At 38.3% G+C, this 144179-nt stretch overlaps 1 protein-coding gene across 3 annotated transcripts; it reads left to right on the plus strand.

Moving 5' to 3' along the window:
* The first annotated feature begins 16465 nt into the window (after window positions 1–16465).
* Window positions 16466–80151, plus strand: STIM2 (stromal interaction molecule 2). Of its 3 annotated transcripts, XM_063401743.1 has the most exons (13): window positions 16466–16790; window positions 51926–52056; window positions 62492–62606; window positions 69467–69578; window positions 70233–70348; window positions 71533–71710; window positions 72616–72793; window positions 73337–73504; window positions 73701–73801; window positions 74038–74276; window positions 77847–78048; window positions 78322–78470; window positions 78856–79038. In XM_063401743.1, the coding sequence occupies exons 1-13, from the start codon at window positions 16619–16621 to the stop codon at window positions 78891–78893; spliced, it is 1899 nt and encodes a 632-aa protein (XP_063257813.1). In that variant the 5' UTR covers window positions 16466–16618; the 3' UTR covers window positions 78894–79038. The 3 variants fall into 3 exon arrangements, with proteins under 3 accessions (XP_063257813.1, XP_063257814.1, XP_063257812.1); XM_063401742.1 differs by lacking the exon at window positions 78322–78470 and having other exon boundaries at window positions 16468–16790; window positions 78856–80151; XM_063401744.1 differs by lacking the exons at window positions 77847–78048; window positions 78322–78470.
* The last annotated feature ends 64028 nt before the right edge of the window (window positions 80152–144179 follow it).

Below are 144179 nucleotides of genomic sequence, written 5' to 3' on the forward strand. Positions count from 1 at the left end.
AGGCTTCAGTCCAAGAGCCCTGCTCATATCAATGTGTGACGGTTTTTCACTACAGTCAGGCTAACATCATCTGTTAGCTGTCATACCTTTCTGTGAGGTCTTCACAAAATTTATTTGATTTGTTTAATACCAAAGTTGGAATCAACAATCTGATTTGATTGAGCGTATTTTAACACCTGAAAAAGACTCTAAGTCAAAAAATGATATTAGATTGTTGTCTTGGGTTGAAAAATGCAACCAAAAATGTGTATTCTATTTTCATCTGTTGAAATCGGTCGGGAGATATTGTTCTTTATCTCTTGTAACTCAAGGGGGGGAAGAGAGGGGATGCCTTTTGTTAATGGGACAGCTGATAACACCAGATAAGGCAGGGCCTTCTTATCTCTTCCTCCACCCACCCTGCTCCGAGGGACATCACCTGTGAATGGGCCAGTTAAGGCCTCCCACATGACTGATAACATCACCTCATTCCAGTGTGAGATGCTCCACCCAGTGGGGAGGAGCCAACCATTCCCTACCCAGATAAAATGGGGACACAGGGACCTCAGAGTACTCCTTTTCCATGGGATTCTCAGAGGAAGACTGGACTCCTCTCACTGCCACTGCAGGATCATCTCTGCTCCAACAGAACCACATCTGTCACTCCAGGAGGACTTATTTGGATTGCTTCCAACACCCTGGCTGACAGGGTGCCAGGTCGTATTCCTGACTCTATCAGGTTTCTCTAGGACTTTTTGTTTGTTTGCTTGTTTGTTTTTTTTATTACTGCATTGGCATTTTTATTATTCCTAGTAAAGAACTGTTACTCCTATTCCCATATCTTTGCCTAAAAACTCCTAATTGCAAAATTGTAATAATTTAGAGGGAGGGGGTTTTACATTCTCCACTCCAAGGGAGACTCCAGTTTTCCCTGATACCTGTCTTTCCAAATCTAGACAGTTACATAGGCACTGCATTTGCATTAGGATTTTTGTCTTTGCCTGGTTTATGAACATGTACATGCTTATGGACGTGTAGTTGTCATTTGCTGTACTGAATGTAAATCTGTGAAACAGGAATCCTTCATACTTTACTCAAGATTTGACAAGTGATCTAAGCTGTGGTCTCAGGTAGGGCTATGAGCTGTATGTCTGTGAGTCTTGTTGTCTCTGTCAGGATAATGTAGCAGAAACTTACTGAACTAGTAAATTTATAAGGCTAATTTTAAAAAAAGGTAAAATTGTGGACTCAGTGATATCACTTCCTGTATAAATAACCAAACTGCGTAGCAGATGTAACGTGTGAGAATATTTGGGAAAATTTTGCTCTGCATAACAGGGACAATTAATGTTTTCCTTAATATCTGCAAGAAGTTGTTGTAAAAAGACATGGGACAGCTTTTATCCTTTACAGCAAGTATTTTCCTGTTTTATATATGGGAAACGATGAAGCCATAGAAAGATTAAGTGGTTTGCTAAGGATCACAGAGTAAATTCCTAAAGGAGGTGAGCAGTCTCCCCTCTCTTGAATTTCTGTTTGCATTTCTGGATACTCAGTTTGTGCATAAATCCCGAGATCTTACTTCATCTTCAGAACAACACATAATATACATCTATTTCTAAAATTGCAGCATTTTGGAGGTTTTAAAATCCATAAATTGGGTAGCAGTTTAGAACTTGTAATGTTACAAAGCAGTCACAAGGATTGTGGTTCAATAAGGTCATTACAAGGTTACCATGGCGTCTTAAAGAATTAAAAGTATTTACTAAATAGCAAGGGATATTCCCTACAGGCCTGCTGATCCTCTAATTCCCTTTGCTTTGTGCTAGCACATGGTGCAGAATCTGAACAGTACCTCAACCTTTTCCAGATTAGGATTTTTGCGCAGTATCTTCTCTTCTTTTTAATTTTCAGTCGATTTGGAAATGCTGTAAGTAGGCAGAGCTAGAGACTGTTGGATTCTTGTTTGAACAAGCAGTTCCATGACTAACAGAATATGGTCTGTTTTTATCTCCCATCTCCCTTGCATCCCCTCCATCTTCCCCACTGGGGCACTTACTCTGTTCCTGACCTGCACCAGTGTCTCTCCTGATGACTGGACAGGGGAACCTTGTGCTCTGGAGCTCCTGAGGGTCCCCACACACCTTCTTGTATACAGGAATACTGAGCATAAGTGCTTTAAAAATTAAAATTAAATTAAAGATTAAAAAATGAACCAGGTCCTCACCCTAAGTTTCAACTATACTAGATTTACTAGATTTTTATATATTTTTAAAAGTCTATTTTAAAATGTTGCTTTTACTGAAGTGGTGTTGTTTTCCTGTTCCCCTCAGTTACTCATTTAGTTCCAGCAAAATACTCTGTTTCAGATTCTGGCTGATACTTGTATTTTTAGTCTTCTTTGCTTACTAAATAAATACTAATTTATTTTTTTTAATATTAGAATTACTGGTTTCTATCTTGCAGCTAGATACTTCTCTTGTAGACATAGGTAGTATCAATTATTTAAGTTTTAATTCTTTAACTGTAGAGATCAGTTCAAACTTCTTGACATCGGTAGTCTGTCATTTGACTTCCAAATCCCTAAAACTCCTTCTTCATTTTCAATGTTTTAAGTAATGGTCAGATGTGATTGTAGAATTGTATCTATCTTGATAATTACATTGGTTTAAACTGGCTCAGCTTAATGTCCACTGGCTCAATTTAGTCAAATTGTTTTGGTCTATTCCTCTCTATCTGAAATCAATATAAACAGACATTTAAATACAAGAACCAGTTGTTTTCATATTTATAGATAATGATCAATTTTTTTGCTGCTTACCTTAGGATTCTGGCTATAGTCTGTCAAAGGTTTCTTGTAATGTCAAGTCGACTGTTGTAAAAATGCAAAAGTAAATAGGCTTGTCTAAAAATGTACCCAAGTTATCTTCCTTCAGTACTTCCAGAAATACATTGAAGCTCAAATCTTGATGGCTGGGTCATGGAACAAGTGAATAACTAGAACAGTTTATAACTTTTAGTGGAATTTTTTTTTTTTGTCATAGTAACAAATTTTATTATGAGAAATGATGAGAGTATAAAGACTGTAAAACAGTTAGATATCCCAGTAAAGGGAAAAGGCTGCAAGGAGTCTCCAGTATAAGACACGTTTCTACTTGTTGCCAGAAAACAAAAACAAAACAAAACAGCTGAAGCTTGCACCTATTTTACTATATTCTAATGAATTTTATAAATGCTTCCAACAAGACTGAAGGGATTCCTTGAAACAGAATTGCTGTATAAATATCAGTTTGGGGAAAGCAGTACAGTGAGCTGTTAACTCACAATAAAATAAGCATTTTATGAAAGATACCGAAATAAATTGCACAACTGAAGGGCTGTATCTTCAGTGAGGAAGGGGAAGAGCCTTTCAACATACTGTAACAAATCAGTGAAATATTCTATCCAGTATTTTATGTGAGGAAACCGGGCAGGGAGGGGACGGATGCAGCTGGGGCGGTGGGAGCTGCTGGGCGCTTCCTTTCCCCTCTTTCCCCTCCGGGCCGTTCGTGTCCGTGCCCGGCAGCTGCGTGTGTGCACCCGCGGCTCCCATGCCCGCAGCCCGCACAGGACGGGCAATCGGCTGGAGCAGTTTCTGTGTTCCCCGGGCAGCTCCAGCAGGGTTCTGCAGCCCCAGGAACCTCAGCTGCTGGGCAGGGAGTGCAGCAGGGCCCCTGGGAATGGCAGGCGGAGGGGCATTAGCCAGCCTTCCCCTTGGACTGGGCAGCACCGGCAGGGAGAATCAACCCCTGTTTAATAATTTAATTATTATTTCATTTTTAATTTAATAATTCCCCCTCCAGTAGCCATAGAAGTGATCCTGGGTATTATTCTTGTGGGTACTCTTCAGAAGAAGTGCTGGAGGACAACTCCAGCACTCGGAATTCAGCGTTTATTTACAGCTTTAGGAATCAGTACAGAAGGCAAAAAGAACCCTTCTGCAGGCTTCAGGCTTTTAGCACAAGGTCACACATATAGTGAGGGGCTGCATGTTTGTGATCTGAACCACTTACTGCAGCTAATAACCACGGAATAATCTGAAATCTCTAGAACCCAGAGATTGTGTGCTGCTATTTGAAATCACTGGAAGATGTTTTTGCTTCCTGTACACTTTACACTTGTCTTTTTCAGTCCCTTAACAAAATTGTTAATGCAGGGAAGATAATTTTGATCCAGCAGTGTGACAGTTGTGCTCTGCTTTAAAACAGTGTCAAAATGGCTCAGCTCAGTATTTTTTAAATTAGTCAATTAATAATATACCTACCAAATTATGGCATTACTGGCCAATTATGCTTTGGAGAAGCATCTTGGGATGCTTGTCTTTTCTGCAGAGCACCCAGGGCAGCACAAGTCAGAAGTTATTAATGGGGACAAAATGAGTCTGTGGTTAGGACAAGATGCTTGCCTTGGGCTCATCACCATACTTTGTAAGACTGCAACACATAAACAGTGGTACTGCCATCTGACTGTGCTAATACTAACCAGGGATCAGCTTAAAATTAGTAGGGAGAAATACTGCTTTTTTAGCTTTTTTTTTTTTTTTTTTCTTTCTTTGAGTCTTTGTTTAAGCCCAGAGAGGTTCACCTGATTTTGTGTCTTGTGAGACATTGCTGGTTACTGGCAGTGAACTTGAGGTTCTCTCAAGAAAGTTGCAGAGGGGCCTGTGTGTGCCCACATTTCAAAATCAGCATGTTGTAGATGTTGGACTTCTGATACATGCAAACAGTTATCTCTAGAGGATTGGCTTTATGGAGGACCACAGTGCTTTGCCAAATGACATTGTGTTTGGCTGAACAGTTTGAACAAATTGTTTCTTTTGGAATTACGACCAAAATAAATGGAATATTTAACAAAAGAGTTAAAGACACAATTTGTGCAAGACAAAGCATGTGACCAATCTCTATGCTTTGCTTTAAACAAAAAAGTCGGTATCATGTTGCTAAGAGACAAGTTGGAATCTGATAGTCAATGGCAAAATATTATGTTTTATTCACATAACATGTTTTAGTAGGTATCTGATTGTTCATTTTATTCAAGAATCGTGTTCTCTAAGTGTTACACTCTATGGGTTTTTTTTCTGAAAAGCTCCATTTAGGATAGTTATCCCCTAATAAGTCTAATTATACATAGTAAATCAGCAGAAAATATGTTATAAAAAGCAATAATATTTAATTTTCTATGTGTTCAGTACTATTTCTTATCTAAATTTTTTTGATAATAAGTCAAGTGTCACAACATTTTTCCTTTTCTCCATTTGTTCCATGTGCATCTGGGTTACAAAAACAAGCATTTATTTGAAGCCCAATCATGGTTTGTTAATGTTAACATCAAGTTCTAACTGGAAAACTGGCATAGGTACAGCTTGTGAAGGAAGTTCCAGTTGCTAGCAGCACTCACATTACTGATGTTCTCTCCATCATTTCTGACTTTAAGACATAATTAGATGTTTCATTTTAATTTATAATACATTCCAACCGTGCCCAATTTCTGAAGGCATTACAGCTTACTGATAGACGTGGGAAAGGGGTGTTAGGAGTATTAATGCCCCTCATTTCCATTAACACAGAGGCAGGAGAGCCCATCTCCCCACTCTGAGCAGTGCACTTCCACGGTGGGGAAAGCAATGCTTGAAAGAAAGGGAAAAGGTATTCAAATGCTGTAGACTGTGACCTCTGCAAAACAAAAAGTGATCATTTGCTGCTTGCATTTTTAACAAAGTACACTTTCTTCTACTGACTTTATATCACATCTTTATTCAAAGGGTTTTTTTTAATTTTAAAAGCTTGAGTAAATTTTGTTAATCATACAAAAGATAAAATGTTGTTTTCATGTGTTTGTATAAATTTTGAAATTCAGACTTGCACCACTAGATTCTTCTGTTCCAGAGCTTTATCTTCTTCTCTCTTCTCTTTTGCAATCTTCAGCAAATATCCTTACACAGTTTTGTCTAATCTGGGCTACGGGAATTACAGTTAACAGTTAATTACAGTTAATTACAGTTAATCCCAGAAAAAATAGGAACCTGATTAGGGTTGTTCTCTTCCCCTGAGAAATATGTTTCTATTCTGTTACAAAGAAGTCCTGGAAAACCTTTAAATTCAGTATCAGTCCATTCCTACATTGGGTGGTAATAGGGGTAAAGGGTAAGTAGTATAGTGGAGAGTTGGTTCATGGCAAGTATTATTTATTTAGGCAGCTAATCAATATCCAGTCTTGAAAACGCACAATTAAAAGGTGGAAGTGGTAGATGTTTGGCTTCGCAACAATATAGGTTAATAAAGACCTAAAGAGAGGTTTGCAATCTTAGCTAAAGATATCAAAGACCTTCCTGTCAGTGCAGTTCCTCCAGAAACAGCAGGAAGTGATGCCCAGGGTGTTTTCTTGAACATCCTAGGTGACCATTCTAAATGCAGGCACTGGAGAGCTCTGTGGACAAAGGGAGTGCTGCATTGCCTGCCAGGATTCCGGTTAGAAGGGAGTAGTGAGAGAGAAGCAGGGAAGCTGCAGACACTGTGGTAAGTGCAGATTTCCTCAGGCTGGATGATAACCTGTGTGTTCACTCAAAGTTGGAAAAAACCTGTCTAAGACCTTGGCCACCTTGGCTTTGAAAGAAATCACACACACAGGAGTGTTAGGCACTAACTTGCAAGCAAGTAATGGAGAACATTGCCAGAAAACTCATCCCTGCTGCTAACTTTGGATGAGGGAAGGGCCAAGATGGTGGACTATACAAATAAACTTCTTTGTTTTGTATACACTAGGTCTTTACACAAGATTCTAGAACATGAGACTAGGACAAAGTGAAAACACTCATTCCAGAGAAAAGACACAGAATGTTAGGGTTAGGTTTAAGTTAACCTAACGATCTGGGCAAAGAAAAAGCCAAGTATCATCTTATGTGATATCTACAATAGTAATACATAATGTTAGCAGCTTGACACCTTTTTCTAGTTTGTCAGTTTTTTCCTGGTCTCTGCAACATGATGAAATTCTGCTCTCTCTGACATGTAAGGTCCATCTTGGCCCATTCAGATGAGATTTTTTTGTTTCCATTACATAATGAATTTTGTATTTGTATATCATTATATGTACTTGTATTTTCCTAGTTAAGCTTGAACTGTACTTCTCACAGTTATTCTGTGCTTTCAACTCAAGGTTACTATTCTTCTTGCTAGGCAGTTCTGAATATTATTATAAAATCTTGATTCAGTCTGTTTTGTTTTATAAAGGAAAATATCACCTTTTTTTTTCAGCAGCACAAGCTCGTGCAATGTAAAATGTCATAGAAGAAATAGCCCTTCATAGACAGAGATTTTTTGTTCACAAGTTAAAAACAGTTTATTAAAAATATTCAGAGTTGAACTGTTTTTTTTAGTCCTCTTTTTGTAGAATTTGTTGTAGATCTTTCATAAAACTGGGTACAACCCAATGACATGAGTGTGCTCTTGATGCAAATGTAAGCCGTCTTTTCAGTTTTCTCTAAATGGAAATTTCATTCCTTCTTAGAAAACACCGTGGTGAGATTTTCAAATGACAAGTGCAGGATAAATTACTCTCTCCTGACTTAAGTTCAGCCATTTAAACAGAGATGGTTACTGATACTGCTCAGGAAATTGTTCCAATGCAAACAGGTCAGTGCTGTTACACTCTGCTTTTGGTGGGACCGGGCCATTCAAAGGCAGGGCTATTATGGAACAGAAATATTCTTTCAAGACTCAGTGCTTTATTGAGATTTTTGTGAGGATTAATGCTAGGCATTTAAGCTTTTTATTTCCTCCATAATGTAGTATGTTTTAATTTTTCACTAGCTCGCTTATTTCACTGTGAGTTTTCAGGTTGTGAGACCAGTTAGATCTAAAAAGGGAAGTTGATAGCATTTAAGAAGTACATCACTCATTCTTTTCTGCTTAAAACTCTCAGGACAAGGCAACCACCCTGCATTAAGAAACAACACCCACTGCCAGAGTTTGATGTTTACTGCAATCTCTCTCCAGTAACTCTCTATAGGTGTCACATCTGCCTCAAGCCTTTACAGTTCAGAAGCCATTAGCAACATACAAGGTGACCTGTAAGGTCCCTGCCAACCCAACCCATTCTGTGGTTTTTGGGTATGTAGGTAACTGCTTCTTGAGCTTTTTACAGGTTACAGGGATACCAAGATCGTAGAAGAGACTTGCTCAGGAGTGATATCAAAACTTTCAGTATTGAATGATCACAGACACTAATTCCAGGGGAAGGGAAACACTGCTGGTGTTAGCACAGATAATCCCACTGGAAGCACATCTTAGGAACCAAATACTCTTCCCACTCTCTCTTTAGTCATTTTAGTTCTGAAGATATTCTCTGAAATTACTGCAGCATAAACATGAAAGCAGATGTGAAAATATTAAGAAAAGTTTACCCACTGCTATGGGATGTGCATTCCAACTCCTTCATACAGTGAGCAGTTTCCTTTATGGTTGTCTTTAGTCATATCAGTAAGGCCTAAAAGGTATTTTGATTCCTGTATCCCAAGAACATGAAATAAAGAAAGTCATCAGGGGCACTGTTAGTTGGTCATTTCCTAATGGATAAGAGACAGAAGATACTCATGTTCTTTTTCCTGAAAGTTGATTTGCCTCTCCTCTCCAAGTTTGAAAAGCTTCAGATCTTAGATGCTTATTTTAATAAGAAATTAACAACCTGAAGTTCCCATTACTCTCTATTGATTCTGTAGGAGTTAAGAGTTAACTGTCTTTGATTTAGACATTTAGTTGAGCCTTTCCCTGCATTTCCTATTAACTACTGTAAACACTTTAGAAAGAACTGCTCAAAGTCACTAAGTAGAAGAGAAAAAATATGACTTGTCCTATACAAGTCATATCAGAAAGCTGAAAAACTCCACTGAATAGAGAGCCTTTTTGTCCCACTGTAACCAAAATGGTCACAATTTCATAATGAGCAGATAAAGGAATAAAAAAAAAGTCCAGATCCAAGGAAGATCGTGAAAGCTTGTTCAACTCCAATGCTCAAGGAAGCTTAGCACATTGCACACAATCTTGCAGGTACCCCAACCTGCAAAGCAAGCAGGAACAAAAATGAACTATGTGTACTCTTTCTGAAAATGTAAGCAATGGATGAAATTTTACTCTTTATTTTATTTTTTTGTGAGAAATACAGCTGTTTGTACCAAGTCATAACACCAACGCCAAGTGTGTTCTGAGAGTAGGAAAATGGTCTGTATCCAATGACCTTGTAACTGAGGATGCACTCTCTGATGCTTTCTCTCTATTACCCAACTCAAAACATAAAAATTGAGGCAAAGAAAAAATATCTGATTTGATTTTCTCAGCAGTGGTTTCCAAATGTCCTTCAACTTTCTGGGTAATCTGAGACCAACTTGCTCTGCCTCTGCAGAATGATCTTATTTATTAGAGTCTGTGACACTCACAGTACCTGGCAGTGCAATGCCACAGATCTGGAGAGCTCCTGTTTACAGGATGTGCAACTTGCCTGCAGGAATTCCAGGAAACAGTCTGCTTGCTGTGACCTCAGAGCAGCCATTTCAATTTACCACAAACCATCTGACAATAGAATTGTATTTACATGATACACATGTTCACTAGGCTTTTTATTACTCTCTGTTAGTCGCAGATCATGAGAATATAATCTCCTACTCACCAGAGCTCTGACCTGGAATTGAGTGATTGCTCATTCCAGTTTTCAGTCAACAGCTTCTAAAACTATCAAAACCACACTTGAAGTAAAAGCTTTGCCACTTTCTCCTTGCTTCTCTAGAGGTCATAAATAGTTTTTGTTCTTATCTCAAATATTGTCTTAAAGAGAGAAATTATTTCTATTGTAAATAATTAATCTGACAGCATTTTTTCTGACCATGCTCATTCAGGTAAAGAACAATTCTATATATTATGAACTAATAATAATAAATAATCTTTATTTATACAGAAAGAATACATTCTGAAAGTTACTACTCACATTTTAAAAAAATCTGAAAGTTACTACTCATATTATTTTTAATGCAACAGTTACTTTATAGACACTATATAGACACACACATTACAGAGAAAAGTAAAGCTGATCCCCAGAATGCCTCCACCAGCCTGAATAAGCAAACTCCATCCTGCCAGTTCCTGTTACATGTGAGTAGGAACTATTTCCTCTGATCAAAAACATACCCAAACATATCCCAGGAGGCACTCTTCAATACTTGCTGCACTTACAAGAATGTGCTAAATGACTCTGTCAAAATGATATTTTTTAAGAAATTGTGGGGTTTATTCTGGTTTTTTTTCTTTTTCACACAGTTGATCAATATGCTTATTATAAGAAAAAGTAGTAATGAGCAGTAGTGACTCTCATCACCTCCTGATTGTGCTTTTCCTTGTTTCCTGTCTAGCAGGAAGGGAGGGAATAAGACACAAAGCACTGACTGTCTCTGCTTAGGTAAGGCAGATTTAGAGATTTGCTGAGATTCAGGGAAAGTGAAAGAAATATTATGTACATACTGGGATCTTACTCTTTTTTTTCATTTGGGGGTAAACTGCTCTGTTCACCATTCCCTCTAAGATAGCCTTTTTTGGTGAGTCATGTCTATAGCTCTCACCTCTGTGTTCAAATTGGTTAAATTCTCCCACTGCTTGAAAAGTGAAAAAGCCAGCAATTTATTTTTAATGTATGGATTTGTTAATGTTGCTGTTCATTAAACATCAGGAATGGTTACACTGATAATTTAAAGACAGTTTGAACTACAAATGAACCCATTATGATTTTACTGTGAATGCAAAATTACCACAATCAAAGTCTTCTTAAAATTTAATAAGATGCCTGGACTTTTACAGCCTGGCAATCAATTTTGGTAAAACCAGTTCTAGTGATGTATGTTCTGAGTAGATCAGATGATGAACTTTGTCACATCAAGATCTCCAGGACTGTCCCTTGGTAGTTTTTAACATATTTCTGATCACCTAAATATGTAATATAATTCATTTCCACAACTGTTTTTGTGTTGCTCCAAATGGTCTTTAGCTGTCTAAATATATAACACCCCATCCCTTTGTTATAATCTGACAAGCCAAAATATTCAAGATAGCAAGATCCCTCCCTGGTCCTGCACCACCAGTAAGATTGTGTCTTGGCAAGCTGTTTGGCTCCTACTACAGATTCCAGAAATCAAAGTACTGCCTGAAATATTTTATTCACTCGTTCTGCCATTGTTTTCCTTCAGATTCAGTATCTCCGGATGTGCCTCCAGATCTTGTGTAAACAGATCGAGTCTTTGTTTATTTTTGAAATAAACAGAACCCAACCACAGTCTGCCTAGCCAACATCTTCTAACTGGAATGGCATCTTTGTTCCCATAAAGAACTCAACAATTTGAAAAAAGGATAAGCAAAGCTTCTATGCAAATATGAGAGACAGCTGCAATGAACACTTGCTGAACATGGTGTGTTCCAAGACTTCTTTTATATTTGTCTTTACTCCATAAGTGTTGAAGAAAAAAATCTTCTGCAGTGCCTGTGGCAGTGCTGATTGAAAAAATAAATCTCAAATTAAGAAACTTAATTAAAAAGTCATTTGCAGACCTTCAGCTCTTGTTTTGTGCTTCATGACTGCTCCTTCTCTCTTACTGAAAGAGATTTTGTCATTTTTGCAGCATTTTAGCCTACTACCAGGTAATTTGCTTGTTTGAGGGATATCTAGACTCATGGTCACTGATTAGAAGATCCTAAGGGCTAATACTCCCATTAGATAAGAAAGATGTTTCACTGACTTCCATTCTCCACATTCCAATTTTCTTATTGGACTGAGATAACATCTTTGACCTATAGTTTCTTAGTCCATTAACAGCTGGAAATACAGGACCACTTAAAATACTTTGTATAGTTTCCTCTTGAACTGACAACTTTCCCTCCCCAAAACATTAACTTCAATAATCCAGAAACAACTGAGAAGGGGTCCCTAAACTGATCCTCTCATCCTGACAAATATAAATCTTATAAAATTCCACCTTCATTTTATATTTTATCAGCACATGAAATCTGAGAGCTAGAAAGTTTTATAATTTGGGTGAAGATACGAATAACTTCATTAATCAAGATAAGATATTTGAATTTTAATCTCAAGCCTGTTAAAAAAATGAATGTTTCTTTTCATAGCACCAATAGAATCAAATATTTCTTAGGCAACTTAACAATAATCTGGTGGTCATTGCTTATCTGAATTTGAACTTGTTGCCAGTTTGTACTTGCATTGTTTTTTAATTTAAAAAAAAGTTATTGTATTAATTTCTGAGTCTTCTTTCCTGTAAGGTGACCTTGTAGCATTTGTTCTAAGCTCATGCTTTGTTTCTGTTTTCCCCACCAGGTTTCATTCTCATCTGTTATTATTAGTCTGGCTCATTTTCCTCATCAGTCTTCTCATCTACCCAGAGCATTCACAGCTTGTAGTTCAGAGAGATTGCAAATGACACCAAAGAGCAGAAAAAAAATATTGTTTTGTCTTTATTCTATTGTTCAAACCTGCTTGAGGGTTATTGTAGGGCTGGCTGAATGTATGTATTGGAAAGAACTGTTGGCATTAAACAACTCAGAAGATTATTTCCTCTCCTTTTTTCTGTTCAGATAAATCAATGTGGTGATTAAGGCTAGGAGAATGATAAAATTGCTAACAGGAAAGGCAACTTAAAGCAGTTAACACACACTAATAAAAGGGAAAGAAAGCTGTCTGCTCTGAGGATCAACAGAAGGATGCAGGACAGGACTCAAAAGCCTCTCAGGTTATCCTACAGCAAAGAACACTCAGAAAGTTCGACCAAGACTGTAGGAGTCCATTAACACTCATCAGGATTCGTGACAGAAAGTAACATCAATGGCTGAACTCTTAAGGCTTCGAGGCCACTTCGCTCCCTGCAGAAAGATAAACGTAGGCACTTGTGGGAAATGCTGTTGCAACATTCCATCAACAGTGTAGCATGTGCCAGTGCCAGACCTTCGGGGAAGGTGATTGTACTTAGAGCAGACCCCGAAACGAAGCAGCTTTAACTTTTGTTCACTCTCTCAGAGTGTCTCCCTGCTCCAGAGCACCGGGAACTCTTGTGTGCTCCCCTGAAGCCCATACAGCTATGGGGCACCAAGGCAGTGGCCACCAGGCTGTGCCTCTGCCACAGTGATGCCTCTGTCCAGACACTGCTGGGTCCAGCATCCATGGCAATCACACAGGAGAGAAGTGACACCAACTCTGAGGCTCTCCTCATTCTCCTCGGTTCTCTTGGCTGGCAACAATGCAGAGATTTTGGATATGCCTCTTTGTAACCTTTAGCAGCTGATAGTGATCCGTGTCTCCATCTTGTCTCATCTCTGTGAGTCATCAGGATTTCTTCCTGTTTCCTTTTCTCCAGAACTGGGTGTCTTGTAAAATGCACACAGCCGTGCTGGGTTGGGTAATTTGCCTGCCAATAGCATAGTCCAAGCTGAGAACTCTTTTGCTGCTGTGTGCTTCATCCAGCGACCCCATGCCCAGACATTACCATTCATTCTCCATTCACAACAAATCCCAGCCCTTCTGTTAAATCAGTCTACATCCAGAGGTGGGGAAAACTTTCTAAACAGCAAGCATACCCAAAAACCATACAGCTCTGGTGATGAATGGGGCAGGTCACTAGTGATGAAGAACTGTGAAAAGGCTGAGATGCTCAAAGCCCTTTTTTCCCTTGTTCTTTACTAGCAAGGTCAGCCCTTAGGGTTCACAGAGCTCTATGCCTCCTTTGGAAAGGTTTGGAGGAGGAGACTTTAGCAAATTTAGCAAATTACATGTTTGCGAGCCCTTAGGGCTGAGCAGGAGCTACTTGTAAAGGTGCTGAGGAAGGTAACTACGTTGTGCTGCTTCCCGTCACCTTCTAAAGGCTGTGGCAATCAGATGGGATTTCCAGTTACTGGAAAAACGCAAATGTCACATCCATCATCAAAGCAAGGTGCAGGAAACTACAGAGCAGTTATCCTTACCAAGTGTCTCTCTCAGAGGTCATGAAGGAAATGGCTCTGGGAGCCATTTCTAGGGTGACAAAGGATGAGTCAATTCAGAAAAACCAGCACAGTTCCACCCAAACGATTGCCTTTGGTCATGAGAGAGTTGGCTCTATGACTGAAGTGATAAGAGCAGCACATACTGATTTTAGCAAGGGTCTTTTGCTGTGACATCCACAGCATCTTTGCAGTCCTGTAGGGACTGGGTAAGTAGACAAGGTGGATGGCAGTCTGAACCACTCTACTGAAAAAGTAGTGGTGACCAATCTGAAATGAAACTTGCATCTGGTTATGAGTGATGTTCCTCAGGGTTGAGTAGGGGAGTTAGACTAGAGGAACTCTAGAGGTCATACATTTTTCTCTGATTCTCTGATGAAGCCTTGCAGGGCATTCCTTCGAATTTGGGTCCTCATATTGAAACCACAAATTATTTAGGTTTCTGTGTATTAATGGGTCAGGCTGCAGCCTTTCCTTGATTCTGAGCTCATGCAGCTGATTCTTCATGATATGAAGTGGCACTGCATCATGAGGTATTTCCAGCTAAGAAACTTCTCACTGCAAGATCTGCTCTGGTATCCTGACCAGCAGTGACTCCCCCCAGCTCCAAAACACAGGCATTGCTTGAAAATAATCCATTCCATGCTTCATGATTTGGGGACTTGTAGTTAAAAGCAGGAGGTGAAAATGAACCAGTATTGAAAGAGAACTTTTAGTAAGGATCATATACTATCTTAGGCCCACATCGTTTTCTTGGAGTGTTCCCTTCTCATGGCTATTCTGATGCATAATAGGCTTTTCTTTACAGTACTTGTGCAGTCTGGATCTTTTGACTTCGCTAACTCTCAGTTAAAACAGTTCACATTTGTCTAGGAAACTTGCTTCTTTCATGTACCCTTTATGCATTCCTCCCTCTTTGTAATATAACACTAACTAATTAATTAAATTAACAGCCGGTTTCTTTGTTTTCATCTGGGAAATTTACACTGCTACAGCTCCCCTCCCTAAAGTTAAACAACACTGAACAAGCTTTCTTAAGATACAGGCTTTTCATTGTTCTCTTTGCACTAGATCTGCTCAGATACTGTTGGTCTTTAAAAGCTGCTGTGTTCACCAGCAGAAATGATAATGCTATGCACAGACTTCACAATTCAATCAGAGTTCATTAGGTTTAGACACATTTTCCAAACCCTTACATGCTACATGATTACTTTAAAGTTTTGGGGTTTTTCCCCCCTAAAAATATATTTCAACTTGGATGGAGTTTGCATGCCAACTATATCACTAGAGAAATTGTTTCCTGCTGCATTTAATAGAACTGTAATGATTTCACAGTTAGCTTTCTGGATTTTGCTGACCCGCAGAAGCAGCTTGTATAACTCCATTTCATGCTCCTGTCTCCTGTAGCGTCTACATAGCAAGCAGAGGCTTTTCTCAAGGTCCTTTCAACCCATCTTCTGTTATTTCTTAGGTAATTGCAATAGTTAATAGGAAATGTAATGTTTATATAGCTTCTAGCATCTGTGCTCCATTATTTTCTCACGTATTGTGTATCTAAGATACTAGATTGAATTTAAAGGCTGGTCTTTAAAGGCTGTGTTATTCTTGTTAAATGTTTCTAAATGGAATGCTGTAAAGTACAAGTTTGGACAGGACAAAGCACAAACAGACTTTTGTGCCATTCCATCAGCTTGATGGAAACATCATTAGCGAAAGTGAATTATTTTGGTGAAGATTTCAAGCACAATGAAATCACAGTTGAATCGTTGTGAAGACTGAGTTTTCCTGGTTTCAGTTGTGCGGGATCAGATTTGAAACTCCCCTTTTTCTCGTTTTGTTGATGTTTTGAGAGTGCTGTAGTAGGCACCGAACCTAAATTTCAGAAAGCTCTCCTCAGGTGTCTGCATTGGTGGTGCGATAAGGGCAAGTTCAACAAAGTCCAAGCTCTCGTTTTGCCCTGTAGCTAAAATATCTTATTTTCGCTTTGTGCCTTTCCTGAATCCGGCCCAGCCGGTCTGGACCTGAGGGGGTCCGGGACACGCCTGGCGGCCCGAGGGAGCCGGAGCTCCGCGGGTCCCGGCGCGGGCTGGCCCGGCTCCCTGAGGGACGGCTGCTCCCCGCACCGGGACAGAAGTGCCCGGGCGCCCGGCGATGCAGGCAGCCCGGGAGCGGCCCCGGCACCTGCGGCTGCCGCCAGTCCTGTCCTATGCTATCCTGTGCTACCCTGTGCTGTCCTGTCCTGTCCTGTCCTGCGCTGTCCCGTCCTGCGCTGTCCTGTCCTATGCTATCCTGTGCTGCGCTATCCTGTGCCGTGCTGTCCTGTCTTGTCCTGTCCTGGCCGGGCCGCGCTGCCCGGGGAGCCGGACCGGGGCCGCGCGCCGCTCGCGGCCCCCTCCCGGTGACGTCACGGCGCGGTGACGTGTCGCCCGCGGCGCGGGGGCCGCCGGAAGCGGCGGGAGGCGGCCGGAGCGGAGCGGGTCGGAGCCGCCGGAGCGGCAGCGGCGCAGCGCGGAGCTCCAGCCCTGCGTTCCTTCCTCCCGTCCTTGCGTTCCTGCCTTCGCTCCGCGGCAGCGGCGGTACCGATGAGCGGGCTCCGGGCGACCGGCGTGCGGCCGCTGCCGACCTGCCTGCTCCTGCTGGGGCTGCTCCTGCCCGCCGCGGGCGCGGGGTGCGAGCTGGAGGCGGCGGACGGCGGCGGCGGCCGGCGGGGAGGACGGGGAGGCGCGGCCGCCTCTGCGGCGGAGCCGGTGACAGGTAACGGCCCCCGCGCGTCCCGCCGGCGGGCGGGCTGTCGGTGGAGGGGTGGGACGCTCTTCTCCCGGCGTCCGCGGCGCTCCCGGGCGCCTCCGAGCCGCCTCCCGCCGCCGCGGGGCCGGGCGCGGTGCGGCTCTGCAGAGGGCGCCGGGCCGGGCTGCAGGGGGTCCGGCTGCGGCGGCGGCGGCACTGCGGTACTGCCCGGCGCGGCCCTTCCCGGGAAGGAGCCCGCCGCAGGATGTGTGCAGGATCCTGTTGAATGGCGATATTGTCGAGATCCGGAGCCGCCGCTTCCGCGTCGGCTCCCGCGGTGCCGCCCGTGCCGGTGTCCGGGGCGCCGCCGGCCGCTGGATCGCGGCTGAGCGCGCCCGGGCCGGCGCCGCAGCCGCCGAGTCCCGCTGGATCGCAGCTGAGCGCCTGCGGAGGCAGAGGTGGCCATCCCTGCCCCCAGGGGGGTTTAGCTCTCCAGGAAAGTGGAAGGCATTCCAGCCTTCACTTAATTCTTTAAAGAAAAGTCACATTACTCTACTTAGGGCAATTGGGAATGCCTGCAATTAAAACCAACGGTTGTACTGAAACATTTTAAATAATCTGAATTTCAGCAGGCTTTGATGGCTCTGAATTGCTTATACACATTCTGAATCTATCTTGTAATGAACAGGAGTAGGTTTTGCTGTCTTTAGACACTTCACTTAAGAAAACGGGATTTGTATGTTAGGAGATTCTCAGAAACATTTAGAAGTTTGTCCTGTCTCATAATGTGCTTCTCAAGAAGCTCCGTAATTTGAAGGAAGAACACGAAAGGTGGACAAAACCAGAAAAATCCATATCCCTTCAGAATTAAAGTACTGTGCAGTTCTCAGAGAAAGACTTCTGATGTTGGAATAGTATTTACACCCTGAGCTGAAAGTGCTGAACTTCAGCTGATGACACATACCTGGGCTTTTGCTCAGCCTAACACCTTAAAGACATGAATTTTAATTATAATTAATGAAACTTCAGCAGGAGTCATGAAATAACTCCAAGGCAGAGATGCAAGGCTACGTGATCTAGCGGTCCTGTTTGTGGACGCGGCATTTCTGAAATCGGAATTGTCCAATCTGTTGGCGTGCTGTGTAAACGAAGGAAGTTGGCACATCCGCAGTCCGTGGAGCAGCAGTCGTACCTCCCAAGGGTGGTGTGGAAGCGCTGTATCAGAACAGCTCTCTCTCTTTCTGCTTTTCGTTTGTGATTGATCTGGTTGTGGGTCGTATTAAGCTGTTATTATTGTGAATACTGCTGATGCTGGCTGCATTTTGTGCTTAATCAATTTTGATGTGTCAGTCTGTATGGAAAAAACCAAATTTTTAAGTGTTTTGTGGACTGCAAAGATACTGAGATGCCTATCAGCTGTTTTCTCTCCCACTTAGTAGTGACTCTGGTGAAGAGGAAATACAATTATTTGAGAAGTCCAACAAGCTATAAGTAGATTTATTGTGTTACGTGACAGTATAGTCTGGAAAATACACATGCTCAAAAGGCATCTTATAAACAGTTTTAAATTTTAGGAGATTTCAAGATAGTTCTGTGTTCATCTACTTAATAAAATGCATGTTTCAATTTGTCATGGAGGTTGTTTGCCTGCCTACCTACCTACCTACCTACCTAACTCCCAAGTAGTTTTAAGTTACTTTTTGCAAAGCTGGAAGAACTCTTGAAGATGTGGAAAAAAAGAGATGACTTCTTCAGGGTGTGATTTTAATTATTACCTATTTAATGATTACCTATCATTTTCTTGAAAGGTAAAAGCGCTGTGGAGTTAGGAAAGAATGCCAACACTCATCTGGAGAACAAGAGGATAAACTTTTAATTCAGTTATTTTGACTGGTTTGAAAAGTACAATCCAGAAGACAAAAAAGCTGCTAGATATAAAATGCTGCACTAGGAAGAGGCTATGGGATGCTCAGATAGTGATGTGTGGGAAACAGAGCTGTAGGAAATAATTCAGACTTCTAGTCACAAATGGGTCCGAATGAGTAATGTGCAGCTGGCAGAAGTAGATGCCATCCTTGGATATGTTGGTCGAGTTTAAATTACAGAAGGCTTTTTTTTTACCTTTTTGATTGCACTTTTGTGTCTAGTTTTGAGTATTAAATCCAAAAAGTACAGAGGAATGTAGCAATGTGATTTGAGAGGTTCACAACCTATGAATCAATTTTTTGTTTTCCTGAAAGTTGCATTATTTTGAAGTGATGGAAGGGCCTGTGAGATGAGTATGTAAGAAATGGTTCACAGAAGCACTGGGAGTTTTTTACACCTGGGTTTTTTTTTTTTTTAGCTGTGGTTGAGATGTAGGTTAAGAGAAGGAAATTTTAGTGGGTGTGATTTAGATTAAATATAGGCTGGAAAGTTTTTACCTGTAACAGTCAAGTTATGTAGATTGTTAAACAGGTTCCCAGTATTAGAGGTTTTTATTGGCTTAGAGAAGAAGCTGGCAAAGATAATCTAGACACTTGACAGAAAAGGGTGTGTGATGAGTTTTAGGACTAAGGAAGAACCTATGATTCTGTTTTTTCTGTATTTCATCAGATATTCAGGTATTTACTTAATTGAGTATATAGATTATCATTACTGTTGTCTTGCTTGTGTATGTGTGCCTTTTTAACAGTATTTTCAAATGACAGCTGAATATGTAACATGTGACACTGTGCTTGAAGGTATTTAGTCACGATTATGAAAATGGGACCAACAGAACTGTGTCCCCCTTGGAGGGAACATCATGAGGTTGTTTGCTATTCACTCCGGCTCTGCTTGTTCACTACTTAATTTGGTAGAAGATTTTAAGGAACCTTCTGTTCTAAGCTTGAAGATAACACTGGGTTTTCACATTTTCATATTCAATTTTAAGTTGCTTTGTAATTCTGGATAATTGTGGATTCTTTTCATGTTTAAATTTAATCCGTGATCATGGATTAATTTATCTGCCTTTGGTGCGACAGAGCCTGCACCTGTATTTGGCTAATAAATTTCTCTCAAATTATGTCTTATAGTATTTGAGACCATTTTTAACTACATCACTGCACTGTATTTACTGAAAAAACAATAGGCAACATAATGTAACCTTTTTTTTTTAGTAATTCAAAGATTTTTCTTTTAATTACATTTCTATTTTGGAACTTGGCCATCATCTTAACACTCCGAGCTCTTCAAATTAATCAGACTTTGGCATTTGAGAAAATGTGTTTCTGGAAAATGTGTTTTTAGCTGCAACCCTACAATTGGCTTAAGCTGTTCTAACGTGGGTGGCTGTTTAAGTGGGGCTTTTTTCTCTGGAGTTGACCCCAGCTGGCCGTGCATGCAATATTGTTAGCACAAGAGAGCTACTAGGAGTAGGTATGCTCATTCCACAATTGGAAACCCACAAGGAAAGGATTTTCATGCTCCCTTTCTGCTTTGTACCACCCAACTTGCCCTGTCTGTTGCTTTGGCTTGCAGGAATGTGACAAGAACCACAGGCAACAGGTAAAACTATGAATTTCTTCTCAGACTCTTTCCTGACTTGCTTTAAGCCTAGCATCAGTGCAAAGAAGAGGGAGGACCATGCTGTCAGGAGAGGGGAATAAGGATGGTCGGCTTCCTGTGATGGCACCTAGTGATAGTCTGAACGGAGCTGTTCATAGAACTCCCTCACTAAGGTGACTGTGAAACTGCATCAGTGACCTTTTTGGAGCTTGAATAATGCATTTGGAATTTGGTGGTTGTGTGTGAGGCTTCATGTATAGTGAGCTAATACAAAGATGATGGTGAATTTGGGCACATAGCAAAATGCTTTTGCATGACTAGTTTGGCATGCGCTGGTCTTAAAAGTTTGTGAGCTATGAGACTTCTGTTGCTTTTTTAGTAAACTGCGAGTAGATTTCTCTAGTGATGGAGAAAAGCTCCTTGTAATTTGGTTTTACTATTTCTGGTGGGAGGACAGAAATTTGAAGTCCTGTCTGCTCTAAGGGGTGTTGATTTGAAGCTATCCTTTACTTTCTGATAGCATCTTAATGCAGTAGTCTGTCTTTGAAATATAATCAGTTTCTTAGTTAAATTAAATTTTTAATGTCTTAGCATGTTTTTCATTTTTAGTGATGAAGAATAGAAGAAATTCAGGAGAGATCTGTGTTTTGATAGCTCAGTCAGCAGTTGCATTGTCATAACTATGAGATACAGTTAAAAAAGCTGTGAATGGCTGGATTTGTAGACAGTTTTGAAACAAATATTAAAAAAATAATTAACCAGGAAAGATCCTCACCTTTGTGTAGCTGAGTGGCATTGGACTCCCACTCAGAGATAAGACATCAAGCTCTTGTAAATTCCTTTGCCCTTAGCTGAGTTTTTTTACCTTACAGCCTTCCAGTGTTCTGATTGTAACTCGTTAGTGCTTCTGCACCTTCTGGTGTCCTGTGAGGTTTTTTCTTCACCTCTTCTGAGGATTCAGTCTTAGTGTTGTGATTTAGACAGATTATTTAGCTGGTATTTTTTTCTTGTGTTAGAGTAGTAGTAGTATGTAGGAGACCCTTTCTCAATACCCCCAGTGTCGCTGAGTTTTTGTGTTGCCCTTTCAGCTGCAAGCTTTCTGAAGACAGCTCTGCTTTCCTGGGGACATCCTGCCCGATTGTCACAGGCTGGGCCTACGCAACTTGGGCATGACTCATTTTCTTCTGCCTAACTCTGGGGATACTGATCTATCGTAACTAGGCTGAGCTGCCATATATTTGTCAAAAGAGGACTGTACCCAGTGACAGGAGCTGTTGATCTTGATAAGATTTCTCATGATGATACTACTGCTATGAAAATCACCTAAAAATACTGGGGGTTTTTAGCATTTGTATGAAGTAAGCAGTTTCATAGCCTTCTAATTGATTTTTAGGTTGTGTTCTCTAATTTGTACATCTTTACATCTTTTTTGTGTTTAGTATTCATTCTCAACCAGCATTTAGGGAGAGGAACGCACAGCAAAGAGCTGTGATGTGGTAAAGCTAATGTTTCTTAAAAAAAATAGTGCATGGTCAAAGACTCTTCAGAAGTCAAAAGTGTATTATTTTACGTTAAGTGTTGACTAATTTACTGCAGAAATCCTGATGTATGGGAAGACTTCATTGGGATTTTGGGATTAGTCTGTTACATTTTGTCTGTAAAACCGGCTTTTAAAAATACAGGAACTTGAGATGTTTATCTTGACCATGTAGGGAGTGTGTAAAAAATAATAACCACAATGTTGTCCTAAAATAAACATAGACATATTTTTAGAAACCAAGGTGAGTTTCAAATTATTACATAAGTTATTATTATTCTGCCTTTGGTTACTACTAAGTATCTCCAGTTACTATGGAAACTGCATATCTGAAAGAAGAGGGGTGAATAAAATGATAATGTGTTGTTAAAATTTAGAATCAGCACAAACACAATGTGATGATTGTCAGAAAATTTGCCGTTGTTTACTTGATGTCTCTGAGCAATTCAAACTTAACTGAAGAATGTTTATTTATACCTTTCCTCCCACTGCCCCTTTCTTCTGATCTTGCTCATTTTCCTTGAAATCCAAAAAATCTGTGGCATTTTTCAAAGACCTGGTAGAGGCGGGTGTCTCTAAATCTGTATAATGAGATGTACTGTAGAATTTTAACTAAAATTCATCTTGGAAACTGAAGATAATGTGCTTGTCAGTACAATTAAGAATTTGAGCTCACAGCACTCAGAACTGTTGACTCATTTGATTCAACAGAATTCAAATGAAGAGGTAAGAACCACTGACCTTTTTGATCTTATTCCTGTGGTCTCTAGCCAAGATTTTTAAGTATATCAGGAGATTTTCTCTCTATGCAGGCAGTGTTATACTACTGCAGGTCAATCTTTCTTCTCCAGAGATTCCTAGATATTGAGGTGGGAAGGGAACCCATCACTGAGTTACTGCAGCTTGTATTGCACACCACAAGTAGCACTACAGAAGCTTGTGTAAATTGGAATTGCTGTTGAGGCTACTTGGATTGTGTGAAGCTTAACTTCTGCAGTAGCTCAGAATTTATAGGAATGCAAAGATAGCTTTGATCCTTTTTCTCTAGGCAACACTTTCTGTTTCCTACCTTTTCTTGTGCATCATGAATCATTTAAAAACTGTCAGTAGCCCAGCCCTCTGGTACTGTCTCCAGCTAAAATTTTAATACCGGATTGATTTTTTTTGTGTGCACTGTGTTTCTGTAGTTAGTGTTCATTTGTAAGAAATTGTCATTTGCTCTACTTCTAGAACAGAGTGGTTTACTAAAAACAGTAGTTTACCTTAACCTATTTAAAGCTGTATTTAAAAGCAAACAAACCTTGGGATAGAGTGTTAATCTAAGCAAGGTTTTATTGAATAAAAAATTGCTGAAGAAGTTTTGGGTTTCTAGGCTCTGTGTATTTTCTCCTTAAAAGGAGAAACTTTCCACACATGAAAGTGTGGTCTGAATGCTCATCTCACTTTGTGGTTTAGAATAAAGGAAGGGGTTAATTGTTAAACATGTGTGATAATGTTACAGAGATAAAGGAACAGTTTTTCTCAGTTCCATCTAGTGGTTCTGTGAACTGAATTACTTAAATGCACAGTTTTCTGCAAGTTAAATACATTATTTAGACAGGAATTTTTCACACAAGTGTTATATTATTTTTAACAGTAAATAACTCCTTGTGACTCCCCTGGATATTTGTGAAGAATAACTCCTGAATGGGGGGGGGGGTGTTTTCTTTTTTATTTTCTTTTTTTTTTCTTTTTTTTTTCTTTTTTTTTTTTTAAATACATATATCATCTGATGAATGAGTGAATGGATCAGTAAGTGATTATCTTTTTGATATTCTTAGTTTTCATGTAGAAGTATGCTCAGTGAGCTGTTCTAGGAAATAATAAGCTTTGACTAATAACTTTTGTCAATCTGCTGATTTTTTGTCTCAGCCTTAGGCTTTTACTTGAAATGCATTCCTCCCTTCTGCCCTCACTAGATGCATTAAATAGGTGGGTCTTCTGTTTTTGTGCCTAGATCTAAAGCATGTAAAAAGAATCTTATGTTATTTCTCTCTAGTTGTCTGGAAATGACAAGTTTGATCAGTTTTTCTTCATTTTGAAATGCTGCACAGTATTTTCATTTGAAGAACAACAAACAAGAAATACTATAGTGTTAACAAATAAAAAACATATACAAATCAGGTGTTCTGTGATGATTTTGAAACAAATATGAAAGGTAGTTATTCTGAGTAGGAGTCTTCCTTTTACCATAGTTTTAGTTCTAGATTGCTGTATATAGAAGGTTGCAAGGTAACTTCTTACTGTAGCATTGTATGTCTATGTGAAGACACTGCTGGCTTCAGTTATTTTCATCGCCTGAAGTATTAAAAATTATTTTGAAGTGAAAATTAAATTCCTTTTTTTTAGTGCCAAGTACTTTTTAGTGCTTTGCTCTAAATATAAGAATTAGATTATATAATATCATATAGTTCTAAAATTTATATTGTTAAGTGTCAGGAAGGAAAAATGTATTTATATCCTTTCCTCCTGGTAGATTTTAATTACAAATGAAATGTGTAGAGACAGTTCTGTCTTTCCCAGAGTATACTTTTCATTTTTATTTGAAAAACTTAACTTTGCCAGTATTGTTTTGGAACCTGGCTGCCTCAGTCATGGTTCATGTTCCCTGAATATATTTACTGAAACTGTCAGTGCTGTAGAGGATGTTCTAGTTACTTTAGAAACAGCACAGTAATTTGTTGGTCTAAAATACAGACAAGAGCCACTGAAAAAGATTCCATTGACTTCAGTGTATGGACCTGTATTATTTATTCACTGGGATTTCATTCCAAGACTGCATTTAAAGTGATGTTTTGGTTTTGTTCTTGGGAGGCGCCACTGCCGATAACTGGTTTTACAGTGATGGTGTTGCAGGCAGGGGTTGGGGACCTGGAGCTCTGCACTTTAGAGGATCTTAACCTTGTGACTGGTTTAACTTGACCTTGAAATGGGCTGTTTCTGCAGAAAGGGGTGCTCCTCCTTTGTGCTTGTTGATTTCTCTCCCTCCTTGCCTATTTTCTGTGTTCTGGGTGCTCACTTGTGTCTGGAGGTGGACTGCTTGGGGGAATTGATTGAGCTGAAAGCTGGGGTTTTTTTCATCGGGGTCAGGTCTTTGCTTCAGTTCAGTGCACAGCTGCACAGCAGTGTCTTGTGAGGAGATCAGAGTGTTGGGGAAAACTGTTATTAACCATTTTAGTGGGAGCCCACACATGCCAAGTAAAGAGCAATTGAGAAAGGTGGGTAAGGGAGACTTAGGTACTCTCAAAAGGCAACATTTTACCCAGATGTTACCAACTGTGAATCTGAAAAATGACATTCGAAATTGATAAGGAAGTACTTCAGCTATCCATAACACTTGTGGAGAGAGGCTTTTAGATTAGCAGTAGAGCCATGATTTTAGTAGGGCTTCTTGAAGAGATTAGTTATTGTGGATGATAGTAACTTAGCTTGCAGAAAAGTGGATGGTTTGGAATGAAACTTTTGTTTTGGGGGTTAATTTTTTTTGCCTGTTGATCTATTGTAAGAGAGTTTATATCTCAAAATTAAAATTGTTTGCCAGGCATATATAAAGTGAAACTGATGAAATGTGATTTTATTAATACATGATATTAAGAACATGTCCCATTCTGATTCGGCTGTAGATTTTTGAAAGCTAAAAAAACGCCCTTATCTGAACTCTAAATGTATCTAATTGACTACTTTTAAACACTGTTATAAAAGAATCCAAGTAAAACTAGTTTGTTTTGTTTATTAAGTAAACATCCTAAGAAATGATGCATCTGTGATGTGTTATTCTGTTGTCTCTGAAGCACTCGGAAGCTTGTTTTATGTTGCCTCATATCTGTTTATACTATCTCATGAACAGTAGTGAAGGCTCTAATTTCTCTTGATGTTGGTGAGTAGTAAGAATTCCTTATTCCAACAGAGCGGAAGCTCTGTCTGCAGCCTGCTCTGTGATCGCAGAAATCAGTGTTTTCTTACAAAATCCTAGGTACCGTGTTGTCTTACTGGAAAGAAAAATGATGCATCTTCACCGTACTAGATGGTTACAGGTGGAGCATCAGAAATTACTGGAAGTTTGGTGTGTAGTGGGGTGATGAACTGGGACTCAATCTAAGCTGCTGTTGCTTGCAGAGGTCTGTCTCTGGAAGTATTTCATGATACTGTGTGACAGGGTGATGAGATGGTAGTGTTGACATGCAGAAGAGTGGTGCAGGGAGAGAAAAGAGGAAGGAGCTTACTTTAATGAGTGCTTTCATACCATTAAGTGTATTCTTAGAGTTGATTTCACTGATTGAATGGACCTCTGATTAGCTGTTACACTTGAGATTTTTGGGAGTAATTGTGAATTGTTCTTTGAAAAAAGCCTGGGTGTTGATCAGGAAGAAATACTATGAATTATGAATACAGGGAAATAGAATACTAATCATTGTCACTTGAAAGGGTGTAGAAGATATGGAAACACACAGAATATTCTGAGTTAGAAGGGATCTGGAGGGATTATCAAGTCCTGCCCCCTAAGTAAACGGTCCATACTGCGACTGAACCCACAACACTGGTATTACTAGAGCCGTGCTCTAACCAACTGAGCTAAGATACTGGAATCGAGCTTGCCAGTGCTTTTATATATGTATTTTTGTGTAAGATAAGCTAAAAGGACTTCTTGGTGTTAAAAGACCTGCCCTATGGCTGTAGTTCTTAGAAGCTAAAGGCAGCTGCAATTTAAGCCTTCAGCCTGTCTTCCTCATGCAGAGCTATTTCAATTTAATTGCTGGGTTCATTTTTTGCTGGAATAATATGCTGAAATTAGCTAAGCAAAGGTTGAATGAACACTGGGTTGGAAGTAAGGAAGGCCAAGAAGTTGGAGGGAGGGATAGAAAAACACTGTGACAGCCAGATGGGTTTTGAGCCTTAGGAGGGAGATAGCAAGGGTGGGGTAGGCCTCTTTGAAATAATGAGTATTATAAAGCAGGCAACTGTAAGAGAACTGGTACTTATTTTCATGCTATGAGACCTGGAGGCATTAATTGTAAAATCAGCGAATGTTTGAAAGTAGATAGGTCTTTGCCCAGCTTCCCAGTTTCCAGGATGAAGTGGGAGAACATGACTGCATGAACTGGTACAATTGAGGTAGAAATTTCATCACAGTGGACTTTGTAAAAGAAAAATGTGTTGTTTTGGTCAAAAATTGTTGTTACAATCACCCTCTGTACTGCACCATTTGCTGCTAGATAGTCCTTGGCGATATTGAATTGGGTGGACACCTTTGGTTAAGGGTGACTATCTCATGTGTTTTTCTAATCTTCTAATCTTTCTAATCTTCTGTGAAACTGCAAGGTATGATTGTGTTGTTTGAGACAAAACAACTTGACAGAATAGCTGCCATTTCCATTAGCATTTCATTTTTCTTTTTGTGCAAATGTTTAAAATGATTGCTAAAGTAGAAGGAGTAAGGGTAAAATACTTAAAGAAGAATATCATAATGTTGCAGTAAGCTGCATCCATAATTTATGTGGTGAGTTTTCGGGAGGTGTAACTAATTTGGTGTTTTCAGTTTGAGGACTGGCAAAATTTTTGCTGGCATTGACTCACTTTTAAAATCTCCTAACACTGAAATTTCTTTCCTGACAGAAGCTAGCAAAATTACAATGACTTTTTTGGTTTTCATTTTCTTTTATCATACTTAGTTTTCTGTGCCCAAAAGACTGTCCACAGCACATTAACATCCTAACAAAAGCTGAAGAACAAGACAGCCATTGCCTTGCTGCCCAAATTACTGTTTTTATTCTTTAAATATGAATGTAATAGTTGATTATTCATTTGAATAGATTTTTTTTATACTTTAATAGAAATGGTTTAAGAAGTTCTTTAATTCTGGTCATTTGTTGTTTGGTACTGTATTTTTGGGGTCTGTGAAGTGTTTGAGAGGACTTCAGGCAGAGAACTAAGCATACTGAGTTTTCTGAATACAGTAATAGTGTAACTGCTTAAAGGCTAGATACTGTGGCTTGCTATCTGTCTTTGGTCTTCTACCTTCAGATCTGACTGTGGGTGGAGATTTTAGGCAGCTCTAGGGTTTTAGGTGATAACAATGATTTTGCAGGTTGATCAACTAAGTTTTGAAGATCATTCATCCAAATTGCTTTGGAAAATGGGCATTTGCTCTGCAGTTGCTACCAGGCCACCCTTATTTGTAGAACACTGAAGGAACATAGCTAACTTCTCAGACTTTGTGGCCTCCTGATTTTTTTTATTCAGTCTACCACCTGCCCTGTTCCCAAAGGTTCATAAGGGTCATTGGAATGAAAAGAATTGTTTCACTGCTTCTCATATGATTGTGAATACTTGAAGTGAAACGATCTAGTCTTGTCTTGAGTTCTGCTCTGGAAACTGACTCTAGAAATGTTTCATGAATGTGTCTGAATGTTCAGTTTGCCTTCTTCAAAAATTTGTTGGTGTACACAATTAAAATGAAAGTGGAAGTGAAACACTCTGCTGGTAGTAAGGACATGTTGCACATAAAAATTAAGGGAAATCTGATGTTTAAAGAAATGAAAATTGTGTTTGCTTTTCCAGGTCTGTGCTGTAGTTTGAATGATCATAAAGGGCAAGCTTAATTCTCCTATATTAATTTGGAATGTGAGAGTCTGTTTAGAACCTGGAAAGGAGCATGTATTTTACTATCAAGACAGACCTATAATTGTTTTTCTTGGCAAGTTTTGCATTCGAAATTTTGAAGAAGACTGACTTAAATAGGAAATTCTTTGTTGCTTTCTGCACACAGATGAGAATTGGAAAAATCAGTGGTAAACCATTGTGTAAAGCAACATCGTATGTCCTGGGCTCAACTCAGAGGTTTTCATTTATACTACTGCTTGAGTATTTCAAAGCTCCTTTTGTTTGGCTAGGTAGTGAATTTAACCTCAGCACCTGACTACAGAATAGTCTGTATTATGTGGAGCTAAAGCATATAAGGAATTTCCCTAAAGTATTCTGCTTAACCCCACGGTTGTTTGACACCTAGTGCAGAGGATAATTCTCGAGTCTTAGTGTATGTGAACTAGGTGTAAGTTAGAGACATTAAAAGGTGAATTATGACCTTCATGCTGGTGTCAAATACAGGCGCCAACACCAATAAATGAAGTTCTCAATGTGTTGCTGTGCTAGGGCAAGGTAAATGCGGTTTTTGTCCTGTGGATCTTGCCCAAGAGTTTTAACTAGCCTGTAATGTTTGCATGAATAATGAGCCATTGTCTCTGACAGGTTCACCTATTTTATGAAGTAGCCTTAACTGATTGTCTTGGATTTCTCACTTAGAAATATTTTGAAACTTGCTACTTCTTTGGCCTATCTCAAACTACTGTTAAACAGAGAATACTTCAAAGTACAAGTTACAGCTAGTTTGTTTGTTAAATAGGCAAAATCCCTTGATTTTACAGATTGTACTTTTCTGTCGGTGATGGAAATGTATATGAGGTTTAATTGTGACAAAAGCAACTTCAGTGTTTCATTCCTACCCTGGAATTCATTCCTAACCTAGAAGATTTTAAAGACAATGAATATACCTAAATATAGATTAAATACTTCTATCAGAAATGATATTTTATATTTGTTAAGGTGTCACCATCCAAAGGATGACTTTCAGGCATCCTCCAGTTCCCTCTTGCTTGTTGTTCCTTTTAGAGGAAATAGGGAAATAAGGATTTGCATTTGGCAGGGCAGGCAGAAAGCGTTTTTTTTGCAGCGCTGGGTGAAGCATTTGCAATGGTTACTGGTGGGGTTCAGGGCCCAGAGCAGAGGAAGGCAGCCAGAGCAGCAGCAGCTGTTACTTCTCCCTGGAAAGAGCCAGCAGTGAGCCTGCTTCCTTCTTGGCCTTTCTGAATGGCTTGCTCCTGCCAAGGCTATTGTTATACTGAGAGAATGCAGCATCATTTGGGAGCTGGTGTTTCACACAATGCAAACTTCAAGATGTGCTTGGAAAAGCATATTTACTATGCAGTTTCCTGCTTCACCTAGTCATATTGTTTTAATTTGTTGTTTAACATTGTTGAGTTTGTAGGGCCCAGAGGTGTGGAAGTGCACACCCATGGTGTTACTGACCAGAATCTTTAGGGATAGGATTCATTTCACGTCTCTTGAGATGTCAGCATCTGGGCTCCTTCTGTAACAGATTAAAATTGTTTTGTTGTGAGATGGGAAAGGCTGTTTGGACCTTGCCACCAAGTCTGCTCACTGTGTAAGATTTCTGTTGAGTGTGAAGATGACAGTTCAGATACAGGGGGGAAAAATACTGTTCTCCTGGCTTTATATGAGAATTATTCTAAAAACAGCGCTTTATTCTGTTTAAGGATGTATGTTTATATGTAAACTTAAATGTTTTTTGAGTCAGGTATTTTTACCATATTTCTGTAACATCTTTAAGTTTTTTGAATGCTACAGAATTAATAATTAATTTGATATTTATGCTTGCAGTGCTTACTAAGTGCACTTTAGTTTTGCTTCTCTGTTATTTAGTTTTAAAATGTTGCAAGATAAGGTTTAAGCCAATCAGTAATACTACCTAGGAAGCTGTAGTTAATATGTTGCTCAGAGAAAGGGAAGTGGTGTTAACTCCTTCTCCTCATCTTTTATAGCCTTGTTAGCAATAATTTATTGCTTTCAGGGGGTTTGAGACTTCCTGGGAGATGGTTTATTTACCAGAGAACAGCAATCCTTGAATTCACTTCAGCTTTTGAACTGTTTTACAAACTTCATTTGAGTTGCAGTATAACAGAATTTTTTAAGATGTAATGTTTCATAATACATTTGGTAAATTCTTTTTAAAATGTCTTATCTGTTGCATTTGTCTTGCCTTGCCTTCTTCACCCCAACAGATCCTGTACATATTTTATATATGTTCTGATTGTGTATCTCTAGCTAACAGGCCTTCTCATTTCATTTACCACTTATTTTTTGCTCCAAGCTAAGAATGGAACAAGAATACTGAAAAGGTAAAGACAGCATTTCTCTAATGCTAAACTTTTGATGCAGGAATTGTGTAAGTCTTGTAAAATGCTGGCTGCAAGAGTATATAACTGAAAATGCCACATAGATTCCAGAAAAAAATTCACTGCTTTACTAGATCTTTTTTTGGGAGACATATAAGATGCACAGCTGGTTTTAGACCCTTCTGCCTATGTTCATAAAGAGTGTCAGAAGTAAATAGCAGACTGCCATCAGCCAACAGGTTCTGAAAGCTCTTAGTAGATAAGACTGAAGCAGAGCAATGAAAAAAAAGAAAGAACAATTCCACCTCTGCATTAATTGCATCAGGGAGCTTAAAGTTACACTTTGTACTTCATAGCAGAATGTTATGTTAAATTAGAAATTGTGATATGCTCGCCCACAATTGTTCAGTATCGTGCAGCTGTGATTGGCTTAGTCACAGGCAGAATGCTGGGCTGCCTACTCTGCCTTTGGAGCTACCATAGCCCTGGAGTTGCTCTGAGTGGTTTATTACTGTTCATTTTTTTTTTTTTTGCAGTCAGCAGGATGAGGGTTATGGGCAGTGCCTTTTTTTTTTTTCCGATGACATAGACTTGTCATTGAAAGATATCAGAGAGACAGAGAAAACCCAGAATCTTCAAGAATTTTTGGTAATATAATTTGCAGCTTGTTAGGAGGCTACAGTTGTCCTGGGTTTGAGGATCTTCTAGCAGTTGTTGGGAATATCTGACAGGATTCTCCTGAGTGGCTGTTCTCTTTTTTGGAGTAACACTGGAATCTGCAGGAACTCTTGCCTGTTATCTCTAATGCAAGTTGTAATAGATGAACACTTATGCCTAAATTCTGCACTGTAATTCTGAGTACAGCAAATGTGTTTCATGTAATTAGGGCTTCTGGAAATCTTCTGGGCAGGTCTTTATACACAAATATTTTAGTAACTAAATATTTTCAGAAGTAATGATTTTTCTAGTATAGAATTACTTTGTCATGTAATTTTTAAAATATATGTCTTTTTGGTTTTCTTTGGGGAAAACTCTGGCTTTGGATGCCTATCTAACATTACCTTCACTTTTGGTCTTTTCCTCAGTTGAATCTCCAATGGAACTTGCTAAACAATGGGTTTAAAAAAATTTCCAGAAATGGATTTCTGTGCAGATTTTCCCTTTATGTTGTTTATAAAATGGTTTGGTTCAGATGGAGGGTAAATGATGTGAGGGTGAGTACATGAGAAGTCTGTTCTTAATAAATACAATGCACAGTCATTTAGATTAGTTAAGGCTGCATTACTGTCTGAATTTATTTTGACTTTTTGTGATTTCTGTCCAATTATTGAATGCCTGTGTCATTGAAAATACGCCTGTGTCGTATGAATTTATGCTAAAAAGACTGTTTTATGCAGTGTGACAGTGTTAATATCTCTGAACTGGGACCTTGCTTATATGTAGTGATGCTAGTAAATAACTGAATGTCCCATGGATATGAAATATTCCATAGTTAAAAGTAGCATAGTCAACTTTCATTAAAAGCTGTGTCAAAGTTAACTCTTCCATTCTCTCCATGCACCTGCTTGGTGCAGTATGTGATGTCCCAACCAGCTGTCACTGTCACAGCCTTATCAATGTTCAACAGAAGATGGATACTGACTGAACACAGAGCTACTCAGTAAAAGTTGCCAGAAGAATAAGGCTTGGGTTGGGAAAAGCTCTGTCAAGGGAGGGTAGCAAAGATTGTCCGTGCTGCTCAATGCATTGTAAAAATTTTTGAGTAATTTTTGCATTTGTTAGGAAAAAAACCCCTGGCCATTAATGGCATACTATCCTAAAGACATACAGGTGACAGATGTGTTTTGTGTAGGGTTAAAGAGTTGCATACACAGTTCCCGGCAGTAAATGAGTCAGGAAACTGTGCAGTGTTGCTTTGGATTATTCCTTGTCTCCCATTCTTTTTGTGTATTTGCTCATGTAAGTAAATAATACCTTTAGCTGTATAAATTTTATAACTGTATAAGAAAGAATTACAAAGCAAAACAAATGCTAAATTAAGAAACATCTTTAATTATGTTGTTTCTTTTTATAGGAGAAATAAAGTGATTTTGAAATTTTCCACTCTGAGGGCGCCTGGTTACTTTGTGTATTTTTTATTCCACTCATTGCATATCCTTGCATACTTTTGTTACATGCCTAGAAGTTCTTAGCTAATTCACTGACAAAGCACCTTTGTGTTTAGAGTAGGTTTACTTTTAAAAAAACTTGGTTTAGCAGAATTTGTTTTAGTGTACATATGAGAACAGATTGTCCAAAAATCAGAAGTACTGAAAACATGCAGTGGGAAATCCTAAAGGTTTTTCATGTTGCTATACATAGTTTGGCCTTACTTACAATTACTTGTTTTCATCCAAACACTTGTATAACAGGCAAGGAAGATGCATGTATCATATTGTTCTGTTAACCCATTTGAAAGAAATGAATTAATGGAATCAAATTTTGGACATAAATCTTCACTTTGGACTGTAAATCTTCACAGACTGTCAAAGTATTGTATTCAGAACAAAGTGGTCTTGGGCACTATTTTTACTGCTTTCATAAAAGGATTAACTTACTTGCATTTCTACCAAGCATCTATTGCAGTCATTTGTTGTGCAGAAACATATTGCTAAAATTTCACTTCCTGATAGGACAGAGGATTCAATTCCTGTGGTATAAGCTCTAACTGAAACATTGGTGTCTGCTTTTGTAAGCAAAAAGCCGTGTTTATGATCCATGCTGATGTACTGTAGGAATCCACGGAAGCTCTTTATGGAGCTGTGTTTTTTCCCAGAGAGTGCTCTTTCAGACAAAAACTGATGCTATTCGCAATTAGGACTTTAGGAATGTTATTGTGTGCTTCTCCCCCAGCACTGGTCCATAAGTAAGTGGTTAAAACCTTGTTTAACAGCCTAATCATTACCTTACAAATTCAGAGAAATAAATAGCTTATCTAATATCTTGAAATAACCATCTGCTTGGGGCTTGAGAAAGGGTCTTCAAGCAAGAAGTCTGGTGCACAGCAATTTAATATAACTCTTCCTAACAAAAAACAATTATTAATCACCTTGTGTCCTGAACTGTGAATATGTGTTCCACACTGCGTGATTTTTATCTTACCCAATATAAACATGGCTTTATGTTCATATAGATATCATTTGGGAAAAAATTGGTTTCTTGGACATCATGATCAATGGAACTCATTATTGTAGCTCTGCCTTAAGGCATTTATGTAAAGGCAGTTTGTATCTAGTTTGTATATTTTTTAAAATTTTTTTAGCTAGTAGCTTTTCAAGATACTATGAATTGGAGAATAACTTTATTTTCTATTGTATACTTTGGTTTGTTTTTCTTCACTTTGTTTCCTGTGCTATGCGTTTTGCCTGTGAGGACTTTACCTTTCTTCCTTTGAAATTATATTCATTCTGTTTAGAGATGAGCAAAGCAGCATGCAGTACTCAAGCAAGGAAGGTGTAATTACTTCTGCTTTTCTCAGTTTAGCAACTTTTAATAGCTGCTTATTCAGCAAATAATTTAATGGAGTTAACACCAATTAGTAATCTTTCTGGTAAGAAGTTCTCAAAAACATTCCAGTATGTTAAATACCTCAGGTGACTTAGTGTGCCAGTCAGCAATGGTCAGCTGTTCTGCCTCTTCCCCTCCACATCTCCCTCTGCAGCTCAGACTTGAATTTCTCTGCAGAGTGTCACAGATGATGTTTTCTGCTGACATGTTTTCCTTTGCCAACAGCAAAATTCTGTAGGAAGGAAGAAGATTGTTATGCTCAGTGTCATTTCTGCAATTGAACTTACAGCTCTCCAGCAGGAAAAAAGGAAGTCAGTGTTTGTGTGAGGCATAAACTGGTTATAAGCCTCTGAGTACAAAAGAAGTGCTCCATACATCGTGTTCAGTATTTCTGATGCATTTGTATCCTGTCTCTGAAAAATTGTCCTTTGTTCGGTTTTACATGTTGTACTGTCTCTTCTATTGAGTACAAAAGCTTATGAAAAGGATTTTGTGTGATCTACTGGCTGTTGAATTTGCCTACAGGTAAAATACTAGCTTACCTTCAAGAGTCAAAGTCAATGTTTTTCTGATAGAATTGAATATTTTTCTCCCAGAACATATTTATGCAATATTTATTATATTGATGGGGGAAGAGAAAACTCAAGGCACTCCGGTAGGCTGAATTAAAAAGGGCCCATTATGGGGAGGGGTAATTTTCCCATATTTGGAAAACACGTTATGTGAAGTAGCAAACAATTGGAGGACATTGTGTCAGTAATCTGTTGGCTCCATGTGACCAAGCATTCCTGTGGATCCAAACAAAGCAAAATTTTCCTGATTTCTGCTAAAATATTTTACGTATCGAATGATGAATGGTATCACATTTTTGAGGGGCTAACTCCTATTAAGAAGCAACATTTTCTTTAAGTATTATGTAGTTTATCCACAAACCTTCTATGGTAATGTCCCTTGGATTCTAATGAGTTACTTTATCTCCAGTTGAATGTGTAATTATGGAGATATTATTTCCTTTAGTTTCAACACATTTCTTGTCTCTTTTTTGTCCCCTAACAGAAGGGGAAGTATTTTCCTGGCTGTGAGTTGAGCATGCAAAACCACAGGCTGGTGGTTCTCCCTGTAGACTGCTCAGCGAGTGCTAAAAGTGATTATGTTCACTTTGCGGGTCCTGCCTGAGGCATGTGCAAGCTGAGTTAAATATTTACATCCATACAGCAAATATCAAAACTGACTTATGAAATCATCTTTTTGTTATCTTCCTGATTAGTTAATGACACACCAAAGGCTGCAGCTTCAGCTTGCGCTGTGCTTGTGCTGCGGTTTGTTTTCCTGTTTTGTGCTTGTCCAAGGGGAGCTTTGGTCGGAGTAGGGACAATGCTCATGAGAAGAGAGAGGTTTTCGAGTGAGTTTGGAGTCTCAGAGGTGACGGGAAGACAATGCAGCAGGCATGGCTGTATGTTTGACCTGATTTCCTTGTTTCTGCTTGAAGCCTCTCTGAGGTGTGGCTTCTATCAGCCACATCTTCATGTGGGTGAGTAATTAGCTACACTGCAGAAACAGACTAATCAGACTTGTGTACAGTGTGCAGGCAGAGCAGCTGGCACTCTTAGGTTTGGGTCAGGATAATAGGGATCACTGGACAAATTCTAAGTGGCATTTTTTGAAGGAAAAATGTAACATGAAACTGTTGCCCAGGTTTGTTCTTTCTAAGTTGCCATCTGGCTTATTTTCAACAAGGTAGAAAACTATTCTCAAAAACTCTTTTTGTCTTCTGGATTTTACTGGGCTACTGCAGGTGTTTTTCATATGTAGGTCAATGGGCCTGTGCTCAGGTATTGTTACATGAACTCGGCATATAATGATGTGGTTTATTATGTAGCAATACATATGGGAATAAAAATAAAGTATTGTGCGAAAATGTAAATCTTCAGATCTCATTTGTATCAAGATGTCTGTGTGAAAAATGGGGCTAAAAACCTACTTGTCTTCATTTTAGTTTTGTGTAGTTGCTTGTTTTTTGTTTCCTCAAATATCTTTTATTTAGTAATTATATACACTCTTCTTTGTGCTCACGTGTGTACTTTTTTTGTGCATGTGTAGAACTACACAGTTCTGACAAATGCTGATCTAATTTGAAAAGTGCAGGTGGATGTTAAAGCATATAAAATATTATCTCCCTTTATGAAAGTCCTTACCCTTTTGCTCTCTCTTTTTTAGAGCCATTTCCAATAGTCCTGCAGGTAGAATTGGGTAAGAAAAGCATGTGCTTTATTAAAGGAGGTTTTTTTAAAAGCATATATGAAGTTGGGTATGGTAGCAAGTAGGCAGTAATTAGTTGTTGCTTGTTTTTAAAATAAAAGGAACACTAGCTTTTAGAGTAAAAAGCTGTGAAAATTCATGTTCTGGAGCTAGCTATTTAATTTGTCATCTCATTGGTTTGCATTTATGGAATTGCCTATTCTTGTTTGGCCTGGAAAGGCACTTTTAAATGATGGCAAAAGGAATGATTCACTTAAAGGCAGTGCTTTGGTGCCAACATAGATTGCACTTTTAGTAAAGTAGATTTTTTTATCTCTGCATGTATTTGCAAAATTTCATTGCAATTTGAAAAATTGTACTTGAGTCTCAACTTTCTTATTAAAATTGTGGATTTTTTTTGTTTTTAATTGTTTGACAGTTTCTGTAAATTTTTGGTTATCTGTACATGGAATGGTATATACTTAATTTTTGCCTCGGCCTAGTGCTCTTGAAGTTCTGTCTTTGACTTTTAGTAGTGGTGTAATATTTATTTTAATTGCCAAGCTAAAGGAATTTTATTAATCAGGTCTTACTACAACAGATAAACCTTTGTGAGGGATCAGTGAATCAATAACCCTGTAGCCTTGTATCAAACAAGGGAATTTAAATAACACAAGTGTTTAAGTTTGTTTGTTGTAACTTGTTGTATCCCATGTGTAAGTTTGTGTTTTTCTGTTGAAATAATTGCACGTCTTGAGAAAGGAAAAAAAAAAGAACAAAGAAGCTGTTAGTGCAGAGATTAAATTTTACTGCCAGTAATTTATATTATCTGCTGACTTCTAAATTATCAAAACCCGTGGATTTAAAAGCCGTAATGAAAATTGGAATTGTTTGCACCAGTGCATTTAGTAAACTTAAGCAATGCTTGTTGCATTTATTTCTTTGGGTTAGTTTGTTGTTTGAGACTAAGTACTGTTACTTAAAAATGTTAATAATTTTGCTCTGCTTACTAGGTAAGCCACTCCTGGCAAGTGTGCAACACTAGTTTTTGGTTGATTGATTGCATTAGAGCCTAGCTTTAGGCAATGCCCAAGTTCAGTGTGCAGTTCCATGGAACAGCTGATGCTGTTCAGAAAGGTTTGGAATTCTCTTTGGCGTTCTGTGTAAGTCCTGAATTTGCTTCAGAGTTTGCACCTTCTGTGGTGTTGCTGTGGGTAGCTACAAACAAATGATCTCTGAGCTCAGTATTTTTCATATTAAGGTACAACAACTTTAAGAACTAAACCCTACTGGGATAGATTTGGGGTTTTCAGGGTGTTGGTTGCATTAATTTTGCATATTAATTTCACTTCAATTTATCTGATTTTGTTACTTCTCTTTATTAGTGCATTTCATATACACAATCATTTCTACAGCTCTTTCCAGTCAAAATATGGATTTAGTTGAAGGTTATCTAGGGTTGCAAATAATTGTTGCAATACACTGTTTTTTTGTAAGGTGCTTTTGTTACACTGCTCTAAAGCAGACCAGCAAAACTGATGGTTTACTATCTTGTCTCTTTTTCTACTATTTCCATACTCTTTCCCTTCCCCCTGCTTTTGACTGCAACTTAGCTAACAGCATCTTGGATCTTATTTTTGATTATGACTGCAGTTGTAGTGCAGTAACTTATGTAACACTTCTTAATTAATTACTTTTTTGGCTTGTAAAAACATTTTGAAAAAACCTTGTCTTTTCTTCCATTCTCCTTCTGCTCATGAAAATTGCTAATTCTTCTCAAAATATTTTAAAACTTGATAAATGTCATAAAGCCATAGAAATTTTAAATATTTTGATCCCCAGAGGATCTCAGATGTTTCAAGTACTAAATCACTGAAAGCAAAGGTGAGGCTTCTGACCAAAATAACATGGAATTTTACTGGAAACTTTAGAAAACTAGCAGTGTAGAGAGTTTCTTTGCTCTAGCTATGGGTAAATGTGTAAACTTTTGCAACAGATTAACTGTGGATTATCATTTATTTGGGGCTAGACATGGCCATGCAGGTAGATTTTTAGTTTTTTGGCTTTATAAGGTTGTGCATACAAAATGTTTCCTTGTGTAAAAAGTAGTTCTTTAAGAACTGCAAGATGCAGAGCAGTTTTATACAACATAGTGTAGCTTTACAGAAATCCTCATTCTTGAATGAACATGCCTGTTCTTGTTGAGATTAATTCTTTTTTTTGTGGATGGTTATTGCCCTATTTTCAAGCTCTGGGCTTCTACAGGCATACCAATGCTTGACACCCTGTTCTTAGCATGCGTTAAGTTCCACTGAAAGTCATCTGTCTTCATTATGTACAGTGTATTGGTTCTAACTGATGTGATGGTAAAAACATACAGATTTTGGCAAGGCATTGCTTAGGAGAAGTTTATTTATATGCATGAATGAATACAGGCATTCTTTACTATTGACATGGGATACATGTTGAAAGGAAGTAGAACTTGTGCACACATAGTTTTGGGATTTGTTCAGGACTTTCCAAGGGTTTCTTCAGCCTTACTTTGTTTCTTCTTCTGCTATAATTTACTTTATACTTTGGGGTGTAAAATGTGCTGTGGCAGCAACGTCTTTACTGCAGAATACTTCCTAGGAGCATTCTAAAAAAGTAGGGTGAGGATACAAGATTTCATAAAGAAGGATAACATTTTTATTTGAATTTGTGAATTGGAGCCCTCGGTATCAGGAGGTAGGGGAAGAAGTGATGATGACACAGTTGTTATTGTGGGATCTGCCTTAGCAAAGAGATGATAGATGCTGATGGAAAAGGGACCACTGAATGTCAAATATTGTCTTTTGGGCAGGAATGTCACCATTGCAAGAACACATAATTTGACCATCTTGCAAGCACTGAGAAGTGAATTTATAGACTGGCTTAAAAGAAAGATTTCAAATAAAATTTCTGACATGCCTGGATGAAAGACTTCTCCTTTAATGCCTCTACACCTTCTTGTTTAAACAAATCTTAAGAATATCAAATTTAAATTCTAAAGTAGAAAGGAAAGACATATTGAGAATTTAATTATTACTAAGCTAGTTGGAAAGTGGGTCAGTAACATAGTCTGGTGTAGGCTGTGTGTAATGTTATCATAGGTAAAGGAAGTGAGAAAACTGCATCTGCTTACAATATGGTGAGTGTACTAAGCTTTCAATTTACAATGATACCACTCGGAAATGAAAAAAGCCATGGTTTTCAAAGTTGGGTTCTCTTTTCATGATAGCCTCATCTTTGTCACATATGCAAATACTGCTGTTCCTTGATCTGTCTCCAGCGGGTGTTTTCTCTAGAGAGAATTTTTGAATAGGAGTGAAATTTTTCTAAGCATATTCTCCTAGTTTAAAAAATTTTGAGTCTTTTTTTTATAGTGTTCACTGAGTAAGGTTAAAAATATTTTAGAGGCAATGTTATCTGGCTTTGGTTTGACATTGGTAGTAAAATTTCACTTGCATGAAGAGAACTTCAGCAAAAGTTTTAAATGTCAGAAGATTTTTTAATGTTTCTCTGTTTTCATAGTAACTGGAAATTTTTTCAAGTGTTACTTGGTATGTGTTAATTAAGTTTTCAATACAGTTAATGAAGGGAGATAACTATTGCCTTTGTTGTTTAGTAGAGCAAATAGATATTTAGCAAATAAATTCTGTTATGGGCAGTAAGGCAAAAATATGCTACCCATTTTCTGGTATCAGCTATGTGTTGACTGTGCTCAGTATTTTCGGAAATACAGAGTAGAAAAACACTGTCCTCCTGCACTCAGCAGATGACTTGGTATAAAAATTGCTTTAAAATTGTTACAGACAGAGAAAGATTTAAAGCAAAGGATGATAGCATACAAATCACTGTATTGGTATAGAAAATATTAAAACATTTGTGCTCGTTGATAGATGTGACTGACATGGAAGAGTTGTTTTTTGGATGTCAGCTTTGTTGGGTATTGCATTTAGGGCATGAGAACAGACCTGGGAGGTACAGCCTGGAGTATGTATCTTCCTTATATTTTATTAAATTGAAGTAAAATTACAAGGCAGAATAGTATAAAAATGTTTCTCAGAGATGTGAATGAAGAATTTCAGATGTATTTTATTGGCTATGAAGGCCATAGCTCAGCAACAGGACACGTAACAAGACAGAAACCCCAACATATTTGAAAACAATTCTGATTTATTAAAAGTGTTATTTTCCATATGTTCTATTTGTAGTGTATTTCTGTGGGAAGCAGAATCACATTTCTTGTGAAATTAACTTCCTGTGGTTTTTGAAAATGGAGTCTAATTAAATGTATTGAAGTAGAATTAATCTTTCATGGTTCTGGTTTATTTTTGTTTATGTTTAACGATGGGCAAATGGCTTTTTTAACTTTAGGAAGTTGTTTCCTTTTTGATATTGAAAATGATGGACTGCCTGTATGTGTTGATACTTGATACATGAAGACGAGGTAATGTAGTGGAAACACTTGTCTGTTGCAGTTTGACTCGGTGCCTATTTTCCTACTACTGTCTGGTGGGGAGAGCAAACAGCAGCAGAGCCTTCGGTAATGCAGTGCCAGAGATACAGCTCCATTTGCAATATGCGTCTAGGAGACCTAAAAAAAAAAAATCTAGAATATTATTTTCAATGCTTTAATATTTTCAAATATGATAGACACAAATCAGTGTTAGTGTTTGAATTCTTATGTGACAAAACTATACACTAAAATTTTATGTTTAAATAAATAATATGTATAAATGTCATAAAGTACTTGTAATGAATTTCAGAAGTAAAAGTGTCATCATCCAGAAAAATGCCTTTCATTTCTTCTTGACTTTTTCCAGCGTGTGTTAGGAAGATACAACGGGATTTAAATGAGGACTTAAGAGTAGATTAAATATCACGTAGTGCCATTGGTTAGCATTAAGGATATCTTATATCAATATTCTTTTGCAATTGGTTATAACTTCAGTTGTCACAGTCTTAAATGATAAAAGATCTTTGTACTTTCTTGCTCTTTCCTTTGAGCTTTACTTAAGTAATGTCTGTCTGTTTCTTCTCTTCAGAAAGCTGTCATCTTGTCTGCCAATAATAAAAATTTTAAAAAGCCCCTAAGGAAAGTAAAGCACTCCCAAACACAGACTCATTTGGCTTTGTGTAGCCAAGTGTCATAGTTTGTCAGCTTTGGGACAGATTCTGTTATGCTGCTTTTTTTATAGCCTTGTGTATTTAGTTCTTAATGCATGTTCTGGCGCCAAGGTTTTGGAAAAGGGTCAAAAAAACTGGAGCTTAAATGAAGGCACAACATAAATTAGAGCAGTGTTTGGGGCAGGCGTGCACTTAGCAGACACCTTGATCTCGCTGGTGGGTTTGTAGGGATGTGGTGTCTGTCAAGGCCCGCGGTTTGTGATGTGGACTGGCTGCTGCCAAAGCGGGCTGTGCCTGGAGATGTGACTTCTCTAGGCTCATGGGGAGGGCCTTGGAGAAAGGACAAATTGTGAGCTTACTGGCAGTGGTGTTTGTTTTGTGAGATGTTGTGGAGAGGTTTTTTTGAGTTTGCTGTTACTTCATCTCCTACTATAGTGTTGCAAGGGTCTGTTTTAGGTTTTGTAAGGCTACAAAATACACTCAAAAAAACCCTGGAAAAACCTTACAGTTGTTAATTGCAACAAGTTGTCTAGGACACATCCTTGTCCTGTACCTCCTAGTAATGAAAGCCAGGGTCTGAAAAACGAGGTGGAGTTTTCCACTCCAGCAGTGTAGATGTTGTTCCATTCCATTTTTTCAGTGTGTTGATCCCCTGCCGTGCTGCTGGCTAGATCCATGTAGCATGGATTGTAGCATGGGGCGTGTCAGTACCAGGGCTGAGCAGCAGCACTGTACAGGGCTGTACAGGGCACCTCTGTGCTTCTGTGTGGGCTTCCTCCTCCTCCCCAGCACCTTTGCTGTCAAAAGTGTTTGTGCAGGTGCCTAGAGAACAAATTCAGACGGAATCAGTTTCCTGATCCGTCCTTCAGTGCGATTGTACAAATGTGCTTGTGTTGGTACCAGGAAGGAGACAGTACAGGGACAGAAATGAACAGCATGGACACGAACAATTAGAAATCCTTTTAGCATTAGTCTTTGGCTTATTCTGCCTTACAGCATATGTGGAATTATTGACTTGGCTCTTCCTTGCATCCCAAATATGCTCATGCTGTTGGGGAGCAGCTGACAGTGTTTGAAGCTGTACAAGGTGTGCTGTTCAAGCAAATGTTGAGATTTCCTTTTTGTTTTCTTCTGTATGAAATGGCTTTTGTCTAGGTTTGTCTAGAGATGGAATAGTACTACTTTAAACTTTTATGCAAATTATATATAAATAATATTTATGGCAAGAGCCATGTGTTTGTAGCATGGACTTTTTGTTAAACAGTCTGAGCTAAATCTAATATGATAGAACTTATTCTAGGTTTCAGAGTTCTTGTTTAGTTACTGAGTTTCCTCTTTTTCTACATTGAGTGATTCCATTGCATGACTTTATGCACAGAGTATATGCTCAGTGTGTACTCATTGTATAAGAATTGCCTTCTGTTTTATTCCCCACTTTGACAGCTATGAAATACATACTGGAAAAGTACACCATTTGCTACTGTTTTTATGGGCCCAGAAATACATTTGCCAGAATGGTATTAGCCAAGATGTATCCAAGATATGTACAGCTATGGTTTATTCTAACATTCTGATAATTGTATGTCTTACTATCTGTACTAAGTTTGAGCAAGAGCATAATGATAATGATATCTCCTGAGATGCATGACTATTTAATTCTTTATTTTGTTTTTTCTTCTTTGTAAGATTGAGTTTTTTAAAAGGCTCTTTAAATCTAATTTCCATCAAATAAGCCAAGGTGAACTGAGACACCACAAGTAGATTTGTCAGCCTGGTTTATCACTTGGTGAAATTCATCATGAGAAAAATATTTAGCAGCATATTAGTAGGAGCAAAACTGCCAGTTATGCAATCTGGAGTTGGAGTGCTAACAGCAGAGCAGTTCACGTAAGCTTCTGGAAGTAGGATAGTCCTTAACTAGCCAACAATCTGTACTACTAAATTTTCACAAAAGCTAATAGGACTATTTAAAGAAAATTATCCTCGTACATACTTAAAATGACTGATACTTTGAATGGGGCTAAAAGGAAGTGTTTCATTATGGTGTTATTAAATAAAGTGAGTCTATGCATTCAGTGCGTTTTCATTTCTGAAAGTATAAACATAGGCTGGCAAATTTAATACTCAAAGCTGGAATCCTAACAGATTATGTATTTAAAAAATTGTGCCCTAGTGCTTTATTTTAATCTTTATTTATTGTAAGGAAGATTTAACTATGTTACATCGTTTTAATATAGGCTTCAGTTGTATAATTTTGATGTGATCTCAAAGTATAAATACATCTTGACAACATGTTGTTACAGGAACCGTGAGGGAACTGATGATGCTACAGATGGTGCTCACAGAGGATTAAATTTGATTCCTTGGTTGGAACAGTTAATAATATGCGTACTAGATCAGATGGTGTAGAAGAGTGAAGTAATTCAGTAATGCCAGCAATGTCATGCTTACATGCCTGATTCATGGATATAGGATATGATTATGAATCACATGTGAAAACAAATATATCAGAGGAAACACTGACCCCATTAAAACTTTAAGTTTAAAGATATATACATATATATATAATTTTATATGAAAATAATTAGACTTTAATAAACTCCTCTAATTTTAGAAAATTTCTGTTTATTTGTCTGAAAGTATCAATTTTTTTAAAATTTAAAATCTACACATATAAAACTTTCTATGCCTTTTATTAAACTTAAAAAAAAAAAAAAGAGGTGCTGAAATCCTTTTTTCCAGTGCGTCCCTACCTTCCACTTTTTCAGTCTTGGAAATTGTGAACTACCTTTTCAGTATGAAGAAAATCTGTGAATTTTTACTATCAGTCATATTATCATGATTGCTATATTTTGCAGACACTGTCTTCCAAAAAGGAGTTGAGTGGTTTATGCTCCTTCTAGCTCTTGAGCCATACTTGAATAGAAATTAGTACACTCAGTATTGGTTATAGGCTTTCTACCAGACATCTGGAGATTAGGCTTCCAGGTTAATGTGTTAATAAAGATGGATTTTTAAGCAAGAAAATGAGGTTTGAGTAAGAAAATGGTTACCAGTAAGTTTCCTTTTGAAATCACATGGACATGTTATCCGACATTTGAAGGTCACCTGTATATATCACTTTTCTCATTTCCTGACCAAATTAAGAAAGTGGCTTAAATGCTATGCTGCTGCTCTTTCTTAAGAGCTGACAAATTCTTGGGCAGATTAAAGTATATAATCAGGGATATACTGCATCTTTTCCAGCTTCCTGCTTTTAGAAAAGGGAGAAAATTGTTAGAAGAGCGGTAAAGAACCAATCAGACCTAAAATACACAAAAAGCTTAGAAGAGTTTTATTACATGTGCTTGGATGTGTGTTATGCCTTGTCATGAGGTACGTATGAATACAAATCTGTATCTTTTTTCATCAGATTAGTGAATGTTCTATTGACAAATGAACTCAAAATTCACTAAATCATTTTTCTCTAAACACGTATGAAAAAGAAGACTGTCCTTTTTAATTTTGTTTAGAGTGAAGGAAGTGTTTATTTCAGGTGAATTCAGGTCATTTAAAAGTCCGTAATTTTCTTTTTCTTGGAGCTATATAATTTTATAGTGTTGATAATCACTATAATATATAGAGTCATCATACATTTCTGAAGATGCATTAAAGAGTCTTTACTACCAAATCATGAAAACTTAGATTTAAACTAAGTATTTCCCTTCTTGGTCTTATAGTAATAAATACAAGTAAAGTGAAAGATACTTCTGTTGCTGAGACTAAGTATCAGACATTTGGCATCATTTTTTTACACCAAATATTCATCCATGTGTGTTTGTAGGTTTGCATAGTAAGTATCACAGAAGTACAAGTAAGGTTAGAAGGAGGAAAAAACAGGATTTTAGGAGCTTGCATAAGATGCATCTCCCAGTTTCCTCTCGTCCTGCTTTGTTAGGGTTGGCAGGGGTTCCTCTTCTAAATCAGTCTACTTTGAGCATTGTATACAATAATTGTCGAACTTCCTCTTCCCTTCAAACTGTGTAATTCCTCAGGGAGGGTGTGGGAAGGAGATGGAAAAGCCATGAACTCATCTTCTTGATTTTAATTTAGTCAGATAGAGCAGCATTGTAATTTTAATAATTAATTTCCTATCAGTATAAATGAAGTGTTTATACTGATATTTTCATCTTGACAGAATGATCCTTGGCATGATTAACATAGTCAACCCCCTTTTTGCAACTTCCTTTTTAAACAAGCATTGCTGATTTGGAATAGTTGCTTTTAATGCAGTTATATTAAAGCAAAATTAATTTGCCATCAAATCTTATTCTCTAGAGAATTCCTGTAACATATTTTCCTTTGAGTTACTGTTTATCTGGGTACGAAGTTCTTAAATATTTTTCTGATATAGTGTATGATGTTTTGATTGTCTTAACAAGTGATCAGAAAATACTGTGCCTACTGCTTCTTTTGAAGCTTTTATCTTGGAAAGATTAGAAAAGCTTTAATAAACCTGTCTTAACACTTGATTTTGTTAATAACATTTTTTGACTGAATTTCTACTTTAACTAAACTGATCTCAGTGATATTCTTTTTTTTTCCCAGTGTATAGAGAATGAAGTTCAGATTTAGACAGCTTTTTTGTGGGTGTGGAGAAAGCAGAGATGAGCTAGTGATGATTTAGGAAAAAAATCAAAGCCTTGCTTGTCTCATCAAGTTTCTATGCGGGGGAAAAATCTAATTGATCTGTATATGTGAAAAGATACTGAAATAGCAGAATAAATGGACACTTTTCAATAGTGATGAAATCAGATTTGAATCTCATGTGAAAATTGCTTGTTACATATTGAAACTGTAATGATTTATTTTAAGGCTGTTTGAAATGTGATTTTTTTACTGAAGGTGTTTAGTGGATTTTAACAGAATCATGGTAGTATTCAGGCAGCTTATCTGCAAATAGTTTGGGGCTTTTGTTGATTTTTTTTTTCTGTTAAACTGCAGTATTACAGTCTGTAAACTGCAGTCACTATACATTACACATGTATTCAGAAACAAGTGCTCCAGATACTGGACCTAACAGTCAGGAGTTTCATCTATGAATTTAATTACTGTTATTGCATGAGTTTATAGAAGTCACCGGAATTTCTAATACAGAGCAGTGGAAAATCCTAATGTGAAATTTTTAAATATTTGGGGACAACAGTGTTCTAAATTTCCTTTCCTGTTGCACCCTTTCCCCTTGCCCTGCTGTCATTAGTATTATTGCATTTTCCTCTTCAGGAAGCTTATTTAAGTAACATCACTGTTGTGGTTAGAAGATAAGGTATTCTATGCTTTTTGTCAAAATTTTCTCTGGTGAGGTTTTTTTTAAATGATTTTAGTGGAAAGATGTGCTGTAATGATAAACTTTTATTTAAATAGTTAGAGTGAAAAATAATGTCACAAATTACTTTGTCAAGTTAACTGTTAGATGCTGCTCAGCCTACTTGCCATATGGAGGAGTTTAATTATTAAGAGTAGGAGTGATTTGCTTTGGGAGCTTTTAATTGAAAGATTAAAAGAAGCTCACTCTGAGGATGTCTCAAGCATTTGAAGGTTTTAGTGACACCTTATGTAAGAATTTAACACAAAAACATGTTTGCCTTTACTGTGAATAAATTTATTTTGAACATCAGGTAAAATTCTTGAAAACACTTGCTTTTCAGTATTTTCATTAATCCCTTTTCTATCTGACACTCCAGTTTGTACTCAGGTCTTCAAAATTGTTCTCATGAATGTTTTTTGCCTTGAAAGGTGTAACTGTGAATTGATTAAGAAACTGCAGTATATTAATGCATGTGCAAAACAGAAATGTAAGGAAACAGGAATCCCAGTTTGGTGAATATTCATTTGGCAGGGGTTTGGACATATTGTGAACACCTCTGTTTCTGGGAAATTTAAAGAAATCCACTTCTGTCGTCGTGGCATACGGAAGCATAGTTATTTTAAGACGAGAGTAAGTACTTAGGAAGCTGATGCTTTATAGTGCTTGCCTTTTCTGTGAGGCTTCCCTTTATCCCATATGGCTTTTTAGGCATGAGTTATCATAAACCTAGCACAACATGGTATACTTCTGAATTAATCAGTAAAAGGCATGGAAACCCTGCGGGCTTCCATAGGACTGCCATACATTATTATAAAAAACATGCGTTTCTTTCTTGGTGGATGTTGAACATCCACAAAGAACAAAAATGATGTGTAGTAGTCAGTCTCTTGAAATAATACCCAACTGCTACATTGCTCTGAGTGAACTAATGGGAAAATTTAAAGGCATTTATATTTTAGAATTGGAGGTGCCTACCTGATTCCAGGTACTTGTGAAAAATCATGAAGCTTCTGTATTCTTAAAAGACTCTTTCAGGCATTAAAAAGTTCCAGACTGGAACTGCAAACACCTGGTTGGAGTCATCCTGTCAGGCTTGGCACAGCCATAACTCTTGTGCTCCAGTGTCTGTATGCAAATGGAGGTGTATGAGAGAACTGCAGGCTTATTCCCCATTTGCTGGTTGTCAGTCCTTTTTATTCTGAAGTCTGTAACATTTGCAGCTATTTAGGAAAAAGCAAATGCAAGATGGATGAAAGACCATGAGGTGCATATACCTTTTTGCTTTGGAATCTCTTCTGGTGGTGTATTCCTAAATAAATTTCAGGTACTTTGCTGAGATGAGTGCTTGAAGATAAGGGTGTAACTAATTTTCCTTACTGGCTTGTATTGACAATGTCACATTTTAAATTTAACTTCTGTTGTCTTTAGGAAAAGGAATAACGAGCTGTGAATCTAAAGTTGAGGGGAGTTTCAAACTGATTCTTTTTGTAGTCTCACCTTTTTTTAATCTCACTGGAGAAGACTGAAGTGCGGGGAAAGGGTGTGAAGTGTTATTTTCCGTTTACCTATAAATACAAAATTTTCTTTATCTTGGGTTGGATAACTGTGCTTGGTTCATTGGCACACTGTCTCCTATGGGACTCTCCTATGGGCTGGTGAAGACTTCTCCCATTGCCTTAGAGCTGGGAGGCAGTCACTGCCTCAAGGCAGCAGGAGGGTTTGTTTCAAAATCCTCTGCCAAGTTTGTTGAGCCACGAGTCTGACATTTAGTTTTTAGGAACAAATTCCGTTCTTATTATGATCAGTATTTCTGAAACTTCCTTGCTTCTGAGCGACATGAAAAACTGAGGTATAAAATAACTTGTGCCTGGAGTGATACCTGCTGTGCTTTTATGCCTCTTGCCCACATTGTCTCTTTTGTTTCCTTTGCTAATTCTTCTGTGCTTTTCATTAAAGGAAAGCTCAAATTCCAAGCTGTTGTTTCACTCTCTGAGTGAATTTATCATCTCTGTTCTTTCCTGTGGTGATGATTTTGGACTAAGCGTATTTATGACAACACACCAGGCTAGGATGGAGAAATCGGTCTAGACATTAACTTAGGCTTGTCCCTAAAGTACAAGAGAAGGTTTGGAATCCCAGAACATCTTCAATAGTGTCAATTCAAAGTGAAAAATTATCAACTAGTCTTATATGTTGTGGGACTTCAGGACTATATTTATGGTGTAATAATCTTGAGATTTTTTTTGTCTTGGCTTTTGTCTTAAAAACTTCCCAGACATCCAGTTAACTAGCCATGCTCCATCTTGTATTAATTTGAATTGTTTTTGCCATGCAATTGAAGCAAATTGAAGCATGATAGAATATTCTGCAGAACTGCAGATGATTAAATTTCCATCAGCTGTTTTTTGGATTTGGTAGGGCTCCATAGGTATGCTTGTGAAATGCTTTTCACTTATTCTTTAATAAGATTGTGGTTTTGTAGTTTGTTTTGAGATTGTTCTCTGAAGAAGGGGATGATGAGTGTTGTCAGTCTAAATGTTCAATTTTACCACATGAAAATAAGCTTGAAAATAAATCTGGATTCTCTTTAGAGTGGGTTAATTTTTATTACAGTTGACGTGTAGTCCTACTCTGTTTCTCAGTCCCAAAAAGAGCAATTGGCACTCTGTCGGCTCTTAAGAGAGAGATCAAGTGTTCTTGGAGCCAGCACATGGGACATTTGAAGCACAAGCAGCCTGTTTACTTCTCTCAAGAAAAACCATAGCTCTTTAAAGTGCCTTCATGCTTGAATATCCTAAAAAGGCATATTTAAGATAAGTACCCTGATTAGGAGACCAATCAGCCTCAGTTGTGAGAAAATGTACTCTGAGAAAATCTTTTTGATTTGAAAAACTGGGCTTTCAGCTGAACAAAGTGAAAAAACATTTGACTGGATGCTTGTAAACTGTGAACACATGTATCTGAAATTTAATTCCGTGTTAGAATAGAATTAAGTACAAATTAAACAAGTTGGGTATGTTTGAGGGATCTGTTTATGTTTTGACAATTATGCTTTCTTCTAACTTAAGATACAGCATAGATCAAAACTTGTAATAGAAAGATTGCTCTTTTGATATGATTGCATTCCAAAGCTGAAAATTATATTGTTTGTGATTGGTCTGGTTTAATATTTAGTAATAAATAACAATAATTAGTATTTTAATAATGAAATATTCATTAATATTAAAAATTTAATAATTAAGTAACTAATAAATATAGAAATCTGTCTTTGAATTACATGAAGTAGTTCTAAAAGCAACACCTCTCAGTTCTTGGACAGTGTCAGTGAGGTGTTTGGGTTTTTTCTGCTGACTTTTTTCTGTTTGTTTTTAATTGATGCATGGGAACAGATAACAGATTTCCATTAATTTCTGTATAATAAAACTTAAGTATGAAGTAAGAGTGCATTGACTCATGTCTAGCTGTGGAAACTAGTCCTGTTAATGATGTATTTGAGTTTCTAGCTATGTCATGCTTGTTATCTTTGCACTTCCTGCTTTGCAACCTTATGCATTCCTTTATTTTGATTTTTAATTATTTTAAAAATTATATTAGACAGAAAAGCAGAATCATGCTAATCCAGCTGGTATGAAATTGTAAACCAAAAAATTAATTTTTCTCTGAAAACGTTTAGTTCCTTTCTTTTTCTAGATGTGCTTCCTTTACTTATATAAGTGAGCCTTTTAATAAATTCTATAGCAACATGAAAGCTTAATTCTTTGATAGATTAGAAGAAGCAAAAATTATTCATATGCTCCCGCAATTTTTACTTGCATTGATATGATTTAAGTGTAGTATAATGGTTTATGGAACTAATTTGCTGCCTTATTATAATTCCACTTTGAAAAAACGATTTCTGTGTCCTTCTCCACCTTCTCTTCTTTGCTGGTGTTCAGTACATCAGAATTTATGTAATAGCTGCTATTATTTAATGCCAAGGTCTGCGCAAAGCCACTGTGGTGATGGTTGATCATCATGCAGTGTAGAATTTTGGAGCATTTGGCATTTATCTTGTAGAAGGGAAAGATTTAGCAATTTGATGTAGTGCAAGCTGAGCCATCAGATGTGCTCAAATCATGAGCCTTCAGTAATGAATGCAAATGAAAATGTACTATTTTTGACTTGGAATCCTGCTCTACAGTGACTGCAGTTTGTGATCAGAGTGTACAGGACTAATACATCGTGTACTACTATCAGCTGAATTTTATTTGCAGTGTGCTTTCTGCTCTTGTAGTTCTTGAGTATTTTGTGTTCAGTAGTACTACCTATTTAGAATTTCATTTGCAATGTGATTACCATCCCTTTGTTACCTGTTTATGAAACTATGATTGTATGATTTGACAATTCCTTTTCTTTTCTTCCACTGCTCTTTGTTTTGCTCAGACTTTCAGAAAAGGAGGTTGGGAAATGTGGTAGCATTATTTGCCACAACACTGACATAAACTAAAAGAAATGGAAAAAATGGAGATAGTGAATTACTGGGATGGAAGAAATAATTTGAGGAGTCAAAACTATTCCAGCCTATTTTTTGGAACTCCTTCCTGAATAAAAAAAGAGTTGATTTGCACACACAAGCATTTCACTTTTTTTGTACAATTACTGTTTTACAGTTAAATTTGATACCTGTTACCTGGTGATTATGTGCAGTGAAGTACATGTACACAATACTTTAAACCCTTTCTTTTGTTTGGGAGCTTTATATTCTGAAGTGAAATTAAATAACGTTTCTGTTGTGTTGTTTTGTTTTTTCTTGTCCCCCACACTTTAGATCCCTGCAGCTCACTCAGCCCGCCGTGCTTTACTGAGGAGGACCGATTCAGCCTGGAAGCTCTCCGCATGATCCATAAGCAAATGGATGATGACAAAGATGGTGGGATCGAAGTAGATGAAAGTGATGAGGTAGGAGTAAAAGAACTTTATTTGTGCATACATGAAATCTTTTTTAAGCCTTTTGTTTTGTACAGCTGCTCTTTATCTTTCAGCACTTGAGTAGTTGTTGCTGTTCTTCTTAATTCAGCCCTTTCCTCAGACAAATATGGAAGGAGAGTCTAATTTCTGTATTTGTCTGAAATAGGATATTACTGTCCATTGTTTTAGCCTAAGGGAAAATTTTGTATGACTTGTGTATAAAGGCTGGTACTTTTCTGATTGGTGTAAGAGGTGGGCAAGGGTGAAAGGTTTAGCTTGCAGTAAGGCAATGATGTGATCCATTGCTTGATGTTAGGGTTTCTTCACTCAAATTTTTCTTGGTTAAGGCATCACTGGACTATCCTATTTACCTTAGATCTGTTGCCGGCACTTCATGGTTTAAAACAATACCTGTTACAGAGAGCAGCCTAGAAGAAAGATTTCTGGTTTTGTTTACATTTTACAGGCTAATATTATAAGAACATCATGCTTACTAATGATAAAGTCCTACAGCCTAAGGAAGTTTTTTGTGGCTGTGCTTGAATGAGTTTGATAGGTAGGCTCCTGGTGATCCTGGCAAAGGAGTTGCCCTTGCATTTCTCACTTTACCATTGGGATTCTCAAAATTACTGGGCAGGAGTGGCAATGCCTGTGTAATTTCATTGTGTTTGCTTATTTTGCTTTCTGGCTGTTGTTAGGCACACACTTGAGAACTAAGGGCAGTGAAGATGTCCCCTAAAAATGAGAGTACTATCATGTGGTTCTGACACCCATTCTCACTGTAGGTGAATGGGAGAAGAATCTAGCTCTGTTTTGTCATCCTTTTTTTATAACATCTAGGGGAAGATTGTTCTCCCTGAATGAGTTATGAATTATTGTCAAATTTAATGTGATGCTACTCTACTTTGATGTGTGCCTATGTGTAAAGAGCATCAACAGGCCCTATCCAACCTGACTCTGAACTCTTTCAGGGACTGGGTCATCCACAGTGTCTCTGTGCAACCTGTTGCAGTGCCTCTCTACTCTTTGAGCAAGTTTGTTCCTAACACGTAGTCTAAATCTCTCCTGTTTTAGTTTAAAGCCATTCTCCATTGTCTTGTCACTATCTGCCTGTGTAAAAAGTTGCTCTCCCTCTATTTTATACCCCTATGTACTGAAGGTTGCAATGAGATCTTCCTGGAACCTTCTCCAGCCTGAACAGCCCAGCTCTTTCAGCCTGTCTTAAGATAGGTGCTTCAGTGCTCTGATCGTCTTGGTTGGCTGGACTTGTTCCAACAGGTCAATGTCTTTCTTGTGCTGAGGACCTGGAGGCTGCACTCCAGGTGAGAACTCTCAAGAGCAGAGTAGAGGGGCTGAATCACCTCCTTCGACCTGCTGGTCACTCCTCTTTGAGTGTAGCCCAGGATGAAACTAACTTTCTGGCCTGTGAGTGCACGCTGTTGGCTCATGTTCAGCTTTTCATCCACCAGCACCCCCAAGTCCTTGGTAGGGCTGCTCTCAATGACTTTTCCCAGTCTGTGCTGGTGTCTTGGATTGCTCCAGTGCAGGTGCAACACTTTGCCCGTGGTCTTCACGTGGTTCTCATGGGCCCACTTTTTAGGTTTGTCCAGATCCCTGTGGATGACATCTCTTCCTTCTTTTAGTTCAGCTGTGCTGTTGAGTTTCATGTCATCTGCAAACTTGCTCAGAGTGCATTTGATCTCACTGTCTGTGTTGTTGATGAAGGCATCAAAGAGCCCCTGTCCCAAGAGAGAGCCCTGAGGGGCACCACTCATCACTGGCCTTCACCTGGACATAGAATGGTTGACAGCTATGTCCATGCAGGGAGCTCCTTATCCATCAAATGATCCGCCCTTCTAATCCATCTCTTTCCAATCTGAGGATAAGAATGTTATGTGGCACTGTATCAAAGGCCTTTCAGTGGTCTAGGTAGGTGACATTTGTTTTTGGTCTTCACTCATCAACCACTGCAATCACCCCATCATAGAAGGCCACCAGATGAGTCAGACAGTGTTTGCGCTTTCTAAAGCCAAGCTGGATTGTCTCAGATCACTTCATTGTATGTGCAGGAACATTGCTTCCATGAGGATCTGTTCCATCATCTTCCAAAACAGAGGTGAGGCTCAGTGGTCATTATTTTCTCAGGTCTGTGTTTCCTCTCTCTTTCAATAGGATTGATGTTTCCTTTTACCCAATCACCAGGGACTTCACCTGACTGCCATGACTTTTCAAAAATAATGCATATAGTCTACCTTTGTTATTGCAGAATGTTTGGGACAGGCACAGTTCAGTCTGCGAACTGAAACCTTGGTGATGGAATGTGAGCTTCCTGAGGAACTTCCCAGTACTTTGATTATTTTTCTTGTACGGCATTTTTTATACATCAGAGCTGAGAAAGTTAAAATACTGAAACGTTTATGCATTGGAAACATTTTATTAGAATTCAGAAGATTTGTCCTGGTTTCTAGTAGGCCATCTTTGTATCTGACCTTAAGTTTCTTCCTGTTCCAGAGAAAGGAACAGAAGCTACTCTAAAAGCCTGTTTAAATGGCTGAAATTATAATAGTTGGTGAGGCATGCTGTTCAGCTGGGGTAATTAGAGATGAGTGAAACTATATGTTCAAACTACGCATTGTGCATAAAATAAGATGACTTAATTGTAGCCCTTGTTTCTGCTAGTTCATTTTTTAATTATTGCAGAAATAGTTAATAACCCACTCCCTGCAAAGTAGCACTTTTCTACATATAATTTCCATGCAAATCAGTGATGAATATGTATTTGCATAGAGTGCTTTCTTCTAAGACATTAAATTCAAACCTGAAATTAATGAGAAATGCAGTTTAATTGCAAGTTCAGCTAGTAAACTCTGTTTTTCCTGTAGTGCTTTCACTAAATCTTTACCATTCTCTTAAAAGATCTACTTTTACACAACATAGTTACATAGTTACTTGATTAGGTCTGAATATGTACTAAATATGCCCTATTGATATTTCAGACCCAGATTTTTTTTGTTCTGTCACAGTGGGTAGTGCTGCTTATCTTGATTAAGAATGAGGACTGATAATTAAAAACCCCACTTTATTAGAAGTAAAGCTTACATGAAATACAGGGATTTTACATAACAGCAGGGAATGGATTTTCTGTTATATGCTGCATGGTTTTTACTTGTAAGACTCCTGAAGAGCAGCATATTGAGTATGTTGATTAGATGTTCATTAGCTTTTTACTTGGCAGGAAGAATGTGACAAAGTAGAATAACTTTCTGCTGTTTTACCAGCACTACAACAGTGTTACAAGGGTATATTTACACCAAGGAAGGAAGTTCTTGTAAATAAGTTATTTTGAGACAGGAAGGTAAAAAGAGCTAAAGATGTTGAACTATTTATTTTAACTATTCTAATTTGCTAATCCAGTTAACTCCTAACAGTGATTCCAGACATTTCATCTGCACGCAGTTTATTTTTCCTAATATTTCCATGCCCTGTTTTAGGTTGTAGCTTGTTTTCCCTCTGTAAAGTGAAGGCCCACATAAAACTGTTCTGTAAAGAAGGAGTTTTTCTAGGATATTAGAAATTTTGAACAAAGATATTTCTTATTTCCTCAAAAATTGTCTGATACTGGAAGACCTTTGGACGTACTTTGTACAGACTGGAAGGAAACTTGTATTTGACCTTGATAAAGTTGATGTGAGGAAACCTGATCTAAATTTTTAGTGTGGGATTTAATAGTCAACAAAACATGAGGGATTTTGTTGAAGTTTTCTAAGGAAGTTAGTGGAGCTCTAGTCTGAGCAAGGAGTAGTTACTTTTTCCATATTATTTGGTATGGTACAGCAGAGAAAAGGGAAAAGGAAGGAAAAAAGCCCTTACTATTATGGGGTCAGGCTAATGTGAATTTTCCTGTCAGATCTAGCTGCTGATACTATTGCTTGATATGTCAAGGATAGCAATTTGTTGAAGCTGGTTTCAAGAGGGAGGCTGTAAATGGGTAACTGAAGGGGAGAATGTGGTATTAGTAACTGAGGTTTTAGTCATGTGTTAGTGGGAGGCTATCTGCCTCAGGAAGCATCTGCTGCACCATGGGAACCTGTTTTGTTTTAATGATGAGACACAAGCAATAAAACAGACTTATCGTATGTTCACTATTTACATAGGTTTTTCCTGTCTGCAAAGAACTTCCCAAAGCAGGTCCTACATAAAGTCATTTCCTCAAGGAATCTCTGCAGTACTAGGATAAGTTGATGTTTTTGAAGTATTAGTATCTTACTGTGTGTCTAATGTCTCACCAAGCTAAAGGCACAAATGTACAGTTTTGTGTGAGATCTCTGGATAAATCAGTTCATATTTTGCTTAAATTTTTTTAAGGAGTTAACTGGAATTGTTACTTTATAAAAAAACCTGCAAACTGAACAAACCCCATACCAAACCACCAACACCCTGCCCAGCACCCCCCCTGCCCAAAAAGACTAAAAAGTACAGTAAGGAGAAGAAGAGACTGCAGCATTGAAAACCTCAGAGAATAGCTTTTAGCAGGACAGTCAAAGAAGTTGGAAACTGAGAGATGATATTCCAAAGTGACTGACAAAATGTCTGGAGGCAAGAATCAAATAGAATCTAACTTTAATGGCCTAAACCAGGGAAGATGATTCTCTTATACAGTGATTAAAGCAGGAAAAGTAGCTAGCATGGTCTGGAATGGTAATATTGTTACAGCATTTCGGCTGTAGTAAGTTTGATGGGGGTAGTCTTCATTTTGTTCCCTGGAAATTTACTCTCAGGAAGATGTTAAATGTCCTTTCAAATTCCCTTAGTATTTTGGCTTTGTCCTTGTCATTTATGTAATAAAAGTCTTTAAACTGGAGTTCATATTTCTGTAAACAACTTAATATTTTGGTGTCAGCTGTTTAGGCAAAAATTCTGCATGTGGAAAAATATGTGCTGCAGAGGTTCAGAAACTGAAGACATTAGAACTGTTTTTTCATGACACTGGGATGGCTCCTGAGTGTGTTTTACATCTCACTTTGCAAGACATTCTGTTTACAAACATTCATCTTTCAAACAAGAATTTTGAGCTTCCTAACCAGTGCAGCAAGCCTTTGTCCTCAAAGCTATTGGGTCACTTGGAATCCCTTAATTTGTTGTGGCTCTTAAAGAGGTCTTTTTTGAATTAATTTTTTTGCATTCAACTGCTAATGTATTTGTCCCCGGGCAGAATGTGTTTTAGTCTCCTGAAGTTTTGTAAGCAACTCTGAACGTGTCTAGACAATTGGTTTTTGCAGAGCAGGATAAGGAGCCAGGTCTTGTATGAAAACACTGATGGTGTTAGTTCAGAGCTGTGCCTGTGCAAAGAAGGCCTATAGAGAGGCAGCACGTGTTACCATGGGTACAGTTGCATTGAAACCTGTTCCAACGTGGTTTGGACTAGACCTACCTCACGCCTTGCCTCCTTGGACCTGCTTAAGCTAATATGTAGCTGTCTGCACCTCTTTATTTAGTCCTGCTACAATGAAATGATCCCTTGGAAATTCTAGCTTGGCTTTGCAGAGATTGCAAAGTTTACTTTGCAGTAGACAGCTACAGTTTTGTTTTGAGCTGTCTGAACTTTTTTCAGTAGAATGTGTAGGTTACCTAAGATATACTTGGTAACAGTTTCCTGGCTGTGTCCTACATTTTTCTAGTCATGTTTTATTAATAATTATTAATATTATTAAATATGTTTTCTTATTTTACTTTATAGCATCTTTAGAAGTGCTTTCTGTGTGGTAGGCAGTCATACATGAACCATAGTATGTTGCCTTTTAAAAGCACATCTGCCATGATAATTTAGTCAGTATGTGTGACATTGCAGTAGCTGCACAAACCTTGTAGCAAATAGATGTGAGGAAATGTTCTAAAAGGCTGAAGTTGTAACTTTGGCAAGTTTTCCCTTTGAAGGAATAAACCTGAAGGAAATAACACTTTCTGAGGAACAGATGCTCAAGAGTGAGAGTAATACCTGGCCAGGAGATCTTACTAATTGCTCTTAAAGTAAACTTGTCAGTTAGAGGGTCTATTTTAAGTTGATGAAACTGAAAATCATAAACTTGAGCCTTCACCCAGAACAAATGATAAACAATCTGAGAGTGCTTCCTGCTGCAGTTATTGAGCGTAGTTAATTTTACTTTTCTGATGGCATTCTTGAAAATATGCAGTTCCTTGTTTGCCCTGCAAGTGTGTCTTGCAGCATTGAAATTTTAACTTTTTTAATTTTTTTTTTCCCCTTTTTTTGTGGTCTTGTATCAGGTTGGTCTTTGGTTATTAGTTGACTGGATTTTGGTGAAAGTTATGGTACTAAAGGCTTTCTGAAGAGGAAGGAAAGTGGTTGCGAACATGATCCTGTGGCACTCCAGGGCTCCACAGGTCCTGTTGCCTTCAGACAGGAGAAAGTTGCCTTTGGAGTTACTTCACTGCTGAACCTTGGACTTTGGGATGTTAGTATTTGTAGAGGTGCAGCTCTTACGGTACTTCTGGGATTAAAACTCTAGTTTCAAGTCTAGGTGTGGTGTTTTTTTTTAATTCTGTACTTGTTTTTGAAGTAACTGCTTTGACAAATGGTTATTTTTGTTTCATACAGAGTTTTTAGGGAACTTCTCTTCTGCTTTCTTTGTTTCAACTTTGTAGTCTTAAAAGGACTTCTCCTTCCTGAGTAATTATGTTGGCTAAGATAATACTTAGATGTGTTTTTCTTAGAGCTTATTCTTTTAACCTCCCTATTTAGAGTTATTTTTCTAACCTTTTCTTTGTATACTTAATGACCAGGGAAACAGAAGAGAGATTAGCTGCCATGACAAGGAACAGAAAAATCCTCGTTTTAACTAGAATTGTTCTGGTTTTGTCTTTCTTCAATTTAAGTCTCAGTTCTTTTTCTTAAAGAGGCACTTCCGTATTAGGCCACTTTTGAAACAAAGATCTTTTATATAGAAGAAAGGTGTTTGATGTTACCACATAGCTCTTTGTTAGTGAATGCGCTTACTCTCTGAAACAGGATGATCTCTTTCCAGATAAGTGCGCTGTAGCTTTAGTGTGGTGAGCTTGCGGTGCCAGAGAACCTCTCTGAGGAAGGCATCGTGGTTATTTCCACAGGGCCTGGGAGCAGTACGGGTAGGACAGAACAGAAGAGGGGCTTTTCCTTTGGGAGGAGTTCCCATAGATGTACAGTCTGTGCCCCTGAGGAGTGACTGCACTGTTACTGTAGCCGTACTCACTGCAAGCTGCTTTCCAGTTTGTGTTGACACTCCCTCTTGAAAAAGGCACGCAGTCTGATATCCCAGCCGGTGTCTGGGTGTGGACCAGGTGCGCTCCCAGCCCTTCCGTCTCCCGGGGAATCCCGGGCGGCGCGCTCGGCTCCGCGGCTGCCGAGCGGGGCGGGCGGGGGCGCGCCGCGCCCTCTGCGGGCGGCGCGGCGGAACTGCAGGGGCGGTGCTGCCGAGGAGCCGCGCTCTGCGCTCGGGCCGCGTCCCTGTAGGGCACAGAGGTGTAACCCCTCGAGGCTTTTTGTTTCCATTGGCATCTTCCTTCTCTTCTTTACTTCTAACGATGTGGCTAGTATTGTTAACAGCAATTCAGATTTTCTGTGACTGCACCTTGACTGAACAAAAGTTCTCATCCTTCAATATTTTAAAGACTTTACTGAGAACTGTCAGTAAAAGGTAGCAAATTGGCACAAACAAAAGTGATCTGAGTTTTAGCTGAGAAGATGCAAAATTTGCCTAAGCCTATATATACAACATATTCTTTCCCTCATCAGCAACTTGATCACTCTACAATGCTTGTCTTGAAAAACAGTGTCCATGCCTGGCGTTTGGAGTCTCCAAGGACAGTGCAACATCAGTCACTAGAAAGCTGAAGAGTGAACATTTACCTTAACCCCCATGTGAAAAAAGATAATCTTTACAGAGAGGGACATATAATACCTGTTCTTGCTGTATTTTTAGTATGGTTTTTTTTGCAAGTTCCTGAAATACATGCTGGGGATGTCAGTTGACAGTAGACACTTGCAGTCTGATGGGAAAACACTAGTTTTTTTCCTGCTGTTACATCTGTAAGACTGTACTGTAATCTGGAAGGGCTTGGGTACATTAGTGGATAAGAAAATTATTTTGGTTTTTTTTTCTTATTGTTTAGTTCCTGCTCTTCAGTTTAGCCTTTAATAAACATAGAGTGGAAATGAACAAGACAATCCATCTTTTGTTGCATGCTGCATGACAATTGTAGAATTTGCCAGCTTCGTGATAGTATTGCCAGTATGGAAAATATTCAGAATTCCCACTTGGATGATGGAATATTCCACAACTATTTTTACATTTGCATACAGTTACAACATACAGTCCTGTGCTTTTTAAACCTTTTTACTGTGGCTGATCCATGGTTTTTCAGAAGTTCTGTAATTGTCTTTTCCCCAACAGGCTGCTATTTTCAGTTCTCATATATTTCATAAGTTTCTCATATATTTCTCATGTATATGCATGTGTGTGCATTTATATCTCAATTTCTGCCATTCCTATACACATGGGAAAGAGGAGCTAAAAATGCTTCTGCAGTTTGTATGGGCTAACTGGAGCTATTTTAGGAATCAAAAGGCTTTACAAAGCTAGTATCTGACAGTCAGAAAAAGTTTTGAAGTAATAGATAAATTTAATAATAAAAGAAGATTTACATCTAGTCAGTGTTTTGATATTGGCTCTGTGGTTTGTTTAAGGAGGGCAACTAGTATTTTGTCCCAAGTCCATCAGAGGAGAAACTTGAATCCATTCATAGTTGGACATTCCCTTACATTCTAGCAAAAAGATTTTAGTTAGGGAGATTTGGTAGGTGTTTTTGGTAGGTAGCTTTTGCTTGCGCATTTCTGCTATTGTATTCTGTTTCTTTTTATTAAGAGTCAATATTATTGTTTAATGTTGGCTACTTTTCAGTATCTCCTGCAGTTTCTGAATGGTATGATCTCTAGATTTATTAGAAATGAAGCCTTTGTTAGAAATGGAGCCTTTGCAGGATGCTCTGCACCTAAATTATTACCTGGACTAAATTTTAAGAATTGAATTCTTCTGCAGTGCATCACTAGCTTGGCTTTCTTCCTCGCCTCTCTTGAAATGGTGCTGGCATATGATCAGCCATATGAAAGGCTGGTTTTTGACTTAGCTGTCATGACTATCTGTAGCTGGCTTTGTTTGAGCAGCTTTATCCTTCACGAAGTGAAGAAAGCAAGCTATCTACTGTGGAAGATTACTTAGTTTTCTGGTACTGTTAGTACCAGATACGAGTTTTCTGATACTAATACTAAAGTCTTCACCCACAGAGGCTGTTCATACAAGGCTTTCACAGACTGATGCTTATGAAAGATTTCCACTATTAACAGGAGGTCATTTGCCAGCTAGTATTCTAGATTTTGTAGACCTTTATGAAATAAGAAAAGAGAATGAATTTTACAGTTCTATGGCTTTTCTTGGGTTTGTATTTGGAGAACTGATTGTAGCAACTTGTGGAATACTCATACAGCACTGCCATCATAAAATTGTATCACAGAATCATGGAATGGTTTGGTTGGAAGAGACCTTAAAGATCGTTTAGTTCCAACTTGCCTGTCATATGCAGGGACATCTTCCACTAGATCAGATTGCTCAGAGCCCCGTCCAACCTGGCCTTGAATGCTGCCAGGGATAGAGCATTTACAGCTTCTCTGCGCAGTGCCTGTGCCAGTGCCTCATCACCCGCTCTGTTTATCATGGTTGCATGATCTCCCTTTTTATAATGTTTGCTAAAAGGCTTCCTATTAATTACTGAAAATTAAGCAGCTTTATGTAATGCTTCTGTGCTTGGAGTGTAACCACTGAGGAATGAATAGCAAGCAGAAAATTGGCCCTCTGATGACTTCTGCTTTTTAATTTGATGAATAGAAGTCAAATTTTTGTTGTCTAATCAAAAGACTCTAATATTACTTAGTAAACAGCTTACTCTCATCCCTCAGGCAGTTGAATTTAACTGGTATGGCAGGATTCAGGCATTACTCATCCAAAAATGACTGGCACACTTTCAATCTTACATGGTCTTATTTTCAGGGAGGGGAAGTTGCTTAAATGTCAGAATAGACATGTGTACAGTGTGACTGTGTGGTGTGTTCCTGTAATCACTGTAAATCTGAGGCATACTAATAATGTAAACTTAGTACAGTAGAAACTGCATCATCAGTTTTTCTAGGATTTAATAATTGTGAAAAACAAATCTTGTAAGAGTGTTTAACTTAATTGAGTCTTTGATGTAGAAAACGCAGATCAATTCTCTGCTGCTTGCATGGAGAAGAGATAGGAAAGACTCTACCTGATTTCTGTGTAGTTTATCTTCAGAAATTGTCATTTAGACATTTAAGATGATGTTTTCCCCTTTTCTTCAGTTTCTAAGGGAAGACATGCAATACAAGGATGCCTCAAATAAACATAGTCACCTGCACAGAGAAGACAAGCATATTACCATTGAGGATTTGTGGAAACGCTGGAAAACGTCTGAAGGTAGGTAAAGAAGCATAGTTGAAAATGATAGTGACTATTGATAACGTTATAATTGAATAATTTTCCCACCAAGTATAGAGTAGTGAATGAAGAACCTCTTGAAGCATCTTCATGAATCTGTTTTTACACTGTTATTTATAGGCACACATTAACCTGATAAGAACTCATTTAGTCCAGCTAGAGGTAATTTCCTCTTCATGTGTTTTGTGTATTGTGAGTAAACTAAGATAGCGTACATGAGGTTCTAATTTATCAAGGTGTCTGGTGCAAGTGCTGAATTCCAGATTAGCATGTTTTTTATTTAATAAACCCTAAGGGCTTCTCTCAAGGTATTTTAAAATATTTTTTATATAGTATTAAGTGGAAAATTCAATGAACTTTCACTTTGATTTAAGTTTTTGAGCTACAAAGATCTAGAATTCTTAGTCCAAAGCATTTTTGAAAATTTTCTTAAACTTGGGATACAGTAAAATGTACTGGCAACCTGACACCACCAGTCCTCTCTCACTTTGATTTAAATAAGTAAGTTGAGCCAACTATTTCAAGTATCAAAGGACAGTATTTAATCAGCAGTACAGTGTTCATTGAAAAATATGTCCCAGGAGATAGTGATTAAAAAAGACATCTGGAATGTTAGAATTGTTAGGAGAAAAATACCTGGCTTCCTCACCCCCTTCCCCACCCCACCTCTCATTCCGAAGGTGTTGTGCTGTCCTGTTCTGGCCAGGACAGGATGAACTACTCCTGGCAGTAGTCAGGAGTGGGCATGGCTAAGGCCTGGGTGTTATCCTGTACCACCTCACACCATTGCTGGGAGCCCGGGAATGAGAGTCTCTCTCTCTTCTGTGGAGAAGAGATTCATTCTGGTCGAGAAACATGGGGAATGGACCGATCTGGTATTTGTTTATTGTCAGGGGCTTTCCATGTCAGCAGTTTATTTTTCTTATACCTTTTCTTATTGTAGTGTTGCTATTATTGTTCATTTTCTTATCTTATTGCTGTTTCCAGTAAATTTTTCCTATCTCAACCTGTGATCTTTGCCCTTTGTGCCTCCAGTTGGAGGGGGATGGGAAACCACACACACATTTGTAGAAGGACTACTAAATTTGAGAATACCATTCCTAAACCACCACATGTGCTAATGGTGAGCATAGGGAGATATCTAAAACTTGGTATGAGTCAAACAACTGAAAGTAAGAACAGGAGGGGAATGACACCAGGAACTGGTGGCATTGGTTCATTCTGCTAATGCAGGAAGTCACTTAAGTGCACTCTGAGTAATGCATGAAATGTTTACTATGTAGTCAATATCTGTTTTAACCAGTAACTTTTGGCCTCATCTCTTCTATTGGCTGAAGATCCTGTTTCTTGAACATATTGCAACTAAATTATCAGAAAAAATTACCTCCTTAAAACTGTTGATCTAAGTCATGAGTAACTCTTCAAAAATTTAGGCTATAGTGACTCTGGAAGTACAGTTTGTCTGTTGTGTGTAGCTTTATTCCAGTTTTCTTGAATGTAGTATGTAAGGTGAGCAAGACTCAAAAGACTTGGAGAGGAATGTCTCGTCTCATTGTGTCTGCTTATAGTGGCTTTATTTGTGCATCCTGCTGAGAATTAAAATTGCACCTCAGGGAGATCTTTAGAATGAGACTCCCAAGCAGTGTTAACAGTGGTCTGCTGACTGTTAGAAAGCATGAAGTCCCTCAGAAAATGAACTACTTCAGTTTGATTTTAGATAACATGGAAAATGTTGTCATTCCTTTCTATATGTTTTGGGAATTTTTGATTTGTTTCTTACGTGCCACTTGTTTATAGCAATTTGACAACATTAAACAAGAGGATGGAAGGTAGTCTAAATGACAGTATCAGTAATCTGAGACTTTTAAACAATCTGTTGAGGTATCTGTGTGAGAATTACAAACTCTACTGTTCTTGACATTATATACAGAAACATCTTCTTGATCTACTGCTGCATAGTTATACTGCGTAGAATTTCCCAATTCTTTGCCATAAAGCTTGCTTTATGTGAATGTTTGTCTTAAATATTTGTCAAATAGCTTAAAGGTGTTCTTTGTTTAACATATTGGTGGTGCAAGACAGATAAGATTTGAGGGAAGAAAGCAAAAAAATGCCATTGCTGTTTGGTGTCTGCTTTTAGGTTTAAGGAAAATAGAGGTTGCATTTAAACAAATGATTGAGAAGGATTTTATACACTGAATGTAACACTGAGGATTGACTGCATTCAAAGCTCTAAAAATTGCCTAATGAAAGAGGGGGCTTCACAATATTGCTGTTTAATATTTCTGGCACTGGGCAGGTTTTTGGTCTCTGCCTGGTGTAGAATCCTTGAGGCATAGTCTAGGCTGGTGCAAATCAAAGGAAGTTCAAGGCTGTTAAGAGGTTTTACCTACATGGAAGGAGTCGTATCATAGCTTGAATCAGCATCTAGCCTATTGTTGCTGAGTTGCCACTCAGTTTAAATGACCCCTTTGGTACAAAACAGGACTATAATTTAATTTAGTTTAGTTAGAATGTGCTTTTTGTGATCTTGGAATTTTTTAAATGTCATTATCTAATTCTACAGAGTGCTGTATTTAGAGGAGTGACTGTGAATTATCATAGCTGTTTAAAACGTAGCAGATGCTGCTCTCTTAAAGTCTTCTGACTTCTGTTACTGTGTGTTAGTGTTCTCTAAATGTAAGTGCCAGTATATGCTGCTTGTATGGTATTCTATGAGTGTCTCCTCTTCTAACTAAGCAGTATTTATACATGTACTACAAAGTCTTTCATCTATTCAAAAGAAACAAACCTGGTAGCTATGGTTAGATTAATATCAAAGGAGCATCTTCAATATTTTTTCTGCAAGTAGTTTGGAGTGTGGAAAAGGGGACAGGTGAACATTTGGTTTGATGTCTGAATACCAATCTTTGTGCAATTATCTTTGGAAGTTCTCTCACTCAGTGGCAGCTGCCTTCTCTTTTTGCCCCTGTAATGGGCTGTGGTCATGTGAATTTGCTGTCTGAAGAGCAGGGCATAGGTATTCAGTCTCAGTAGCAAGCGGGCTGTAAAATCAGTCCAGGGCCTTCAGCTGGGTAATTGTCTGACCTGTCTCAGTGAGTAGTGTTGGATGCTGCATGCTTAGTGATGTAGCATCGTTCCTTGGGACTTGATTTTGTAGCAAAGTAAAAACTTTTGAGGTAAAACCTGGAGTTCATAAATGCTTGGCTGTTGTCAGACTAATTTGAATCCTATCAAAACCTAGTTATTACAAACAGCCTTTAAAAAAATGTACCTTACTTTTTTACCATTATGGCATATTTGAGCTTTAACATATAGTATCTCCTATAGACTGCCCTGTAATACAAAGGAACCTTCTCCTTGCCTTGTATGTGTACCTTTTTCCCCCCCTTAATTCTCTTTCCCTCTTTGGAGGTGAACTAAAATCTGGTACATTATTTATTAGGGTTAAAAGATCCAAAAATGGCTCTATATTTGCATGTGTGATCACCTGTTGTATTCTGATGTACTACAACACAGGTGTTCTTGCAGCAACTGGGACTAAACTGCATACCACAAACAGGTTGTGGTTGCCTTGCTTTCTAATCATTTGCTGTCTCAGGTTTTAAATATCTGGAGGTTGGAAATGCATGCAAGCAGGGCCTGGCCAAGGATGTAACATAATGCTGCATACTGCTGATGTTACTGCTGAAGGTCCTAAAAACTAAGTTTTGAATCCTTTTATGTGATGTGATAAATTTAACACAAAAAACTGGTAAATAGCTTGATCATCTAATGAATGTGGGATAACAATGAGAAACTTTATTACAGTGCCAGTTTAAGGCTATTTTCGCTGTCTTCACCTTCAGGTATGTTGGTAGAACAGTTGAAAAGAAGTAGAAAAAAGTCCCCAAAACGCAAACTTGTTGCCTGAAGTAAAGCAGCTGATGGAGGTCTAGCAACTGAGTGCTGCTCTGGGGTGTGAATGTTGTGCTTTCTATACCTGCCTGCCCAAAGCATGTAGCTGAAATTCTCTCTCTGAAGTATCTCTTTGTGAAAAGAGGTGTGAGAGAGAAGGATGTTATAATTACTCTGTAATGCTTTATGCATTTAACTTACAGTAATTGTGACTTGCTACTCTGTTGTCTGAAGTACTGCTTTCTGTTTTGGTGATTAAACTAAGGAAAAATTACAAGCTCAGCTAATTAGTGGGAGTTGGCACATTCTAATTGGCAGTGCTGATCAAGATGAATTTCAGCTGGCCCGCTTGCCCTTCAGTACACCTGGTATGTCACACTTGCCTTGTGTCATGTTTCAGTGGACTGTAAGTGCTTCTGGAGAAGGGCCTGTTTGCTTTCAATACTTCCTTCTGTTGTAGAAAAACATGTATGTATGTCATGAAGGTTTATTGGAGATCAGTCAAGTAATACTCCTTACCAACATATGGCATATGGGAGATATAAACAAAAAGAAACAGTCCGAATCTTTTCACTGACTGATAGAGTAGGAAAGGAAGAACACTGTAGTTTAGAGTCTGAATCCACCTGGAAAACCTGGGGGCACTGGACTATGCGTGAAGAATTAGTTTATATAATAAATCTAAATTTCTTGCAAAATATGTAAGTGAGAAGAGATTCAGATCTTGACGTCCCAGAAGAGATGACAGTATATATTCATAGCTTAATAGTTGAGTGGTCAGTTAAAGGGACACAACATAAATAAAGAAGTAATTGATATTTTTTAATAAATGAATAACAGTATGAGACTACAGAAAATACAGGTTACAGGTTTCAGTTCTAGTTTAGTAGACTGTGGTCGCTTCTTTTTGCAGTTGCTGTACTAATGGAGGTATCTGATGCAGTGATAGATAACAATAAAGTGCATTTTCCAGAAAATAGCTGATTTGTTTGGGAAAATTTCCTTGATAGTCTATAAAGAAAACATCACATTAGTCTAAGCAGTGCAACAGATATCATTTGCTCTATATTAAACCACTTAAATGTGTACCTCATTTCTTTCAGAATAATATGCTTAATATTACTACTAGATTGTAGAAACCTATAAATTTATGTAAAATATGGCAGAATGTCTACAAAAATCTTTCAAAAGTAGAAGTGAAAATTCTCAATGGTATTTTTAACCCTTCCCCTCAACTTATAAACTCTGTGAATTGTGTGGCCTCTGAAATGGAATGTTCTGTACTGTCAGTGATAGTCTGTGGTGTGTAGTGGCTGCTTTAGGTGTTTTTTTCCCTCATATCACAATAAAACAATGCTTTTACTTTGGATCAGTCTATGAACATATTTCTAGAATGCAGTTAAGGTGATATTTTCCTGGATGATTTTACCACTCTGTTGAGACTTGTAATGAGCAGTCAAATGACTCTTAATGATTTGTTAATCTGATTGCTTATTATTCACAAAATAGTCAAGAATCTTTGCAATGGGAAAACTACCTGTTTATAAATGGAGCCCAGACATTTTGCATAAAATCTTAGAGTAATATGAAAAAACTGAGTCTATTTCAAATCAATACCTGACTGTAGCTCAGAAGGAGAGAAAGAAATGGGAAGGTTGTGTAGCCATTCAAATGGATAGATAACAAGAGGTTTGTACTGTGAGTTTGTTTCTTGAAGCTGTGAGTCTGTGAAATGTGTTCTCTCTCCGCCTATCTGGAATGATAATAATCTAAAATGTTTAAGCTTATTTTGCAGCTGTACTGGTGTAGACAAGAGACCTAGAAGTCCTCATTTCAGTTAGTGTGAACTGAAATATGAATTTGAACTCACAAAAATTTCCATTGCCTGCAGCTTTACCTGTCAAGCTTTCAGCAGTGCTTTCTAAAGGATTATTGTCAAAAGTCACCACTGAGCATGTGTCCCAGTGATAATCTCTGCCCAGCACTGGCACATGCAAGTAGTTCTAGATAGAGAAATGTTCAAAAAAACCCCCATATTTTCATGTGAATACGTGTCTGTCCAGAAAGAGGCTGTCCCTGTTTATTTCATATGCAGACAGACTTTTGCAGACTCATAAATGGAGCAAACGATTTCCCTTCAATTTTGTTAGTGTGAAGCTGTAAACTGTAGCAGCTGGTCTGTAAGGGATAGAAATGTGATTTTTTTTTTTTTTTTTTTAATCTGTGGGTAGTATTTTTAGCATATCTATAGCTATGAATGTTTATGTAGAGTGTTGCTATTATTAAGGAAAATTGTTAATTCTCTACATATTTCAAGTAATTTTTCTGAGACTATTTTTGCGTGTAATTCCACTCTTCTTGGGCAGGTTTGAGAGAGATTTAATAATTTTCCTGTTCAACTTCTTCTGTCTTTTGGTGTTTTCTTTTGGTCTCCTCTCTCCTTCTCTTGTTAGTTCCCATTTTGTGGTTAGTAGGCATAAGCCTCTAAGAAAATTCTTTTAAAACAAGTTTTTGAGGCATCATCCTGGGAAAGATCTTGGTATATTGCTTGAAATGTTTACAGCACCAGCTGATGTGTGTTTAGTTCTGCATACGTAGCAAGGACAAAGAAGTTGAGGCTGGAACCAGTTTAAGTAGATAAAAGTCACAAGATGCTGTCCTGATTTAAACTAAAGCAAAAGACTAAATTTTCTGTGAAAGTTTTAATAAAGAAGTACTTCTGTTGGTTCCATGCTTGTTTGTTTATAGTTTGCCTAAGCTTTCACAGGGGAGCATGTAACGAAGAAGGCAAAATGCTAGAAATGCCTTGGTAATGCTATTTTTTCTGGAATTATATTTGGCTAAACTCTTTTCGTTATTGTAATCTGCTTTTTTTTCTACTGCTTATCTTCTAAGCTGTTGATTTTTACTAAAAACCTAAGGTAATTGAATTTTTCTTTTAGTTCATAACTGGACTCAAGAGGACACTCTTCAGTGGCTCTCAGATTTTGTTGAATTGCCCCAATATGAAAAGAATTTTAGAGACAGCAATGTCAATGGAACAACACTTCCCAGGTGAATATATCTTCTGGAGTAGTTTCAAATAATTCCCCATAGGTTGCTGCATTAGTCTATATCGTAGGAACAACTGTGTGAACCTAAAGTCTAACAAGATACAGTCAAATGCAAGAAAAGAGAAGTGTCCTTGCAGTTTTGAAGAGGTGCTGCATTTTTTTTTCTGCCAGAATATTTCAAAATACAGCTTTCATAAAAGCTTTATTTCTTTCTGTGGAAGCTCTTATCAAAGGTCACATAATTCTGTGTGGTAGCAAACTTCCTTTTGAACATCTTCCAATCTATTGTATGGGTATATACAGCAACATAACTATAAAATATCTTTCCTGGAGCATAAATATCACACCTGAGTATTGTGTTTATTTAGGAACTGGTGTCACAAGTCTGTAAATATACCTTCAAATCTGCTAAATGGATTTATTTAATGATTTTTTTTTCAGAAAGAAAAGAATAGTTATATGATTTTATTTTCTTCTTTTGCCACATGCTGATATACATTTATATAGCATTACTGTTGTATTGTATTTCTCCCTCTTAACTGTATAGCTGTAATCTATATAACTGTGGGAAATGCTGTTGATGTCTTTTTTTTTGCATAGACTGATTTTGAATATAATTTATGGAGCAGGTAACGTTTTGTCTTGTCATTAACAGGATAGCAGTAAATGAACATGCTTTCATGATCTCTCACTTGAAAATAATTGACCGGAGCCATAGACAGAAGCTTCAGCTTAAAGCCTTGGATGTTGTTTTATTTGGACCTCTCACCCGTTAGTAACTCTTTGGAGTTTTTTTCTTGTCTCTTGATTGTAAGAATTCAACAGAGCATATTTTCCATGACACTTGATACTGTAGATAGGACAGCTTATCTATTTTGTGGGTGTGCTGATTGATTGCTTGGCATGTGTTGTGGAACTCTGCAATGAATTAAAAGAGCTTATTTAGGTGCTTTGGGCAGAACAAAGGTTCATTTCTGTGTGTCAGATCACATAGAAATTTTAGTATAACCTCACTTGACAGACAGATGTTGGCTTTTGTGTCACAAGAATTGTCCTCTAAATATTTTTGACTGTTTAAATTACATTTCTAGCTAAGCTAATTTACATTTATAGCTATTTGTAATTACATAATAGCTACAGCTATTACATTCACTTCTCAGTCAGTGCAGTTAAATTTAATGCAGGAGTTCCACATCTGACCCATTTTACCTTATGCAGCCACGTCCATACCATGTCACCAGTGCTCTGCATGCTTGCTTGGACACAGTTACAGCTCTGCTCTGGTACTGTGCATGTCAGGTGTTCCTGAACTAGTCAGGCCAGACCTGAGCTGGAGATTTTCAGAGGAAAAAAAAAAACCACTTTGTGTTAGACCTTTAATGCTCACAGAAACTCTCTTTACACAGGTGCAAGTGACTGTAAAAGTTGTACTAACAAAGATATGTTGTGTGAATCTTGGATATGGTAATTTGACAATCCAACCTTTACTTTTAAAAAGTGCTACTGTTACCATTTTAAAATATACTTTATTTTTTTTTGAGTGCATTTTTGACTCAGCATAGGGTATTCAAGAGGCTGCAGACTTGGGAGAACTTGCTCAAATCTAATTACCCCTCCTGCTGGCCTGATCAAGTGCAATTGTGGAACTCTATTTTAACTCTAAATACGGATACAGAGTATGTACTTGTAAAGGGGTTTAGTAAGCTTTTTTCAGTCTAATGAATGTTCTAATATAGATTAAGTAAATTATATTAGAACACAGCTGCTTATATTGTGTGGAAAATGCAGTGGAATACATTTGAAAGGTAGTTGTCGGAGGTGATTTGAGGTAAATGAGCTAGAATTCTGTTTAGCATCAGGTTCTGTCACCTTTTAGGCCGGGGAGAGGGGGGGAAGGCCTTAATCTCTTGTCTGTGTCAATGAATTAGTTAACTATGATGTTGTTCTCTGCACAGGTCCCCCTCACAACTGGATGAAGGATTTTATATTAACAGTTTCTATAGTTATTGGTTTTGGAGGCTGCTGGTTTGCATATACACAGAACAGAACCTCAAGAGAACATATCACAAAAATGATGAAGGACTTAGAAAGTCTCCAAACAGCAGAGCAAAGTCTTCTTGACTTGCAGGAAAGGTATAAAACCTAAAAGAAAAAAAAAGTTGTCCTTTTGTTTTGAGGTTAAACACAAATGCAGATCCTTTACAGTCTTAAGTTTTTTTGCATTAACTGCCTTTGGATTTTGTTCATCTTCCCTTTGCATGGAAATTGTGATTTCAGTGGTGCTGATTTCTTGGGTAGACATTGCTCCTGGATATTTTAGCAGGCAATACAAACTTGTGGATGAAGGTAGAGAATAGAAGCTCAGTCCTTTTTCCTACAGATTTGCAAATATGTATTGTTATTTTCATATAATTACGCTTTGCTTTAAATAGATACATGGGAATGAGAATATTTTTTCTCTTTTTAATTTTCTAAGATTGCAACATACCTGAACTGATTAGTTCCTGTTGTGTATAATAGCAATGTGAAAGTTGATAGTCTGTGTTGCACCTGTAACACATTTGTCTACAGGGACTTATATTTTGATACTACACTTTTAATGATGATTCACTTAAAGTTTGGGTATTTTGCGTGGCGTGGATATCACATTTTGTGATGTAAATGCTGCTGATTCATGAAGCTTGCAGAGTCTTTATTATCACAGAGTGGTTGAGGTTGGAAGAGACTTCTGGAGTTCATCTTGTCCAGCCCCTCCTGCTCAGGCAGGATCATCTAGAACAGGTTGCCCAGGACCATGTGTAGGTGTCTTCTGAATATGTCCAAGGATGGAGACTCTACCACCTCACTGGGCAACCTGTGCCAGTGTTGAGACACTCTCATGGTGAAAGTGTTTCCTGATGTTCAGATGGAACCTCATGTGCTTTGGTTTGTGCCCATTGCCTCTTGCCCTGTTGCTGGATGCATTTTGTTATCGTGAGGACTGCAACTTTTAACAAATGTGCTGTGTATTTTCTCATATTTTTTGTTCAATTGTGAAGGCTTGAGAAGGCACAAGAAGAGAATAGAAACGTTGCTGTTGAAAAGCAAAATCTTGAGCGCAAAATGATGGATGAGATCAATGATGCAAAACGTGAAGCTCATCGCCTAAGGGAATTAAGAGAGGGAGCTGAATGTGAGCTCAGCAGGCTCAAATATGCAGAGGAAGAGTTGGTACAGGTATCTGCCAGCTGTTTATAAATCTAGTGTTGACTTTAAATCGGTCCTAGTTTTATTAGATCCTCAGTAGTGCTTAAAGCAGTATTCCCCAAATGCTAGATTTGAAGGGAAAAATTCTGAAAGCACTTAATGATTGTCTGTCAATCATGTCATTATCTAGTAAAATAATCCTGAAACTATTAATAGATGTAAACTTTGTATGTTAGCTTATCATAATATTTTGGGATTCACTGAACTAAAAAAATATACAAAAGCTTTTTTTAAATCTTCTTATTAGAAGAGAGTACTAAAAAATGTACTAAAAAATTATCATCTTACAAAAATATTTAAACTTCAAATTAGGAGCTATATATCATTGGAAAAATATGGAAGGTCCTATGCTACATTTCAGAGATGCCAGATCTGCGTCCCTGACAACAGTTGGCACACACCAAAACTCTGTCAAGCTTTGGTATGGTCCTGTGGAGTATAAAGGTGCTTATAATTCACCCATTAGTTTGAATGATACTTTTGGTGACACTTTTATTTCTTTTTGATTGCTAGGTTCGTATGGCTTTAAAAAAGGCTGAGAAGGAGTTTGAGTTGAGAAGTAATTGGTCTGTTCCTGAAGCTTTGCAGAAGTGGCTTCAGTTAACACATGAAGTTGAAGTACAGTATTACAATATCAAAAGACAGCATGCAGAAATGCAATTAGCAATTGCTAAAGATGAGGTAATAAATTATTCTTCAGCTACTTAAAGATTTTTCTGATCTGTTGCTAGAGATATGAAATAGTAAACACAAAGCAGATAAGCATTTGTGCTTTTTTCTTCGCTGAATTGTTTGCTACCTGTCAATATTGCTAGTGTTCTATCATCTGTTAAATATGCTATTAGTTTTATGCATTTCACTTTACTTTACTTTTTAGGCAGAAAAGATAAAAAAGAAGAGAAGCACTGTATTTGGAACATTACATGTTGCACACAGCTCCTCCCTGGATGAAGTGGACCATAAAATTCTTGAAGCAAAGTAAGAGGGACCAGGACAGAATGCATATTCTTCCATGCTTATTTGCTCCCAGAACAATGGCATTTTTGAAAGTTATGGAATTGAGTGTCTTAGTGGTTTTACACTTTAGAAAAGCAATTTAAAAAATACTAAAATGTGAATATTTCAACAGCTATAATGGTATGCTGGAATGAATGTGCTGCTTTCCTTTACCAGTAAGAACAAAGTATATAATTTTAATATGTGTCTTTCTTCAGGAAAGCACTCTCTGAGCTGACGACGTGTTTGCGAGAGCGTCTTTATCGATGGCAACAGATCGAGAAGATTTGCGGGTTTCAAATCGCACACAATTCTGGGCTACCAAGCTTGACCTCCTCCCTCTACTCTGATCACAGCTGGGTAGTTATGCCTCGAGTTTCCATTCCTCCCTATCCAATTGCAGGGGGAGTTGATGACTTAGATGAAGACACTCCTCCAATAGTTTCACAGTTTCATGGTAAGTGATGAGCTCAATAAAAAGAAAGAGGAAAAGCTGTGGGGACATGGGATTTTCAAGTCAGGTGGGAGAAGAGTACTGAAATCAAACAGGATTAGGTCAAAATCAAAGGGACCAAAATTCTTTGTAGCATTTCAGATACTAGATCTAGTGGGACTTACGTAAATGGAAAATTGGGTTTTGCAATAAAGATAACATGAAGAAAAAGCCTTTATTTTGTTTCAGTGGGAGAGTAGGACAAATTCAGCTAAGGTTTTGAAAGTGCTTGTCAGTCTTGGATTCCTACTTAGACAAAAGTTTGTAATGAATAATGCTGTCTTTATTAGCTCATTTATTCTTTCAGATGGAAGGGACGAAGTTAGTCCAGGGTTCCTTGAGCTATGAGGAAGATCACATCCTTTGGGAGGCCCCATGCTACATAGCCTTGTGCACATTCTTTAGTGGTTGGAGCAAAATCCTGTTGTTGTTCAAGGGAAGCTTTCAGGCAGAATGTTTGTGTTTGGATACAGTGGGTTGTTTGGGTGTCTGTCAGAGAGGCCGAGTTCTGGAGGGAGAGAAATCCAGCTTTGATTAAACTATGGTCAGAAGATATCTGGGGATTCAGACCACCCTTGTATCATGAGTCACTGTGTCAGAACAAGAGGCGGTTTCGTGGAGCTTGTGATTAACTGGACTCCAGAGGCAAATTGAAAATATGAGCTCCCATGCAGCTATTCTAACAAGCTGTTTTAAACTGAAGAAGAAGTAGGAAGGAAAACTATCATGTGGGTACATTTTTCTTCCAGGGCTGGGATTCTCAGAAGAAATTCAGACTGTATTTTAAAATAGCATAAGGTTGCCACTTTGCTGGCTTCACTTAGTGTGCCTTGGGCACTTGTTTTTCTTCTAAATGTACCAACCTTTTTTCTGCAGACCACATTGAAAAGTTCATTAATCCTCTTGCAACACTACTTACTGCAAGTTCTGATCGCTTTTAAGGAATGCTGTTTCTCTAGTTGTCTTCAGTGCAAATACTTTGATTTAAACTCTAGCAAAAAATTTATTGGAGACCCAAAAAACATGCATGCCTGCAGTTAAGCTTCTATATAGAGAAGCCTGGAGTCTGACTTCAGAATGAAGAGCTCCCTTTATTGTCTTGATTTTCTAGATGGTCTGCAATGCCAGCACTTGGATATGTGTAATGGACTTCAGACTTGTGGGGTTTTTTTCACTGTTCTCATTTAACTCTTGCTTAGAAGTGAAGCCAGAGAAGAGCGTGCAGTTGATTCAAAGGAACTACAGTTAGTAAAGGACAACTGTTTGTGAGAGTATACTTAGCTGAAACTTTATGTATGCTTTTGTAATTATGATTAATTTTTTTTTTGCTAAAGATCAGTTCATTTGCAAGTATTTCTTTCTCAGTGATGAAAGTAATCTGAATCTTAGTAACACTGCAAAAACTTTGTTTTTTCCTTTTTTTTTCCTTCCTGAATTTTGAGAAGACACAAGAACCTGGTGTTGTCCAAGTTACCAGATGAAGGAAGTAGCTAGTCCTTAGTTTACTAGCTTTTGAAATTTCTGTTTGGTAAAGAAAACATGGAAACACTTAGGAGTGGGGAAGAAGAGGAAAAGATGCTAAATGATCTGTTGTTGAAACTAGCATTGAGGAGTCAAATTATTGTAGGTTAGTTCAGTAACTGCTGAATTATTCCCATCCTTGAGGCAAAAATAACAAATGCACACAAGGAAGGACAGAACCAAAAATGGTTTGTCTTGGTCATGAGGCTTCATGCATTGTGTAGGAGGTCACTTAAGAAAGGGGCTATTTCAGTCACTGGATCGAAAGTGGACTGGGCTGTTGCCTTGCCCCAGCATCCTATGGACTCATAAGATTTACAAAATTTGAGGTCTGTTGGACAGGCTTCTTTGTGCCAGAGTAATTGTGTTGGTAGGCTAATATGGTGTCAAGTAATAGCACTGTTTGGTCAGTCTCAAGCTGAAGAACAAAAATGGATTGAGAAATCGTGTCTGACACTGGAAAAAAGTCCTTACAGCAGGAAGGTGATAGTGAAACTTCTACTTTTCCATTGACTGATTAGGATTCAGCTTGTTCCTTGATTTAGTGAGTTTCTTTTGCACTGGAAAATTCTACATGTTAAATTGTCATAGCTGAATTCTTCATATTCATGTGTACATACACCTGCAAAGAATCAAAATGCTTGTTACTTCTCCCAAATTCACTGATGGTGCAATCTTTTTTTTTAATACCAGCAAGTAGGATGGCATCTGATTGACCTGGACCTGTAGCACAAATTTCCTAAAAAGATTCTTATTCTCTTATCTCAGTTCACATTTCATCTTTGAGGATTTTTTTTTGTAATTACACAAGATGGTTTTTGAGCTCCCAACATGCTTTTAAGGTCAATAGGGAATTCCTCAAAAGTGAAATTAGAAGTTTGAGTTACATGACAACTCTCTTGTTGAGACTCGCAAACCTTTCTTTCCTGCTCAGGAGTAAAAATAAACCTACATCCTGGCAAAGGTGCAGTTACTTACTGTTTAGTGAAAGTTGTGATTTCCTGTAAAAGAGATTGGACAACTTGTCCTTTTCTCAGATTCCAGGACAGGGAACTGTAACTTACATGATGATAAACTGGCATTGCAGAAAATAGAATGTATTTTGTTTTGTTTGTTAAACAATTTTGAACACCAGTAAGGGTCTGGTATATCTTACATAAGCCAGATGTATTATGTGCCGTGGATCCCCATGCATCATGGGACAGTTTGAGGAGAGGTATGAAACATCTTGAGACTTGTAACAGCTAGCTTGGAAACAGGTTTGTAGATTTATTTCTGTACAAGTATTGCTGCCTAATAATCTTTTGAAGGAGGAATTGGATTAGGAACATTGGAGTTTATCACTTCCAGTTGGGTACTTTGTTGATGAAGCCTTGTGTGGCTGTCTCCACCCATTCTTAGTATTTTTGCTTCCAGAAATTCATAGTTAGTCTGGCAAGAGACAATGTTATCTAAAAGGAAGTTCTTGATCTTAAAAAGAGTTTGAATTACATATTTTCTGTCATGTTACATAAATGAAATTGGTCTTCTCTATCTAACCTACTTCTCAACTAGTGTAGTGTATATCAATTGGCTGTTTGGTTAGTCATACTGACATTGCAAAACTTTTACGTTTTCTTCTAACCTCCAAATCACCACACAATTAAAATACAGGACATTGTGTAACATGCTAATTTCAGCACTGCTATCTTTAGTTTATGAAGGGTTGGGAGTTTCAGTAGAATCTTTCTTTTTGTTCTCAAGAGAGCATATTGAGCCAGAGTTTTGGTGCTCTTGGTCAGGGTAGTATTTGCAGACACAAAATCTCTGCAGTTGCATCTTGATTAGCTGCGTCATCTAACTGTAGAATGTTCGAGGTGTGCCAGTCTTTCTTCCTCTGAAACTGTCAAGCAATGTCAAAGTTGTTTAAAGTCACTGTCACTGAAGCAGATACCTGCTACTTAGTCTTCAGAGTAGATGCTGTTAACATCAATGTCACTTGGAGGGTTTTGGTTTGCTTTTTCTCTGCCTCAGGGTCCATTGTAAAACCTCCCAGCACACTGGCAAGAAGCAGTAGCTTGTGTAGATCAAGACGCAGTGTTGTGCCATCATCTCCACAGTCTCAGCACGCTTTGCACTCCCCTGACCCTGACATCCTTTCTGTGTCGAGCTGCCCAGCTCTCTATCGAACTGAAGAGGAGGAGGAAGCCATTTACTTCTCTGCTGATAAACAATGGTACGGAGATTAGCAAACAGCACTTGGAACTCTTGATAGGAGTATTGAGACTAACAGTTTAGAATTAGAGGTTAAACCAAGCAAAAAGTTAAAGTAATCTATAGGATAATATAAATTTATGTGGTCTACGTGGAGCAGAGAGTTCTTGTCTGGTGTGTGTATGTAAATAGCTAGCATGTCATATACAGTTAAGTAATGTTACAATCCAGGGTGCACTGAACTAACCCTGATTCTCCATTACAATATGTTACTGGCTTTTACATCTGAAACTAGGATCAAAAGCAATATCAGCTACTGGGCGAAGAGGAGATGGATGGTAACACAATTCTTACAGCATGTTGAGCGTGTACCTACTCTTGTTACATGGCCTCATAGGAAAAGGTTAAATTCCTTTTGGAAGGAGCAAATGAGCTTGTTGAAAGGTAGGGACACTTGTCCTGAAGAAACTTTTTGTGTATGATAGGCTTAAATCTCCTTCTTTCATTTCATAACTTTTCTGACTTCACGTGCCAGAAAGATTTTGTTCTTTGAAGTGAGATACAAATGACTGATTCTGGGCAGATGCTGCTGCCCTCAAAAGCAAGATTGCGCAAACTAATTCCCTTCAGTTTAGATAATAAAATTATGTAATGCAAGTTGTAACTTAAACTGTTTAACTTAATATTTTTTTTGTTTAATTAACTACTAAGGAAAAGTGTGGGTGGTGCTTTTAGACTAATGTTATTGATTCTAAATTAATTTCCTTTTTAACTGTATGAAGGAAGCTGTAGTTTCATTATACTTTCTCCTCTCTCTGCTCTGACTCAGGGAAGTACAGGAAACAGGTTCGGAATGTGACTCCTTAAATTCATCCATTGGAAGAAAACAGTCTCCTCCAGCGAGTCTTGAGATGTACCAGACAATTTCTCCTCAGAAAGTATCGCCAGAGGAATTCTCACTTGAGGAATCATCTACGGGAGACTCCTCTTCTCTAACTGCAGATATTTCTAGGGGCTCTCCTGACTGTGTAGGCATGGCAGAAACTAAGAGCATGATCTTTAGTCCTGCAAGCAAAGTTTATAATGGAATCCTGGAGAAGTCTTGCAGCATGAACCAGCTTTCAACGGGGATCCCCGTCCCAAAGCCTCGTCACACCTCATGTTCTTCGACCGGCAGTGATAGTAAACCCAGCCATGAAGCTGCTTCCGTCCCTCGGATAAGCAGCATCCCACAGGACCTCTACCAGAATGGGGAAAAAAATAAAAAGCCATCAAAAATAAAAAACCTCTTTAAGAAGAAGTGTAAGTGAGGTGGGCAGAAGAAAACCTAGAGTAACATTATAAGAACTCTATTTTTTAAATCTTTAGGAATGTAATTCCATTTGAGCATTCCAGACTGGATGCCCCAATGGAATACTCTGTAGGTCTCCTCTATTTAATGACTGTACTGTCAACGGTTGTGCCAGCTGTCAATGAGAAATCATTAAAAAGTTCAGACAGTTTACATTAATTTCTGCCTATTTATTTCTTTGTTTTTTTAGTTTGTCTTTTTCAGCTTTTTTTTTTTTATTTGATTTGTTGGGCTTTTTTAAGTTTATTCATAAACCATTTTTAAGCCACTTTGGACTCCAAAGCTTTAATGGACTAGTAAGCCTTCCTGGGCTTGCCAAAGTTTCTTGTTTACTGGAGCATCTTCCTGTCTTTCCATAGAAATAGGACATTTATCTACCGGACTTCAACAAAAATAAAAGAAGTAGAAGTAAATGAATTGCACTACTGTTTTACAGACTGGAACAGTCTCTGCAAGTGAAACTGAAAGACTTGTGTTTGACTGAGAAGATGAATCTTTTCACTTTTAGATCTTTTGGGGTTTTTAAGTAGAATTTAGCATTTCTAACTGACTTGATTTCTGGAAATGGAAATGTCATGCTTTTATTATGGGATGTTTTGTTAATGCATTTATTATTAGAATGGTTCCAGTCCTGCTGTAAAGATCATTTTTTTCCCAGGACTTTCACTGTGATTTTAATTCACTGCAGGCTGTATGACAACTAAAAAAAAAAAAAAAAAAAAAAAAAAAAAAAAAAAAAAAAAAAAAAAAAAAAAAAAAAGGAAAAAAAATAAATTACCAAGAGAACAGGCTCTTGATTCCTTATGCAAGATGGTTGTGAAACTTGACTGAAGATTGAAAAAAATCACCCTCTCAGAATCAGGAGGGGGAATAGTAGCTTTTGTTTACAGGTTGACAGAAAATGGACGTTTGGGTTGTAAAAGTTTGTACAGTGGTAAAGATAATAAATTGGAAACTATTGTGCTTGAAAATGTTCCGATTTTAGCTGATGCTTGTTTCAGACATGTTTCAGAGGTCCTGTTAATTGGAAGCTGTTGTAGGCTACATTGCTTATGCTTACTGCTGTGTATAAGTTATTATATTTTTTGAATTAGCTATTATTGTCTTAATGTCCTCCTTTTGTAAAATTTCATACACTTTATTTTTGTATAGTTTGAAGATTTATCTGTTCAGAGATGTCTGAAGTAAATGGTATAATTTTATAATGCATACTGTTATACTAACTCATAATTTCATATAAAGATAGAGATAAAGGTGAGATGGCATGCTTCAGATAAAAGCAATTTTTGTGAAGCTTTTTTAGGGAGAGGTGAAATTACTGTGACGTAACAAGGAAGCCTTCTTAGGGTAGCAGTAGCTAGTTGTTCAAAAACATCTTTTTATTTTTTTTAAATGGAGACAAGAAATGTTTGGCTTAAGCAACAGTGCCTTTTATTCAGTTTGAAAATATTAATACTGAGCAGGAATTTCTTCTGAGGTACATTCCAAAGAAATATCTCCTGCTCTAGTCAACAGAAGCAATTTATCCAGTGTTGACTAAAGTCTCAGATCTTCCATAGGGGTATTCTAGTTGCCTCAGTAGCAGGTGCCACTGCCAGGGACTTGTTAGGAGGGGCTCACTTCTTGCCAATATGTTTGTGATGTACTGTATGAAAGAATTATTTCACAGACTGCCTACATTTTTTCTAGTAAGGGGTCTTCAAAACCTGTAGCCAGTTGAAATCAAGTGATATGTGTCTTTTCTATAATTTTCTATTGAGATTCCCTTGTACATACCCAATGTGTTAGTTCTCTCCTCAAGAAGTGGTGGTGATTTTAACAGATTTACTGTGGTTAGTGACATGGTTGAAAGAGATAGTTTATAAAATGGGGTGGAGATCTTGCATGTGCAAGTATTTTAAATGTCCTGGTACACTGGTTAATTCCTTAAGAGAACAAAAATAATCCAGAGTTTTGTTGTCTAACAGACACTGATTGTAGACCATCTATGCAGAAAAGCATGGGACAAATCTGATAAAGTTTGGAGAAGAAAAAATTGGTGGAATAGAAAATAATGAGAACATAGTATTGTTCCATTATTCTCTGAATCATCAGATTGAACAGCTGTAGCTCAAAAGAAAAATTAATCACAAGGTAACAATGATCTCTTTGAACAAAGATTATATTCTCTGTATATGGCAGACAACAAAAAGCAGCGATGAGAAAAGACTTGTGCTGAAGAACCACCTCAGTGCTGAGCCTTCAAGAGCTGTAGTTGAAAGCCTGATGAAGTACTTGAACATCTACAAAGGGAACAATTACTTTTGTGCAAGTAGGGAGCTTACTGTGCTTCCCAAACAACAGTAGGAGAAGACTACTATTGGAAAAATCTTGATGCACTTGAGAAGGCTATAGCAATAATTGAGTTTAAAATAAGATCTGGGGCTGGATAGTAGATCTTGGTGTGAGGTTTGAGTAACTCTGTCTCTGTCATTACCAGGGAAGATGAAGTGGCATTTTGGTACTGGAGAGTAAACATTTACACATGGAGAAAAAGCTGGTACTGAGTAGTGGAAGGGCAGCACTTAATTCTGATATCAAAACTGGGCAAACTCAAATACTGGGAAGCCAAAGTAGGCAAATTCAGTTTTCTGTAATAAGTATAACTAAAAGTGAAATAGAGGAGATACTGAATTCTTCATTGGCTGAGTATTAAAGTGTTAAATATATTTTTAAAAAACAATTTAACTATTTTCTGGAAAAAATACTTCATGATGGTGTACAAACAAATCAGATGAGATTATCATAGTGATAGATTTTCGCTTCAAAATGGCAAACCTTTGGAGCACAGACTACTCTCAACACTCAGTGTATAAGCAGCTGTCTGGTAACTTTATAGCTGCTTCTTATTAAGTGTTAGAGAACAAAAAGCTTAAATTAATACAATCAGAAGTGGTGAATATTATATGTTGGAGCACAAACTAATTTTAAGTTAATTGAGTTTATTCTTTATTATTTTAATAGCCACTTGCATTTCTTGCCATTTAAATTTGTCCACAATGTAAGTGGCTTCCATTGCTCCTTCTGCAGGAATTCCCATCTTGAAATGGTTTGAGTCATTGTGCCGAGGGATGTTGAGAGCACTGGCTCTGAGGTGGATCTTCACTGGCACTCATCAAATCCAGTCTTAGCACTGAAGTGCCTGGCATACATCCACATCTAGGACTGTGCCTCTAAAGGTTCCCTGTTCCAGCCCCATTTGCTAGCAGTGTAACCTGAACTTGCTGGCAGTCAGGGAGTCCAGCCAGCATTCCAGCCATCAGGATTCGTAGGACATACCAGTCACTCGGGACTGTCAGCTAGTGTCGTTAGAGATTGGTTTGTGGGGTTTTTGTTTTGTTTGTTTGTTTTGGGTGGTTTTTTCGCTTTTATGGCTAAAATCCATGTTCTATTTTTAATTCTCTGGTATTTCAGATGATGAGGCTCTTTGCTATTTAAATATTTTGTTAGAGTACTTTGTCAGGACAGCAGCTCCTTTGTAGAAATTGTTTAAAAGACTTCTCCCTGTTTAAGGTTGCTGTTTAAATCACTTGTAAAATGAAGAGGTGTCAAATGTATGGTCCTATATAAAGAAGAAAAAAATCCCAAATCTTCCCAAACTAAACAAACCCAAGCCTTTCCACAATTCTTACTAAAGCTATATGACACTTGATTAGCATAAAAGTTTTAGCAAAGCCATTTTGGTTCTCATGGGGAACGCTTGTTACCATCTTATAGTGCACGTGGAGATTAAAAGCAGTTGATTGTGTTTGAGATTTTTGAGTTTTCATTTTGGTTGGTTCCCCTCCATCCCTCTTCCCCACAGCTTAGTGATGGAACTTAAAATTCTTCATTGATAGTTCCAGCCATGTGTCAACTTTTCTTCCCCCACTGGTACCTAGGTAGCAGATGACCCTCTACTTCCTGAAGGGCAATTTGCTGAAAGAGGAAAAATTCTCAATCATAGTCTGAGTAGTAATGTTGTAGTAATAATGTAGTTCCTTGTTCAGAAGCCTAGAAGATGATGAAGCCAAGAATAATTGATTTCAGTTTTCTTATGATATTTACGGGATGCCACCTGTAGTTAGGCAGTAATTTACAACTGATTGAAAGCCTAAAAAGATAAAGTTAATTAGAAATTTAAGCTTTCAAGATTTTGCCCTTTTGCTTCCCAAAATACGAAAACTTGGCATGTGTGGAGGAAAATAGGCTGATTAGTATTTCTTGTATCACCTGCTTTTAGAGTTTCAGGATCGTTTCATTCCATTTCCTCGATACATTGCTGGAGAGGGATTGCTACCTTACTTTCATAAGTATACAATGAATTTTTTTCCATTTAATTACAAGCATATTTACAAGCAGTGGAGAATAAATAAAGTTTTTTTAAAGCCAAATAGAGGAATTACTAATTCTTGGACCTCTTCTCTATTTGTTTATCTCCTTGTGCAATATGTTAAGTAGGATGAACACACTTTTCTAATATGTTCCAGTTGCTCTTGCTATAATAGGGGTGTGTTACTATCTCATGTTTGAATCACTGCTCCAAATTGCTTGTAGGCATTTTAATCTTGGATGTTGCATCTTCAGTGATTCATGCTGAAGCCTCCTATGCCTGGTTGAGTATAAGTGCTGCTAACATTTTCTGCTAGTGACACAGATGTTGGGATAATTAATAACCAAAAATTGCCTGCAGAGTTTGGCTGCCTGACAGTATGTACATGTTTAGCTGACCATTCTTTGAGGCCTCAGTAGCAGTTCAAATATGTCATACAGGTGTTCCACAGATAGTTTTTGCTTCTAGCCCAGTACAGGTGGTGTTTTTTTGACCCTCTGCTTAGTCCCTGTTACATACAGAATGCACCAATTCATATAAATGGTAACAGTATAAAACTTTATTATTCCTGGGTGCTCTTACATCTGACATTGATGCAATGTCAGATGGCAGTACTTATCAATCCACTTCAGGCATTCAGAAATGAAGTAGATTTGTGTTATCTTTTGTTTTTCTTTACAACTTTAAGTCTCAAGTTTACCAAATTGTGCATGTGTGTTCTGTGTATTTAATGCTTCACTGAAATGAAAGTGGGAAGGTTGATTTCTGCTTAGATGTTAAGGATTACACATTTGAGGAAGGTAAAAAGAAATGCCTCTTGTTTGTTGGAGAGGATGAAAAATGTTCAGTGGTATTTAATCTCTTTTGAAGGAACACTCAAAATTTAGATTACTGGAGATAAGAGGTACATTCAGTCTCAAGGTTTTCAGATCAGTAACTTTTTATCCCACAAAAACCCCCACTTTCTTCTTTAGGTGTACTCTTCAGGGCATTACCTTCTCATTTCTAATTTCTATTTTTCACCCAGCATTAAATTTAGTAGTTACAGTACTAATCAGGATGATTGCCAGACCTCAGAGCAGTTTGAGATAACTTTAGTAGCACGTCTTAAGGTCAGTTTTGGTTTAATATGTGCTAAAGACATTTGAATCAATAGTTTGTCCTTCACATTCCTTTTATTTTAATTCAACTCAGTTCTTTGTGATCCCTGTGCTGTTAAAAAATAAACAGGTACTGGTAGTTGTTTATAGTTTGGAGCACTACAGGTTTTTTTCATTTGGGAATTACTAATAGATAAATGGCAAATAGTTGCCTTTTAAAGACTTTGTCACATTTGGATATTGTGAAAACACTGCTGTACTTCAGCGACTGAGATAGAGCATTGGCTCGTGTGATTTGTGTATGAGTGATAAAGTTATCCTTTAATTATCCTTTGATTGTTTATTTGTGTCTTAATGCTGCACAATTATTTTCAGACTTAAATTCATTTGAAGTTAAGGTCAGTATGTCCAACCCTACAAAAGTCAGTCATCAGTTGTCAGCCATCACTCCATTCTTACAGAAATTATGACAATCTTGGATATTTGTATTAGCTGGTTAGCGTGGTGGCTGGTAGAATGGATTCTGGTAAGTCTTCAGGTGGAAGGCAGAGAACTTCTGAACTGGTTAACCTGTGTTCTTTATCAGCTTTCAAATCCATCTCCCAGTAAGATGGAGTCTCCCCAGGGGAATGTGGATGTGCTTACTGCTTGGAACTTTGTAGTTAATTATATTTGGCTCTCTAATTCTAATAACTTGCATGTGTGCTATGCTTGCTTGCTTTTCAATAGCTGACAAAATCTATAGAAGATCTTGGGAGTCTGTCTTAAAAATTGCTGTGAAAAAAAAAAAGACTGGCAAGAGAATCTGTCAGGCTGTGAACTGAATAGAATGAACAAAGAGACCAGCTGTTGTCTAAAAGTATTGTTTAAATAATTCTTAATGAAATGAATTGAGTAGCACGTCTGTTTTCACATAGCTCTCCTCCAAGCAACAAATATAATTGGAATACCCTAGACTTCATCAAGGCTGTTTGGGAGATGTCTTGCCCTGTTTTTATTTTTAATTTAAATAACACTGAGTTGTAGTGAGTGTTCAGCATATTAATGCCTGACTTAAAAGATTAGCAGAATTTGAATGACTTGCATTGTTTTGTTTAATTACTGCTTTATAAAAATGTAGATACTTGCAAAAAGCCCGTTGAATTTGGATATGTTTTAATGACATAGCAAGAAGAGGACCAAGACAAGTAAATATGTGCAAAATTTTTATCTTAAGATGCTTCACTCTTCTGGGAAGAGATGTTCTCCATGCAGATTCTGCTCTTCCTCTGTTTGCTCTTGGCTTCTGTTTGTTTTCATTACTTGAACTAAAATAAGAAACAAAGCCCTCAGACTGACTAGTTTCTGTCTCTAATATATACACTGTACTTGCTTTTAACCTCACCTATTGCATGTTGTTAATGCTGTACACAAATGCATTTGGAGTATTTCTTTGGTGTTGTACAGCATGATGCATTTCATTCCCTTTTCTAGTTTATCTCTCATTAGCTATATATTGCTTTACAACTGGAAAAAACCCTGAATTTTTGGGAATTTAGTCTGTTTGCATATAAAAATCCTATTTTTTTTCCCTTTTCTGTGAGTCTTATGAGAAATGTCCTGCTTGGAGAGTCTCAGACAGTATTTTCCTGTGTTTATTCATGTTACTTTGCTTTACTTTATAAGTGAAAATTGATTTTATTGATTTCTGATGTGTTGTTGCACTTAATGTTGAATAAATCTGACTTTCATTTTGAAAAGTGAAACTGTGTTAGTGAAAATGTTATGTAATTTTAATTGATCTTAGCCTGTCCCTGAGTAAATAAATTTTGATTTTTTTAAATTTTTTTTTTTAATCTTGAAATAAGTTTTCTTGGTTCTGCTTAGGGTTCTGGCCAGTATTTCTTTTTTTTATGCAGTTATTAAAGCTTGTCAGCAATATTACTGTGAAGGGGAAGGTGGAGACTGTTTTGTTTGGCAAGTAGGGTGCTACAATCATGCTTGTAAATCCCAAGTCTTACTGCCTGTGCTTGAAAGAGCTTTTCTGAGTTTAACATTTTGAAGATTTGGGATTTTGGGCTTGTGCTGTTTTGGGTTTTTTCACTCTTTCTTTTCTTTTCCCTTCTGAACAAGTTGAAAATCCTTTCCAAGTGACTGCTGGAATAATATGTAGCCTTGTGATTTTGAGCATGAGGATTGGTTTGAGAGACTGTGGCTCTCTACCAGAAAAAAAAAATCCTTGTTGTTTAGTATTCCTTTTAACTTGCAGCTTGGAGAAGGAAGAAGCTCAAGAGAGCTTTTTCAAAACAGCTTCTCTTGTAACCAGAAATCTCACTTATGTGGAGGTGATGGGATAAATCAGTGAATGACAACACAGGTGAACCACAGGATCAATGTGAATCATGTTTAGAGAATTTAAATTAGTTTTTTCCAGATAAAAATGGATATTGATAATTGAATCTGTATATAAATTATGTTCAGCTGTAGTTGTCTAATACAGCCCATTTCAGAAGCAATAATTTAGTGTTTGTGAGAGTTGGTCACTGGTTTCACTTCAATTTGTCTTAGTGTTGTTGATTGAACAGTGTTAACTGTTTATCAATGGGGAAATCATAGAAGCTGGCAAAGCCTAAATCAGCATCTTCAGAGAGCTAAATTATTGGAAACCTGCTGGTAATTTCTCCTGCAAACGTTGATCGAGCTATTATAGCATAGCTTATAAGAAATGGCTTATTTTACTGCAAGACTTGGCACCCAAGCAAGTGGAACACAGAGCATTCTAATCCCAAAGGACATTACTGAGCTTTGGTTAATTAACAGCTTCAGCAAGTTGGTGTGCAGTCAGTGAAGTCAGGGTTTGATTTTTTTTTCTGATGAGCTGCATTTGACTACTATTGAATCAAAGTCTGTTCCCTTGTGCTTTTAAAACTGGGCTTCTGAACTGATAGTTTTTCCAATTTCACTGGAAATTATAGTATCCTGCTTGCCCTAAGTGAGATGGAGGATGTGACCTAGGGTTGAAATGGGACAGGTAATCTCCTGTAAGGTCTTTTGGGCATTTAGTTGTTCCTAGGCATAGAGTGTTCCTAGTTCTGGTGGTTCTGCAACAGTTTAAGAAAGGTCTACCATATACTCCCTGTTACTTTGAGTGCCTTGTAAGGATATGTTAAGTATCCACAAATATATCAATACAGTGGGAAATATTTCTTAATTTAATTTATTTGCATTCAAAGAGAAGCTTAGCTGAATTTTCTGTCAATGCTGCAATCCTTGTCTGTTTCAATCCTTCCTCTTCTACTTGTGTGTTACAAAGAGAAAATTAAATAGTTAAGTTCTAAAGGCCAGATTTTGTCTGAATTTTAAGAGGTCTTATCTTTCAACCTATGGCTAATCATATTCTGGAAGTAATTTCTGAACCTCATGCTGGATTTCCTGTTGTTCTCTTTACTGCTAAACTATTCACTCTCCAGTTTTTCTTATAAGTTTTATACAGACGATGCTTAGCAGTAGAGAAATACTCCAGAAATTGTCACAATTACAGCCTGGGGGTGAAGACACAAGAATAATTGTATGGGTGAAGAAAGAGATGGGGGACCGAGGCACAGCAGAAGAACGAGTATACCATGAATTGTTTGTACTCTGGAATGCAGGAGTCTGAAACAATGATTGAAGGTCCAAGTTATATATGAGGGAAGCTCAAACACAGACTGTGTAATTGATATTTGGATTTTTCCCCCCTACCTTACTCCTGCTCTTATGGAATACAGCCTTTTTTAAGGTGCAGATATAAGATCCTAAGGAGAATTGTCAATGGAAATACTGCTTTGTGCTAAAAAAAAGGTCAATTCTGCTTTCTGCTCAACCTATATATATATATATATATATATATATATATAGTGTGTATATATATATATTTTGTAGCAACTTTAGATAAAATACTTTGAGAAAGATAAATAAGACATCAGAAATAACATCTGATGTATCTCTGGACATAGAATATAATCTACCAGGAATACTGCAAGATCGATAACTACCCTAAATATCTACAACAAAAACTCCTAACAAACCAACCAACAGCTCCAGCCTTCTAAATCCCCCCAAGCCCCAACCCTGTTGTGTTGGAAGTATTTTCTTTTTTCAGATTACTGTTGCCTAGTTAAAGCATAGAACAGCTGTATAAATGCAGTTTACATTGTCAGAGATTTTGATTAATTTCAGAAGAAGCTGTACAGACATAAGAAACACAACAATGAGTTTTGATAAAGTAGGCAAAGTCAAGGTGTCTCCAGTACCCAACAAGCAAAGGGCTACTGAATGTGAACTTTTTCTAAGAAGGTTCCTGTCACTTTGAAGAGTTCTTGCATCTAGATATTGCTTGGCCACAGGTGTGCTTTAAGTGTGTAGTTTCTGCTTTGGTGTATGACAATGATTTGTACACGGTAAAAACTCTAAAATTAATATGTAAAAGTTAAGAAAAAAATCAATTTCAAAAACCTCAGTTTAGAAAATTCTTATAGAATATATCCTTTAAAGACAAGTTTTCTAGTGTACACTAACTAAATATAACAATTAAATGTGTATTGGTGATCTTAATTTCTTTCAGTCATCTGCTCAACCCATCAGTCCCAGCATCACCTTCAACATGAAATTGTTTTGTAGGGAATCTGACTTCTGTCTTGTGTAACGCAATGAAAAGTTTCTGCAGGGCAGTCCACGCTCTTTAATGGACTTGTGCAGCCTCTGGTGCCTAAAGCAGGTCTAGGACATCTCTGCTGCTTTGCTGTTGGCAGTGTCTTTCCTTGTCCTGCAGGCAAATCTAAGGCTTTTAAAAATTTATTTTCAGGGTTTTTTATTGAGTTTTGCTTTGTTGAGCCTGGAATACTGCAGTCCAGGCAGGTCTGACCAGAGCTGCTGTGCATTGCTAGTGATGGATTTTGTGTCTGAGAGAGCTGCTGTAGCTGCTCAGTACCATTGCTAATATTAGCTAGAGACAAATATTACCAGTTGAGGTTCTTCAGGAAGTGCAGAAAACTCTCTAATTTCTACCTAAATCATGCAAATGTAAATTAAGGAAAAGCTTTCAAGGAGCTCTAGTTATTGCAGTCTTGAATCATGTTATTCTCTTGAAAAGAAAAATGTAGTAATATTTTATTCTTCAATATCCCAAAGTAGTGTGAATAAAAGGAAACATAGTAGTTCTTCTTGGAGTTCTGCAAACCCTTTGTGACAGCATTCATGACTTAGCAGCCAGGAATTAAGAAACTAAAAGGACTAATATGTTTGTGTACTTGATAGGAACAGTGAAGGCACCTTGTTAAATTTCTTGGTCTTTATTTTCATTAAAGATGGATGTGCATAAAAAAGTGTACAAGAGCGACTAGATGATTGGTTTTGTTAATATAAACTATTTTTCCTGTAGAATGCTCTAGATGTAGTTTAGATGTGAGGAAAGAGACTTGGCAGCCTCATGTAGAATTTGGTGTTGAGTTGCTAATCAATTTGAATTTGCACAACATCGGGATTGGGATTGGATGTGTACAAATACAATGATAAAGACATTTATAGTGTGGCAAATTGTGCAAGGTAATATTTAGCTGCTGTGATAATTTCTATTGTAAAAGCTAACTTTGTTCTTTTTGAATCATCATGTTGAGATATGTAATACACTCTTCAGCACTAAAGCAAGCTAAAGAAAAACACAAATGGGGCTCCTCCACATTTCTGACAAGACTCCTGCTGTTCAGACCCTCATTAGTACCATTGTATGGTAATAATTTGAGAATTATTTGGAGATTCTGTATTTTAAAAATAAAGATCCTGCAGGAGTACTGTGAAAGGGAGCTGCACAAAAGCAGAAACTCTAGATGGCATTTTCAGTTAAAGACTATAGACTCCCCCAAGACTTGTTTCTGGGTGTGTAGCAGAGAATATGGATCTTTGCTCATGCTCCCCATTTTAACCAGAGCTATTGAAGTCAAGTGTAAGATCCCCAATAGCACATATTCACTCTTTAATCTAGATTATTTTATATATTCCCTTAGCCAAAATTGTGCAGAATATTTGCCCCGTGCTACCTACTTGCCATGCACATCTGTAGGTAAAGGTGGTGCCTCTTGGTTCAGGTGATCATCTTCTTTGGCTTCTGCCAGATCTTTCAGCATTCCTGTGGAACCAAACTCTTCTGAGATTTGTAGGGAAATAATTCAGCCTTCCTTGGCACGAATTTGCTGTAACTATTTTGGATTTGTATCTACTCTAGTTAAGAATTCTCAAGTGTCCTATTTTCCAGGGGATCTCAGACAAACCTTTATCAAAGAGCTGTGATTGATTTTTTTTTTTTTTGTTGCATTACATCCAAACATTAATTGTCTTCTTTTGTTCCAGAGGGAGAAGGGGGTGTATGTTTTCCATGTCTTTAAAAGATGCTCTCCATCTCCAAGCACTGTGTAAACTGGCATATGTTAGATTTTGAACATCAGTGGAGAAAGCAGTACTGTAATTCACACATTTTCATTTGACAGTTAGGTTGCAAATATGCTAACATTCAACTTGTTGGTTATTATTGCTGCTCCTTTTCACAAGGGAAATTAGTATTCACATTAGAGGCTGACTTCTCTGCAAAGAATTACATAAACTAGGCAGGCAGCTCCATTTCTTAGCTTTGTGTGAAAAAAAGCCTTTTTACTGTATTCCCTGTCTGGGAGAAGTCAAACATTCATTTAAACAGAACGGCTTGGAAATTATACAAATAGTTCCCTCACTTTAGGTGCAGCCTGAGCTCTGCTGAAACATTGGCTGTTTCCTCTTTTTTCTTCAGGCTCTTGCAATGGTGAATATCTGTTTTAATGCTGTGCTCATGACATAGCACATTCACAATTTTCCTGCTGAAGACTTGGGAAAATCTGTATATCCTACTGGTATGCTTTTCTATATATGGGAAAAAAAGGGATTGCAGCACTAAGGGATACCTGCTTTGATCAGTACTGTACTGTAGGGTGTGATTGAAGCAATGGAGAATTTGGAGGACAGAGAATAATAGACGTGGCAGGAATTCAAAGATCACATTGATATTACTTTTCAGAAAAATACTGTTGGATTGTGGATCTATAGTTAGAAGCCTCCTTGCTGTTTGAATTTTATAGCTTACTGGTATGGACACCAGAAAGATTTATCTACACCTGTGGATTTTAAGTTGGCTTAAAATATTATGCTGTAAACTGGAAACTTAAATAGTGCTCCGTCAATTTGCCACCTTGAAATTATAGCTCATTCAAGTTAGCTTGAGAGTTTCTTCCAAATAATGTTTTCCAATTAGGTTATTGCTGATGTTTCTATTGCACTTCTAATCCCATTTCTGTTTGTATAATATGGTCAGCTTCTTGCCACGTCCAGCTGGAAATGCAACTAAAGCCTTAATCACTGGATCCTTAGTAGCACTTTCTTTCCACCACACTATAGAACTGGATTGTAGAAGTACACAGAAAATGTCTATTGTGTGTGAAAACACAAGGTGCGGTCTCACTGTGGAAGCACATAATTTATTATTACTTACATTCTGCACTATTACAAGCCATTTAACTGTCTTTAGTGATAATGAGCTGGTGTAGTGTTTATTTCTCCATTTTTTTTTAGTGATAACACATAACAATAATGTCTTGTTCTGAACTGGGAAGAAGTTTGCTTCATGAACCTTACACAACTTTTTACAGCCCTCTTCATCTTAAAATGGCTCTGGAAATAACCTGAGAAAACTACAGGACTTTCAAAGCTGCTTTTAATGAACTGGTAGGACTTTGTTCTCTCTGTTTCAGGAGACAGATAAAGCAGTCCCTGCTGCGGTTTCCCACTGCACCCCAGCTTAGTATTTGATCTGCCTAGGCTGCTGCTGGCTGTGCTTTGTGTGATGTGAGGGCTATACCTGATAAGACTCAACCCTGAGCAGCTCAGTCAGGTTCTGTCTAGATGAAATAGCTACTGCCTAGCATGGCAATCTTCACACTAGTGTGACGGGGGAAAAAAAACCCCAAACCCCCAGAAACTTCCTTAAAAGAAAATTGACATTGTCTACTTCATACTCAACATTAGCTAGTGTGTGTGTGTATTTTTAAATATATATATACTTACATATGTTTGTAAAAATAAATATATGGCTAAGTATTCATATAAATTCCCACTAATACCTTACAGCAATGAATATTTCAAGTGAAAAATGCTGTTGTTTTGTCGTCACTTTGAAGTGAGAGATTTCTTTTGTCTTCTGGCCCTTCAAAGGTGAGTATCGGCAAAGATACTCACTAAAGTGCCTTTAGATCTTTGCTCTAATGAATATAAATAGATAACATAATACATTTAGGTAAGCTTCAGAAGCTGAAATCTAGTTCTCATTGTCACTTATTTGTTTTGTGACTCTTAATTAGACAGTTCAATTGTTTGGTAAAATAAATGCAGTAGTGACTGGCTTCTTGCAAGAGGTTGAATGAATGTTAAGCTTCTGTTAATTAAAAGTACTATTTTGAATTCTAGATGTTAATAATTCACCAGATTAAGGGATAGAACTTCTGGGAGATAAGCATTTTTTCTTACAAAGAAAAGTGTTGATTTTCAAAGCTGCATTAAACTCTCCTGTGTTGTTCAAGATACTCTAACCTATTCATATTTTAGAGGGTAGGGGCTGTGGGGAGGAGTGAATGGAAAGTAAAATGAAAGTCCAGGGAAGAGTATATTATAAAAAGCAGCTTTCACTTTTCTTCATCTTAAACCAGGACTTCCTTCAAGTGACATGATAGGGTCAGTGGAAAAAGATACAAAAGGATTGGGAATGTAAAACATAAGTGGTATGAAAATATCAAAAAACTTTCAGTAGTGCTGTCTATGTATTTCACATCTGTATTCCAGTTGTTCTAAAACCCTCTATGTGTTAATAGAGTTCACACAAATAGGAGAGAGGAGTGTTCAAGCTTATCCCCTCATTTCTGCTCATTAGCTGACAACATTAAGTATTCTGCTAGAGCATAGTGCCTGTTTCTGTAGTCTGTGTTTCCATCCTTAAAAAAGTCTCATAGCTTGTTGTAACTGGAATTCCATGTGCCCAGTGAGCCCTCCTAATTTTTCAAAAGTGTTCTGAGCTCTTACTGTGGGTGAGATGTCTGCAGGTTTAACCTGCTGCTGGATTGCAGTTAGTGTAGGAGAATATCTGATAATCTCTAATCTCTTTTTTTTGTGTTGAATTTTAAACATATTCGGGGAAAGTCAGTTTCTTTTTTTAAAAAAACATTTTATTTTATTTTATTTTATTTTATTTTATTTTATTTTATTTTATTTTATTTTATTTTATTTTATTTTATTTTATTTTATTTTATTTTATTTTATTTTATTTTATTTTATTTTATTTTATTTTATTTTATTTTATTTTATTTTATTTTATTTTATTTTATTTTATTTTATTTTATTTTATTTTATTTTATTCTTATTCAGTCACCAGAACATGGGTCACAGAGTCACAGAACCTTTAGGATCAGAAGGAACGACTGGAGACTGTCTAATCTAACACCTCTGCTGAATGCAGGGTTACCTGCAGCAGGTTGTTCAGGACTGTGTTCAGTTTGGTATCCATATCTCCACAGATGGAGATTCCACAGTATCCCTGTGCTGGAATTGCTCCAGTTCATCTGTGCTCTGTCTGTCCTGGGGGGTGCAGGGCTGGTGACACCACCATGTTGTGTATCACCACTGGAAGTATCATCTCCCTCTGCCTGCTGCCTTGGCTCTGCTTCTGGCACTAGTGTTTCACTAGTATTTCAAGGGTGCAGGGTGACTCAAGTTCCACTCCTTGTCCACCAGGATCCCCCAGAGCTGCTTTCCTTCCATTTGCCCCATAGAGCCTGTGCTGGTGCATGGGGTTATTTCTCTCCAAATGTGTGACTTTAAATTTGATTTCCCTGAACTTCATGGGGTTTCTGTTGGCTTATGTCTCCTGATTGTTGCAGCCCCTTGGAATGGCAGCAAAGCAACATAGCCATCTGGTGTATCAGCCACTCCTCCCCAAAATCTATCATCTGCAACCTTGCTGTTGGCACGCCTTGTTCCATCTTTCAGTTCATTAATGAAGATGTTAAAGAGTCCTGGCCCCAGTATTAACCTCAGGGATACATTAGTGATTGTCCTTCAGCCAGGCTTTGTACTGCTGATCACAACAACCATCTGAGCCTGGCAGTTCAACAATTTTTCAGTCTACTTTATTGTCCACATATCTGGTCTGCATTTTGACAGTGTATCTATAAGAAAGTTATGTGAGACTGTCAAAATCCTTGATGAAGCAAAGATAAACCACATCCACGACTCTCCTCTCACCCACTGAGCTCAGCACTTTGTTGTGGAAGGCTGTCACGCTGCTCAGGTATGAGTCCTGATCTGTAAGTTTATGCTAACTCATCACATTTTGTGTGCTTGGAAATAGCTTCCAGGATTATTTGGTGCACCAACTTGCCAGGGTTTGAAGTGAGGCCAGTTAACCTGTAGTTTCTCATATCTGCCTCCTTGCCCTTCTGGAAGATGACACTTGCTGTCTTCCAGTCCTCAGGAACTTTCTTCAATCACTATGCCCTTTCAAATATCATTGATTGTGGTCTCACAATGACATTGGCTGGCTCCCTCAGCACTTGTGGGTGCATCCCTTCCCTACTGACACCACTTTCCTGCTTCAGACTTTTTCACTGATTTCAAGAACCTGAGATTTCTGAAAAGCAGATTGCTTCTTGCTAGGAAGGACCACAGTATAGAAGGCATTGAGTACCTCAATCTTATCCATGTTGACTGCTACTCTAGAGCCCATACAGCAGGCCCACACTGCCCCTAATCTTCCTTAAGTTGCTGATATGCCTGTAGAAGCCTTTTATATTCCCTTTTGTGTCCCTTGCTGGATTCAGCTTCAGATGGGCTTTGATGTATCTAACTCCATTACTACATACTTGGACAGTGTCTCTGTGTTCTTCCCAGGTCACTTGTCCCTGTTGTAATCTCTTTTTTTTTCCTTTTAGATGAGTTTTGTGAGGAACTCCCTGTTCATCTGTGCAGGAGCCCTTTCTACACACTAGAAGAGACAAATCTTGAGATTGGCGGAGGTGATCCTTGAATAAAAATCCAGCAGCTGCCCCCCTCTTTTCTCCAGAACTGTATTCCACATGAGTCCTCCAAGTAGGTCCCTGAGGAAACCAAAAGTACTCTTTCCTGCAGTGCAGGGTCTTGCTATTTGCCTTGTCCCCTCCTTTCTAGATCCTGAATTCCACAACTCATGATTGCCCCCAGCCTTCACACTCCCTGTACGAAGTCTGGCTGGGATGGAGTTAATTTCTGTACCTGTGCAGAAAGTACCTGTTGAGTGCCATGTTTTGGACTGGTGACCAAAGTGATGCTGATTACACATCAATATTTTCACTACTGCTGCACAGTGCTAATACACTATCAATATCAATACACTTCTCTGTTCTCATTCTGCTGCAGTGAGGAGGTTGGAGGCGGGCACAAGGCTGGGACAGCTGATTACAACTGACCAAAAGGAGATTCCATAACACTGTTCTCAGCCATAAAACTGGGAATGAGTTTTCCAGGGGTTGCTGTTGCTCAGGGATTTAGTTGGGCATTTGGCTGGTGCTAAATAATCGCCTTCGCAAATTTTTTGTTTTTTGCTGTTCTCTCTTTCCTTTCCCCCCTCCCTGTTTTCACCTCTACCTACAATTTTTCTCACTTTTGCTCCGCTTTTAATTCTTTCCCTCAGCACTCAGTAGAGGGTATTGAGTGGGCAGCTGAGATGCCTGTGGGGTTTACACCATAACACCCCTGAGTAGCTGCTCTTCCTTTGCAAGGATGAAGTCCAGCACAGCATCTGCCCCTTTTAGCTGTCTTTTGGTTGATCACTTGTGTCAAAAAGTCATCATTTATGCACTCCTGAAACATCCTCAGTTACTTCAGTTACTCGTGCTCCGCTGTATTTTCCCTCCACCAGATATTGGGATGGTCAAACCTGCATGAGCAGCAGGGCCAGTGCATGGAGGACTTTCATAATTGCCTGAAGAAGTCCACAAAAATCTAATACTTTAAATCAGGTGGTTGATAGCAGACATTCACTACAGCATTGGCAGTTTTGGTCTAAGCAGTGATTCTGGGCCCATAAGCTGTCAGCTGGCTCATCATTCATCCCTAGGTAGGGCTATTGTCCACTCCCTGCAGTGTTCTTGCTTCAAGGGCAATCCAGGTCCTCCCCATCACATCCACCCCTTGCAGAGGCTGTGTAAGTTACCCACCATGGTTCATGGTCCATGGCCCTGCCAGCTGTGTGCAGTCCTCGTGTCTGCACAAGGGTGTCTGCAGCGTTGGTGCACGGGCACTTCAGAGAGGCACTCAGTCATCCTGGCTGCTTGTTGATAGCATGACTGATGCTACAAAGACCTGTCACAGCACAGAGCACACCAGTTATTGAACCTCAGAACATGTTCTTCAATGTGTTTCTGCTCTAATGGAGATGAGCTGAAAGGGCGTAGCGGTGGACAGTGAATGCTTACTGCTCTGGGCTCCCAAGATCTGCCTGTTTACTCCTGGCTCCTAGAGTAGAAAGTGATTTGCTCCCCAGGGAGTTAGCAATGATCAGTGCAGTATTGAAAAATGTGCTAAAGGTTGAGAGAGGAAAAATGTTCTCTGACTTCTGTAGGGAAATGTCAAGTGAAAGAACTTGAGGGATAGGCTGTTTGGAGGAAATGTGATACTCAAAGGTCAAACGATTGGAAGTGGGTTGAGACTAGCAGACTTGAAAAGAAAGGTGAATGTATTCAAGGTTAGGAAGATAACAGAACATACAGAAATAATAGTAGGACTGGGAAATGCTAATAATACACAGTCCTGCAAATGACAAGAAAAGGAAGAAAGGTCAGAATGAAACCAGTACTTTTTAAATGTATCTGTGCTTCGTAAGTCACATAAAAATCAACTGCTCTGTTCTAACAAATCCTCGACTTTATTTTCTTTATCCTAGGATGTAAGTTGATGTGATCTGAAATGGAACCAGAATCATTGTGCTTTCAAGGGCTTGCTTCCCTCTACTTTGCTTCAATGGCTTTCTTTCCTGCATCCCTTGGGTGTGATAATGGCATTCTGTGAATCATAATAGCAGTGCAGAGCTTAATTAATGTTTGCAAAACACTTAGATCCTCAGATGAAGTGTGCTATGTGCATTTGCTGCAATATATTATTGCCAATAAGCAGAGGCTATTTTTAATTCCAGCAACAACTAATTTTTGGTGCTTTTTTTATCTCAAGAGCAACCCTGTGGGGATGGCCAGGAAGGGTCATGCCAAGGTTCAGTATCTCACTATCTCAGCTTCAACAGTAGCAGGTGTTTAAGGAGAAGGTCTGCACAAAAGGCAGAGGCTTTATCTGGCAAACTCTCCTGGCTTCTAGAAACAAATTTTTAAAGACTTTTTGTTCTGAAGGTTACATCCAGTACTTGCTCCTGAAGGGAATTCTTGTCCCAGCCTTTTCAGCCAATGCTTGGTGAGCCAAGGGATTAACCTTGCATACCCTCTGTAGGGTGTTCTCCCCTGACTGAAAGAGAAAATGGAAGAAGAAAAGAATATTTTTAGTTGCAAGCAAATCTCCATCCACCAGGATGACAAATGTATGAGTCACTAGAGTAAAAATTATGTGATGTTTGGTACTTTGACATAACTGCTCATGGAAGAGCTCAGCATATGTCCTTTCAGCCTCCAGAAAAGGATGATTTATTGCTTTAAATTTATCAGAATCTTTAAAACCACAGATTCCTATCTGAGGAGACATAAGTTTTTCATTCTTGTGAGTGAGACAACTGGATGTAGAGGCATTAGTTCATACTAATGAGATGTTTAAATCCTGGCTTTTATATAAATTAAACTAAAGATCATCAGCTCTATGTAAGGAATTACTTTGCCTTGCCATTGCCTCACTTTTCCCCTCCCAGCTAACAGACAGTGATTTATTTATCAACTGGCAGCAGTTTTTGGCTTCTAAAGTAGATATATTTGGAAATATAACATACACACACACATATATATATGTATATGAATGAACTGGAACCATTCTTATGTTCAATTGGATTATATTTTTCTTAATTTTCTGATTTGCCCAAATAGATTAATTCCAAATTTAAAAACCTTGCCAAGGGAATTCTCTTCCATTTATATGGAGAAACATATAACTTCTATGTGAAATTGTGGAAATATTTGGAGAAGTGTGTAATGAAAAGGCCAATAAAAATGTAAATTATCTCAACTGTATTTATTATATATTTCACCTGGTTCTCTGGCAATGCTGATTTTGATAGCAAGCAGCCGACTAAATATTTTGTAGCATGCTTTAAAAAAAATAAATGAATAACCCATAATATTTGCATTTAATTATCTGCCAGAGAAGGTATCTCTTCCATTTCAAATTAGTCAAGCAGATACGTTCACCCGAATTTTTTTATCTTGGACCTGGATTTTACTCTAGGTGGCAGAATTGCTCTATCTACAGCACACAAAGAACAGATTAAGAAACAAAAAATGGTTAATGATATAGATCTCCCTAGTGTGAATAATTCCTGTTTCCTAAATCAGCTGCCTTATTTTTCCAATAGTGTCAAATGTATCAGTAAGCAGGTAGAATTCATAAGCTGTGTTTTTTAAAGGGGAAAAAAATAAAGTGTTTTCCTATATGAGAAGTGCCTGGCTCAATTAGAAGCAGCAGAATTTTTTGTAAAATATAATTTCTATGTAATGCTGATACTTGAAGCAACTTTGAGCTAATGTGTATGAACTGCCAGGTATGTATAGTTTCCTAGGAGGGGTTGAGGGTGGGGGAAGAGCTAATCTTTCCAACAATGCTATGTCAAATTCTTTGCATATGAAGGGATTAAATTGTAACACAAAATGCATGTTAAACATGGAGATGAGACACTTTAAACACGTTTGTAAGGAAGCTGTTCTTTGAAGCTGAAATGCATTTGTGTAAACTGCTCTGTGCATTGTAAGAGCCTAGAAGGATTGAGCCCCTCTAATGGTTACCTAGATGAAGATTTTGACAAAAGCTCCATCCTCTAATTCCAAGAATTTTGAAACATTGGATACAATTTCTTTATTGGCCAGTATGATATATTTCAAGCATAATTTCTTGTGTCCTCCTCACACTGTTTCTCAAATTTAGATTATAGGAGGAAAAAAAAGGGGGGCAGTGAAAGTTTTCAGTAGGAGCGACGTTTTAATTAGACTCTTTAGAAGTCAGTAATTTCAAATCCAGAAAATATTTCTGGAACTGTGGAGGGGGTAGAGAATTCCAAGGATGCTTGTGTTCTTCCTTCCCCAGCTTTAGTGATGCTACTTCTTCAGTGTTGTCCAATTGTTAGGCTGCCTGTCCACCCATGCCGAGTGTTACTGCTGCTCCTAAATGAAAACTATTTAGAAAAAATTCTCAGTGCTTACCATTTGTTCTGGATTTTGTAACAGGGTTGGTGTTGTGAGAATTAAAACACTATTTTGTAGTGTTACTGCCAAGAGTGATGTTGCCCATCTTTGCAAGGTGGGAGTGTTAGCTGGGCACATAAATGTAAATATTGAAATATGAGGGAAAGAAAAAGTATCCTTTCTTTTAAAGTTATGCTATGTTTTACCAAAAGTTTTCTACATTTTCAGTGTTTGAAAGGAGAGTAAAGCAATTATAGCATTGGCTTGCAAGCCTCTCCTTGATGCTGGATAAAGTGTAATTTTTTTTTCCCCTCCTTCTAATAGTAGAATTGTTGACTATGTGCTTGTCTTTGGTTTGTGGACCATCTAGACTTTTTTCCTTTTCTTTGATTGGCTTGTTGCAGTATAATCTTGCTTTGTGTTTTGATCTGAAAGCACCCTTTACTCATGCTGAGTGCACCTTTCCTTCCTGGAGGATCCATTGAAATAAAATGGAGCTGCTTTGTGAATGCGAGGAATGTAACTCTCTAGGAGTATGAATGCAGTCCTTGCCTGAGCACACCAGAAGCAAGAATAGAAGGTGGAAGGCTCCCATGACAATTTCTCCCTGGATATTTCTGAAGTGTATTTTTTACTTGATTTCACTTCAATCTGCAGTTTGTAAGACTATGTTGGAGAATGTAGAGGTGTGTCAAACTAACTGATAGTGTGGGGAACATGGGAACACTTATTTCTGTAAGATTATCTGGTCAAGGACCTCATCAAATGTGGTGAAAAGGAAAAGAGGGAAGAACAAGAGGGAAACACAGAGACACACCTGGCAGACAAACATAATGGGACGAAGACAAGCACCAAACAAACTGGCACTTTAAAACTGATAGGGTTATCAACTTGAGGGTCCAGGACGTTGCAAATGGTTGTTGGTACTGCCCAAACTGGTGGGGGAATGTGCAGGGTAAGGGAGTGAAAACAGAACCATGTGGACCATAGACAGAAAGGGGTTAAAAAGGTGTTAGTCACTTGTAAAACAAAGCTGGTCAGATCGTTTGCCTGACTGAACCCTATACCGATCACAGTCCGTCTGATCTTCTGATCAGATTGTGTCTTAAAGATCCTCTGTAAAATCCCTGTGTAAGGTGCTGCAAGGACCAGGTGCCAGCTGCAGGGGTGCTGCGTGAAGGGATTTGGAGCAGCTGGAGTCAGGGTGGGGGTGTGGGCTCCCCTGGCCTGTGATGTCACCCACTGGAACCAGTGGCACCTTTGTGCCACCCACGGGAGTGGCAGGAGCCTTCATCCCCCCAGCTGTGGCAGGAGCAGCTCAGTGCCCACAGCTGGAGAGGAGGGAGGGTCAGAGCCTCCGTGCCTGGCACTGGCCACTGTTGTTGGTGTGAGTGTCCCCCTGAGCAGGTGTTCCTGGGTGTGCTCATTGCAAGCCCACGCAGGACCACCTGCCCAGAGGGGACCTGGGCGTGGGCAGGGATGTTGGGTGCTCGGAGGGGCTGTGCTGGCACTTGGGGGATGCACAAAGGTGTGTGTGTGCTCTCACCAGTGACCTCCTGTCTCTGCCAGCTGAAGAGGAGGAGGGCACTTTGCTGTCTGGTTTGTGTTTTGTGAAGGTGTTGAAGGCAGCACCTTGTCTGTGGCAGCCTGTGTGACCGGCCACGTCAGTGTCTGGATGTGTGTGCAGCTTTGCCAGTGGCTCAGCCTGCAACTGGAAAAGAAGCAGCCACATCCCTGGGGCTGAGCACAGACATGAGGTCCCATGCACTGGGCTGGCCCCCAGGGACCAGGACAGAGTGCTGGGCTGGAGATGCTGGAGGTGGTGCTGCTCCCAACACCCCTTAACAAAGCTTTTTTGTTGAAGGGAAAATTAGGAAACCCATCCTGACGAAGTGTTTCCTGCTTTTTTATTTTTTAAATGTGAAAAGCAGAAGTATGTATAAATAATGAAAGATCTTGAGTAAAAGTTTCAGGAAAATATGAATATTTGAATTTATGAAAAATCCATCATTCAGCTTGGCTCAAAGGCTCCTAAATATTTTTAAACAGGAATGAAACAATGCCATGCCTATTTCTGAGCTTCATCTTTATTTATGTATAAATCCTCAAAGCTTATAAGTTTAGCATTTCTATAGACTATAAAAGCAGCATTTTATTGACTAAAACTTGTATGAATTTGCTCTCTTACTGCTTCTAAAAAAACAAATCAACCCCATTACTACATAAAATTGAAGACTGCCTTCAATTGCTCAATTTGTTTGTAGGAAATCTGTTGTGTTTACTTTTCAAAACTTTCCAAAATTTGTGATATATATTTTCAGGAATATTTTGACTCTTGAGGGATTTTGGCACTCTGCATGCTAACCAGTGCTACTGCATTGCAACCATTTATCATTAGGGAGTCTTGAAGGTCTTCAGCACTAATGCTGCTATGCACTGCTTGATATGACAAGACTGGTGTTTCTATAGATTACTCATACCTTGTTGTCAATGGGAAAGGTCATACAAAACTGCATTTTTCCAAGTGTAATCATATTTCTTAGTTTGTAGTTTCTTAAATTTAAACAAAATACTTTCTCCTTGCTGCAGAAGAATTGAACTAATCCTCCTTAGGTAGTAACTGCAATTCTTGTGCTGTTCTATTTTGGGAGAATAGGTTTATATTATCACCTCTATAAAACTATTCAGAGGTCACCTTTTGTGACATCATTTTTCTTCTACTTGTTCTAGTCACCGTGAAGAGGTTCTGTTCTCTGTGAGGCAGGAAGCTCTATGCTAATATTGTTTAATGTGCTTTCCACAGGGGTTTGCTATCAAGTAACATAAAGTGATGTTCAGGAGGTGAGGGTTACTACCTTTGTAGCTGTTCCCTGTACAAGAGGAATGTCATACTCTTACATGTTTTTAATGTTAATGAAGCTATCTTACAAAAGGATTTTTGCTGTGTTTTATGAAGCTATCGTACAAAGGGGTTTTGACCGTGTTTTATGAAGCTATCATACAAAACGTTTTTGACTTTGCATTTTCTCCTGGTGAAAGCATAAATGAAACCTTTACACCCACCACTTTACCTAGTACTATGCACAATTTTATTTATGTGAGCTGCAAACAGTATTGGTGTCTATTCCAACGTTATTAACATAGCATTAAGTAAAAGTGTCTTAGCTTCTCTCTGTGCTGTCAGTTTGTGCGCTTTGACCTTTATATCAATGCTCCCCACATTTTCCTCCAGCAATATAATTTCAGCATTTCACCACTCAAACAGTGATTGAAAAGATTTGCCTGCCTTCTTGAAACCAGTGTGCTGTGCTGGTGACTGCCCACCTCGGTGAGCTGCTGTGCTGCTGCAGAGCCCATCAGGGAAAATCCTGTGCAGGGGTGTTGCCAGAAGCTAAAGCTGGCTGCCTGGTGGGGCTGCTCTAGTTTCACTGAGAAAATCTGTAGACAACTTAGTAGTAAATATTTGCTTGAATATTTTGTCTTTTAATCAAGAGAACAGAAGTCAGTTTTCAAAGTTGTTTTAATTTTTTCTCAATTTGGAGCTTTTCTCTCTGGAAAACACATTTTAACAGAAGCACGAGCCATTTTAGGGAATGGTTGTAACACTGTATGTGTATGACCTGCAAAGAGAGGTGTGAGAAATCTGTGACTGCATAACAAAGCAATATAATGATTTATAGGTCTGATGATTTTAGACTTACAAAGAGCCCTGATAGGCAGAAAAAATAATTTGAAGTTGGGTAGTTTTCAAAATATTATCTGAAGGTATATAGTCTGTGGTGCATCTCAAATCCAGTTATTAAAAGGGAATAGTACAACATAGTAAATACTGAAAATGAAATAAATGCTGGCCACTCCCTGCATTAATAGGGGTTGATCAGAATAAAGATAAATGTTTTGGAATTCAAAGGTGTTTCAATGGAGCTGGATGCATGCTGGAACATTGCTTAGGTATTAATTGTAATATTTCATCACAGTTGCAGTACCTAAAATGTGTCCCTAGCTGAAGTTAGCTTATATACTTGCCCTTAAAATGTGCTGATTATGAGACATAACGCTTATATTTTGAAGGAGGAGGGGGCCTGGTCTTTTTCCTGCAGCCACTGGCAATCTGACAAGTCTTATCTGCATTTGAGCATCCTGAGAATCAGACAGTGGTTCTGCTAACATTGTCTGTCCTTCTCCTATACATTGCCTAGACCCTAATGCCTGGCTTGCCTGTGTATTTTTGGCCTGAATTGTTTTTCAGTATCTGGAAGAAAAGGGAACAGCTTATGTCGTTACATGCCTTTTAAGGGACAGTTTTGCTTGTCTAGGTTTGGAAAGACAGGTATCTGTCAGGGAAAATTGGAGTTTCCCTTGGAATGGAGAATGTAAAACCCCCTTCCTCCAAATTACTATAATTTTGCAATTAGGAACTTTCAGGCAAAAATAGGGGAATAGGAGTAACAGTTCTTTATTAAGAATATTAAAAATGCAAATGCAGTAATACAAACCACCCCCCCCCCCAACACACAAAAAACCCCCAAAAAACCACCAACCCCAAAAAACCAAGTAAGTAAACAAACAAAAGTCCTAGGAAACCCTGACGGAGTCAGGAATATGACCTGACACCCTGTTGGCCAGGGTGTTGGAAGCAGTCCAAGTAAGTCCTCCTGGAGTGACAGATGTGGTACTGCTGGAGTAGAGATGATCCTGTAGACAGGTTCAATGGTGGTGAGATGGGTCTGGTCTTCCTCTGAGAATCCCATGGAAAAGAGGATGTCTGGGGTCCCTGTGTCCCCATTTTTATCTGGGTAGGGAATGGTTGGCTCCTCCCCACTGGGTGGAGCATCTCACAATGGGATGATGGAATGTGTCATGTCATTGGTGAGCCTTAATGGCCCATTAACAGAAGATATCCCTTGGAGAGTGGATAAAGTTGATGAAAGAGATAAGAAACACTGCCCCACCTGGTTTTAACAGCTGGCCCATTATCAGAAGGCATCCACCCTCCCCCCCCCCCGGAGTTACAAGAGGTAAAGAAAAAAGAAACCATCCCCCAACTGCTTTCTACAGATGAAATAGAATACACTTTTTTTTTTGTTACATAACCCAATACATGTTTCAAAGGGAAGTGCAAATAGGGTTTGTCATGTAACAGGGCTATATCTTAGCAATTTACAACTTTTGTAAGGAAGGTAAGTATGCTGAGAAAACCAGCTTCCAGGGGCAAATAATGAACAGAGTCTTAGGGGATAGCTTATTTATTCTTGTCTTCATAAGAGGGAGAGATGCCAAGGGGCTTGCTTTAGTAGTGATTCCTAGTAGTGATCCTTAGTAGTGATCCACAGTGCTAGCTGTGATTCCTTGCCTGTTGAAAGAGGTCATCTAACTCAGCCTGGGCACAGTAAGGTGATAGGTTTTTGGAAGAGGAGGAATAACCTTGCAGCTAATAAAGATTCAGCCTTCTTCAAAATCCATGCAGATGCATCGTTCATCCATTGTCAGAGAAGGATAACTACTAGAACATTATTAATTATTAAAACTGGCAAAGCTGAGATTTGATGCATGTTGGAAACTGAAGGATCATGAAGGATTATTGTGTCAACAGGGGATTGGAGATCCTTGAACAAAGTGGGTCCCCTTATAGGCTGGACTTTCAAGGAGTTATGGAATTTTTGTTTAGTAGTGGGGGATTTTTTTCTTTTTTTGAACCTAAGCAAAGATGCTACCTGAAAATGAAGCAACTTCAAAATTTACTTGTTACAAGACATTTTTCCTGACTGAGAGGAATATTTGTGCTTGCAGTCTTACTTAACAGAATTGTAATGATGAGTATCTAAAATCCAATTCAAAGGAAAACTACTTCTAAAAAATAAAGTTATAGGATAGACAGAGCATGGGGAGAAACAGCGAATTATATGGAGAAAAAAAAAGACTACTCCATTTTAAATTATGCTTAGTCTCATAAAACTCTTATCAGAGCAGACTCTCTGACTGCAGGGAATAGTTTGCATTTTTTTTTCTGCAAACAGCACAAGAATGGGATTTTAAAGTTTGTTCAAAATGCTAAAACTCTCTTCATCTCATGCTGAAATAGCTTTCTAAGGGTCTCTTGATGTAGCTCAATAAATTTTTTTTTTTTGTATTTTGGTAGGTTTTTGCTTTTCTAATATCTGCTAAGTAATACATATGAATACCTGAATTTTCACTTGAAGAAGTCTATATTAGTTCTTGAATCAATGTAGAAAAAATAGCCCAAACATTTCAGAATCTGATTACAAAAATAATTTCCATGCACTTCATCTGAACAGGTTCTTAAAATATGGCATTTATTCATAGTACTTGTAATGGAAGGATTTTAGACAGCAAAGAAACCTATCCTCCCTAATACTGAGGGTGGCTGAACTTGTCTCAGGTTCTTCCCTTTCTGGTAGTGATGCTCTGCCTGCTTTACTGCAGATATAGATTTCCTATTTTGTTAATTTTTCTTTTGTAGGCTTCAAGGATTTTCTCCTTTTACATTCTTCTCTGTGTGATGGTTGCTGGAATGGGGAAAGTAAAAGCAGGGGAGATTGAAAGTAGCCTGGTGTAAGCCCCAAAAGCAGCTTACCTGGCACAGTCATCTCTGGTTTCTCTGGATCTCTGTGTCTCAAATGAAGCTCCTGAAGCAGCACACGTGGTTGGCCACACAGAGTGGGGGTGTCTGTTCAGCCTGGAGAACAGCTTATCCCCCCTCAGGGAGGTGGGTGTCTCTGGAGAGACTCTACAGGTCATATGCACAGAGAAGAAAATATAACACTTGTCAAGAGCAGCTTCTGTGGTTGTAGCTCGGTATTGTATTTTCACCGTCACACTATTTTTTCCCCCCCCAGATTTTTTTCTTTCTTTCAAGGGTCAAATCCTATTAATTCTGAAAGTCGTGTGGTGTTTTAGGTATCACCTTCGCTCTCTTGTGTGTATATGTCCCTATGTGAGAATCTGCTCACACCCATTCTCATGATTTCTAGGTACTATGAAAATTTTGGGGACTACAAGCCTGTATTCATTGCCTTAATCCCAATATGTGCAATGTTACTTCTATAACTGGGAATGCTGTTTAGCCTGAAGGTTTTTGTTTTTATTGGTTATGATAACCAAACAAAGAACAATAAGGAGAACAGAATATGTGGGTAGGAAAGGTGTCTAACATATTCTTTAAACTCCTACAAAAGCCAAGCAATCAGCTGTGAAGACTCCTGTCTCCTGTGGAGAATTCGAATACCACCACTTGTGAGTTTGTAGCCTACTCATACCTGTTCAGTACTGTAATATATTTTAAAGCAATTTTATCCTACTTATTAAAATACTGCTCTGTCACATTGTGTAAAGAGTGTAAATACTCTGGTGAGCACAGGAAGGGAGCAAAAAATCTATTTCCTGATCTACACATTGGAATCTTCCTGAAACTTGTTGATGTGGTGCTTTGGATTATTTTTTTTCCTTTTGCTTATTATTGGACATAAATTTTTGTGAAATTAAAGTATATTGTCTTAATTGAAAAGCCTATATTTTTTTGCGAGAAGGAAGGGAATCAACTCCAGTGCTGTACCCAGCCAGACTTTTGAGTACTCTGTTTGTCCATGTGACACCTCAAAATTAGCTTGTTGGAAATCAGAGAGAATAAATAACATTTGCATTTGACTTAATCTAAGTGGTGTTTAGTCATGTGACTCCAAATGGGGAACAAATTTTCCTGGACGTTTTCCATAGCTTCTTTCAGAGGTGTAGACAGAGCAGTATTCTGAGTTAACTTATTTCACTATGTTAAAAAGCTCAGACTGTCATTAGAGCTACTTTTTGGAAAAACTCTTTGGAGTTCTGGAGACTGTGCTCCATTGTTGTTAATTAAAAAAAAAATCACTCAGTATGGCCAATTAAAAAACCACAAAATCTTATGCTAAGCATATTAAAGATGACATTAAGCCTGCCTGTAGCAGTGTTCCCCAACATTGCTGGCCTGGGGGTAGTGATATTGAATGAGTCATGTGCTGCAGGCATATTGTACTTTGTTTTTCCCTTCAGCTTGAATTCAGGATTTTAATTTCCCCTGCCTGTGAGCGGTGTTGGGGAGTACCATGGGCAAACAGCGCTCGTGAGCGACAGGGACGCGGGACTGGCCTGCGGTGCCTCTCCCTTTGCTGCCTCTTATCTGTCACATTGTGCTACTCATTATGGACTTATTCCCACAGTCAACTCAATTCCATGAAATGTTTCAAAAACTGAAAATTAAGCTGGCAGAGAAGCATGTGGCATGTGCAAGATCTTCATATGATGATGTTACTAAAGTGTACAAGGGGGCTTTCCCATGCAGTTTTAATGTCCTAATAACGTCCCAGGAAATTAAGCAAACATACTTCTGTTCCCTGAAAATACTGGGGTATTATGTACAATGACATGTTAACATGTTAACAATAACATGTTAACCCTAATTCAAATTCTGAATTGGCATTTTTAAGATGCTAAATTCTGATTTAAATTCCATTCCTCTAAACAATTGCTAGATCGAAAAATAGACTTTTTGCTTTTTTTGTGTCATATAGGTGTTGCACATTAACACTGCACACTAACTGTGAGTTATGTGATCAATTCTAAATTGTTGGTTTTTATCCACACTAAACAATTACAACTGAGTTTCATGGCCCAGCTTTCAGTCCCCATGAGTTGCTGAGGCTGGTAATGTAATAACCTCTATCACCTTAACAGTCTCATCATTATTTGCTTTACTTTAATATTTACATAGATCAAAATATCCACTTTTTCTCAGGTTCTTTGCTTTGTGAGAACCCCAAATTAACCCAGTACAACTCTGCATAGTCTGATGGAGAGAACAATGAATGTTGCTACAACTAGAAAGGAATTTGACACACTGATTCATGAACATGGAAGTGTTTTTCTCATGAACTCGTTGGCAAGCTCATGTCACATTAATTTATGCCATCATTTATATGATGTATTGGGTAAACCTGGAGCTACTAACACTTCAACTCATTTTATAGGCAAAAATCTGCTTCCCTGGAAAAACATTGTGGAATTGGTTTTGTCTATGATACTTGAGACCAGATCAGATGTAGTGTCTAGTTTAGACTAAATGATGTTATATCTTACAAACATTAAGCTAATTAAACTCCAAATAGTGGAAAAGAAATTCCATGCAATTTTTATTATTTAGTCTTAAGGCCAGATTTCAAGGATGCCTCCATGACCTTTATTTAATTGTTTTCTCTATTCACTAGAGACTTGGTTGAGATAGGAACAGGTTTAGGCATGAAAATTCATCCTAGGTCCTGAAGCTTGTAGACAGGGATTTAAATGTATATCTATCTCTACATCTCTATCTATATAAAATTGCCAATTTATATTGTCTTCAGTGCTGTATCTTGTTTTCCAAATGACTGTAAAGTGAGATTTTTTTAAAAACATGCACTGAAGAAAAATAGTTGTGCCTGAATTGTCTTTGTAGCAATTTAAAAAAGTATGCAATTATTATTTTAAATGCTTGTAAGTGGGGCTAAATCATGTTGGAGTGCAAATGCAAAGCCATAATTAGTCCTCATCTTAGAGATGCCATGTGTTGTAAAGACCTGATGGAGGTTCAAGGAGAGGAAGCAACATAGTGGTGGCAACTGCTCATTTAACATGACTATTTAAAAAATAGGATTTATTAAAGTTTTGCTGAATCAAAAGTCATGAGAAGGCAGCAGATGTTTGTTTGGTCCTGCTTTTCTGTAGCCAGCTAGGAGAATTCTAAATATGTTGTGGTCATGAGGATGAGCATTTTGATAAAACACTGAAGTGTAGAAATGTGATGAGGGAGGAATGAGACTGTCCCCTGGTGCTGGGCTGTCTGTGTTTATGGCAGTCGTGTGCTCATGCAGAATTGCACCCTTGTTTACAGAGCTTCTTCCCTCCTAAAGAGACAGGGCTGGACACACCTGGGGAGCCTGAACCCACCAGAGCGGGGCCACAGACGGGGCACGGTAAAACCTATCAGACCACTGAAACCAGTAGGACAGGAGGTGTGGAGCTAGAACCTGCAGATGCTGTTGGAACAGGATCTTATCACACTGTATGATTGTTGGAGGCTCCCATGAGCACATCTTGGGGCACTTAGATCCCAGCCAGCCACGTATCTTCCCATAGCAGACATCATCTTACTGAAGGCCAGCAGTAACCACTTCCCCTAACCTTGGAATTTCACTGCTTTGTTTGGGAAAATGGATTTGTATTTCACTTGAAAATGCACTGAATGCCTTCCTGTAAACCTGCTACAGAAAGGACTATTTCTGCCTATATTTGGAAATGGCAATGCAGAGTAGAAAGTGGTGTTGCCCTGGAATGGTTGAGATTTCAGTTTAAAAGCAAAACAGTTTTGCCAATGTAGCTGGTGTAAAACAGGGCTGGATTTCTAGATGTTTGCAAACCTAGGGCATGCTGGCTGCCAATGCTTCACAGATAGCATTGCATGTTCTGAGACATGGTTTGTCAAAGGCATAAACTTTTACTGTATATGAGGTCTAACTGGAAACCACTGTCCTTAGCATTGTAGGAGAGAATTATTTATATTACATATTAATTTATAGCGTAATATTATACAAGATAAAGCTGTTCTATGCATATAAAAATTTCAATATATATGCACAGCACATGCTTGTCAGTGCAATGCTATTAATTATAGGTCAACTGTGACTCATCTGACAATCTTATGGTATTCTCAGGTGTAACACTTCATGTGTTCTGACGATGTGAATTTCTGCAGTAATGTCTGTATTTCTTTTGAGAATGCTTCTCAGAGCTTTGTAAGAGAGTCTACAGATTCTGAACTTGTACTGGCCTACTGCAAAAGATAATAATTAATTTTTAGGGAATAATTGAAATAAAGTTTGCAAAAATCTAGGCATACCTATGTTATTATGACTGTACAGCTGCAAAAAAACCCCAAAAAACTCATAAAATCAACAGATAAAATTTTGAAAAATAGATAGACATTTATGATTCCTTTGAATGCAGTGAGTTTTGAAAATAGCCTGCAGCACAATGCGGTTGGTGGCCTAATTTTCAGGACTGTTGAAGTTAAAGCTTCTCTTCTGTTATAGAGCAAGAAACTTCTATATCACTAAGACGTTTGCAGTTTCATGACAAGAATCTTTGTGAGGAGAATATGGTTAACTTACTTTCATCTGATCAATATGAAGCTGACATGAAGTCTTTGCTATAGCAGTTCCCATGGAGGTGATGAGCTGCTAGATGAAGAGTTTATACGGGTGCTCTTTTTGCCCCTACACTTGTGTATTATGTGTATGTGATATAAAAGGGACGTGAATGCTTTCTTTGTTTCTTTCTTTCTACCTTGAGGAACTTGCAGTCTTAATGTTTGGTGCATGCCTGAGAGTCTCTGGCCCTGATGACTCTGTATTCACAAGAATCTGAGTGATGTCTCCCAATAACTGTGTGCAAGTTGAAGGTGTTGCCTGAACAAAACCAGCTGAAGATTTTTTTTCTTGTTGTTCATGAAAGGAATGCCTATCTTTTTGCCTATACTTTTTGTTGAATCTGAGATTATCTCTGAAATGATTTTTATGTATTGTGATTGAATAACCACATTCACAGCTTGGGGAATATGCAGAGGCAAATTCTTGTAAACAGTAGTCAGATAAAGAAAAAAGACATACCCAGATGGGCTGTGATTTCTAACACTACAGTCAAGCACAATGAACATGAAGATCAAAAATAAGTATGGCTTGTAGCTGTTTATGGAAATACAGCTAGGAAGAAGCTGTGAGGAGCAAGGTTTAGAGATAAAAATATGTAGGAATCTAACACAAAAATGTCTTGGGGTCAATAGATATTCCTTGCTTCCAAAAAGGCTTTTCTTTTCTTCTAGTCAAATGTTTTATGGAAAAAACACCAAACCTTGGAGCAGTAGTATGTTGCAATATGTCTTATTGTGAAGAAAATCTAGGAAGGTTTAAGGCAACTTCTTTAGATGAAATTGAGGGAAGATCTTGTGTCTGATCAAGAAATGATCAAAGAGAAATGATTTCTAGAGATGTGAGCTTTCCTTTTCTCTGCTACTAAGCTAAAGAATGCCTGTATTGTCTAGTTTCTGAGAAAAATTAGCGTGGATGTGTTGTTAAAACAGATTTTACTAGTGTTCACTGATCTTATTGATCTTTTTAGATAGCCTCACATGCTGTACTGAGTACTGCTAGAAACAGACTTCAGCAAAAGCTAGAAGAGACCATCTGAAATTATGGAGGGAGAAGTACCTAGTGTCTGTACTTTATGGAAAAAACTTTCCTTTTAATTAAGTCCTCTCCTATGTGATTGCTGGCTATAATAACTGACTATGACACTTAATCAGCTTTCTCATGGGATCTGTGGCATGCAGACAGCTGTTCTATAGATTTGTGGGGGGAAGTTACTTAATATTTTTGAGAATCTCACTTTAGGTCCTTGCTCAGGACAATAGCAATTTAATTCTCTATTTAGGCAGAAGTCTCACAGGTTTCATCAAATTCTTGATTTAGATCAATGGAAGTGTTGGAATTAGTATTTTTCTGAATCCTGACCAGAACAACTTTCATAAAGTCAAAAAACCTGGAGTGAGTGCCTTCTGTGAATATAAAAATGTTAGATTTCAGAAGTTTTCAAACTGGCTGGTGCTGATATTGTGGTGGGTCTGGAAAGCATTTAGGAAATAACTGCCTGTAATGACTAGACTGTCTGCAGCTGTGAGCTAGGATTGGGAAATTATCTTTGTCCTTGAATTGAAAACTTCTCTTGTCATTTATTTATTCTATTTGTTACTCGATGCTCCTACCTTAAAGTGGCTTCCCTCCTGCTGGATGTTTTGAAGGCTGGTATAATGTATAATGTCTTGAGACTTTCAGATCCACAGCAAAAAGGAATTGCAAAGGTTACTAGTTTTCTATTTGCTGGCAATCTGTATTCCTAAGGGTTAATACAAAAATAACTTTAGCTTAGCACAGTTGTCAGCCAATTTAAGGTGAAGATTTCAGAGATTAGTTCTGACAATCCTGTGGAACACACCATATGTCATCTTTTGAAAACTGAAGACAGTATTCCTTCTGGTCTTTGTTGAGAACTTAATGAGGTTAGAGAAATGTCCTCTGTCTTTTACAAGACACAAGGGCAGAAGGCCTTGATTTGAAAAATGCTGATCAACAATGTATCTTTAGTGAGAAAACAAATTGAATTATGCTGCTGGTTTTGTTTCTGTCGTGTCTCTCAATAACAGTTTCATCACAAGATGATTTAATTGTAATTGCTCGTAAATCCCACAGTTTGTGACAAGCCAGAGTGGAATCCTGGAGGGATGACTGACTGTTAGTTTTGAGTTTGCTTGCTCCATGTTAGAATATCTAACCCTGATGGGACAGACTAACAGCTATAACAAAAGTGTAGGAGCTCTCAGCTGCAGAGCTCTTTCTGCTTGGGGGATCACTGGAGGAATGAGCCACAATGTTCCTCTGACTGAAAGAACTGACATGCCAGCATCCCTCAGGCCAATTACAGTGTGATGATCTTTTCATTGTTTCACTGCTTTGGGTATAATGAATGTTGCTGCTATGACAGAAAAGTAGTCTTTATTATGAGAAAAGGGACTGGAAATAAATTGTGCATCCAGCTGCCTTGCTGGCTGTGTATTTTGCTGTTTGCGTCTCTTAAATGACAACTTGAAAGCTACCTGGTCGCTGCACTAGGTGCTCTGATCCTTTTGGACTGAGTATCTCTTGCACTTACCAAATAGCCAAAAATGTTTCTACGTAAAGTTTTAAATATTAGAAAATCAATCTTTAGGGTTTGACTATTTTTCCTATGTGCGTAATATTCTTTCAACTAAATTGGACTAAAATACTTGTATTTTATATGCCTAGCAAGTTACAGTTGGGAAATACTTGTAGATATTTTCCTTACTTTTAAAATAAAAAATCTTCTTTTTAAAGAAAAAATATCCATGATTTCTGCTGTTTGATTTTTTTTTCTTTAAGCCAACTTAAATTTTGAAATATAGGATTTAGAGATGATGCTTGGTTCTTTAAAATTTAAAGCTAAACAAGGAAAATAAAGGAGAGCTCGTCATTTCTTTTTCTTTCCCTATTGAAAGTATTTCAAGCAACAGCAATAAGAAATATGTCATAAATGAAACCAACATGATATTAAACATAAAGTACTTTTCTGAGACTTTTGGATTTGGATCAAGAGATTGGATTTTCTGACTTTGCTATTGATTTTCTAGGTGATGATGTTTAACTTCTCTGTATATTTGAGAAGGAGCTCTTATCTTATAAGATTTCTTATACTTTGCATCCATATTTTTTTATTAACTGACATGTGAAAGGAGGGGAAAAGTAAATAAGGTGCAAAGGGAGAGACTGACTCCTTACTTATCCGAATGCTCTCACACTATGCCTTCTGAGAGAGTAATAACCTGCAGAATACAACACTGATAAATCTAAATGGATTGAGGTCTGTGTATATTTAAGATGAATGATCAAAAGAGCCAAGTGGCACAAAGCAGAAATGGGAAGAGAAACAGCAGTAATAATGAAGGCAATTAGTTTACTTTCTCTGAGAGAGCAAGATGCTTTGCTGCCAGCTCAACATCAAATTGCCTGGCAGCTGGGGACGGTGTGTGAGGGGGCAGGAGCAGAGTGGTGAATTGGCAGTGGTTATCCTTTCTCTCTTTCCCACAGAGGTTCTGGGCCTGGAGACACTCCTTCCTGCAGAAGCAGGGCTGACCTGCCTTCCAGGACAGCGGGGACCTGTGCTGGTGACCTGAAACTTGCTGCAGGTGGCTCTTCCCTGGAGGTTCTCCTTGAATTGCCTGCAGCCCATATCCTGGGCATGCATTAGTACTTTCCTAAAAGCCAGAATATCAGGATGCCTCTAATTCTGATGAGATGACTTCTTGACAAGGTGAATGAGACGGGAGGGTTTGGTAAGCATGGATGGATGTCTTTTAGAATATGAGTTTTGAATGTCTGATTTCTACATTGAAAATGTAGCTCAGGGTGATGGCTCAGTCTGCCTGTGATGTGAAACACAGAGTAAGAAAACAGTGATGTGCCTGCTGAACTGAGAAAGATAGAAGGCTAGAAATGGTGCCCTGGGGCTGTTGGCCTGTAGGAGTGGATTACTAGTAGTTGAATATCAATGGAATTTAAATTCTGTGATGAAACTGTCCTTGGACAACTTTGTAGGAGATGCATTTGAATCTTAAAAGGCAACTAAACTAAGAACAAGTCTTCCTCTCCTATTCCAGAATCCAGCCTGTGATGGAAACTGTTTTCATTGAGCAAAGCTAATACAAGCAGCTTTATTTTTTGTTGATAGTAAACGATGAGGGCAAGATTTGGGTTTTTTAAACAGATATTGTTTACAATATCTTTCCTATGTAATCACTCATAAATTCAGACAGAGTGCAAGGCCTTCCTAGCCTAGTTTTAGGAGTTTCAAGTAAATGAGGTACATTAGACTTACGTCTCCTTAACAGAAATCTTTTCTTATGGGGAATTATTATCCAAATTAAAAGTATTTCTGTGTACATTTTGTACAGAAAAAGCAAGAACAGAGAAACGAGCCTTTGCTTTCACAGCATGCATATGATTTATCAGGCATTGCATTCTTTCCCTGGGGAAAGGTAGGTCAGCTAAAGGGTGCAGTGGAGGATATAAGGTGCTTTTTATGGGTTTGCCTTTTTTTTCCTCCTTTCTGTTACCTGAGATGTTTTGTGCCCATATGTCAACATAACTTTTGCTAAGACTGCTTTAGAATTAGCACTATTAAAATAAACTATTGGATTTAAAATTTCTATGTTGCTAGGATGAGTTCTCTGTTGTGGCAAAAAATTATAAATTATTTTCACAGAAAAGACTAATGCATGAAAATACTTGTTACTGTGAGAGACGACAGTTCTATGGTATTATATTTCGAAGAGCTGCCAAAAAAATACTGTATGAATAACTAGCAATGCTCTGAAATGTCTAGTGCTGTGCCTGCAAATTGCTCCTTGGCATGAAATGTGTTTTGCAGCTGTTATAAAGGTACATCAAAGCCTGGGCTGGGGGAAAATTCAAACTGGCAGGCAAAGAAAAAAGTCCTGGGTGCAAATAGTTGATCTGCCCAGAGTGAGATGAAGCCAAATATTGTTTGTTCTGCATTGTCTGACAGAAGCATTGAGCAAAAAGTACACGCAGGCCAAATTCGCTGCTTGCATAAACAAGCTGAATGTCACTGGAGTCAGCTGTTTGCACCAACAGTGGATTTGCCTTCCAGGTTTTAAATGATTCCTGCATTCTTTAATGTCAGAACATAAAACAATGCTCATTACAGGGTCTAAATGAACTAATTATGCAAGTTTTCTGTTTCTTGCTGCAGAGGTGGGAGGAAGACTCCTTGTACTACTGAGGAACCTTCTGGCCTGGTTTGTATCACTCGGATCTGGCACAGGGAGGTTCTCTGTGAAGCTGTGCAGGGAGAGATGGATATAAAGGCCCAGGGTCCTTGCCCAAATGCAAAGAGATTCTCCTGGTGAGGCCCATGGGGAGGTCAAACTGGAGAACACAAATGAGCTGCGAGGCTGCAGCAGGGGAGGTGAGGAAATGTTTTTATTCCCTCTCTTTTGACTGGGTCAGACTTGGGGCCCTTGGGGGTTGCTTTTCCCAAATCATGCACGTGCCACAGCCCTTAGCTCTGCACTGTCTGCTCAGATCAGTCCTAGGGATATTTTGAATGGACTACTCTAAGGCCTGCCCTAATTTTGCTTTTCTTTAGTTGGGTTGGTGGATGGGTAGTGTTGGGAGCCTACATGGGGTCTCAGTGAGGAGCCAGTCAGAATTTTTGTTGCTGCTACCCATGTCAGCCTTCCCTCCCTCCCATGCTCTTGCCCTGCTTTCCTGCAAGCAGTGGAGGTAAAAACCCAGAGAAATCACTTCTAAGTAGCTAATACTCTGCAGGATGCATCCTGACACAAGGGACTCGATCCTTACCACGTATAGAAATGTGATGGTAATTGAAATCTGGTTTATTTTTCAAATCCCTAAGTATTAATACTAACACATTAACTTAATTTACAAGCAAAGAGAATAGTTTTGCCTGATAACAATGGTGTAATATACCATCCACATCTATTATGTGCTCCTCTGGGAGCTTCTCTCTATTTACCTCTTTCTGTAATGATCTTCTTTCACTGTTGTTGGGTTTTGTGTAATTACCTTGTCTTACAACAAGGACAGAAATTAGTTTGGTTTCTTTTTAATTTTATTTTAATGGTTCTGCTTTAAGTGACTTGATGTTTTTGAAGGACTGATTGTTTGAAATAAAACAATATCACAGCCCTTTCCTTTCCCAAAACAATGGAAGTCTTTAGTGGGGACAAATTGTATTGAGAACTTGTTTGTTTATTTTCCATCTGGCCATTTGCAGAAAAATATAATTCTTGTTACTTTTTAAACATGGTGAGTTTTCTACAGAATTTAAAAAATATATACATTTCTGTGTTTTTCATAGGTACAGTGAAACATTTTGCTTCAGAAAAATAACTCATAGTTCAAATGTTTCTGGATGATTCCACTTAATCTTGTTCTTATCAGCTTGCTCATGGGAACTAGACATAACTCATGAGCTGAATTGCCTTGATTTGCTCTCTCTTCCATGTCATCATGGCCTGCAGGAGAAACAACCAATAAGAACAAATACTGTAAATTCCTATGATACTGGAACAACCTCTTTTTTCTCATTAGTTTTACTTTGTTTCTTAATCTTTTATTATTTCTTTTATCAAATATTAGTGTACTCTGTGCTGTATAAAACATATGACAAAGATTATGCTATGTGGCTCCTGTAAAATACCTGACTGAAAATGCAGGATGAATGAAGCTTAGTGAAAGATCCTGCACTTTGTCTCCTACATTCACATGTTTCAGCAAGGTGAGTTTTTAAGATGTATTTGAATGAGAAATAATCCTTCAATAACTGTGGAGTGCTAATGAGGGGAACAGCAATTTTTGCTTTGCCTGGCAAAAAAAATGTAAACTCCTGAGTGAAAACTTGGCATTGGGGCAGAAATTGTCATTTTATTTGAAACCGATTCCGTATATAGTTAATATGTTTGTTCTAAGGATTTAGCATCAGTAAAAGGCATAAATTATTTGGCAGATGAGGGGTGTTTGCAACATTAAATAGTGAAGATTAATGTGCCAAAGCTGATTCCCATGTCAATGCTGCCCTAGAAAATCCAAAAGTTACTTGTGGAACCTGGAATAGGACTTTGAGAAACAGGCCGTAATCCTTTGATTCGGGATGAATCTCCATCCAGAACCAGAGCAGAACATGCTCATGCCATTAGTATGAACTACTGATGCTTTCCTGAAGGAAGCTGTAGCTTTTTGTTTAGGAATGGCACAGAGACAAATATTTCAGCAATGCCTGAGTAAACAAGAGACTTAATAGATGGGAAAAAAGCTGGTTACATGAACTTCGTATTTTGACATAGTAGCTTCCTTTACTGTCATAAAATTTCTGTTTATGAGCATATTTTAGGCATCAAATTTTTGTATATAAATGAAGATAAAATTAGTTCTATACATCACATGCAGGTATTATGAGGAAAACAGCTTGAAAGCCTGAAGTGATTCATTTATTAGTAAGTGTTGTGTGTTAGAAATGACTCGTGAACACAGCCACTAGAAAAAAACTAAAGCCCTCCTTTTACTTGTCTATTACTGCACAACTTTGCTTTTGCACATAAATCACATGGAGGTAGACCTACTACTAGTTTTTAAATGGCAAGTTTTTTTCCATGTGTGTAGATTTCCAAGCTTACTAATAACTTCTTGAGCTTGAACTGGTTTGGCTCAGACCCTTAATGGTGATCTACTCTAATGCAAGTAGATATAAAACCACGTGGAATGATGATACTTGAAAAACCATGTTGTCTGTCAGTAGATCACTTCTTGAGCTATATGTCTTGATTTTCAGACCAGTACAGTCAATATATTTTTTTTTTTTTCTACAGGCTACCATTAAACCCGGTATATTTCCCAACTGTTTTTTACTGCAAAATGATATAAGAAAGAGCTTTAAATTTCTATTTTTGAAGATAAAGGCAGAACTGCTGGGAAGAGGAGAGGAGGCAACTACAGAATTTCACATAGAAATCAATTTGATAAATAATGGAAAATTCTGGGACTTTGAGCACTATATTTTCTGGACTGAATCTTTCTGGAGGTTGTTCATTTTACTAGGTTTTATTTTAAAAGTAATGCCATAAATTTTGGGAGAAACTGGAGGCATAACTTCAAGATTGATGGCATTTTGTAGGGAAGGTGCATTTTTTTAATATGTATAGTTGGATTTTTCTAAAGCAATTCAATATAAATACCTTGTAGAGCTAGGTCTTAAAGTTTCATTTCCATCTGCAGTGTCTGCTTCAGTAGATCTTTGGATAAATGTCTAAAGAGCTTGGAAGGCAGAGTAAGTATTTGATTCACCAAAATCTTCAGCCTTCTCCCAGAAAAAGATCAAGAGCAAATACTATTTTTACTGCTGCTTTCACATGTATGAACATTACTGGAAAGACATCTATAATAATGCTCAAGGAGAATGGGTGTCGCATCTATTATGCAAGTATTATAATGTTTCTAAACCAGATAAAAATAATGTTCTCAATAGACACTACAAAATGAACTCCAGTCTAATTGCTCTCAACACTATATTAAATCACTCCCATTTGCACCTCGCTAATGATTTCAGATGTTCAAACAAGCCATTTTTAAACTGATCAAAGTCTACTGCGGCTCTAACACTAATTCATTTCACCATCTAATCAGGTCTCCGACAAATTCCTGAGTACTCATTCCTTTGGAAGTAATTTGCAAGTGGTAATACTCAGGGTATTATGAATTGGTGCAACATCCAGCTGCTTGGTAAGAGATACAGCAGAAAGCCTGTGTTTAGAAGAGCAGAAAGGATAAGCTCCCTTGGCCAAACTCACTGTTCGTGCTATGACAAAAGAGCAGGCTTTGCATGTGTATTTGGATGTGGCTTTGCACCTCATCCTCAATGTTTTTTGTAGCTATAGAGCTGTTACAGCATCTCAGGATATGAATGCCTCTGGCATTCTTATTTTTTAGCGAGTGCTCCCACTGAGGCTTCTTCAGAGGAGGGTCGAGAGGAGGGTCGAGAGGAGGCAAGCATTTCTCTGGCACTGTGCTGTACATATGTGTGACAGGTGTATGAAGATGTATGAAAGTCTAGCTTTACTGGACAGGAAGCAGTTTCTCTGCATATTCCAGGCCTTCTAGAATATGTTTGCATATTCTAGGCCTTCTATTGCTAACTAAAATTCTTTTGGGCTTCCACCATTCCTTGTGCCAGAACCATACAACTCCCATGTATTTTTCCAGATCCTGCATTTGCAAAGAATTCTCAAGAAGTTCATTCTCACCCTGCCTGAAAGTTCTGCTCAGACTATTTTACAAATCAGTGTCTTGGACAATAGCTTTGGATTTTGCAATGTGTTCCTAAAGGAATGTTTATTTGTTCCCTCATCTAAATGGACTGGCCAGTGGTTGACACAGATCTTTTTTAATGGAAACAGGGCATTAATTTGTATACAGCAAAAACTTGTTAACTGGACCATAGAGTTAACTATAATTGCAAAGCAGTGTAACCTTCAGGCTGTACTATGTCATATCATCACCTCTTCTTGATCTTTCACTTTGAATTTCCCTCCACAGAAGGCTGCATATTGAGGAATTTGCAGTATTAAGTTGGACCATGTTGAGTGATTTTCCAAGAATTTTATACTGCTCTTTTCCCTAGGAATATTCAAGTACCTTTTATTTAAAGGTAGAAATAATTGCTTTTCATATCTATTTTGGTGGTTTTGCTGGCAGTGCAATTTCCAGCATGTTAATGGGTCCGAAATAAAGATCTGCTTATTGTACTTAGATGTCCTTTGTAAGTTTTTAGTAGAGACTTCACTGATGCCAGAGCTGAGCTGACATCTGCAAAGTGGTGTTTGCTAGCCTGCCACTTCAGCTCAGGAAGTACTAATCAATTGGACTAGAGCCACTTAGCATGCTTACATGCAAAAATTCTGGCTGTTCTTCATCACTTGTTAATTAAACAGAGAAAATTCTATCCATAGTTAGGGTCAGACATTCTGCTAGCTAACGACTTGTATGCATTGACTGAAACACTGCAGAATTTTTCCCTCAGTGATCTTTTAAAAATACTTAAAATTGAGAGGAGATTGCTAACTAGATAATAATAGTCTTTGCACATCAAATTAAGTCCAAATATGCCTCATTGTTGGCTTTGATTTAGGAATGATTTAAAGTTCAAACTTCATGAAATAACACACCTCAAATTTGAATAATTCAGAGAACTTTGCAGATACAAATGGCTTGGATAGAAAAAACTTTGGCTGGGGAGGAATTAAAATAGGAAATGCATTTAAAAAGGAAACAAAAAAAAATCACAGCAAATGGACTCTAATTTTCTTGCAACAGTTGACAATGTACAGAAAATGTCTTATGAAGAGTATGGAAAACCACATGGAAAACCAGTGAAACTGTGAGGATTTTTCATATTTATAAGTAAAACTACTGCCCACCTTCATCCTGGCTCCCACCTACACATGCATTTTGAGAGAGTCCCCTCACGCAGGGAGTAGGCAGCAACCAGAGCAGACAGAGACTTTCACACAGATCTTGTGGAAGTTACCCAGTAGAATTAGAGAGGGCACCACTCCTCATCTACTTTGCCTCTTGGTCTTGGATCTAATGGGCACATTCCTGGTATTGGTAAGAATTTGCTAAACTTATTGCTCTAAATCCAGATACTGGATTAGAGTGCAGTCTGCTCCAAGAGCCTGAGCCAGAGGAGCAAAATTTTGTTGGGATTGTGGATGGATCTTGATCATCAGCTATAGGAGCAAACCTATGAGTTTGACCTGCTTCAAAAGAGGTTTTAAGGCTTTCTGCAGATTGAAAAATGTGGAGCTGTCTGTATCTAAATTTTTCATCTGGAGGAAAAGGTTTATTCTCTCCTTCAAGAGAAAAAATTCTGCAGCTTTAAATTTGGTCTTTTACCCTGCCTGACAGTAGAGGGTGTCTAGAAAGCTGCTAACATCTGAAAGTTGCATTCGCCTGACACCTTTACTCCAGTGTACTCAATTGGGAACACCAAATAGCAGACCAGCCTAGATGTGCATGTTTTCCCTTGCACTGAAGCACTGTGAATAATTATCTTGAAGAGATAGTGTAATTTCATTAAAGAATTATTACTGCTCAAAACAGCTTAAAGATATTTTGAGGATCTTTCAACCTAGTACTTTGACATCAAGTTCCATCTTAGCCTTTGTACAAACACCTTCTGCCAAAATTATGCTAAAGGGAAGCTGATATTTGACAATAAATGTTATAAAATAATACCTGTATTGTGAAATGGAGAAAAAAAATTAGTACCAGGTTTCCAGTTTTACCCACAGCATTTTGGCAGATTTCACAGTCATTTTCCATAGCTGAAGTATTTTCTCAAAGAATAGAGATAAAAGATACCTGAGAAAGAGTTGATATATAGTGCAGGTTTAAATAACATTTAATTTTCAAATCTAGAAATGAAAGAACTAGAGATTTGTTGTATATGGGCTGGTGACATAACTGAAAATACAACTACAAATTCACACGTATTTAAAATACTTTATTTCATGTTATAAGCATAGTGAAATACTGAAACATTTGATGAACAGCAGTAGGCTGTGTTTTGGGTTTTTTTAATGATTAATGCAGTGCCACATTGATAAGTGATTTGATTGCTATCTCTTCTATAGTCTGACTTTTCTAGCCATAAAATCTCAAATACTGTGAACTATATGTACACTTAAAATGAAATAAATTTGATTCTTGGCAACAGAGGGGCTGCATGGATGCAGAATAGTGTACTAGCTGTAGTTCCAGTCACAAAATGGTTTTATGGACAAGCAACTCTAAGCCTATTATGAGAAGAGCTACAGCAAGTTGTTATGGTAACTGGAGCTGTACAGTAACGGGGTAAGATTAAATACTTGATTTTTTTCCCCGTGTGGACTTCTGTGAAGTATTGTTTTCCACGTACAAGAAAGGAAAAGCATTTCAGAACAAAATTAATGAAAAATAGCCCAGGTGAATGTTTGGATAAATTGGCTCTGGTACTTTCATGAAATGCCTTTGCTCTCCCAAATGACAGGTCTTGTCTCCTTTCGGGCAGAGATGAATATATTTACTGCACTGAAAGTCAATGTTTGCTTTGATTGGATGTTTTTTAGTACATTGCTGCTTTTTGCTGTTCCAGTTTTATTATTGTTGGTATGGTGATAGTATTTCCATAGTTTTGCTTAGAGGGTGTTTGCATCATGAAATTTTGTCTCTGGGAAATCATGTTTATGTTGCCATACTGCTGCAACAGGGGCCTAGAGGCTGGAAGGACTCAGAAAAGTGGTGCGCAAGACGGATGGGATTGTGGCTGTCCTTCTTCCAAAGCCTGTGGCAGCCATGTGGCACTTTGGTTATTCTGAATTCCCTTTGATAAGGATATTTTTCTTTCATGGTTTAAAAGTTGCTTGAACCATCTTTAACAGGGGTGTAAATGTATGTTTCTACAGTAATTTTCAGTACAAGTAATTTATTTGACTCCTGCTTTTTTGTGTGTGTAAGACTGCTTGTTGCTCTCATGCCTGTTGGATCTCTTTCATATGTATTTCTGTACTATTTTCGAGGGAGATGCATTTTTTAAGCATTATATCACAGTGTTTGGTAAGTTCGTAGTATGTTCTTTGTCTTATGAGAAGTCTGGTTGCTTTTGTTTCATGAAGTATCTTTTAAAATTCCTTTTGCAGATAAAATATGTTGACAAACCCTATAGCATTTTTATAAGAATTCTGATTTTGGCTATCTGAGCCTCTTTTGAATTTAAAATGTTTTTTAATGTATTGAAATTAGAATTTAGGTTCCTAAACAGGCTCCACAGATGGCTTTGAAACCACTGGTAACCAATCCGGGAGGATTGTAGCTGGTCAATTTTGTCGTGTGTTTTTTTCCAAAGTACTTTACTTTTAAGATTTGCAGTCTGCTTGAATTATAGCAGTGGTCAGAAATAAGAGCTAAACTTTACTGACCATCACAGTAATCCTCTGGTTCTCTAGTTGCTCCCCTCTCTGCAGTTAAAGCCTAGTGTTATACAAAACACTACAAATCAAAGATTGAGTCAATGTCTTTCAGAACAAAGGGGATCTCGTTATGCTGATATTTCTTAGAATGAATTCCCCTCTTCAGATTCATAAATTTAAGTATAAGCCACTTAAAAATTTAGGATTGAACATTAGGAAACACAAAGCAGGCAGTGTATATAAAATATGCCAAGAAATAAAAAAGAATAGCAGTGTAGATTGCAGGAGACCATTCTGATAGAGAATGATAAAATATGCACAGTTCAGATGACAATAACACAAATAAAATACAACATTTTACAGAAGTGAACCACAGCTCCTGACACAGCTCTGGCAGTATCACGCGACTGGTGATTATTCAAATGTCTCCATGATTAATTCAGTTTGTATTGATGCAAATAATCCTAGAGGAGACCTGTGAGAGCTAATGCATTTTGCTTCTGTGGCTTTCCATTGATAGCACAAAACAGCAAAGAGGAAAGTAATTTTCATGATATTAATAATGCGATTGCAGAATCAGGTCATTTAAAAGAATGGTGCTGACTCAGCTGTAATAGTGCAGGGCTGAACATGGAGATTAATTCTTAAGCATGCTACATAAAAATCCACTGCTGGATATCTCATTGCACTAAAGCGTATTTTCTCCTTTGTAGGAAATATTTAAAATGACAGCAGTTGATTTGATGCCTTCTTCCCTGCTGTTAGGAATTCTTTTATAACATCAGAGCTCTTTCTGTTGAAGTATTTACCTTTACACGGTGAGAAGGGGCTTGTCTTTCTCCCTCCTCCTTTCCAGGAATGGAAATTGGTTCCTCCTTTTATAATTCCTTGAAGGTCAGTGAAAGTCTGAGGGGATGATAACTGCTGTGCATGAATAGCTGTCTCAGCCAATGAATCTTATTAAAATCAGTAATGAATGGGAGCAAACATTTCCTTTTTTTGAAAGGACATCTTCATAGATGTCACTGGAGGCAGGCTCCTGGCTGACTCTTGCTACCTTAGGTAGTTGTAGTGGCAGACATCTGTGCTTTTATTTTGCCTTTTTTTTTTTTTAATATAACCAGGCCAATAAGCTTAGCAATTATGGTAAAGAGGTGATTCTTGCACAAGTTTCTTAGAGAGAGAAAGACAAGAAAAAACATCTAGCCATTAGTTTTCTTTTAAATGCAAGTTTAAAATGCACCATGTAAAAATTTTGTTCTCTATGCTTAAAATGAAAGATGGAAAAAGTTTAAGTAAAAAATGCTTAAAACAAGACTCTATTTGTGGTTTTTTTCCCTTTGTTTTGTTTGTTCATTTGGATTTTTATGTGCAGTTCTTGTGGGTAGGCTAAAAGGATTAGAGAAACAGTTTCTATACATTTGCAATGTACTGTTTCTGCATTAGTGATATTTTTGCTTGCTTTTATAGGGAGCAAGAAAAGCCTGTTTTTCTCTTATGGAACTATAAAATTAAAAATAAGCTGAGAGTTAAACATATATTTGTCTTTCTAATATTTCTAACATTGCATTTCTCTGATCTAAACTGATTTATGTTTAAATAATATATTATTTTCAAAGTAAATAAGAAAATAATATAATACAATCTAGAAAAAAAATCCTTTATTAAATGGGGTCAGTTCAAGATACTTGTAGTTTTAGCTTCCCAGTGACGAGGAAAAGAATGAGAAGGGAGCATTAGGAAAGAATATTAGGAACACCATCTAGTAATTAGAGACGTGAATATTTCTGAGATTCTGTAACAACACTGGAAGCAAGAGACTTATTTGCCTCCTTAGCATCTTGCGTGGTAAATAACTGGACTACTTTGGCCTCCCTGCTCTTGAAAGTAAAGCTCGTATTTTCTTGCAGAGAGTTGTTTCCATATTTTGTGGTTTAAAATACGTCAGATATGTACCATTGCCTTTGGCTGTGTATTGAGTCATATCACATAGCTACAAACCCACTGTCTTCTCTGAGAAAGTTGCAGCTTGCTGTCTGGGGATACAGGCTTGGGCTGGGGGAAGGACTGATTTTTACTGAGAGTGCAGCATGGTAGTCCAGCTGTCACGAGGCCTTCTGCCTCAAGTATCATCTTAAGTTTCCTTCCCAAATGCCAAGATACTTTTTGGGTAGGATTGGGATGGGGGATTGTGATAAAGCCTTTGATGCTGATTCAAATCATCTGACTCTTTTGTTACTCCTGCCAGGTTGGATTTGAACATTGGTGCAGTGCCAAGCAGGGTCCCAGCTGCCCTGCTGATGCTCAGCCCATAACAACCCCAAATGCTCTCCATTCAGCTTCCCTGGCCTCGCTTGTCCCTTGGCATTCCCCTTCTGGCTGTGCTGGAGGGGGTTAATACTGCTCTGTGCCTTGCTGGCCAGCTCCTGCAGCCCAAAAACAGTGAAATGCAAGCCCTTGTAAAAAGGCTTCTGCTCTCTGTTGCTGATGTCCAGACCATAATCATGGCCCTGCTGCCCTGAGGGCTGTCACAGGTCCCTGTGCAGCCAAGGGGAAAGGGAAGGCAAGAGCCTTGAGCAACTGCACTCCCTTGTCTTGTTTATCAAATGAGATATACTCATGAATTGATCATAAATTTATGAAAAACAGAGTTGAATGTCAAAATACTACTGTGTCAGTCTGTACTAGGCTTCAGCTGAGCTAAATTTGGGTTCTGTACTATTGAATGCTGAGATGTGTGAAATTTGGCTGAGTACAGGACAGTTGTTATCATATTTGTCTGTGCTGAAGGACTGAAAATTGGTATATTGCCTCCAAGTTTGCACAGGTGGGAGAATGATGTGGAAGAGTGAGTCATATCAATTCGAAATAGGAATGAAGGCTAAAAAGGATTGGTTTAGTGTTTGTTTTTTGCTCTTGGTGTGACTCCATTTTTAACCACTTTATTATCCTCTGTAGTTATTTTTTGCAAAGACATTTGCCAAGGATTAGTTTTTGTTTGGTTGTGAATACTATATGGTGGCTGGAAGCCTTTTTATGAGGCTTTCAAAGGCTGAGAAACTGGTTGTCAATGTGTGAAAAGTTCTTTGCTGGTACTCTAAACTGCCTTTCAGTAGGATGTTGTATATTTAATGATTGCTAGCCCAATGGGGCATGCAGAGTATCCTGCTGTGGTCTTCTGTAAAAATTTACTGAAGAAAGACGTTGGAAAATGTTGCTGGTATGCAGTGATGCATGGAAAACATTCACATTTGTGTAAAAGTAATGGAATCCTCTGAAACAGTTGCTAGATTAAAACTAAGCCAAACCCTTGGTGATTCTAGCTGAGTTATCTGCACACAGATATTGGCAGGTAGGGTAGGTATTAGGTTTTTATCACTGCCTTTAAGCAGCCTTTTTACATTGGTGTTTTCAGAGCCAGGATTAACATGTTTTTCTTTTGGGAGAGAAAAGTAAAATATTGTTTTCTCACTTGTTTGGATGCATGTGCAAAATTACAGAACAGCAACTAGAAATTGGACCATACAACCTATGAATAGAATTCTATCTTTCAAAGCTTAACATGAAATTTTGAGATGTGGTGTCTATCATAAATCTTGTTGCAGATTCTCTCGGTTTCTAGCAGTATGTTAATTTGTCAGAGTCTGTTTTGTGGGGTTTTTAATTTTTTTTTTAAATTTTATTTTTGTTTTGTTTGTTGCCATTTTGGAATAGTGTGGCTCTCAGAAGGCAGATGTCAAAACAAGCAGTGAACTGGATGCATTGGATCAAAAAGGTCTGACTGAGAAAAATATGATGTAGCTCAGGCTAGAGTGGAGCTGACACAGTCCTGAACTAAAGCTACTTAAGTGGTTTCTGAAGTCAAAATGTTCAGGGATAAAAAGGCAATTTTTAGACCAGTGGCTGGAAAGAAAGTGACTCACATAAGAGCTGTAAGAAGTAGATCCTGTGTTGGCCTAAGCATTAGGTGGTATTTGAGGGGTACTTTGCAGGCCAGATTCTGCTGCTCTTGCTCTGTGCTAAACACTAGATTGTATATTGAAAATACATTCCACATTCTAGTCTTTCAGTTTGTTAATGAAACTGTGGCTGTGGTTATTCTGCTTATGTGTTCACTTTAGATTTTAGTTGTAAATCCTGAAAATGTAAATATTTGGTCCAAGATGAACAACAGTATCAAGAGAAGCATGCTTCTGCTAACTGATCTTTCATATGGCTCCAGTCTCTCAAGAGGATCAATCCTCTTCCAGACCTACTGAAAGTTTACCTGGAGTCATTACGGAGATCCATTGGGATGGTGTAGCTGCCTGTGACATTATACAACCTGACAATACCTAGAAAGAGCTGAGCTAAGACATGAGCAATATAATGCATGGTATAGTGCATTGTTCAGTTGTATGAGGTGATATGACTCCAACCAAAATGATTCAGGGATGGGGGCCAAACCACAACCATATGGAATATTTACAAGACACATGCAAGGGTTTTAGTTTAGACCTGAAGGGTACCTTGAAGTAATTTCAGCCACAGGACAGTATTCTCTGTGGGGAGGATGAATTCTCTGTGTGCATACTTGCATAATATCATCTGAAAGACCCTCTATCATTCTCTGTACTGTCCTGCCCAGCAGACGATGCAGCTTTGGAGTCTACAGCATTGCAGTATGTTTAAACATAAATCCCAGTGACTTGGGAAGTTTTATTTAGAACACAGCCATGTTTCAGCTAAATAAATACATAAAATATTTATTGATAGTCTGTCAGTGGGCCACTCTTGGGGTTGATTTTCCCCGAGATATGTGAATTTTGAGTTTTTCTTCCTGAAAGCCCTGTGCCCAAACCTGAAAAGAAGGATGGACTCTGCAAGCTCAGGTTTCCATGTTTGTTTATTCTTCCTTATCTCTCTTTCTCGGCTCTGCTAAGCGTCCTGCTGCAGAGCAGAGCACGAGCAGACTCCTGCCAGGTCGGGAGGTCCCAGACATTTTTCTACCAGTTCTCTCACCCAACCACTTCTACAATGTATTTTTATTTACAATTCTATACCAATTAATTCATACCTATTCTAAACACATCAGTGCTACCCAAACCAATCTTGTGTGCCCTGTCACAGCAGAAGATGGAGTCTAAAGAAGAAGAGGAAGAAGAACAGGACAATGCCGTGTTTCCTCCATCTTGGCTTCCCAACCTCCATTCTAAAAGTCCCAAATTCTACATTTTCACCCTGTGACAAACTTCATTATTATTTATTTCACACTCTGGTGGCTTGTAATTCTTCACGTAATGTTGGTAATTTTTTCCATGGGCTGAGATCAAAGACAGTGTCGTTTTGGGCTCTGTGCCAGGGTCCCAGACCCCCCTGCCAGGGTCCCAGACCCTGGCAGGACAGCCAGAGGAATGCCCTGGACTCCAACAGGCCACCAAGATGGACTGCAGGATATGTGCTCTTTGAGGGAGCTGGGTCTGTATGCACTCATGTAGAGACTGAGGAGTGATCTAGTAGATATTTATAACTGCTTCAATATGGGGAGTTATGAAAATAAGAGAACCAAAATTCCTCAGAAGTTACAGATGATGTACAGGAGGCGATGACCATGATTTCTGCACAGGGAGGGTCAAGTTAGCCAACTCTTGTTCCCAGCAGGGCAGTGCAGCACCCAGCCAGGTGGATATCTTTGGGGCCTTTTCTATTCATGACCCAATTCAGTTCTGCTGATAATCCTGCTTGGAGGGTGAGACTGGACTGGAGGTCTCTTGCAAGCAACCCTTCATTGATACTGCTCTCCTTGACCAAATTTGAACCCCTAAGAGCTTGAAGGTGTTTAAAGGTTGGGTCCATTCAGCACTCCACAAGGGCAAGTTTCAGAAGAAAGCCTTCAGACACATTTGGCTCTTCAGGCAAGTCAGGTCTATTTCAGCAGAGATTTTTAAATAATCTTCTATAGAAACCACAGAGGGAGTTGCTGCTGCAAATGGAAAGTATACTTTTTTGACCTTGACTTCTCTAAAGTAGGCACACAGCAGCATGTATATATTTATGCAGGGAAAAACAATCCTACCAGATCGTACTTTGCATATGTAATTTGGTTACAGGGAAGAGAATGAGAGAACAAGCTGCTTGTGGCAAATATAAATAAATTAATTCATTATTGCATAGCAGTTCTTGCTGTGACATTATAGGGTGTTTTCAAATCTTGTAGTACAAAGTCTTATTGTCTTGGTTTGACCAGATGGACTAATGATCTTTTGGGTCCTGTTATCTGTAGTCTAATGACACTTTAAAACATTTGGATTCTGCACAACACCAATTTTAAATACACCATTAAAAGACACATATAAAAGTGCTGGTTTTTTTTTTTTTTGGCATTTTTTGGGTGTGATTAGTGCTGTATGAATGGAAAACAGTGATTCTTGATAAGTCTTTGTGAAGGTGGTATTGATGTAGAAAGTAAGCAGAGAGAAAAAAAACTTGCCCTGGACTACACAGTAAGTCAGGTGCTTCTTTCTCTTCATTAATTCTGATGATAAAATGGATGTGAAATAATGCTTACACTAATCTGGAACAGCTGTTGAAGATCTTTTAACAGAACCCAAGTAGGAATAATGTCAAACCAAAATAGCTCTATAAGTAATTAGGCACAAATTATTAAAACCACAAAAGGCAGAGGCATACTATGAACTCTGATTTAATCCCAAAGAGAAGAGAAAAATAAGAGAAGTTAAAATATTCTTGATGTATATGTACAGTGACTTCTGCCTGGGAATTTAGATTCCTGTCATCAATGTAAATGCTAAATATTTAAACAGGCAAGATCGAAGTGATTTCTGTGAGGCAAGATGGGGAAAGCAAATTCTGCTGTTCTAATTGTACGGACATCTTGTCACTGAGATTTTCCAGCTGGATGTATTTATTGATCCTCAATTGGTTTTGGGTTTATTTGTGATAGTGGTGACCAAATGACTCTCTTAATATTTTTAATATAATTATAAATCCAGGTGAAAAGGTTGTAACAGTTTACAAAATTTCCAGCACACAGCTGGATAGACACTTCATATAATGGGTGAGAAACTGCCTCGCAGGTCAGGGACAGAGGGTCACAGTGAATGGGGTGACATCAGGCTCATGACCTGTCACTAGTGGGGTTCCACAGGGCTCCATCCTCAGCCCTGTGCTCTTCAACATCTTCATAAATGACTTGGACATGGGACTGAACAAGTCTGCAGATGATGCAAAGCTGGGAGGAGCTGCTGACTCCCTCAAAGGCAGGGAGGCCCTGCAGAGAGACCTCGACAATCAGAGGGCTGAGCAATCACCAACCACATGAAATTCATCAAGTGAAAGTGCTGGATTCTGTACCTGGGATGGGATAACCCTGGATGTGTGTACAGACTGGGAATGAGATGCTGGAAAGCAGAACAGCAGGAAGGGATGTGAGGGTCCTGGTCAGTGAAAAGTTGGATATGAGCCAGCAGTGCCCTGGCAGCCAGGAGAGCCAGCCCTGTCCTGGGGTGCATCAGGCACAGCATCACCAGCCAGGCCAGGGAGGGGATTGTCCTGCTCTGCTCTGAGCTGGGACAGCCTCACCTTGAGCTCTGCGGGCAGTTTTGGGCACTGCAATGTAAGAAAGGTAGGAAGGTATTAGAGAGTGTTAGAAATGTTTGGACAATGCTCTTGGGCATTTTGTGCGACTCTTGGGGATGATGCTGTGAAGAACTATGCATTGGACTTAAGGATCCTTGTGGGTCTCTTGTAACTCAACTTATTCTGAGATTCTGTATTTTCCTGCAGTACAATTTATTGGCAGGAAAGCTCTGCAGAAGAAATTAGCTTATCACAACATATCACAAAAGACAGGTAGATCCCTATACATCAAGAGTAATATTTAAGCATTTGAGAAACAAGCTCTTTCATACCACTGCAGTGTTAAGATTATTAGTGAAGGAAAAGCAGATCTAATTTTGAGTGTACATGGTTTCTTAAGGGAGAAAGAAGTCTGTGGTTCAAGCAAATGTCAGGTAGTTAAAAGCTTAGGTAATTTCATGTTTTTTGTGTAATTCTTGACAGGATTCTAAGTAAGTCAGCTCTATATCTTTGTGATTAAAAAAAAAGGAACAATCCCTCTTTTCTTTCTCTTCACCGTGCCACAGAGCACTGGTGATTTGTTCACTCCTGAGGAAAACATGAACAGTTAGGATGATGTACTATGCTGTGTCTGTGTGTGTGGTTAATTGCTTTCCTGAGTTCAAACAGAGCCATAGGGCTCATCCTTTCTTGCTGAGCAGAGGACAGAAGGTCTGGGGCCTGGATGTTCTCTGTGGGGCTGATGGCCCTGGGCAGGGTCCAGCCTGCTGGGTTAGGCTGGTGTTACTGCAAGCGTCCTGGTGGGAGCTGGTGCTGAGAGCTGGTCCCAGAGTGCTCCAGCCTCCCTGACAAGCTCTCCCTCCTCTGTCACAGCCGTGCAGGTTGGAAGGCTAGACAACACTAGCACAACTTCTTGTGTTACATCAATCCTGGGTCTTACTGGATTAACTTCTACTAATGCACATTCCCAGACATGCAGAATCAACTTCAGCCCCTAAAATTTGATGAAATTGACTGGACGGAGATAATGAAACGTTTTTACATGAAATAAAATCTGCCAGAATATTCTGTCTGCTCAGCCCTGGCACTGCTGTGTTAGGCAGGGATGTTGCCTTAAATGTGCACTAGGCGGCACTTTAAGACTGGTTAAAGGAAGCAGAAAACTTAGCAACACTAATTCCACATCATCATGAGCAGAGTAAACAGTCTGGTGCAAAACAAAATATAAAAAAACCATAAGCAATTAAATATGTATTTAGCAGCAAGTGTGATTCGATTTCTGTTTCTCCCGCAGCAACTGCACTTGCTGAAAGTGGACATGCAAGTGAAAATTACAATCTTGTTCTAAACAGATTGTATCTTTGTCATCTTGTTCTTCTAAATAAATGGACTTCACTTTTCAGCATCTAGCCAAATACAGGATCAGGTGCTACATTTTTTCGTTAATCAGCCTGTGTCTCTACAGCTATCTGTGATGGTAGGTTTGCAATTTTTTCATTTCTTCGTAGGAACTGCTGAAATGTCTGTTCTCCAACATTCTATTTTATTTCCTTCAGCTGGTTTTATCTGACTTAAGCCCATGCAGAACTGAAGTTCTGTTCCAGGACAGCCCTCTAGGGTGTCTCCTGAGCATGAGAAACTGGTTTTGTTGCCATTTTAACGTCCATTCCTCTGCCAGGGATATGTCTTGCTAAAGTGTTTGAATTCTGTAATGTTTTATCTTGTTAAGCACATTAGAATGACATAAAAATCCTAACTCCTAATTCTAACAGAATTTCCTCCTTCTGAATAGTTTAGGGAAGCTTAGCAGTAATCAGATTAATTTGATAGGTTCAGATAAGCTAACAGAAGCATAGCTATGTATAGATTACTTTCCACAAAATGGCAGACCATCCTTTTGCTAAGAATTTGATTTTGTGGTATCAATAAGATGTATAAACTGTGAAATGATAGATAAGAATGACCCATTCAGATCACAGCAACAAGAAAATATACAGTATGTAGCTGAGATGAATTAATGTCTAGCAAAACCAGGCTTATACTGGTCAGCATATAAAATAGCAGGCAATAAATGTGAACCTTTCCTAGAGTTTGTTGGCTACGTTGCCACTTTTTGCCTTTTTTCTTGGCTCTACTATGCATATGACTTCAGTTCATTGCTTCTGATACTGTTACTTTTGCTGATTTTAGGAAACTGGTAGAAGTGCTCAGCTTTAATTGATGCACAATTTCTTTTTCTTTTCTTTTTGGTCAGGAATTACTATGTTGTTGAAACTGAAACATTTTGTTGAAACAGTGATTTAAAAACTTTCTCAGGAAGGTGCCTGAGCATCAAGAATACTGACAAAGTGCTAAAAATATGTTCATCCAAGTGCAGCTGACAGTCAGGCACTGAAGATTAGTGTTGCTTTTAGTTTGCTACTTCTGCTGCAGAGAGGCCTCTATACAACCCCTATATGAAGGGTTATGTAGCTGCACCTACCCCAAGTGCCATCCCAATCTGTTATGTAAAATTATTCTAAGAAAAGTCTGAGAAAGTCAGAAAACTAATGCGAACAGAGAGCTCTGCAGGCACAACCCCAGGGCAGCTTTCCACTGAAGTATCTGCATAGTCAGATGTTTGCTGTGAGCCAGCCTCAGCCCCGAGCTTTCAGACCTGTTTTTGTGCAGCTATGCCTGCAATAAATTGCCCTGCTCCTGATGTGGGCATCTGGGCTCAGAACTGGCAGAGACGTGTGCTGAGGGGGCTGCTGGGCTGCACATGGGACCACAGTCACTGCTTCCTCTGAGCAGACAGGAGGCATGCCTTTGTCTTTACAGCAAACAAGAGGAGTGCGTGACTGGAAATCAATGAGTTGAACTTAGCAGATGAGAAATGGGGTCTAATTGGTGATTAAACAACACGGTAGTTGAAACAATTAGATGTTGATCCATTTACCTCTCTCCTTTCTGGAGGGAAAGCTGGGTTGAAGAGCTTCAATTTCATGGCTTTTGCCACATCCTGGGATCCCTCATGGCGTTTGAGGCTCTGAGTATCTTGGACTTGGGAGAGAGACAGAGACTGGTCAGACAGTTTGATTAAGAAGGGATCCTGGAGGATGTCTGGTTGTCTGAAATTAATGTCTCACTCCTACAGACTCCCTGACCTCTACTGTGACTGCTTCCTAGCCAGGGGAGACTGCTCTTTTGAAATATTTTGCTGGGAACCTTTGAACAAAGATGCAAATAGATGTTTCTTAGGTGATGGAAAAAGTGGTATAAATGTACCAGGTTGTTGCCTCTTTGTCAGCTTTATAAGTTGCTCCTTTTCTTTGTCCATGATGAATTATGTGTTAGAGAATATCTTTCAGTAGTATTGAATAAGTATGTCTTATGCCAATATATAAAGTTAAATGTTCTATTTCAAATATAGTTATTAGTATTGCTCTGGAAGTAATGGTCTTGGCAGAGATTACAAATGGGTCTTAAGCAAATTTCCCCAGTGGGTCTTCCAGTCTGCACTGAGATGCACTGATTATGCTGACAGCACCAATTCTGTAGTTATCTTAAAGCTTGTTTTGGTGTGTCTGTGAGAACAGGAGTGGTGCAGGACATGGCTGTGCTTATGTGCAGGTATGTGTATGTATATCATATAACTGTGCCACGTGGTGTAAGATTCATGAATAGGGATTATATGTTCTACCTTCTTGATGTTGTTGGTACTTTGACTTGTTCTCTTTTGCTCTTAAAATTAACCTAGTTCATACCACAGAATGATTTGCTCTCCTATGAAAGACTTCTGTTAGCACTGTTATCATCCTGTACAATGTGCTTGGTGATAGAAAAGATTCCATGGTAAAGCAAACAATCTCCCATCAAGAAATACCTCCTTTCAGGTTTCACCTTTTTTTTTGCTTGCTTTTCTCTTTTCCATAAAATGTTAAAAAAATAACGGTTATTTTCTGCTAAGAAGCTGCAGTGTGCCAGTTTTTGATTTATTTTAGTGCTTGATATTGTAAAGACATAGTAAAGTCGTAATAGCTGCACAGACTTTTGTTTTTAATGCCTTACATAGTCCATTAGCATAACCCACAGGGTATTGACTGGAGACTTAAATTCAAGTCCCTTCTTTGTTTCATTCAGAGCAAGAGAGAGAACCTCTAGCTCTATTTTCCTTTGCAGGTGCCAGAGCCAACAGGATAGACTCAAGTGCTTTTTTAATTTATTTTTTCCCCTCTACCTCCCCTTTTCAGTTTCAAAACTGAAAAAAGAAATAAAATCTGACAAATAGAAATATTTTGCAAACTAGACAGCCATTTCTTTTCCTCACTGGTTCTAGAGAGTATGACAATATTTTTCAGTTTTCCTGATCCTTTTGTTAGCAAATACAGTCTTGCATGTAATCACAGTGAAGAAACGATGCAAAACTATTACAAAAATATTCCAGCACAGAAGACTTTCCTGGGGAGTTTTCTCATCTCTGCTGTTGTATTATGAACTCATAATTTTTTTTTGGTGAAGTTTGAAATTCTTAGTGGAAAATTACTGTAAATCAGAGTAATTCTTCCTGGGAGTTCTACTGCCAGCCAATATAGCTTTGAGTCCATAGCTAATTATAATGTCTTTGCTTAGGCTTTTTAACTAGGAGAATCTACTCCATCAGCAGTTCCCAATGTTTCCGGCGCAGTGCTGCATACACATGTTCCTACAGCACTCCAGGGCTTACAGGTCATGATCCTTTTCTGTTATGGATGTGAATGCATTCTTGTAATGTAGCTAAAACAGATGAGTGTTCCCATCAAGTGAACCCAAGTCTACATGTAATAGTGAAAGGTCCCTGCACTTTGGTTGTGTGTTTGGCAAGGTGACCAAACTGATCACGGAACCACAGACTCTGACGTGGAAAGGGATATCTGGAGCTCATCCCATCAGCCCTCTTTCTCTAAGAAAGTGTCAGCTAGAGCAGGTTGCTCAGGGCTGTGTTAAATATGACCTTGAGTATCTCCAAGGGCCAAGCCTCCCCAGTCTCTCTGGGAAACCTGTGCCAATGCTTTATCTCCCTCACACTGAAAATGTGGGGTGTCTTTCTTTTTTTTTTTTTTTTTTATTTTTAATGGTTAAATAGGACTTCATGTATTTTGACTTATGGCTGGTACCACTGAGAAGAGTCTTTTCCATTTTCTTTACTGACAGGATCAGATGTGGGCCTTTTCTCCAGGCTGAAGAGTCCCAACTCTCAGTTTTCCTCACCCACCCTTAGTTGTCCTCACAGCCTGTAAAATTACTTGCTCCACCTACACCCATGCCTGTCTTGCACTGGGGATTCCAGGACTGCATTCAGCACTCAGTGGCTTCCCCAGTGCTGAGAGAAGGAGAAGGATCAGCTCTCTTAGCCCTCTGGCAATACTCTCCCTAACACAAACCGGGGGACTTCTGACTGCCTTTGCCACAAGGACACATTGCTGGTTAGCGATCAAGTTGTTCATTCCCTCCTTTGCACAGTCTCTGCAGAGATGCTTCCAAGCTAGTTGGCCCTCAGCTTGTACTGATGGATGGGATTATTCCTTCCTAGACACAGGACTTCTGTTCTCCCCTCTTCATGACCTTTCTGTTGGCTTATTTGTCCAGGCTGTTGTGGTGGCTCAGAAATAGCAACATAACCACTTGGTGTACCAGCCACTCCTCCCACTCATGTGCACTCAGGTCAATGTTCCAGGTAATTAATGAACATGTTAACCAAAACTGGTCCTAGCATCAACCCCAGGGGGATGTTAGGAGTTGGTGTCACCTGGACAGATCACAGCCCTTTGATCCTGCCAGTTCAGCCAGTTTTCAATCCATGTTGCTTACTATCCACTAATCTGTACTTCATCAATATGTCTGTGAGAAAGTTATGGGAGAAAGTGCCAAAATCCTTGCTAAAGTCAATATAAAAATATAATCATAAATGCATACTGACTATTCTCTCCTTTTCTTTCCTATTTTTGGAAAGTACTTCCAATTTGTTTGCTTCATTACCTTCTCAGAGACTGAAGCGAGGCTGACTATCTTGTGGATTCCCTGCCACACTCAGCTCCAGATGGATATTGTTGTACCTAACATCATCATTCCACACTTGGATATCGGAATATCTCTGTATTCCTCCTGGGTCAATTGTCCCTTCTGGCACCTCTTATTACTCTTTTTTTTTTTTGGTGAGGTTTTCAGGGCTCTCTGCTACCCTTGTTTGAGTTTCTGCACATTGGGATGGAACATTCTTGAATTTGGAGGGAAATGATCCTAGAAAATGATCAAAGTCTGCATGAGCACAAGGGCCTGTGCATGTGAGGTTTATTACAGCTGTCTGAAGAAGGTCACAAAATCCAGTATTTCCTCATGATATTACTGATTTTGGTCTGCCCAGTGATTCTGACTTAAAAGCTGTCAGCTGACTCATTGCCCATCTGCTGTTTTCACATCAAGGGCAATTCTCTCTGCTCACCATCCTGACCATCCAAATGGTGGATGCATGTGGATCCACCATTCTTAACGAGGTTCCCTAAAAAGCCTGTGTGCACCCACAGCAGCACTTGAGTGAGCTACCCTACATCTCTAACTAAAGGAGGTTGTAACCCTGTAGCAGACATCTGAATACTCCTGCCTGTTCCCCATGCTGCAAACTGGTGTTCAGGCACTTCAGAGAAGCCCCAGTTTACTGATTTGAGAGAAAACATATGCGATCTGCTGTCCTTTTGGCACTTCATTTGTTTGCATAGATTTGAGGCATCTGCCTCAGGTCAGATTAAGGTTTTTCCTGTCCACATCACATTGCACATTTGCCAACCCCACCCATCATTTCCATTCTGCATTGCCTGTTCCCAGGTTCCTGGCCCCCTTGTTCCTGATTTGAAGGTTTCCTTCTCAGGCTGGCCAGCCTATTGGTAAAGATACTTCTGCTCCACTTGTTGAGTGGATCCTGCTTCTTCCAAGCAGTCCTCAGTAACCAGAGGATAGCAGGACTATTTGCTTCAGTCACTGTGCCCTGTGCCACATCATTACTGCTGGCTAGGCAGTAATGACATATAAAATTTTTTTTAGCCCCTTTTACCATAAACTAATGCACTCTACACATCTTTGTAGCTCCTGCTGAAGGGGTGCTTGGCCCTTGCTAATAGGCTGATTAGGGCTAGAACAACCTTTGACCAAGAGCAGCTATGAGATCTCGTTAGAAGCCACTAGAGCTTACTGGAGCCTTCCATCTCCTGTAGCTGTCCTTCCTCGGCAGTGGCAGGAACCTTGATGCCCCTCAGAGTACCCAGTAGGCCCCCAGCAATCCCAGGGGCTCAGGAAGGTCTAGAAGCAGGGTCCAGAGACTGCTGTGCAAGCTGCTGTGTCTGAATTCAGCACTGAGGGGGTTGGCTAGAAGCAGGGTCTAATTGCCTGTTTGAGGCATTTGTTTCTCTTCCTGCCTGTGCCTTTGCAAAACAGCAAGTGGAGACATAAAGGAATTGTACTTGTGCACTACCTCTGAACCAAGGCTGCAGGTTGACTGCTTCTTTTGTATTTATTATACACAAAAGGATAGGACATGGAATGAAAGACTTCCTTTGAATTTTCTCCTCAGTTGACTAGGTTTTTTAAAAATAATTTTCTGCATGTTTCAAGTTGCTCAGAAACAGCCTACTCTGGATTGAAGAAAACCAGAAATATACCTAATATTGTAGATGGCAGGAGACTCTGCCTACTGCTGACACTTTGTACTGTTTTGTTATCATAAGTACAATGGAGGAGCACTCTTGTTAAAAAGTTTTCTTTCCATCTGCTCATTCTGACTTTAAGCATAAGCCTGCTTAACACAAAGGGAAGGCATTCTATCTAACAAGGAGAGGTTCAGGAGGGTTCACTGTAAACAAACTGATGGGCGAATGTAAACAGGAGCACTGTATTCTACTACAGATGGCTTCCCCTCCCTCTTGCCTTACAATTTCCATGTTCATAATGATATATTTTCATTCCTTAGAATCCTATAATGAAATGTGAGTCAGCAAGAAATGGAATTTTTAAAAATAAAGTTGAATTCTTCATTTGCTGCCGATGATAATAGATGACTGAAGAATTAAAACCTACACTTCACAGCTGATCTTGTTTTTAGGCAGAAGTTGGACTTTCCAACCTGACTTTTCCTGTGATTTTATGAATTATAGGAGATTCTATAGCAGTATTTTCAGTATAGCAGTTTTGTATTTAACTGCACCAGTGTAGATCATCGTGCCACTATTAAAAAAAATGTATCTTACCTAATTTCCAGCCTTTCTGTAGTATTTCTGCCATAAGTTGTTACTGGATGAATGGAGGAATTTGTGATGTGCTCTATTTCCATCTAGAAGCTAATATTCAACTACTTTGAAGATGGTGGGTGGGCTCTAGCATTTGTCCTGTGAGGAGAGACTGAGGAAACTGGGCTTGCTCAACTTGGAGAAGAGATGGCACAGTAGATATGGGGACACTTAATGTCAGCTTCCAGTGCCAGAAAGATCATGAGAGATGGAGTCAGGTTGCAGGAATCAGTACTCAGAGTTGATTCTGCTTTGAGCTGGAGGTTGAACTAGAAATGTGCTGAGATCCCTTCCAAGCTGAATTACCCTGCAATCCTCGCATAACGGGCTCTATATTTGTTCAGGAGTGGATTGTATTTCCTCTTATGAAATATCAAATAGCAGTAATATGAATGAATTTAATTAAGCTTGAATCTTGAATTAAGCTTTGGGCATGATGTTTCTTACCCTCCTGGTTATGAGAAGAGACCACTATAATCTATGTAGTGATGTGAGCAGAAGTTTGTGAAGACAATCCAATGGAAGGAAAGTTTGGAGTTTAGGAATTCCAGGGAGTAAATGATTGTTACCCCTTCTTCCCCCTAGCAGAATAGACATCTCATCTTTTGATGGTATGGTTTCTCAGTTCAGTTTCCAACTGGGTATTCTGTGTCAGGCTGTGGTGAAGGAAAGAGGGTGTAACTTTCACTTTCAGGTTGGTGTTGCTCATGGAAGAAGTAATTAGTAGCATGGCTTTTCATCTCTGATATTCTTGCATCGTTGAATTTCTTTCTTTCTTTTTGAACATAATTCAAACTTACAGGATTTCTCTATGACTGTGATGGGTAGTCCTGTGCTTTTTTTGCCTCCCCCTACTCAACCCCCCCTGAAGATGAAATTCCATAGAATCAGAATAAAGGTGCAAAAATGTGTAGGATCCATGCATGATATACATAATTCAAACTCCCTCTCTTCTTTCCTTACCCCCACTGCTCAATACTTATTCCTCCTGTGATACTTCAGCAAAACATATAAAATTCATGCTGTTGTTGCTGATATTGACTTACAGCTATGCACATTCAGTACTTGGTCTACTGAGAAGCTGGTGGAATCACTTTCAATTGATGTCACTGAGCAGCTGATCTTCAGCTTGCCTTCTTCATTTTTGATCCATTTCTGGACTAAGTGATTCAGAGAGACCAGAGCTGCTGTTTTTTGGAGGAGAAGGATTAGCATAAATGTACAAGTTCCACTTCCTATCCTTTGATATGATGCATACATTTGTTTTGTTTAAAAGGTACCTAGCATTTACCAGAGTGCAGGGTCCGAGAGAAGATGTTGTTTTTGTGGCTAGGGGAAATAGTTTGTGCTCCAGACTGCATTTCCCCGCTTCATACAAGCTCAGCTGGTGAGATGATTGGCAGATCTGTAGTTCTCTCTGTTCCTATCAATGAAATGTAATCTTTGTCTTGCTAATTTAATATCTGGATGAAGCCTGGGGTAGTGGGTTTGGAGTGTGGAGTCATCCACATGTATGTAGAGACACAATGGAGGCTTTATTATTATGGTTGTCCTTTCTCATCTTTATTAATTATTACTATAGTGAAGAAGAGAAAAGGAATAAAGTTTTTTCTCTTCTGAGATTTCTCAAAGATGGGACATCAGTCTGGATATTCGCAACTATACCTCCTTTTGATTTAAAGGGATAATTATAAAATTGCAATGAGTGGATTTTGCAAGCAACAAGCAGAGAAAGTGGATTTATATCCGCAGAAATCCATATTAGATTGGACAGTATTTCTTCCAGGTGAGTTCTAGGACATCTGTATGTTGTGTCTTTGAGAGGAGCCTCTCAGTTGCCCTGAATTTCTTAGAGCCAAACTGTTACATTCTTTCAGAGTTTCCTGACTTTGATTTCCACCTACTGGTATATAATGAAAGAATATTTTAAATTACATTTATTCTTAAACCTAAAATGTTGCAATCTAAAGAGTTGTATTTATTTGTCCACTCTTTTTAGCTCTAGAAACTGATAAAGATTGAAATATTTTTGAAGAAAGGTTTGCAATGGATGAAATACTTAAACATTTCAACACTGTCTTTCTGTCACTCCAGAAAGTTGTCATTTATTGTACTCACTTTGAAGGGCTTTGCAAGTATTTTCTATGACTCTTTTATTTAAGCTTGGATTCATTTTTGAAATAGTACCAAGAAGTTGACTGAAAGGAGGCAAAGCAAGAATTTAATGAATAACATATTGAAGTAGATTTCAAAACTTTGTACTATCCTACTTCCTTTCACCCCTCAAATATGTGTGTAAATATATGTATACCTCCCCCAGTCTTTCCATGGGCCTGTCCAAAAATCCTTGCATTCCCACCTCCAACTTCTTATCTCTGATTGAAACAATTCCAGTTTCTTTCATCTCTCCCACATCCCCAGGAACTTTTCGACACTGGCTCTGATAGAGCCAGCTTTTTCCCTTTTCTTTGATTCCTATTACTTCAAAGTAACAGTAAACTTTTGATGTGAAGGAGAAAATTTCAGGAGGAAGAGAGGGATAGGAGAGAAGATGCAGACATTTAATGACATTTTTCTGGGAAGTTTCCCAGCATAATATTCCTGAAAGCTATTCCCTGAAGGTATAACTACAAAGTAAAATGTAGGTGTGAGTGCAGCACACTAAGAATAAAATGAATATACTTGTATCTCTGTATCTACATATACAACAACACAGGGACTAATAACTAAAATTCAAACTGGGGGTTGAAGTACACAGCTGCCAATCTGTGACTTCATCTCCATTGCTGCATTGCTGTGCACACTGCAGCTAGAACAAAGGCATCTCATGGACAGTTTTTTCTCTGATTTCAAGTAAAAACTGGAGACCTTGGCTTAATTCCTAGCTGCCAAATTAATGATAAAGATTTTGATATTCCAGTGGTTCAAAACTCTGCCGGTTCTGTCCTACAAATGGGAATTTGCCCTTATGGAGACTGTAATCCTAGGGAATCAGATAGGAAGGAATCTTGGTCTGACAGACTTCACCATATATTTTTTGGAAATGCTCAATGTCTGCTTTGTCCCTTGGCTCTTTAAAACCAACTGTGGTACACACACAAGTGAATTTTGCACAATGCACAAAAGCACACTCCTAATCACATGCCATATATTTGGAAATCTCTTATCTTACATACTACAGTGCAATCATAAACAATTTTGGAAACATGGTGTTGTACTTTGCTTCTCTTGTTTGGGAATCATTAACTACAAGAGTGGATTATAAGTCATTCTGGACTCCTTTGATAGTAGAAGTTTACAGTCATTTTGGAACCTCTTCTTTAATATTTTGAGAAATTTTGAACAGCATTTGGGTTGGTTGCTCTGGCTTCAAGATATTTTTGAGCCTCTTTACATAGTGAATAACTCTGGGAATTGCTGAATGTCAATTAGAAGTAAACATAACAATTAAAGCTAGTTAGACAGAAATCAGCTAAAAGTTCAAAACTGATACTTAGCCTACCAAATTAAAATGTAGAAAATTGCATCTGGAAAGATAGGTTAGATTGCTTTATTTTTGAACAAGTTGCAGTTTCTACAAAGTACTTCTCGTATAGTTTACAATTTTTTAAAATCTTTTCCCAAGAGGCTGGTTTCAAGTTTATTGTACTGTGTTTTCTAGGCACTCATAATTTTGGATCTATTTAATTTCTTCCTCTTATCCTTTTTTGTTTTAATATTTCCTGCAAAGATTTATTCAGGTTGGAAAATTTAATTAGTTTTGCTGTTTCTGTTTTTTTCACTACAGTCTCAAAGGGCTCCTCATCTCCTTTCACTTCTTTGTTAATTGTATTT

This window comes from Prinia subflava, chromosome 7 (genome assembly GCF_021018805.1).
Source record: "Prinia subflava isolate CZ2003 ecotype Zambia chromosome 7, Cam_Psub_1.2, whole genome shotgun sequence".
NCBI lineage: Eukaryota > Metazoa > Chordata > Aves > Passeriformes > Cisticolidae > Prinia > Prinia subflava.

Excerpts from the sequence above, each read along its gene's own strand:
- STIM2 (XM_063401742.1), top strand. The coding sequence starts at position 16,619 with ATGAGCGGGCTCCGGGCGACCGGCGTGCGGCCGCTGCCGACCTGCCTG. Across the intron at positions 69,579-70,232 it reads AATGGAACAACACTTCCCAG|GATAGCAGTAAATGAACATG; the intron begins GTGAATATATCT and ends TGTCATTAACAG. Across the intron at positions 71,711-72,615 it reads CTTCTTGACTTGCAGGAAAG|GCTTGAGAAGGCACAAGAAG; the intron begins GTATAAAACCTA and ends TCAATTGTGAAG.